General features: G+C 44.6%; 4 protein-coding genes across 7 annotated transcripts in view; 1 reads left to right on the forward strand and 3 right to left on the reverse strand.

Moving 5' to 3' along the window:
* Window positions 1-11,023: 11,023 nt before the first annotated feature.
* LOC118588480 (protein HIRA) lies at window positions 11,024-92,407 on the reverse strand. Of its 3 annotated transcripts, none has more exons than XM_036194803.1 (25): window positions 91,584-92,407; window positions 76,704-76,766; window positions 75,077-75,187; window positions 73,832-73,922; window positions 72,061-72,155; window positions 64,527-64,622; window positions 63,278-63,438; window positions 59,360-59,527; window positions 57,168-57,281; window positions 54,685-54,755; window positions 54,075-54,180; window positions 51,108-51,323; window positions 49,622-49,707; window positions 43,207-43,401; window positions 41,285-41,446; window positions 31,171-31,375; window positions 30,194-30,298; window positions 29,046-29,194; window positions 26,783-26,944; window positions 26,399-26,457; window positions 25,944-26,049; window positions 23,756-23,878; window positions 23,096-23,259; window positions 21,081-21,169; window positions 11,024-11,874 (listed from the first exon to the last, which is right to left on the reverse strand). In XM_036194803.1, the coding sequence occupies exons 1-25, from the start codon at window positions 91,618-91,620 to the stop codon at window positions 11,758-11,760; spliced, it is 3,051 nt and encodes a 1,016-aa protein (XP_036050696.1). In that variant the 5' UTR covers window positions 91,621-92,407; the 3' UTR covers window positions 11,024-11,757. The 3 variants fall into 3 exon arrangements, with proteins under 3 accessions (XP_036050696.1, XP_036050697.1, XP_036050698.1); XM_036194804.1 differs by lacking the exon at window positions 91,584-92,407 and adding an exon at window positions 75,643-75,667 and having other exon boundaries at window positions 11,043-11,874; window positions 76,704-76,765; XM_036194805.1 differs by lacking the exons at window positions 75,077-75,187; window positions 76,704-76,766; window positions 91,584-92,407 and adding an exon at window positions 74,868-75,070 and having other exon boundaries at window positions 11,043-11,874.
* Window positions 91,925-96,879, forward strand: Mrpl40 (mitochondrial ribosomal protein L40). Its single transcript, XM_036194807.1, has 4 exons — window positions 91,925-92,658; window positions 93,263-93,346; window positions 94,953-95,111; window positions 96,441-96,879. Exons 1-4 carry the CDS (start codon window positions 92,606-92,608, stop codon window positions 96,763-96,765), a joined length of 621 nt encoding a protein of 206 aa, XP_036050700.1. The 5' UTR covers window positions 91,925-92,605; the 3' UTR covers window positions 96,766-96,879.
* A 21,236-nt stretch (window positions 96,880-118,115) lies between these two features.
* C8H22orf39 (chromosome 8 C22orf39 homolog) lies at window positions 118,116-121,799 on the reverse strand. The gene is made up of 3 exons (XM_036196743.1): window positions 121,710-121,799; window positions 121,469-121,636; window positions 118,116-118,929 (listed from the first exon to the last, which is right to left on the reverse strand). The coding sequence occupies exons 1-3, from the start codon at window positions 121,761-121,763 to the stop codon at window positions 118,804-118,806; spliced, it is 348 nt and encodes a 115-aa protein (XP_036052636.1). The 5' UTR covers window positions 121,764-121,799; the 3' UTR covers window positions 118,116-118,803.
* A 3,542-nt stretch (window positions 121,800-125,341) lies between these two features.
* Ufd1 (ubiquitin recognition factor in ER associated degradation 1) overlaps window positions 125,342-144,179 on the reverse strand; it is a 22,367-nt gene continuing 3,529 nt past the window's right edge. For both annotated transcript variants that reach the window (XM_036197410.1, XM_036197411.1), the window contains 9 exons: window positions 141,762-141,883; window positions 139,224-139,354; window positions 137,280-137,352; window positions 134,502-134,570; window positions 133,832-133,897; window positions 133,354-133,401; window positions 132,545-132,633; window positions 131,933-132,014; window positions 125,342-126,163 (listed from right to left, as the gene is read on the reverse strand). In XM_036197410.1, coding sequence (XP_036053303.1) covers window positions 126,089-126,163; window positions 131,933-132,014; window positions 132,545-132,633; window positions 133,354-133,401; window positions 133,832-133,897; window positions 134,502-134,570; window positions 137,280-137,352; window positions 139,224-139,354; window positions 141,762-141,883 — 755 coding nt within the window. In that variant the 3' untranslated portion in view covers window positions 125,342-126,088. The remainder of the gene's footprint in view (window positions 126,164-131,932; window positions 132,015-132,544; window positions 132,634-133,353; window positions 133,402-133,831; window positions 133,898-134,501; window positions 134,571-137,279; window positions 137,353-139,223; window positions 139,355-141,761; window positions 141,884-144,179) is intronic.

Below are 144,179 nucleotides of genomic sequence, written 5' to 3' on the forward strand. Positions count from 1 at the left end.
CCCCAGGGTTGTCTTGGTCCTGGGGGACTTGGGAATGGAGGGGAGGGGCTGGGGGGGAAGGTGGGGTTGGGGGCGGGAGTGGGGAGGACAGGGGAACCCATGGCTGATGCATAAAATTAAAACACATAATAATAATAAAATAAATTTAAAAAATAACTTTATGAAGATGATAGAGGTGCTTAAAAAAGAAATGAAAAATTCTCTTAAAAGAATGGAGGAAAGGACAAACAAAACAAATGGAAGAAATCAATAAGTCTCTTCAAGAAAGCCAAGAAAAAAGAAAAAAAAAAAACAATCAAGCAAGTGAAGAAAAGAGTTCAAGACTTGAAAATTGAAATAGAAGTAATAAAGAAGACACAAATTGAGGGAATTCTGGAAATAGATAATCTGTGTAAACAACCAGGAACTACAGATGCAAGCATAACCAACAGAAAACAAGAGATGGAAGAGAGATCTCAAGTGTGAAGATATAATAGAGGAAATAGATTCATCAGTCAAAGAAAATGATAAATCCAAAAAATTCTTAAAACAAAACATCCAGAAAATCTGGGACACCATGAAAAGACCAAACCTAAGAGTAATAGGAATAAAAGAAAGAGAAGAATACCAACTCAAAGGCACAGAAAATACATTCAACAAAAATCATAGAAGAAAACTTTCCCAATCTAAGGAATGACATGCCTATGAAGGTCCAAGAAGCTTATAGAACACTAAATAGACTAGACCCCCAAAATAAAAACTAATGCACAACATATTCAAACTTACGGGACATTATGAAAGCAGTGCTAAAAGGAAAGTTCATAGCTCTAAATGCCTACATAAAGAAGTTGGAGAAATCTCACACTAACACTTTAACAGCATATCTGAAAGCTCTAGAACAAAAAAAGAAGCAAACTCACTCAGGAGGAATAGATGACAGGAAATAATCAAACTCTAGGCTAAAATCAATAAAATAGAAACAAAGAGAACAATACAAAGAATCAATGAAACAAAGAGTTGGTTCTTTGAGAAAAATCATCAAGATAGACAAACCCTTATCCAAACTAACCAAAAAGCAGAAATAGAATATCCAAATTAACAAAATCAGAAATTAAAAGGTATACATAACAACAGACAATGAGGAAATACAGAGGATCATCAGGTCATACTTCAAAACCTCTACTCCAAAAAATTGGAAAATATAATAAAGTGGACAATCTTCTGGATAGGTACCACATACCAAAATTAAATCAAGACCAGACAAACAATTTAAATAAACCCATAATCCCTAAGGAAATAACAGCAGTCATTAAAAGTCTCTCAACCAAAAAAAGCCCAGGGCCAGATAGTTTCAGCACAGAATTCTACCAGAATTTCAAGAAAGAGCTAATACCAATACTCTTCAAACTGTTCCACACAATAGAAACAGAAGGAACATTGCCAAGTTCTTTTTATGAGGTTATAGTTACCCAGATACCCAAACCACACAAAGATGCAACAAAGAAAGAGAATTACAGACCAATCTTTTCATGAACATTGGTGCAAAAATACTCGATAAAATACTGTCAAACCAAATCAAAGAACACATTTTTTAAAAAGTCATCTACCATGATCAAGTAGGCTTTATTCCAGAGATGCAGGGATGGTTCAACATAGGAAAATCTGTCAATGTAATGCACCATGTAAACAAACTGAAAGAAAAAAAACACAGGATAATCTCATTAGATGCTGAAAAAGCCTTTGACAAAATCTAATATCCCTTCATTATAAAGGTCTTGGAGAGATCAGGAATACAAGGAACATACATAAACATAATAAAAGCAATATACAGCAAGCTGACAGCCGACATTAAATGGAGAGAAACTCAAAGTGATTCCACTAAAATCAGGAACAAGACAAGGCTGTCCACTCTCCCTATATTTATTCAATTTAGTCTTTGAAGTTCTAGTTGCGCAATAAGACAACAAGAGGAGATCAAAGGGATACAAATTGGAAAGGAAGAAGTCAAACTTTCCCTATTTTTTTGCAGATGATATAATAGTATACATGTGTGACCCCAAAAATTCTACCAGGGAACTCCTACAGCTCTAAAAATCTTCAGCAATGTGGCAGGATAGATTAACTCAAAAAATCAGTAGCCCTCCTGTATACAAATGATAAATGGGCCAAGAAAGAAATCAAAGAAACACCACCCTTTACAATGGCTACAAAAGCCAGGTGGTGGTGACACACACTTTTAATCTCAGCACTTGGGAGGCAGAGGCAGGCAAATCTCTTGACTTAGAAGCCAGCCTGGTCTACAGAGCAAGTTCCAGGACAGGCTCCAAAGCTACAGAGAGAAATCCTGTCTCACTATTATATATATATATATATATATATATATATATATATATATATATATATATATATATATAATAGCTACAAATAACATAAAATTTCTTGGGGTAACTCTGGTCAAACAAGTGAAAGACCTATATGACAAGAACTTCAAGTCTTTGAAGAAGGAAATTGAAGAAAATATCAGAAAAATGGAAAGATCTTCCATGCTCTTGGATAGGTAGGATTGATACAATAAAAATGGCAATCTTGCCTTTAGCCTACCAGCTATGGGTGGGTTAAGACTTCTGTTGATCTTTTCTGTGTCAAACACACAGATTGCAAGCCCAGCACCACTTGGAAATCTTTGGCAACAGTTAACTCTACAGCTCTCACACAATTGAGCCTGTATGATAATGAATATTCAGAGTTGAGTGATGCCTGGAGGGTACTCACCAACCTAAGATGGAATGCCTGTGTGGCCTGGACAGGTCTCTCCATGATGGGTAAGGTAACCTGCTGATGCCCCATGCAACCTAAGTCAGAAGCTCATTTTTTCGTAAAAGTGGGGGACCTATAGGTCCCTGGCCCCTGTTTTGGGTAACTGTTGCCTTGCTTGCTGACCTTGACCTCGATATCCTCCCTATGCTAATGCCCTGTGAGATTCCACCTTCCTGGATGCTTAAGGGAAGCTCCTTGTCTGTGTATCCAGCATATTGGGCGTTAACAGCTTAGATGCAAGATTGTAAAACATCAGAAGCAAGCTTCTGCCCTCTGAGGTTCTCCCATTGTGCTGTAAGCCTGTATTTAAGACCTCCTCCTTCAATAAATGCCATTCAGCATTCGGAAAAAAAAAAAGGGGGAAAGAAAGAAATGGAAGACAGAGATGTTCTAAAAAAGGAAGTGGTGATGGTGTCATGAGCCTATGAGGAAACTGGACTAAAGTCTATCAAATTGTGCAAACAGGAAAATTGTATACTATGTGAATTATCTGTCAATAAAGTTCATATATATATATAATGGAAATCTTACCAAAGCAATCTACAGATTCAATGCAGTCCCCATCAAAACCCAACACAATTCCTCACATACTTCAAAAAAACAATACTCAAATTCATATGGTAAAACAAAACCCCAGGATAGCCAAAAATAAGGGAACCTCCCCAGGCATCACCATCCTTGACCTCAAGCTCTACTATAGAGTTATAGTAATAAATAAAAAGCTTGGTATTGGCATAAAAACCAATATATGGATCAATGGAATCGAACTGAAGATGGTGACATTAACCCACACACCTATGAACATCTGGTTTTTGACAAAGAAGCCAAAACTGTACAATGGAAAAAAGAAAGCATCTTCAACAAGTGGTGCTGGCATAACTGGATATGGATGTGTAGAAGAATGCAAATAGATCCATATATATATAGGCACAAAACTAAAGTCTAAGTGGATCAAAGACCTCAATATAAATCCAGTTACACTGAACCTAATAGAAGAGAAAGTAGGAAGTAATCTTGAATGCACTGGCACCGGAGACCACTTCCTAAATATAACACCAGTAGCACAGACACTGAGAGCAACAATTAATAAATGAGATCTCCTGAAACTGAGACGCTTTTGTAGGGCAAAGGACACAGTCAATGAGACAAAACAACAGCCTACAGAATGGGAAAAGATCTTCACCAACCCTATCTGACAGAGGACTGATCTCCAAAATATATAAAGAACTCAAGAAACTAGACATCAAAATACAAAATAATCCAATTAAAAAATAGGCTACAGATCTAAATAAAGAATTCTCAAAAGAAGAATCTCAAATGGCTGAAAGACATTTAAAGAATTACTGAATATCCTTAGCCATCAGAGAGATGCAAATCAAAATGACTCTGAGATACCATCTTACACCTGTCAGAATGGCTAAAACAGTGATGACAGATTATGTTGAATAGAATGTGGAGCAAGGGAAACACTCCTCCATTGTTGGTGGGAGTGGAAACTTGTACAGCCACTTTGGAAATCAGTATGGCAATTTCTCAGAACATTGGGAAGCAATCTACCTCAAAATCCAGCAATACCACTCTTGGACATATACCCAAAGGATGTTCAATCATACCACAAGGACACTTGCTCAACTATATTCATTGCAGCATTATTCATAATAGCTAGAACCTGGAAACAACCTAGATGTCTGTCAACTGAAGAATGGATAAAGAAAATTGTGGTACATTTACACAATGGAGTATTACTCAGCAGTAAAGAAACAATGACATCAGCCGGGCAGTGGTGGTACATGCCTTTAATCCCAGCACTCAGGAGGCAAAGGCAGGAGGATCCCGAGTTGAGGCCAGCGGCCTAGGAGGCTTGCTAAGGAGAAGCTAAAGCCGGCTGGGAACTAGCTACAAACGGTGGCGGTGGGACCATGGAGGCAGTGGCTGCTGCTCTGAGTTGCAGGCTTCTTCTCATCTTGTTGGTGACTGTGGTGATGCTGCTACCTGGAACAAAGAGCTTACTACTGCTTGTTCAGAGAAGAATGGCCAGGACCATCGTGTTACAAGAAATCATAGGCAAAGGTCAGTTTGGAAAAGTTTGGCAAGATAAATGGTGGGGAGAAATTGTTGTGAAGATTTTCTCTTCTAGAGAAGAACATTCATCATTCATGGTTCCAAGAGCCAGACATTCATCAGACTGTGATTGCTCCAAACCACAGAGGAGGCCAAAAAAAAAAAAAAAAAGTCTTCAGGGAACCATAACCATGCCTAACAACAATTTTGAAATTTTCAAAAGGATGACACAATTCCACAATGATGATTCCACATGGACTGTGATAAAGCCATTAAGCTGATTAACACCACGGAAGGCTCGACTTTGGACTATAAACAGCTTAGGACAATGTGAGATAGCTAGCTGAGATGATCCAGCCTGACAGACTACTTGAACAAGGACTTGAAACAAGCCCTGCACTCTCTCATTATGCACCGGCTGGACAAATGATACAGGACTTGACAATTAACCCAAAAATAGAGTTTTTGTTTAAAAAAGAAAAAGGAGAATATAGATATGAGGTAGATCACCAAATCTACCCTGAGAAAAAAAGATAAAGAATAGGATAAATGGGTAGATCATTGAATCTACATTAAAAAGAAAAAGGGAAAGATATAAAAATGACAAAAGGTAGATTATTGAAACTTTTATGAAAATAGAGAATATGAATATGATAAGAAAAAAGATCAATTTTTGAATCTACTTTTAAAAAGGAACTACTTGTTTTAAATAGGATAAGTAATGAAAAATTTTTTGTCTAAATTTGTCAAATGTTACTGGTCTGGACACTGTTATATATAAGGGAGTTTTTCACCTGAATCTGTCAAATGTTAATAGACTAGATATCATTAAAGTAATCTTGACTGTGTATATTGCATATACTTATTAGATATGATTTTTCTTGTATTAGTTATAAGCTTTTTTTAATTTTAGACAAAAACAGGGGAAATGTGGTGGTATTGTGTTCCCCAAAATATTGTGTGTTCCCCCAAATAAACTTATCTGGGGTCAGAGAATAGGACAGCCACAATATTAAACATGAGAATGCCTTTAATCCCAGCACTCGGGAGGCAGAGCCAGGCAGATCTTTGTGAATTCAAGGCCACATTGGAAAAAGCCTGGCATGGTGACTCACACCTTTAATCCCAGGGAGTACGGGCAGAAAGAGAAAGATTACATAAGGCATGAAGACCAGAAACTAGAAGCATTTGGCTGGTTAAGCAATTTGGCTTTGGGGCAGCACAGTTCAGCTGAGATCCATTCTGGATGAGGACTCAGAGGCATCCAGTCTGAGGAAACAAGACCAGCTGAGGAACTGGTGAGGTGAGGAAGCTATGGCTTGTTCTGCTTCTCTGATCTTCCAGCATTCATCCCAATAACTAGCCTCAGGTTTGTTTTTATTTAATAAGAACCTTTAAGATTCATACTACAATGGGATACCTTGCTCAGCCTCGATACAGGGGGAGGCGCTTGGGCCTGCCTCAACTTGATGTGCCAGACCTTGTTGACTCTTCATGGGAGGCCTTACCCTCTCTGAGGAGTGGATGGGGATGAGGGGGAAAGTGGGGTGGCAATGGGAAGAGGGGAGGGAGTAGGGGCTGTGGTTGGTATGCAATTTGAAGAAAAATTTTAACTAAAAAAAGAAAAAAACACAGTGGGAGTAAGGATGTCTCTGACTCTTTTGCCTCCACTTGAGACCCTTTTCCTTCTACTGGGTTGTCTTGCTCATCCAGCCCTGATATGAGGGTTTGTGACTAGTCTTATTGTAACTTGTTATGCCATGTTCAGTTGATATTCCTTGGAAGCCTGCTCTTTTCTAAAGGGAAATAGAGAAGTGGGTCTAGGGCACAGGGGAGGTGGTGGGGAAGCTGGGAGGAGGAGAGGGAGGGGAAACTGAATTGGGACATAATGTATGAGAGAAGAATAAATAAAAACAAGAGAAAAAGATAATGCCCCCAAAAGATCAGGCTGAAGGTAAACCTGTAGGGCACTTTTTGTTTGTTTGTTTGTTTGTTTGTTTGTTTGTTTGTTTTTGAGACAGTTTCTCTGTGTATCCCTGGCTGTCTTGGAACTTGCTCTGTAGACCAGGCTGGTCTTGAATTCAGAGATTCTCCTGAGTGCTGGGATTGAAGGAGGGCACCACCACTGCCTGGCTGCATTTTCTTAATTAGTGATTGTCAGGGAAGGGCCCAGACCATGGCGGGTGGTGCCATCCCTGGGCTGGTGGTCCTGCGTTCTAAAAGAGAACAGGCTGATTAAACCATGAGGAGCAATCCAATGAGCAGCACCAAATGAAGAAGCTTCCAGTGCTGGGATTCGGTTACACCTAATTGAGCTGTTGGCCAAAGGGGACCCATAGGAACCCCACACAACACAGACTGTTGCCAAGACTGTAGCTTACTCTTCAGAAACTGACGGCAAAGCCCAATACTGAAGACGGCACCTGCACAACCCACCGCACATGGAGGAGTCGAGCTGGTCCCACATAGAGCCTTCACACATACGTTCCAGCATCTTTGGTACAGGGAGGCTCTTTGCACGCTACCAAAAGAGAAAGGTGAACACCAGCCTAGCTACAAACCCCTTGGATCAACAACAGTGTCCTGCCTGCAATATATGCTAGTGTAATGGTGACACAAAGCTTGTGGGAGTAACCAACCAATGTCTGATTTGACTTAAGTCCCACTCCAAGAGATGGAACCCATACCCAATGCTACTGGGGTGACTAAGAACCTGAGACTGGATAGCCCAGGGGCCTGGGGTGAAACCAAATACTAACGTTCTAAAGAAGAAGAAAAAAACAAAACAGCAATGACTCCTACTGAGATTCCGCTATACTCACCGACTAGTGCCTTGCTCAGTCATCATCAGAGAAGCCCCCTCCTGCAGCAGATGGCACTAAACAGAGACCCACAGCCAGACATCATGCAAAGAATGAGACAACTTGGAACACTCGGCCCTAAAAAGGGATCTCTCCGTCAAGCCCCTCCCTTCAGGGCTCAGGGAACTCCATGGAAGAGGAGGCAAATAGACTAGGGGAGACCAAGGGGAGGAGAATACAGGAGAACATGGCCCTCCAAAACAACTGTGCAAAGCTCATATGAACGCAGAGACTGAGGCAGCATGCACAGGGCCTGCACAGGTCTGCACCAGGTTTTTATGGGATTCCTGAGTGTGAGAACAAGTAGGTCTCTGTTTACTGTGCCTTCTCTTGGGTTATTTTCCTTCATCCCTTACAAGCCTCATTGTTTTCTAATGAGCGAAAGAAAAGGAGTAGGTCTGGATGGGAGGGGAGGAGAGAAGAAACTGGAAGGAGAGGAAACCATAATCAGAATAAATTGTATAAGGAAAAATCCATTTTCAATAAAGGCAAAAAAATAAAAACCCAAAAACTAAAAACATATAAATTGAAACCATAAAATATAAGCAAAAGACAAGGTTCAAAACAAAATATCCCAAACAAAGCAATATGTAACAATAAATCTCTAAAAATACCTTTGAGTTCATTTTGTGTTGGTCATTTACTACTGAATATGGGCCCTGACCTTAAGTGTGTTTGTATACCTGAAAGGACCGAGCAGACGCCATAAAAGGCTGTCAGTCTTCTCTCAGAGATCAGGCCTCAGTTTCAGTTTCTTGAGACTTGAGCAAGCAGTTTCTGGGAGGGCCGTGAACAAAAGACATAGTCCTTGCAGTAGCTCCCTTTCTGCACGGACTCTGACTGCTCAACGTTCAGCCAGTTGTTTACTGTCTGTGACCCCTCACCAACTTAGAGCTACATGCATGGGTCAATGTGAATGTGTGAGGCCAGCCAGCCCCCATGGCAGCTCAAGGACAGAGCCTGCCCAAAAATTGTAACTGTAAACCCCAACCAGTAAATTCAAAGGTTACATACCCTCACCCAACCATATGATGCCAAGGCTTGTACCACCCTGCTTTCAGTTTTTCCCTTTAAAAATCCCTCACCCTAAGAGGGCCATCCTCCTTGGACACAGACCAAGTCCAGGTTTGCTTGTTATCAATAAACTCCTGTGTGTTTTGCATCAGATATCAGTTCTATGGTGGTCTTGCTTGGGGGTCTCGCAACACAACTACAACATACCCAGTGTGACTCCCTAGGAAAAATCTAAGGTTTTTATTTGCAAGTGGTTATCAATTGGAGATAGCTTCTTGGTTAAGAATGTGAGATCATGTCCATATCCCCATTTCAGTACCAGAACCCTATCTGGTTTGGACTTGTAAAGGCCCTAAGCATGCTTGCCAGTCTCTGTGAGTTCATAGTGTGTCAGTCCTATTATAACACTGTTTCCTTGGCATCCTCCATCCCCACTGGCTCTTACAATCTTTCTGCCTTGCATTCTGCATGGTTCCATAAGCCCTGAGAGGAGGATTTGCTGGGGACATCCCCACCAAATGCAATAATCTGTTTAGGACAGATTATTCCAAGGTCTCTCAATCTCTGCACATTGTCCAGTGTGGATCTCTCTGTATTTGTTCTCATCTTCTACAGGAGGAAGCTTCTCTGCTGATGGCTGTGTGACACAAGGTTCTATGGGTATAGCAGAATGTCATCAGGAACCATTTTATTGTTCCTTAGATGAAAATAGCATTTGGTTTCCCCTATGTCTATGGCCTATCTAGTCTCAGGTCTTTGGCATCCTAGCAGTGTCAGGGATGGATTTCTCATCTCATGGAGGGGGTCTTAAATCCAATCAGATAGTGGTTGGTTATTCCCAAAACATTCAGTGTGTCATGCAGACAGGTCATCATTGTAGATCAAAGGTTTTGTAGTTGGGTTGGTGTTTACCTCTTCCCCCTGAGAGCATGCAGAGTATCTTCCAGTACCATGAAGGGGTGAAGGCTCTAGTTATTCACCAGCTCAACTTCCCTATGTTCAATGAGGTATATAGGTATTTTCTTCAGCAACAGGCCCTTACCATCAGTTTGTGGAGAGTAACCAACAGCCTTGGCAGTAACATGAGTTGTGTGGAGGTTTTTTAGATGGGGCCCCATTGGTCAACAACTTAATTATGTGCAGTCCATTCCTGGCACTGGAGGTTTCACTTGGTGACAAGTGATGTCTAGTTGGGGCTTTGTCTCCCCCATTATTTGGTAATTCCATTTAAATTTCTTTCATGTATGTATATATTTTAAGAAGCTTCTATAATAATAGGTTCCTATATGACCCCTCAATGGCCTTAGTGTTAGCTATTCTGTGGTAGAATATTATTTTAAGGTGTGTTACTTTTGTTTATGTTGCATTTATTTAACTCTGTAAAGCTGTGTTACTGTGCCTGTGTAAAACACCCAATAAAGAACTGAATGGCCAATGCCAAGGCAGGCAGAAAGAATTAATAGGAGAAATCTGGGAGAGGAGAGATCTAGGAGAGAGAAGGAGCAGGACACCAGGGACCAGCCAACCAGCTACACAATCAGCAATGGAGTAAGAAAGAAAGGGATACAAAAATAGAGAAAGGTAAAAGCCTAGAGGCAAAAGGTAGAGGGGATAATTTAAGAAAAGCTGGGTATAAACCAGCCAAGCTAAGGCTGATCATTCATAATTAAGAATGAGCCTCCATGTATGATTTATTAGGGAGCTGGGTGGCAGGCCCCCCCAAAAGAGCAAAAACAATACTATTCCTCCCAATATTCCCTCCCTTCACCCCCTTTGCAACCCTGTCTCCATTTAATTTTTTAAACAGTGTCTTATACTGTAGCCTGGCCTGAAACTTCCTATGTAGCTAAAGATGTCCTTGAACCTCTGATTCTGGCTCCACCTCCTGAGTACTGGGAGGACAGATTGGGCCACCACACTTGGTTTATATGGTACTGGGGGTTGAACTCAAGGCTTTGTGCATGCTAACCAAACACTACCAACTGAGCTATATCCCAGTCTTCTGTTTTTAGACAAGATCCATGCTGTAGTCCAGGATGGCCTGGAACTCACTATCATAGTGACTTCTGCTCCAGACTCAGACTCTCAAGTGCTAAGATTATAGGTGTGAGTGGCTATGTCCAACTTCCAATTTCCTTCCCCACACACCGAAGATGAACTTCTACATGGGGCAGGGAGCAGATGACACAGGAAGATCCTTCTGGCTCCAATGTTGTCACTGCCAGAGCAGAAGAAAGACTCGCAGTGAGAGCGGATAGGACATTGGAAGGGAAAGCAAGACAGGCAGATGGTTTGGTATCCAATGCATGTTCATTTATTTTACACTTAGAAAAGAAATTGCCCTCCCCTTTGTCCCATCCCCCCAACACACAAAGTGTCTCTTTTTACAAACATTTAAAAATTAAACCAAATGAAGATAGACAAGTTAATTTCAGTACAATTATTTTTCAGTGTAGCTGTCATAATTAGAGTTTAAATTTCCTACAAGTAACCAATGTCCAAGTAACTTATAGGGATATCCTGATCGACCAAAAGAAACTCCATATTCCAAGTTAGCAAATTCTAGTACAAAAATAGTCCATGTGTCAGGACAGCTTTGCTTTCACACAGGCTTCGGGTCCGTCTGCAGACTGCAGAACCCCTACCGCTCCCAGGCTCTTGCTCTCACAGATGGCTCCTTCATCAGAGCTGAAGCAGCACGGCTCCTGCCGGGTGCCAGGGCAGGAGCCGGAGACAGGCTCAGGAGACCGCTGCTGGCCCCAGGGCAGGGAGGCAGAGCCCCAGTCCCAGCCCCAGGGCCACAGTTGGGCCCGTGGAAGGACAAGCTGCCCCTTTGGAGTCATCCCAGGCCTGGGACATAGGGTATGTCCACCCAGGGAGCTGGGCTGTGCTGGTGCAGCACAATACACCTTCTGCCAAGTTCTCTCTCCACTACCACCCTGACAGGTGGGGGCTAGTCCCTGGCACCTGCCAGCAGCAAGAGTGTGGCCATGCCCCTGCCAAACCTGGGGCAAGCCAGGACAGGCTACTTGTCTCTCAGGATGTCCAGCTGTTCCTGGCACTCAGTGAAGAGGCGCTGGAAGCGAAGGTTCTGCCCGATGACTGGCAGCAGCTCCTTCAGCAGCTCCCTCTTCCGCAGACCCTGTGGACACAAGAGTGACAGCCGAGGGGAGTGTCAGAGGAGGGTCAGACCAGGGCACCTTTCCCGGCTTGGCAGAGGCTCTGCACCTGATGAACCCAGAGAGCTAAAGGTGGGACCAGATGAGTGTACGTGAGGAAAGGGTGGATAGAAAAGACACTGTGGCCCAGGAAGGAGGGAAGGCCAGGCTCTGTCCCCACACGCCCTACATTTGCTGACAGTCCCCAGTAATCCTGCACTTCCTGGACAGGGTCTTAGATTTAACCTTGTAGGGAGGGGCAGGTGGCATGCCAGGACTGAGGGCTGCTAGGCTGCCCTCAGATGGATGTTCTCCTGGAGCAGGAACTGCAGGGAACCCTGATTAAGAAGGCACTTAGGGGCAGTGGTGGCTGCTGGTGTTCTTCTGGTATCTCTTTCCTCAGCTCCTGCTCGCCGTTTGTTGCAGTCATTGCTAGGCGGGCTCTCTGCTGCATGGGCTGAGGAGTAAATCTAAGCACCAGTACCAAATGGAAACCAGGCCGGCAGAAGGTATTTGCCAACAGCAGAGAAGGCCCAGAACTTAGGCAGAGAATAGGAGCTGCCAGAGGCCAGGTCAGATCAGGGAGGCAACTAGGGCGCAGGAAGTGCCCAAGCTGATGGGGCAGAGGGAGAAGAAGCTGCTAGGCTGATGGCTGAGGGTAGGTGAAGACACAGAGTATGTGCGGCCCCCAGGTTCATTCAACACACACATATAAAAAAAGAATCTCATACTGTATTTTAAATTTTAGTTTTGAAACAGAATCTCATGCAACCAGGCCAGCCTTCCATTCTGATGCTGCCTAGAACAACCTTAACCATTGTCCTCTTGCCTCTGCCACTTACGCACTGATTCACCACCACACCAGAGCTCCATTCTCAACTCTCTATTCTAGACTTCTTTACATACATCCAAAATTCTACTTAAAATGTGAGTGTGGTCTATAGCACTCTTAGGATCAATGGAAGACCATTTGCCTTGAATGTACAAAACTCCAGGTTCTATCCACAGCAATCTGCAGAGGAAAACAACATGTAACCATGGACACTGGAAGTTAAAGATGGAAAAAGATGTTAGTTAACAAGGTATTGGGGTAACGGCTTGTTCATAGCATGCTTCACTCTCAAAGAAACTCTTAACAAAGAACGTACCAGAAATATCAGGTTGGTAAAATACCCTCAAAAAAATATGCAAAGATCAGGATTTCCAATCTTATACAAACTTGGAGAAAAAAAAAATGAAGAACCCTAACTTTATCTATTTTGCAAATAACCCAGCCAAGCCTTAAACCAGAGAAGTATAGAAATGAAAGATTCTGGACTGAAGGATGTCACCATAAAACCAAATGTACAAATAAATACCTTATAAATAATTAGCAACTTTTTCTTTCTTTTTGGGGAGGGGGGTGGTTGGTTTTTTTTCAAGATAGGGTTTCTCTGTGTAGTTTTGGTTCCTGTCCTGGATCTCGCTCTGTAGACCAGACTGGCCTCGAATTTACAGAGATCCACCTGGCTCTGCCTCCCAAGTGCTGGGATTAAAGGTGTGTGCCACCACTGCCCGGCTTTAGCAATCTTTTCTAATGAAACTATAACCAAGTTGGATTTATCCAGAAAGGGGGAGATAAATTTTTAAAAAAAGTATAACTTATTATATTAAAAGATTTCAAACTTGTACTGGAGTGCTTAGCAAAAAACAGTAAGTCAGGTGAGGAAGGCATAGAACTGGAAAATAGAAAATGCTTATTTAAGCTGATTTGATTTCTTATTCCATGTAGAAAACACAAAGTACTGGCAGACAAGCTTAATAAAAACAAAAGATATAGTTGGGCATGGAGATATGTCTATAATCTCATCATCCGGAGGGTGGAGGCAGGAGAACCGCATATGGTCTGGGCCCAGAGCTACACAGAGACCACTTCTTATAATAATAATTTAAAAAGAGGAGGAGGAGGAGGAGGAGGGGAGGAGGAAAAGGAGGAAGAAAAAGAGAAAGAAGAGAGGAGGAGGAGGAAGAGGAAGAAGCAGAGGCAGGAGAAGGATCTCTGTGAGTTCAAGGACAGCCTGAGTTACATAATGAGATCCTATCTCAAAAAAATATTTTTAAAGCATATAAATGATAATGACAAGATCTTTGTGACACTAAGAGAAAGCAAAAGCATTTGTGAATCATGGTATACAAGAAAAAGATTTTCATGCCAAAGGAACAGGAAATGTTTGCAAAGAAACTGGAGAAGAGAATTTCCCAAACTTAAGGAAAGAGAATACCATTTGGACTAAACTCACAGCACACCACGTAAATAATCACCACAGTTAAAACATTAAATGCACAGGGCACAAAGAAAGAGTACCTCAAGCTCCAAGAGAAAGGGGCCAAGTCACACATAAAGCCAAGCCACCATAATTACCCACTTCTCAATGGAAACCTTAAAAGCCAGACAAGCTTAGAGAGATGTACTTCTCAAGTTCTGACAGAACACAACAGCAAACCCAGCCTAATACACTAGCAAAACTACCTGTTATAATCAAAGGAGAAGAAAAACTCTCCATGATGAAAACAGGTTAAAGGAGGGCTGGAAAGACGGCTGAGGTGGCTGTTCTTTCAGAGGCTCCAAGTTCAGTTCCCAGTACCCACATTGGGTGGCATCTGTAACTCCAGGTCCAGAAGATACAAAAAGCCTACAGAAATCCAAAGACCAGAAAAGGAAGCCTCCACAGCATAGTATAGATTAAACAATAAAAACATACATAACAAGTATTAAAAGTCAAAGAGAGAAAAGTCAAGACACTGATGACCTATCAGAATACCTTCAACAGACAAAATGTAAAGGCAGAAGAGACAGGAAAGATGTATTCCAAATTCTGAAAATGCCAATACAGACTATTTGACCCAGCAAAAACATCTACAATAGTGAAGAAGAAATAAAGTCTTCTATGATAAAATCAGATGAAAGGAATTCATGCTGACTAAGCCAGCTCTACAGAGGATAATAGAAGGACACTTCACTTTGAAGAGAAGAGTAAACACACCAAGAAGTCACAGGGAATCAATCAATAACGGCAGGAGGGCTAATCCAAAGAGGTCTAAGAAACAACAAAATGAAAGGAATTAACACATATCTTCCCATACTAACTCTCAATTTCCCAACATAAAGAGACTAACATATTGGATTAGATATAAAACAGGATCCATTCATGTATTTATTCCATATGCATTTAGCTCATAAAACTTTTTTGAGAAACTTCAAATTGACACCTTAATGATTTTCCTTTAGGCCCTGGAAAAACAAGGACAAACTAAAGACAAAAACAGTAAAGAGAAAGAGATGATCACAACCAGGGCTGAAATTAAGGAAACAAAAATGAAAGATATAATCCAAAGAATCAACAAAAAGAAGAGCTTGTTCTTTCAAAGGATTAACAAAACTGACAAACCATTAAGACATTAGCAACAACAGTGACTGGGCAAAGGCTCCTCCATCTTCCCTCAACTGGACCCAATCTATGGTTTAACTTGAAACTGACACCACCACCACCACCACCACCCCTTTCTGTCCCGTGGGAAAGCACCGAAGACTATTCTAGAAACTCAGAGTGGAAATGCCCCAGCTAGCTGCATGCTTTTGGCTTCTGTTACACTGCTTGCTTGCTTGCTTGCTTGCTTGCTTGCTTGCTTGCTTGCTTGCTTGCTTGCTTGTTTGCTTACTTACTTTCCCCTGCAACTGCCAACCAGGAAGGAGTTTTCCTGAGTTCTTTGCCTTTAAAAGCTCCCTGTAAAATGCATTTGAGGCTGCTCTGTGAAAAGTGTTCCTCTCCAGGCAGTTGCCAGCTTAATACAAACTCTCAATCAGAACTTTGGTCATGATAAGTGGTCTCTGGGTCTCTATCCCACAACAGTTGGAGGTCCTACCAAAATCCTTTCAAGACCCTCAGCAGTTTGACCAACCCCAATGCCTCGGCACAGGTCATGGCTGATAGAGGGTGCACAGCCTGAGAGAACTTGTTGCTTGCAGCAGTCAAGGCTCCTCCAACATCCCTGTCTAAATTTCCTTCAGTGAATCACCTGGTTTCACACTTCCAGAGACAAGTCTGGTGAAGGTGTCTTCTGTTTGGACACAGAGGAGAGGTCATACACAGTTGCTAATCAGTATCCAGGATCTGTGTGAGCTGTCACCAGATTCCCCAGGTCTCTTCAGGAGTATGAGCACATTGTGGCCACCCCTAACCTGTCTCCATATTACTGTTTGTGCCTGTCGTGTCTGTCTTTGTCTCTTCTGGTTGGTCTGTTACTTGTCATTGTAAATTGAGATCCAGAAAGTGAACCTATGGGCAGTTCTGCTTCTAACCAGCTTCTTCCAGTTCTGCTTCTAAACAGTCCTTTGGACTGTTTCCTCCACTATTTTCAGGAGGCATACAAAGTCTTCCAGACCCTTTGTGAGTTAGTAATCCTATTTTGATGGCCATCTGCAGGAACATATAATAACCAAAAGGCCCAAACAGCATGGCTGATGATCACAGGAAATCCTGCCCACCCTGATCAGTCTTCCCCACATATATTTTTGGTTAAGTCTCACCCCCTACCAGAATCCAGCAGATGTCTCAATTACCATCCGTGATTACATGAACTCCCCTGACTTGACCCAGACCCCGGTAGTTCTTATCATTCCTCCCCTCCAGCAAACCCCTAGACTCCTTTTGAGAAGAAGGAGCCAAGTGAGAATCCCCCCCCCACACACACACACACCCATTTATGATATATGTTCCCTTCTCAACCAATGACCTATGGAGCTGGAAGTCCCAGAACCCCCCTTTCTCTGAGAAACCACAGGCATTCATCTTTCCTATAGATTGTTTTCTATACCTACCAGCCCACCTAGGATGACTGTCAAGAGGTACTGCCACCATGTTCACATCACAAGAAAGGGACCACATAAGGTTAGAAGCAAAGAAAGCAGTCTTAGTTCCAGACAGAATCTCTGGCTGATAACACTTATCATATTGAGAGTATGTTTCCATCCAACCAACCCCATTGAGATCCTAACACTAACCAAGGTAAGGGAGCACTAGACAACTACAGCCAGACTTTCCTAACTAGGCTCTAAACAGCAGCAAAGAAGCCTACAAACCTGTCAAAGGGAAGTGAGGTCATATAGAGTACTTTAAAGCATCCTGCTGCATCCCTAAAGCATCTCCTATACCTTACTGTACCTATACTCCCATAGACTCACATGCACTGGAGAATGGGTGGGCACTCAACACTGCCTGTCACCTAGTCAGTCCCAGATATTAGAAAGAAGTTACAAAAGTTAGAGGCATCTGAAGGTGTGACTAGGTCCCAGTTCCTGGAGGAAAAGTTGTTTAACAAAAGAGAGAGAGAGAGAGAGAGAGAGAGAGAGAGAGAGAGAGAGAGAGAAAATGAGAGATAGCAGAACAAGAGATTTACCAGGGCCACAGTGGTGGTCCTATGAGAAAACCCAGATAATAAACCAGTTCAACACAACAGGCAATAGAGAGGCCAGGAGACAGGGAGGCCACCAATGAGCTGCAGCAAGGACAAAGGACACTAGAAAAATGAAGAGAAAACATGGCCGGGCCCAGGCTCCTACACTGTAAGCCCCAGGAGTCTAGGGAACACTTAAAGTTAGGGGTGAAAGAACTGACTTCTAAGTACTGGGGTAACATATTCATTCCTTGAGAAGCCTCTAGGCCAATTAAGGGGCAACAGGAAAAACAGCCTACTACCCTGGACTACCACCTGTTCCATAAACCTAGGAAAGAGAACAGTAAACACTCATTCTTGGTCATGCCTAACTGTCCCTATCCCCTATTGGGACGACACATTTTGCATAAACCAAAAGCTACTTTACAGACTTAACAGACACCGAGCAAAATTTTGGTGTCTTACCCTCTGTCAGAAGAATATCTCCTAGCTAAAAGTCCTGCCCCAATCAAAAGATTCACTTGAACTACCTCTCAGATTTACAACAAAGATTCCTTAGGGTATAGGCAGAGACTAAGCCCCCAACCCCACTGGCCCAACACCAAATTCCTATAATTGTTCAACTAACTGTCCAGCTACCCCCATCCAGATTAAATAATACCCAAAGACCAAGGAAGCAAAAGGGAATTGCAGTCCATATTGACTGGCTTAGAAAGACAGGCATCCTGCTGCCCGGCCAGTCACCCTGGAATACATTTCTCTTGCCAGTGAAGAAACCTTGGGACCTCTGGCTATAGATCCCTCCATGATCTAAGGGAAGTGAATAAGAGAGTTGAGACCATCACCCCATGGTGATGATAACTCATGAATCTGATTCCTCCAGAGAAACGGGTGTATACTGTCTTAGACCTGAAAAAAAATCATTCTCTGGCCTTCCATTGGCAGAGCTAAGTCAACCATCTTTGCTTTTGAATAGACAGACCCAGGGGGAGTTACAGCAGGCAACTTAACTGGACCAGGTTGCCCCAAGGATTTAAAAACTTTTCAACCCTGTTTGATGAGACACTAAGTACCCTTCTGTAAAATTTCCGAGGGCCATACTCTTACAATATGTAGATGACCTCCTCCTAGCCTCTGAAACTGAAAGAAATTATTTAAGGGTCACTGGGAGACCTTGGGCTACAGAGTGGTGGGCTAAGAAAGCCCAACTTTGTACATCAGAAGCTACCTATCTTAGCTACCAGCTGAGGGGAGGCAAAAGGATCCTGTCTCTGAGTACGGTTGCTGCCATCCTTCAGATCCCAACCCCAAAGGCTAAGAGACATGTTTAAGAATTCTTGGTGCAGTTGGGTATTGCTGCCTCTCGATACTAGGGTTTGTTTTACTTACTCCTGCAACTGCCAACCAGGATGTCATTTCTGTGTTCTTTGCCTTTAAAGCTCCCTGTAAAATGCATTCCAGTCTACTCTGTGCAAAGTCCCTCCAGGCAGTCGCCAGCTGCCAGCTTAACACAGACTCTCAGTTAGGACTTTAGTCATGCTGAGTGGTCTTTGGATCTCTACCCCACAAGACAATGAGACAATAACAAAAACCTCAGAGACCTAACTCTCAACTATGTAAAGATTTGTTTAACTATGTAAAGATGTGTTGCATTTGTTTAACCATGCAAAGATGTGGTGCTATTTGACCTTGCCTGCCTAAGGCACCTGATTGGTATAACAGAAAAAGCTGATTGGCCAACAGTTAGGGAGGAGTTACAGATGGGACTTCTGGACAGGGAAAGTGAGGAGGAGGAGGGATTTAGGCTCAAGAGAGGAAGGAAAAAAAGAGAAGCCAGGGGCCAGAACGACAGACGCAGAGGAAGCAGGAAAGTAGGACATACAGAATGAAAGAAAGGTAAAATGCCCTGAGGCAAAACATAGATGAATAGAAACAGGTTAAATTAAGTTAAAAGAGCTAGTAGATCAAGCCTAAGCTAAGGCGGAGCATTCATAATTAATATAAGTCTCCATGTCTTTATTTGGGAGCTAGTTGTTGGCCCAAAGAAAATTCCAACTACAACAGACTCTAAAGACTCCACCAAAAGTCTCTTAGACCTGATATATTCCTTCAACAAAGTGGTAGGATAGAAAATTAACACACAGATATCATACCAGTAACATACAGAGAAACAATCCCAAACAGCAACTGTATTCGATACTTTTCTACTGTGGTGATAAAACCAACCAGTAATATATCTTTATACAACCATGTACACTTTTGTACAAAAAAAACAAAAAACAAAAAACAAAAAAACAAAAAACCTCAAGACAGGATCCCGAAAGCAAAACCATGGAAATCAGATTATACCAGATCTTCTAGCAACAGCACACAATGCTAAAGTCTGAATAAGAATATTATCAACAGGGCCCTTAGGAGGAAGATTCTGAACCCAGAATTCATTAGTCAACCGAAAGTACTGCAATGAAAGTAACAACAGAAAACAGAACCAGCCACTGTACACAGCGATGCCTTCAAAGCCTGTGAGGACTGACATGCCAAGCTTTGCCTTCTGACTGCTGCTCTGTGCAGTTGTTCCTCAACTCCAACTCAGGACCTTTGCACTTGCTCTTCCCTCTGCCTGGACATTTTTCTATCAAACATGTGCATGACTTCCTAGTTTCTTCTGCTCAGGAAGTTAGGCCTTTCAGATCACTCCGTACAAAATAGCATCCCACCAATACTCCATATCCATCTATCTACTTTATCTTTCTTTGTTTCTAACACCCAAGCTACGATACATGTAAGTCTGTCCCTCTCTACAAAAGGGAACTAGGTCAGCCTTGTACACTAAGGTTGTATCACGCCAGAATGTACTTGGTCAGAGCAGGTGCTAGCTGTGAGCTAACTCTTGGATCCATAGCTTCTCCTGTCCTTTGACAACTGGCTCCTTTTCCAGCTCAGTCAATGGCACTCTCATCCACCTTTGTCAGGCCACACAACTCACCCACCTACCAAGCTTTGTTGGTTCTGCTACTAACTACATACAGGATCTGTCTCCTTGCCCTTCTCCATGGCCACTACACTAATCCAACTTACCACTGACTCCTGGGTCCTCAGGAGAGCTTAAAGATCTACTCTCGGCATGTGTCTCCCCGTCACCCACGGCACCTTCTCTGCGTCCTGTGCGTCTATCAATGTAGCCTCATGTGGACAGCAAACCTTTACTGCCTCCCTCACTGCCCTCACCAGAGTGTGGGTCCAGGTCTGCAGGCTGCCCCTCCTCATCCACGGGTGTCACTGCAATGCCCTTCTCTACATCTTGCCACTCTTTGGGGGCAATTCAGTCTCAGGGCAGCTTGACAACCTCCCACCTATGTGTGCTCCCTTACTAGAGACACCAGGCCTCACAAAGACAGGACATGATTTTTTTTTTTTTTAAGTAGGTCTCACTATGTAGCATGGCTGGCCTGGCCTGAACTCTCTGTGTAGATCAGGCTGGCCTCAGACTCACATAGATCTGCATGCCTCTCCCTTTCAAGTAATGGGATCAAGGGCATGTGCCACTAGGCCTAACATGATCCTTCATTATTACCACACCAAAAGTGCTGGTAGGTCACTTCTCTCAGCACAGGTGTGACTAGTGCCTACTGAACTCCTGCCCAAGTGTGCAATGCCAGCATGCCAGTAACCCCCTGACAGTGTGGCTCAGGCAGGCACTGGATGCCTCATGGTAAGAACTCTCAAAGCATGTGGCAAGAATGAAAGAAGTACCTACCACTACTGTTGACTCCCACTGGCTCCCAGTGGAGCAGTGAACGGGACCCAGCAAGTCCTTGCATACTTCTCGGAGTCGGTATTCAAACCCTGAATACAGAAAAACAAAACAACAAAAACAGGGACACATTATTAACGGAAATGAAAATCAAGAATATGCTAAGTTGTCATACACATCCAAACTGAATGAACAAACATTTTATTATCTACTATGGGCAACACATGTCTATCTCTTGTTGTCTGGGGTCAAGAGACTCTTGAACTGTTTCTCACTCATTCATCACCCTTTGAACAAGATAGACAGCACCCTCGCTGTCTGCTGGGCCCAAGGAATTAGACCCAGGCAGCTCAGTGATGAAAAGTTGTGGGAAAACATAGGAACTGGTGGAGGGGAGTGGGCTAACAGGGCTTTGGCAGCTGGTGTGAAGAGATCACAAGAAGGAGGTAACTTCAAAAGGGAGGGAGCGGACTGGGAAGCTGACTTCAGAATGACAGCTGAGCATGTCAACCTCAGGGGTCATAGGCAGCACAGTGTAGGTGACACCACCAGAAAGTCTGGAGGAAGAGTTTCAGGCAGTGCTTAGACAGCTGAAGCCGGGGGCTGGAGAAGTGAATAGTGCCTCGCATGTTTCACAAGTGGTCCTCCCCTCACAGCCACGAAGACACGGGGGCCTGGGCTCTGTCCACGAAGTGAAGACCCCAGAGGAGGCAGAGCCCCCATAATATGTAAGAGCAAGTTCTGCTCAACACCCAGGAAGGAGCAAAACATTTCTCAGGGTGGGTACACCACCTAAAACATAGCTGACATGACCTAGGAATAAGGACCTGGGAGGTCAACATGTTTAGGAAGGCCAGCGACCACATTCTGAGAGCACAAAAAGAATCAAAGGGGAGGAAGGCTCAGCAGTAATGTCTACTCTGACCGCAGAATTTACTAACAAACATACCTTCAGCCTGAATCAGATGAGCATTGAGATACTAGCTCTGCCAGTCACTTTGCAGACAACTGGCACATTTTTCTATCTTTTAGATACTTAGGTTTCTTTTCTTTAAATCATATCAAAATGGGAAAGGTGATAAAGGACAAATGTTGCGTGAGATGATCAAAGAAAGAGGTCACTCCAAGATGAATTTTAGGCCTGTGTGGCAGCAGAAAAGTCCAGCCTTTGATGGACTGAACCTTGAACAGCTGTTCAAAGGCATATTTATTGATGGCTATACAGTTGGTTTTTTTTTTTTTTTCGGGGGGGGGGGGGGGGGGGGGGGGAATAAACAAGTTCCTCATACCAAAGTTCCTGATCTAATCTATATGTTTTTCTGAAGAAAAGCATCACATCCCCAAGCACTTCAGTGTTTACTGAGTACAATTTTCAGTACCCAATAACCCAAGAGCTCCATCTGTGCCAGAAGCGCCTTATGACTGAAGTCATGCAAAGGCTATAGAGCTGTTTCAGAAAAACAGCTCTGTCAATCACAGAAGACCATCACTGATCTCCACCAAGATATCTTCAAGGTCAAAAACAGCTCTGTCAATCACAGAAGACCATCACTGATCTCTACCAAGATGTCTTCAAAGTACTTCTAGAACACAACTGTTCATCCTGAGGTTTACCTTAAACACAGTGAAAACTCTTCTGTTCTACTGTCTACCCTTGCTACAGTGACTTGGCTAGATCCCTACAACAGACAGAGCAGAGGGGGCAGATCTGTGGAGAAGCTCTGGAAGCAGAGTGGGCAGCTGTGTGGGGTCACTGGAGAGCTCTGGAGGGGCCTCTGTGCCACACACTGGAAGTCAGGGAGAGGAAAGACTGAGAAGACAGGGTGTCCTTTACCAACACACCTTGCTCTCTGTGGGAGGTACTGCTGAGGACACAGGCATTCAGAGAGCCCTGCTGCTGCAATGGGTGTGGACTGGAGGGTCAGGGAGACACTGGGGGCATGCAGGATCTTCTAGCATAAGGGGCTCAGAGAAGGGAGAAAACAGTCAACAGACACCCTTCTTTGGAGTGACCTTACCTTCATTCACAAGGTACCGAGCATAGAGGAGCAGCCAGTGGCGGTACTCATGGCTTGACTGAAGGGTAAGTGCCGCAGCAACCTGGTTCTCTAGGTAGGCCAACGTAGTCTCCTGCTGCACCACATGAGGCACAGAGAAGAGCCGGGCAGCTTGCCTTCCAGAGCTGCAGAGACCAGCAAGGCAGACACAATAAGACAGGGTATACTACATGGGTGTCAGGAGGCTGCTCCCATGTGCCCTGGTGTACCAGAGAGGAGAAGGAAGGGTGGAGAGAGGGCAAATAAGCTGTCCAAGGCCTCCCATCCATCAGCTAACTAATCTATTAGCAGGTGCCACCAGATTCCTGCCAACCTCCCTATCCTTCACCACAAGCTAGGCAGCATATCTCAGAAATGTCTTGCCCGGTATCTGCTGTTTGGTTCCACAAAATGACAGGCCTATACATTCCCAAACCCTGTACCAGATGGGTATCTATGACCCTTAGGACCCTCACAGACTGTCACCTGGGCCTTTGAAGTGAAGGGACCATCCCTAAAACATATTTGACATACATAAGTAAAAACTAAAAATCCATTCTGCACTCAACAGCAGTTAGGACACAGGAAACAACTAGGGGCCAGACCCACTGTTGCAATGGCCAAGATTCCTAGCTCACATACTTGGAGGTGCGGCCCTGAATTATGGCTAACGGTCCTGAACACAACATGGCGTCCTGGGATGGTAGGCTGTTCCTGAAGTCTGCACACTGGGCCAGTGAATCCTGCTTGTCAGAAACCAGGTTCCTGAGAACGCAAAGAAAGGAGCAAAAGTCAGGAAACAAGAAGACAAAAGATCAGGGGAATGGAGCAAGCCCTGCCCACCACCCTGGCAGCAGGTGAGTGGAGACAGAGCAGCAGTCATAAGTGCCCATGACTGGCAGGTTTTCTAGTCAAGTCTGATAAATGTTTATTCTAAGGCAAGGCTGGTGAGAGGAGTCTCCCTCAACATTTTACAGTCTCAGTCCCTAATGTCTATACACTCCTGGAAGAAATGTATTCTGAATGCCTGGCTCACACAATGCTGTGGCTGCCCATGGCCTGCATGAACTGGCCCTGCTCCATCTGCTAGGCAGTCCCAGGCCTCCAGCTTCTCTGTGCCTTCAATCCTCCTGACAAGGCAGCGCTCCCATTCTCCCAGGACCAAAACAAAAAGTTGATACGTCTTTTCCTACTTCTGAGTTTCTGAAAAGTCAAACTTGGGATCCTCCTGTCTCAACTTCCTGAGTAAGCACCATTGCTACAGTATGTGCCACCATGCCTGGCTTATCTTTTCTTAAATGATCAACATTTTTGCATCACTACAATAATCACACATAATGCACAAGTGTTTGCAAATTGAGAAAGGAGGTAGCAGAGATTTGTTTTTTAACTGAAAAATGAAATCTGTGTTGAATATGAACTTGTGCCCTGGCTACTCTTAACAGAAAAGGAGCTAAGCCGGGTGGTAGTGGTGCACGCTTTTAATCTCAGCACTCGGGAGGCAGAGGCAGGTGGATCTCTGTGAGTTCGAGGCCAGTCTGGTCTGCAGAGCAAGTTGCAAGACAGCCAAAGCTACACAGAGAAACCTTGTCTAAAAAAACACAAATAAATAAAATACTGAAAAAAAAATTTAAAAAAAGGAAAGAAAACAAAAAAGGACCTAGAAGGCAGCATACTTTGGTTCAATGAGAGTCAGTAAGGTGGACAGCAATAGAGGAAGACACCAGACATCAGCCTTCTGGACTTCATGCACATGCTCACATCTGCATACACCTATACACATATCCACCCCTACACATGCAGATACACATATACACATGCTCATATCTGCATACACCTATACACATATCCACCCCTTCACATGCAGATACACATACACACATGCTCATATCTGCAGACACCTATACATATATCTACCCCTACACATGCAGATACACATATACACATGCTCATATCTGCATACACCTATACATATATCTACCCCTATACATGCAGATACACATATACACATGCTCATATCTGCAGACACCTATACATATATCTACCCCTACACATGCAGATACACATATACACATGCTCATATCTGCAGACACCTATACATATATCTACCCCTACACATGCAGATACACATATACACATGCTCATATCTGCAGACACCTATACATATATCTACCCCTACACATGCAGATACACATATACACATGCTCATATCTGCAGACACCTATACATATATCTACCCCTACACATGCAGATACACATATACACATGCTCATATCTGCAGACACCTATACATATATCTACCCCTACACATGCAGATACACATATACACATGCTCATATCTGCATACACCTATACATATATCTACCCCTACACATGCACACATACACACATTTCTAAAAATCTCTAATGAAAGTGGCTCCAAATTCCAAACTCGTCAAAGGAGACATAGAAATCAAAACAGTAGCCTGATCTTCTCTGTAAGTCTCAAAGACAATTTGGTCCAGGTAAGTCCACAAAACTGTCTATTAACACGGCAACCATGGAGCTGATAACCCCATGTTGTTGATGGTGAAGAAGGCTAGTCTAGCAAGAGTCACAAACATTTTGTAGTTATCTGTTCTGATAAAACTGGCTCCAGGAAATAATATAGGAGGCCAGTACCCTTACCCATGAACTCTGAAGGGAGGGAAGCCCAGATTCACAATATCCTACAGGGACAGTAGTACATATACAGGGTGAAAGTTCAACAGAAAAAAGCCAAGCAGGACCGACCGACGGTGTCCAGTATAGACACACTCCCAGGGAACAGGACATAGAGGCAGCTTCTTACCATGTGGAGAGTGATGGATTAAAGCAGTATGCTTTCCCATCAGATAAGTTCATCACTGGGATTCCATGCTGTGTTAGCAAGATCTGTGACACCGTCATATCACTTCCTAGGGGATACCACAGGATTAAGTTCTAGTCAGTAAGCATGAATGCATAGTCACTAATGGAGACATCTGAGCCCTGGCTCCCACAATCTCAACACTAAACCTCTGGACTGCTGCTATATAATCAATATACTGTTGCTTGGAGCTGTAGCCAAGCCATTCTGATAACCAGCAGGATCTCTGTCACCCACTTCAGGGACCCATTTAATCATCTGCCCAGAGAGCATGTCTCCCTGCTAGGTAAGTTCAGCCATGTCACTGGCTCTCTACATAGACCAAGGGGCCACAGTCGCTACTGTCTCAGACTTGGGACTCTGCCACCAGGGTAAGAGGAGTGCCCACCCAGGGTTACCTGACAAGATGGAGTGTAGAGACTCTTCTTTCACCACAACCACCTGCCTGGGAACGTCCCTAAAGAGACAGGGGAACAGCTCACTCTACACCCAAGTCAAAGGCACCAAAAGGTCTTTGCTTCTCAACACCTTGGTCCCCACATTATGTTCCCAGCCCACTCTGCCCAAATCTACAAGAGAAGCTTCAGGTAGCAGAGCCACTGGGCCACTCCCAAGACCCAGACCCACCCTGAGGTAAACAGGAGTGTAGCCATCTCTGCTAAAAGACACCTCATCACCAGTGAACACTACTAACTGCCCTTGGGCCCACTGGCCGCTTCTCTGTTGGTTCCCCACCAGACCCCTGCATAGCCTGGAGGCCCCAGCCTGTGCCTGCATCTCACCAGACAGAGAGTGTGGCTGCAGCGGTGAGTGCCATGACGTAGGGGCCTGTGCAATGCAAAGTGGAGATTGGAGATGGAAGGAGGATGGGAGGCAGAAGACGGCGACCACAAGCAGAGAACACCGACAGCATCCTCTTTTCACAGGCAACACATACCACATCACTGCAAGGGAAGAGGAGGGAAGGCGTCACAGGGGCCGGGTGAGCAATGCAGAGCCCTCCTTCTGCCAGGGCCCCACTGAGCGGATGCTGCTACTGGAACAGCAAGGAAGGGGCTATGCAAGGGCCAGGGCAGGGGAAACTGACAGACAGCCCGCTTGAGCTCCTACAGAGGGACTTTTCTTTTCCCCTCTTCACCAAAAAGCTGCTCACATTGATACTGATCAAGGGGAGAGGTGCTTCACAGAGCTACCGTACCTGATGGTCACCCAGAAAACGTGTCTAATTCATCAGATAAGACCAGAGTGCCCAAGTGACAGTCTCCTGGATATAACTAGCAGGGGAGTCTAGACAAGGATCTGGGGACAGGCTGGGAGAAGGGTGGGGACGCTAGCACTAGCTGCTACAAAGTCCGGGCTGTCAGGACTAAGACATGAGAGGTATGTTATTCTATGAGCAAGAAGTACTTCACAGCAGCACCCCCGATCAACCAGGTCATTGGTTCAGGGGTTACTACAGCTCACATCCTAGCAAAACATATGGTGCCCCTTTCATCATTATCTAACCCAATGAGCCAGGACACACGGGTTAGACATCAGTACGGGCAATTTAACCCTGCGTGAGAGAGAGTACTCCCAACTCTTCCATAATGAGATGTTACTGGATTCTAAGAAGGGAGGGCAAGCAAGACATGTTTGTTTACAACTGCCTGTTTTCAAAGTATGAATACAAGAAAACTGTGAGCAGGACCCAGTAGCAGGGAGGGAGCTCTCTCTGTGATGTGACTAGGTCCCATTTGATCATCTCTCATGATCGGGGCCTTTCTTTAACCAGCTCCCGGCAATGAAGCTGTGGCCTGGGCCCCAGCACTGGACTGGGATCTCTGTGGTCTGGGCCTGGATGCTGAAAATGTACAAAAGGCCCAGTTCCAACAGCTATTGCTACAGGAGGTGTGTCTGTGCTGACATCCTTGGGCCCCTGCTGGAACATGCCCCTGGCCTTGAGACCAGAGACATACAACTGGTGCCCCAAGCAACATGAAGCACAACAAGTCAGGATTTAGAAGTCAGTGAGCCATGCCAAGGGAAAACCCCAAGAAGAACAGAACTGTGGGGTCCTTCAGGACTTACTACTAGAAACTCACTTGTGTCCAAGGGAATCTTGAGACCTACAGCTAGGCGAGAGGGATTCACATGTGACCTCAAGACAGACAACTACAGATCTAACTAAAATGGTTGTCTGAGTGATCATGGCTGTAAAGCCTAGTAGAAGAAGTATCTGCTACTGTCCTGACTGGTCCTGATGACAGGAGATAGGACAGAACAGAGTCACCATAAAGAGAGCTCCTTCCCTGCTACTGGTGCTGCTCAAAGTTCTTGAATGCAAACTCTGAAAACAGACATTGGTAAACAAGATAGCCTAGTAGGTGCCTGAAAAAGTGTTGGCCACTTCAGAGTAAGGCAAGGGCAGGATCCCTGTGCTGCTCTGAGAAGGCCCAGGGTGACAGCACTGACCTAAGACAATCCCACCCCCAATGCAGGACGGCTCTAGCCAGCAGCAGGTGCTAAGTTCGAGGACTTGCAGCAACATCAGTCTAGCCCACCCTCGGGACCCTGGATGGAAATCCCGGGTCCAAGCCGGGCGGTGGTGGTGCACACCTTTAATCCCAGCACTCGGGAGGCAGAGGCAGGTGGATCTCTGCGAGTTCGAGGCCAGCCTGGGCTACAGAGTGAGTTCCAGGAAAGGTGCAAAGCTACAGAGAAACCCTGTCTTGAAAAACCAAAAAACAAAAAAATTTTAAAAAAGAAGGAGGAAGAGGAGGAGGAGGAGAAGAAGAAAGGAAGAAAGGAAGGAAGAAAAAGAAAATCTAGGGTCCAGAGAAAGCACCTGCCCAGGCCAGGGAGAAGCAGGCAGACCTCAGACAGGCCTCAGAGCACCCTTGTGGGAGTGTGAGGTGAGGGCACCACCACTGACAGTTTGGGTACTGTAGGGAGGAGATGGTGAATGAACATGTTCACAAGGCCCAGCAGAAGCCTACTGGAGTCATCTTCTTCTCGTGGGTCACATTCCATAACTGTGCCAATGCTGTCCATCACTGCTCTTACCAGCTGCCAGCAGCAGTGAGGACACGGCTGGTGAGCACCGTCTCCCACTCCTTCCCTTCTCGGTTGCACTTCAGGCGACTCAGCCTTATTCCCCCAACAGCAGTCACTTCATTTTCCACCTCAATGTACATGGAAGGGTCAGAGCTCACCTAGATGGAGGAAAGCAAACACGTGTGTTTTCGGTTAACGGGGGGCCTGTTCAGGTTGTGGTCCCTGTACATGTGGGACACTCGGGGGCTGTATGGCAACCTGGGTTCTGAGGCAGCCCAAAGACAACAAAGAGTCCGACTAGGCTAGCCAGGAGAGAAGGATAACAAGGACTAGGGGAAGAGGAACAGGGAAAGAAAGTACCATGTCATCTCACGGGGGTGTGACTTGCCCAAGAACATACTGTAAGGACTACAGCCACACAGAATGAACTTGGGAGTAAGCCTCCTATCTGAAGGATTACCAAAGACTGCAATATTTGATAAGAGAGGAAAGTATAAAAAGTAAAACCCCAATGTGCTTTCCATATTAACGTCGCTATGCAATACTATGGTATTACATAATAACACCCTGGTCTAGTTTAATGCCTGGCATGAAATGAATGGATTCAACCTTATACTTATCTGCATATCCAACATATCTCTAAGCTGGGTTTCTATATGGAAACCTAGGCAGAACAGATGACAAGTTTAGATGAGTGGCCACACAAGTGGGGGAAGTGGGGTGCAAGGCGCTCAAAAGCAAAGAGCTACATTCTCTTCACCAGCAGCAGAAACAAGGATGGCTCCATGTGTACTAAGAAGCTACTAAGGACAGTGAGACGAGACAAACCACAAACACATGTGCCTTGAAGCTGTCAAGGGTGATGAAGAGATGCAGAAGGCTTCTCAGAAGAGACATTAGTCAGGACTTGAAGGAGTGGTTGTCCAGATCTGAGGTAAGGGCAGCCCTGGCAGTTGAGACTTAAAAGCCAAACTAGAGAGAGGAAGAGACATGGGGATGGAGATAGGAAACTAGCAGTCCACTCCAGTCAGCTAGTATCCCTCCAGAGGGGATGGAGAGCCACTGGAAAGGAGTCCCCAAGGTGTGACAAGGTAGGGCTTATATCAGGGGAGAGAGAACGTGTGCACTCTCGAAGGAGTGGTAGGGCAGGTCCTCACCTGGAGGGTGAATGCTCTCTGCGGGCCTGGAATTGGCAGCTTCAGTGCAAGTGCTGGTGCGGACAGACACATGGCCTCCTTCTCTGCAGACAGGGCAGCTGGAGACTAAAAGAGCCAGAAATACCCCTGAGCCCCACCTCAACACTACAGGTAGCATCAGGGACAGTAAGTCACCCAGAAGTAAGGACCTAAAGTGAGGCTGGGCCTGCTCCCAAGACATGTCCACCTACTCTGGAAGACAGAAAGCACAAGGGAATGCTACAAGGATCCCCACCTGACAGATGAGGGGGCTGACATCGGGGGACCCGTTGTGGTGTAGCTATTTCCTCTGAGTACCATCTCGCCATCATGGAGCAGAGACTGCTGTGGTGACCTACAGAATATGTTGGCCCCACGTCATGGCAATGAAATAAGCAAAACAATACAGTGATAGCTGGGTCTACGGGACCAGTACTGGAGCTGTTAACATTCCTGCACTGAAGTTGGGGAAGGGTGCTACTAGACCCTCACCTGATATTCCAGTCACCACACCCTCCCACCATCAGACTGCACATGGTCTTAAGGAATGAGGTAGAGTAAGTAAGAGGCAAAAGCTAGACTGAAGATAGGACTCCAGTAATACAGCCTATATGACGTGTCACCTATGCTAGGGTGGGACTTTCCAATAGTGTCACTGCTTCTGAATCATCTACACTCCTTGTCCATGCTCCTTAAGTAACCCCAGCTGGTTTGGATGGAATCGTTTCTTTGATCTGTTGGTACCTATCTGAAGTAAACAGGTACTTCGTTTTTTGTCTCCCAGGACAAGTTTTAACAGGCCTGCTCAAGGTCTAGATGAGTGGCAGGCAGGTCTGAAGGAGCATGGCCTACAAGGCACAATGAATGTCTAAGCATCCCACACTAGTAAGATACCCTACACATGCAAAGGCCTCCCAAGGAGACGGGCTGGGGCAAACAAGACAGTCCACAGGCCTCACCTGGACAGACAGAGACATGGGCAAGAGGCGAGAGTCCTTCCGCGGGCGGCCTTTCTTCTTCTTTTCTACAGTCTCTACCTCAAGCTCAAGTTTCCGCTTGGAGAGTGAAGCGGGCTTGGCCAGGTGCACCTTCTCATCACTGTCACTACTACTCTCCAGGAGGTCCCGGGGCCGCAGCTCTTTCACAAGGTGCTGCTCTTTCAACCTGAAAACAAAGATGTCTGTAATTCTGTCTACAAGGCCATTCATTCTGTAATGCTCTTTTAGATCTTCTTTATTTTGTTTTATGTATCTGTTTTGCCTACATGTGTATCAGCATATCATGTGTGTGCCTGGTGCCCTCCAGGTCAGAAGAGGGCACCAGACGCCAGGGAACTATAGTTACAGACAGTTGAAAGCCATTGTGTGAGTGCTAGAAACCGAGCCCAGATCCTGTGCGGCAGCAAGAGAGCTCTTAACTTTGAGCCATCTCTCTAATCCCCACGCTTTTTAAAAAATCCACTCTAGAAAACTTCTGGTTTCTACACCAACAAAGAGCTTGAGAGTTGATGTTCAATAGCAATAAGAGAGTTGAGAGACTGAAAAGCAGCAACTCTTCCTGACCCACCAAAGGATGAAGGTGCCGGTTACACGCTAGACACTGAATGTGCGCAAGCTAGAGCTAAAAACTGTTGGAGGGGCTGGAGAGATGGCTCAGAGGTTAAGAGCACTGGCTGCTCTATCAGAGGTCCTGAGTTCAAGTCCCAGCACCCACATGGTGGCTCACAACCATCTGTAATGAGATCTGGTGCCCTCTTCTGGCCTGCAGTGCAGGCATGCGTGCAGGCAGAATACTGTATACATAATAAATAAACAGATAGCTAGATAGCTAGATAGACAGAAAGACAGACAGATAGACAGATAGACAGAGATAGATAGATAGATAGATAGATAGATCCCTCTAATGCCTGCTCCCCAGGCTAAGGAATTCTTTTAAAAGAGGACAGATAAAGCCAGGCAGTGGTGGTGCACGCCTTTGATCCCAGCACTCAGGGGCAGAGGCAGGCGGATCCTCTGTGAGTTCAAGGCCAGCTTCCCCCCCCCCAAAAAAAAGAGGACAGATAAACCCATGGATTGTACTAAATTCTAGTGATTCTGGTCCAACCACAAAAGGGGACAAAGTCAATCCTAAGATTCTAGTATGGTTCTCCTACTCCTACTCAGGGTACCAGAAGTCAGGCAGCTCCCCATTAGGCAGACAAGGGCAAGGCTCTAGGTTGATTCATGTACTTTTTGCTTAAGCACTTCAGAAGATGAAGTTCCTGCACCTTCTCCAACATAAAATCTTGGTGGGCTTTTTCTTCAACAAAGGGAGCTCTTTGGAGAGACTTTCGAATCTTGGGGTGGAAGACACAACTCCTATGTCTGGAAGCAATCAGCTTTCCTTTCTCTGTCTGGACTATCCAATCCCCTGAAAGAGCCTAACCAGACAATTCTGGGGAAGAAAGGGGACCCATCCTACCATTATACATATAAAAAGTCTGATTTTCAGACAAACTTGGGTCCAGCACCAGATCTCCCACTGGGGAATCTGTCTCTTCGTGTGCTCTGCTCTGTGTGTGCTTTCATTTTCAATAAAACTTGGCTAAATGCGGAGACCCTGCTTTTCCTGCTTCTGCCTTTTTCTTCTTTAAAGCAGCAGAAAAGAATTCCTTCCTGAAACCCCAGACAATATCACTATGATGACACCAATACTTCACCACCACCACAGACTTCTGTAGCAGATTACAACTGAGGGACATTTCAGGGCACAGTTAAAGACAACTGGGTAGACAGAACGAAGTTGTTGTATGAAATGATGCTTCTAACAACTACAGTTAGAGGAAACAGAAAACACAGCCAAACTTCTAGCCTATACAATATAATAAAAAATTATAAATCATGATGAAAAATAAATGAAAGCTAACAACAGAAAAAAAAAAAAAAAAGACAAAAATAAATCCCAAAACAAAACACAATTTCAAACAGAAAAAAATAAAATAAAATAAAACCTGGGCATGGTGGCACACCTTTGATCCCAGCACTTGGAAGGCAGAGGCAGGTGGATCTCTCTGAGTTCAAGGCCAGCTTGGGCTACAGAATGAGTTCCTGGTCAACCTAGACTGCTATAGCCTTACCCTTCATGCCCATTAGCATCAGATTGTGAGGTCAAGCTCCCAACAATGGGGTGAGATACAGTCTCCATCTATCTCAGAATAAAAACTAAGTGAGATCCCTACTTGTAAGCTTGCTGGCCTATTTGAGCCAGACAGCACACCCTGCCTGTGAGCTTGCTGGCCTGTTTGGGTCAGATAGAGTACCCCTCCCTACCTATGAGCTTGCTGGCCCATTTGGATTGGATAATGCACCCATTTTTCAAGAAGAAATTACCAAATCAGGTTACTTTCGCTTTGTTCCTGTGTTTCCTTGTCAGACACCAAGAATATATTTTCCCAGCATCTTCCAGGCCACTCCACCACAGTGTAGTGACATCTCTGCAGCTATGAATCCAAATAAATCTTCCTTTTCTTAAAAAACAACCCCTACCAATATTTCATCTTATTTATAAGGAAAAAGGTAAGACATTACACACTTTCTATTCAAACTTCTTGGGTGAATGTAAATACTTAAAGTATTTAAAAGAAAAAAAAAAAAAGTATGGAGGTACATATCTGTAGTTTCAGCAACTAGGGAGGGTAAGCAGAAGTATTGCATGTGCCTGGGTGTTTGGAACCAACCTGGGAAACAGAGCAAGACTCTATCTAAAACAACACTCAACCTAGGAACCCAGAGGCTGGGGCATGGTGGTGTACATTTGTAATCCCAGCTTTCCGGAGGCTGAGGCAAGAGATCAGGGACATCCAGGCCAGCAGGAACTACACAGCTACACCCTGTCCCTCAACACAAAAAAATAAGAAAGTATTTCCTCAGATAAAAAGAAGAGGTTTGGAGGAAGCTCATTAAGTAAAAGGAAACCTGAGTAACAGTTAGATATATCAGAAGGTAGAGTACTTTCTCTGCAAGCACAGGAACCCAATTAGATCTCAAGCACTGGGCTGGGGCTAGAAACAAGTGGATCCTGAGAGCTCTCTGGCTAGTCAGCCTATTCAAAACAGTGTGCTTCCAGTTTAGTAACAGACCCTATCCCAAGGCAGAGGGGGACAGAAGAGGAAACATGACATTTGACTTTAACCCCAAAATGCGCACACCTATATATACACGCACTTGCACACTCACACAAGTACCACACACATGCAAACAACTAGACAAATAAGTGTGACAACCAATCTTGTTGTCCACTTGGTTGCATCCTACATCTGAGCATCACTTTCTAGCATCAGCTAGATAAAAGGACATGGAAAAAGGAAAGCTTGCTTTTGCCTGCTTGCCTCCATTTTCACTGGCAAGTTCATCCATCTACTGTGGGAAGCCAGCTGGGAGAGCAGCTCCCACATCTTACCTCAGGGTACTCTTGAGGAGGGAGGGATAAGAGATTTAGATAGAAGGATAGAGGGGAGGGAGACAGAAACACAGGAGAGCCTCGGGAGGGCCTAGATCCTTATCCACCGGTCCCTCCTGTCTCTTTTAAAGGGCTATTTATAGGAATGCCAAGGGATGGAGCAAAAGACCTCCCCCTAGCACAGCCAAGTGCAGACCCTTCCAATCACCTGGTAACCATGCACACGGTCAAGCAATCCTCTAATGCAGCTCTGCTGGGTAAAGCAAGCTCAGATCTCACTAGGAAACCTTTGTGGGCCTCCACAATCTACCCTGCTGCTGAGACATTCCCTCACTAGTATTAGAGCATACTTCTTCAGGACTGCAACACAGACTGAAGACAGGCAGCTCCCCTAAGTCCTCCAGGACTGCAGCACTGGATTGGGACAGCTGAGACAGCCAGCCTCATGAGACAGATGTGTTTCACACACATATATATTCATTCATTATATTAGTTCTATTCCTTTAGAGAACCTGGATAATAAATACTATAAGACTTTATTTATTTCAAATAACAAAAAAGCAGTAGAAAGCCTCACCAACAGAAGGAATTATTAGGAATGAAGTACCAGGGCTTAAAGAGGAAGGGCACTCATTCAAATCAAAGAAAAACTAGTAAAAATGCCCAATGGGATACATAAGATGTTTGCACACTGTAAAAAGGCCAAATTATCAACAAAGAATTCCATGCCAGAGGCATAAAAAAATACTTTCAATATACTCATAGCAGAATATATTCACCAAACCTCAAGAGACAGGAGACATAGAGAACACCAAACAGACAACATCAACAAAAAAAACCTACACCACATTATGATTGAAACAATAACTACAGAGAACAAAGAAAATGTATTGAAAGCTACAAAAGAAGAATGCTAATATAAATTTGGCAGGTCCATCGGAATAACAAGATATCTTAACAGAAATTTTAAATGACAGAAGGACTTGAAAAGTTGTTTTCTGGTTCTAAAGAAAAGAGCTACCAACTAGGACTATATCCAGCTAAACTATTACAACTGAAGTAGAAAGAAAAACTTTCCCTGAAAAAAACTAAAGGAATTTATAAGCACCAAGCCCTAGAGTTTCCTACTACAGAGGACACTAGAAGGAATTCTAACACACCCAAAAAGTTGTAGAAAAACAACTAACAAGGCTAAAGCAGTTGTCAAGAAAAGCAGGATTAGGAAAACGTCAAACACACAAAATTAGCAAAATAATAGGAATTAACACAAACCTTTCGCTAATAACTCTGAATATTAATCAATGATCTCAACTCCCCAAAAGACACAGACAAGCAGACTGGGTTAAAAACAGAATCCACTTATTTGCTGCCTCCAAGAAACACACTTCACCGTCACTACTTTGGGGTGAAAGGATGAAAAAAGTGATTCCAAGCAAATGGAACTAGACAACACACAGGCATCACTACTCTAACATCTGACAAAATAGACTTCAAATAAAAACTAGTCAGAAGTGACAAAGCAGTTACTTCATAATGACTAGGAATATAAGCTGTCAAAAGGACATTACAATTTTAAGTGTGCACACTAAATACAGGTGTACCCAATTACCTAAGAGCCTTGATGAACTGAGAACTCCCACAGGGAAGCAGTCTTGACTAATGATACCTGTGGACGCTTCTGGTCAGGAGACCCCTACACCAAACCCGCTGGTGTCTACCACTTCCAGACTGCAGGGGACTGACCTCAGATGGGCTCTTCCATCCCCAAAGTTGCCCTTTTCCAGCCTGTAAAACCCCAAGACTCCCACACCACATGTGTGCAGTCTCCACTTCCACAGCAAAACGGCAGCCCTTCAGTTCTGCTCAGTGGTGGAGCGCTAGGCCCTGGGTTCGTCCTCAGCTCAAAAAAAAGAAGAAAAATAAATCTCCCACCAGGCAGTGGTGACGCCTTTAATCCCAGCACTCGGGAGGCAAAGGCAGGTAGATCTCTGTGAGTTCGAGGCCAGTCTGGGCTACAGCGTGAGTTCTAGGACAGGCTCAAGCTACACAGAGAAACCAAAAAAAAAATTAAAAAATTAAAAAAATAAATCTCCCAAATAATAAAAATCCAGGCACAGAGAAATGCACTGCAGAATTCTACCAGACAAGGGGCTGACAATCTGGCTCAACAGGTAAAAGTACCTCGAAACTGACGACATCCTGAGTGCAATCCTGGGAACTCACATGGTGGAAGGAGAGAAGCTATCCCTGAACTTTACATGCATAAGGTGGCATACACATGCCCATATAAATGTACATACATACATACATACGATAATAAACAAATCATTGTAGTAAAATAATTTATTAAACTACTTTCATACTCCTCCTCACCCTAGTCAGAACAGCTATCAAGAAAACAAATAATAAAATAAAATGGTGGTGAGAACGTGGGAAAGAGAAACGCTCATGCTAATATGAGTATAAACTAGCACAAGCACTCTAAAAATCAGTAAAGGCTAGGCATGGTGAGCACGCCTTTGATCCCAGCACTCGGGAGGCAGAGGCAGGCAGATGTCTGAGTTCCAGGCCAGCATAGTCTACAGAGTGAGTTCCAGAACAGCCAGGGATACACAGAGAAACCCTGTCTGGAAAAAACAGAGGGCGGGGGGAGATGAGAAAAAAAAGAGAGAAGAAAGAAAGTCAGTGAATTACCACATAACCCAGATATACCACTCTTGGGCATATACTGAAAGGACCACAGCAATGCTTACACATACATGTTTATTTCTACTCTGTAATAGCAAAAAGATGAGATCAACCTAGATGAATATATATTCAACAACAGACGATGGATAATCAAATTCTGTTTCACATATGCAATGGCATTTTGTTCAGCTGTAAAGAAATGAAATGTGTGTGTTGAGTCTAAGAAACAAGAAAAAACCACAAAAGGAGAAAAAAACAGGTATGAATGTAGGAGGAGGAAGCACAATCCATGTGATATGAATGTAGAAGAGGGACACTAGGAGTCAAAGGGGGGCAAGAGGAGGAGGAGAGAGATGGAGAGAAGAGGGCACAGATCCTCCAAAACCACGTGTCTGAAAAAAAAAAAAACATAAGGAGGCCTGATACTTGGTGAATCAATGAAGTTCTAAAAAGACAGTAAGAGTGAATGGAGGCACCAGACAAGAATGGATCAACTGTTCCCAGAAGCCATTATTAAATTAAAAATTAGCCATTGGTCAGGGAGCATTAAGGGTCCCAAAATAATACAAACAATTGCACTAGATGGTAAAGCCCTATTGCCAAAGACACCACACACTCTGAAGACATGGAAAAATCGAGCTGGAACCGGAATGGGCTCTTCCTCCTTGCTGGCTAGTCCTCAAGTGCCAGGCGGTGCTGCACTGGCGGTGCTGCACTGGCGGTGCTGCACTGGCGGTGCTGCACTGGCGGTGCTGCACTGGCGGTGCTGCACTGGCGGTGCTGCACTGGCTGACAGGACGGGACGGTCACAGTCTCACTCAGCTGTGGACCTTACACAGCACATGCGTATTGACTGGTAAGGAAAACGGGCCAATGGTGCAACAGTGGCAAGCCTGCTATGGTGATGACCGTAGCACTGAGGCCCAGCGGGCAGTGGTGGCGCATGCCTTTAATCCCAGCACTTGGGAGGCAGAGCCAGGTGGATCTCTGTGAGTTCGAGGCCAGCCTGGTCTATAGAGTAAGATCCAGGACACACACCAAAACTACACCGAGAAACCCCCCCAAAAAAAAGAAAAGAAAAAAGAACTGAGGTCCACTCCACAAGAAGTAACTGTACTGTCTGGTACTATAACTCAACAAAAGCCTGTGGCTAGAGAGATCACAGACCCTACTCTAGACGCTACAAGAGCTGTTTTGTTAAATGGATATGATGGGCCTCTCAAAGCGCTTAGGTTTGCGTTCACACGTGAGTGCTGCTGCCATCCTTGATCAAAGATGCTTCTTTTTGCAGTGGGCAGCAGGAAGAGACTTACAACTGGTCAAAGTACTGAGAATAAGTGACTGCTGAGTGCTCATCCACAAATGGGGAAGTGAAGTCACACTCTCATCATATATGCGCAGCTGGAAGGTCTCCAGACCTTGGGGACACAGCTACTGAGGAGAGACCAACCCTGTGTCAGTAAAACTGCCAATTCAAGTTAACCCTCTGTTTCTGAGTCAGCAAGTGTGCTGCTAAAGGAAATGGTGACGGTCCATTAGAACCAACAAGGCAATCATGACATCTCACAGGGAGCACAAGGCCTTTCCATCTACCGTGTTCACAGTCCTCTCCAGTCAGCATGTAGTTCATTCAGTTCAGAATGCTCTCCACTTCCCAGATTCCAGTCCCTTCAAATATGCATGTGAATGCCTCCTCAACAACAGCCCCACCATTTGGGGGTTTCCTGTAGGTGTGTGTCCTCTAGGAAGTACAAGTTTTACATTCAAGGACTTCTCAATAATCTATTTTTAGTTACCTGTACTTTTTAGTAGCAAATCTAAGAAATAGTTGTCTAACTATACATAGATTTGTTTTCTTCTAAGAGTTTTATAATTTTAGTTCTTACATTGATCGATATTGACCTAGTTCTATACATAAAATGATAATTACATTTTAAGTATATTTAAGTGTATTTATTTTATAATCCCCTTCTAACAATTCTATGATCAGATTTGTCAAATTCTAAACTTAACGCTTTACATTCCCTGACATTTTACATGATAGATTTTCTCTCCCTCCCTCCCATCCCTCCTTTCTATCCCACCCCATGACCCTTCTGTCTCTGCTTCCAGAGTGCTAGGAGTACAGGTGTGTACTACCATGCCAAGCCAGACTGCTTCCTCACATGTTTTATTACTTTGGATCTAAGTCCATCCAGGTGATGGTTTACTGGTGGCAAAACCCTTTGGGAACAGAAGAATATCACCAGATTTACATCTTTGCCAAGTGCCCCCAGATGGTAACAGAGCAAAATCCTCTTTTGCACTCACTTCCTGAGTTGGTGACTCCTAGCTGACACACTAACCTCAAGGATACCTAACCCTGGGACTAGTTCAGATAATCTAACTTCTCTGCCATGTTCCTGAGATATCAACTGGGTTTTTCCTGGCACTCCACTCCCAGTGGATGAGCACTTTCCTAAGGGTCTTGACTTTATATATTAGTGACTCAGTTACAACACCTACATGTCTCAGAACAAAGACTTTTTGTCTTAAACTGATGTGGTCATCAAAACTTAAGGTCTTCTGCTAGCACCATTCTGGATATTTTTGTTCACTCACAGATTTTTAGGTCCTGGGTGCTATGAATAATCACATATTTTAGAGATTTGGGTTTGTTTGCTTGTTTTGAGACAGGGGTCCTATATGGCCCTGGTTGTCCTAGTATTTGCTATGTAGACCAGGCTGGCCTCAAACTTGCAGCAATTCTCCTGCCTCTGCTGATCTAGTGTTTAGTAGCAAGAAGGTTTTCAGATTCTCCTTATGGCTGGATAAAGAAATTAGTAAATAAACCCAGGACAGGCTCCAAAGCTACACAGAGAAACCCTGTCTTAGGGGGGGAAAAAAAATTAGATAAAATGATGACATGAAAATGTTTACATCTGAATATAAAAATGATTACAACAGATTGAATACTAGATTCAACAACAACTCCATAAAGCAGCAAACCTGTGCTGACCTCTGGGTACTGTTCTCCAAGAACATACAAGCAGTTATTAGACAAGGAACATCTCTGGACAAGCCCACTGTAGTTTCAGATACGCCAACATCCAGATCTCATAGAAATGTACATCTCATACAAATGTCCATCTTACTGGACATCTATTGTCTAAGTAGCCATTGCAATAGCCTCTGACCAATGTCCCTGCACTTAACTGTAGGTAACATAGATAAAGGGTGGTTCTATCTTGGACAACCAGGCCCTTACTGCCCACAGCAGGGTGTATCCACCAGAGGACTCACTGAAGGAAGGCAGCCCAGCCCATGACTAGTTCTTCTACATTCTAACTCACTAAGACATGCAGTGAGTTCCTCACTGTGGCAGGTTTGGAGGGGGCCCTTCCAGGAGGCAGTCAAACTCAATGCCAATGGCAGAGGCTTGTTCCATGTACCTCGGGAGGACACGTTTCCACAACTCTAAGAAATTAAAAAAACAAACAAACAAACAAAATCACAGCCTATGTATTTTGGCTAATGTATGTTAGGAAGATAGACAAAATGGACAAGTTGTACCAAGTCTGCAGAGCTTAGAGGGCCATATGTCCTACAAAGACCTCATTTAATCTCTTGTGTCTTACTTCACCTTCTGAGCAGAAGGCCTTGACTTGCTCAGTGTAACTACATCTAAGCCTTCTAGTTCTCCAACCACAGTTATGCTCTGCCCTTCTCAGCACACTCTGCGATCCATTCAAGGAAAAAGGACTCAGCAGACTAGAATGCCTGGCTCTTGTGCCTCTTCCCCTGCTATCCTTAGACCACAGTCTCCTTCCGACAGCTCCTTCCAGCCACCTTCCCACTTTCAGCAGCCACTCACTTCTTTCACTCACAGAGGCCTCTGGAGTCTTATTCCCCTGCAAGAGACAGGATGCATGGTGGAAGATCTGGGGAAGGATAACATCTACCACTTACCTTTCAACAGCTGTTGGGATCACACTGGTCAAGGAAGGAGCACCTGGTGTGGCTTTGGACCGCTCTGTGAATCGGGAGTCAAATGCTTTCATGGGTTCAATCTTGGATGGGGTTGTTAACACGGAGGGTGACAATGCAGCAGGAGTAGAGGTAGCATTCATACTGCGGAATAAAGACGGCAGGTTCATCAAACACAAGTGACAAAGGAGTTGAAGGTCTAGGACTTACATAATGTGGAGTCTATCTAAAGAAGCATAAGCTTCAAACTTCTTTCTACAAATACAAGAAACCTCAAAATATAATAATCTACTGTTTCTAATTTTTTTAATGTTCACACATTAAAATTCTGCAAGTCTGTCTGAGAAGTTCAAAGGCAAGTGCATTCACATTTTCTCTTATGTGAAAATTTGTTCTGACAGTTTTTAAGAGTTAGCCTATATGCTGGGTCTCCACAACCTGAATACAGCATGACCACCCAAGTGACTTGACCACTAGCTTTACCACTTCTACAGTGGCTCTAGGGAGGAACGCCCTCACTGGGGTCTTCAAGTCCTGGCCTAATCCTCCCTTCATCTCCAGCCGAGTCTCCTTGGTCCTAAGTGAAATAATGGCAAAGTCTTACACTTTGTGGAATAGCTTGTCCAACCTTCCTCCTGCTCAAACCTCACCCAATTCCTGTGCAAAGCTACTGGGCCTTGGCTTACCTTATGCAAGTCACTCTACTTCCATATGCCTACACCCTATTCTCATACCAGATGCCTGGCAGCCATCCCCGATGGTACTGTTTTCCTACTCCATGAGCTCTGGTTCCAACCCACCACACACTCTGGTGGCACCAGTCCTTCCCAGACACCCCTTGCTTTGCCTCCTCTCAGATGTGCACTCATCATTTCCAATGAGCAGTGACAATTATTGCTTGGTGCCATCATGCCAGAGCCCAGAAGGAGGCAGCAGTAACCCAAGATTTGTTCCACTGACTGAGAAGCATCCTTTATCAGATATGAGTATTAGGTGCTCTTTAAATTTGGGTCCTACTACCTATTTGGAACTATCTTCCTAAAATGCAAGTCACAAAGCCTTCTGTCTTCCCTCTAAGAAAAGCCCAGGCTCCCTAGTTCAGAACAGGAACCTAGCCTTTCCTCCCTTTTCCCAATCCATTTAAGGGACTGGGAGCTCTGCCTTTGCCACTGTCCTGGCTCCCAGCCTTCTCCAGTTGTCCTGCATGGGCTCTGTAAGAAACACTTTTTCTGAAAAGTCACAATAAAATCTGCTTGCTAGGCCCCCCAGTGGACAAACGGCTCTTTCTGCAAAAAGATTCTGAAAGCTACCTTGCAACCCTGAAACTGCCTTTTCCCTATTGGAGGACAAGTACCTGCCAATCAATGCCCTGTATACACTTGTTCCTTACAGTGTATATCCCAGAGTAGGAATGTGGCCAATATTCACTCTACGTTCTTACTCATGTTCCTCTAGTCCTGACTAGATATGATGGGAAGTGAAGACAGGGACCCTGAGTAAATTTGATTTTAAGTGTGATGGGGAATCTACATGCTCACAGGATCACCCTGACAGTGATGAACTGTGAAATTCATAGCACAATAGAGGCCAAAGTCAGAAATGTCAGACTATCTCCAGTGTGCCAGAAAGTGGGATCCTGCTGTAGGCAATATCTATCTCACCGGCAGGTCCCCAAACCTTTATAACTTTACCCTCAGCCAGTTTCTCTGTCAAGTCCACACAGCCTCAGGGACTAACTTAAACAAATCTTCCCATCTAAGACCCTCATTTGAAACCAAGCATTTCTTCCCTTTTCTATTGAAGTGGCCATGAACTAAGAATGTGAATGAAATTCTTATCCCTGGAACCATGTCCCAAACCTGAACTTTTCCCAAGGAGATGACTGATCATTGGTGTCTACTAACCTGTCCTTACTGACAGACTCGCCTGTAGGCCTGGCACCAGTGGCTGCCACTGGCTCTGTGCAAGGCTTTGAGGCGCCGAAGGAGGGGGTACTGGAGTCCAGTGGCAGTAGCTGCTGACCGCTAGGAGAGGAGAGCATGGTGCCTGCCAGGGAGCTGGAGAGTGGGATGCTGTTAAAGAATGCCGTGGAGAAGTCCCTGTCATTAACAAGGAAAAGTAAATCAGCACAAAAATGTCACCTCTAGTATTTTATAACTCCCAAATAACATTTTTCTGGGGCTTGAGGTATGGATAATTTGGAAAGTTAAGTTTTAAAAATGAAGACAGAGGCATGTGGATCTCTGAGTTCAAGGCCAGCCTGGTCTACAAAGAGGAATGATCTACAGAATGAGTTCCAGGACAGCCACGTCTACACAGAGAGAAACCCTGTCTCCCCCACCCCCCCAAGAAAAAAGAAAGAAAAAAAAGTTTAAAAAATGAAGCACTTCATATACTGCTTAATTGACTCTAAAGTAAACTAGTAATACATATAAGACTTTGAAAAGACAACCAGGCTACCATCTACAACTGTTAGACGCTACTGAGCCTACACTGCCCCCTGCAGCACCTACAGCACCTCCCTTTTGTAAACTTTCCTACTGAATGGGCATGTAATTTACTTAACACAGTCTCTACTGAAAGGCAGGTTTACCTCCCTGCTTCCATGACACACTGCCTCACCAGGAGGTAGATGTAAGCCCTGAGGACAGAGCCAGGGTGACTGACTCCCTGCTTCTGTGACACATTGTCTCACCAGGAGGTAGATGTAAGCCCTGAGGACAGAGGGACTGAAGCCAGGGTGACTGACTCCCTGCTTCTGTGACACACTGCCTTACCAGGAGGTATGATGTAAGCGCTGAGACTGAGGGACCTGAGCCAGGGTGACTGACTCCCTGCTTCTGTGACACACTGCCTCACCAGGAGGTATGATGTAAGAGGCTGAGGAACCAGAGCCAGGGTAACTCCCTGGCCAATTGCAAGCCCACACATTTGTGCACTTCAGTCACTTCCAAGTACCTGAGTTCTCATCTGCCAAGTGCTTGAACTCTCTCCAGTGGGTTATGATCAGGATTAAAGAATATTATAGAGAGAGCACACAGTAGCTGCTCAAAGACATGGAATTAAATTGCTGTGTAATGTGGGATACATTTGGAGTATTGTAGCAAATGGAATGTTTTATACATGGTTTTGATAAGCATTTCTAAAGCTCTCTCCTTTGTGGTTAAGTTACAAACCACTTAGGAGAGTGCCTGTTTCCCCACAACCTAACAGGTTTTTTTGGTTGCCATGCTAGTGGTGGTGGTTGTGTTTGTTGGTTGGTTTTGTGGTACTGGGATAGAATCCAGAGCCTTACACATGCAAAGCAACTGCAATAACACTGAGCATGATATTTTTATTTTGATAAAAAGTCTTAGTAGGTTACCCAGGCTGGCAGTGAACTCACTTTTTAGCCCTAGGCAGGCCTCTTGAGTAGCCAGCCCTGCAAGGCCCCCACTTACAGTTTAATCAAATTTCTTGCTATCTGTCAATTTGATGAATAAGTAGTATTTTACTACAGTTTTGTTTTGTTTTTTTTTTTCAGAGCTGAGGATTGAACCCAGAGCCTTGCCTAGCAAGCGCTCTACCACTGACTAAATCCCCAACCCCTTACTACAGTTTTGATCTGCAGTTATCTTGATATAACATTAATTTTTTTCATATAGAAACATCTGACTTGGGAAAAGGGAACAAATGAGATAAGTTTTTTTGTTAGCGTTAGATTTTAGCATGGCTAAAGCAATGTTATTTGGGTGTGTTTTAAACTTCATGTCATTTATAGAAAACATCTTTTATCTAGGATATTATAAAGTATTTTTCTACAGACTCTTGTAAAATTGGAAGCAAAAGGTTTTAAGGCCAGCTTTGACACCAGCAATCATGAGGCAAAGGAAGTTGGATTTCTGCAAGTTCAAAGCCAGCCTGGTCTACATATGGAGTTCCAGGCCAGCCAAGGCTACAAAGTGAGACCTTGTTTTTCAAAACGAAAGTTTCAAGTGACAACAAGAAAAAAAAAAAAAAATGAAACAATAAAACAAGCAAAAAATTGCTAAGCTGTAGATATAAATGGCTAAAGAGAGTGGGACCCAATATGGTTTCTACAGTGACAAATCATCCTGGTTCTCATTTACTGAACTAGCCAATGCTTCATCACTAACTGAGACACTGGCTTTAACACTCCCTTCGGGTAGGCATGGTAGTGCACACCTTTAATCCCAGCACTCAGGAGGCAGAAGCAGGTGGATCTCTGAGAGTTCAAAGCCAGCCTGGTCTACATGATGCGTTCCAGACCAGCGAGGGATACACAGTGAGACCTTGTCTTGTCTTGTCTTTTCTCTTTTTTTAACTCCCTTGAAGTAGTTAATGCAAGCACTCAGTTGGTAAACTACTCCCCACAAAATCATGAGGGCCAAAGTTTAGATCTCCAACAACCACATAAAAAGCCAAGCACCATGCCACGTGTAATCCCAGTGCCGGGAGGTGAAGACAGAACCTTTGGTGCTTGCTGGCCAAACCAGAAGAATGAGTAAGTCCCAGGTCCAGGGAGAGATCCTGTCTAAAAACATACAGTAGAGAGCAACGGAGGAAGACACCTATGACGGCTTTTGCACAAACACTTCCAGATGCACACAAACACCCACACACACACTTCCTTAAATATTTAGGCCTTCCTGGAAATTGTATAACATTCCATTGTTCTGCCTACTCACATATCAGTATCTCCCAGGTTTAAAACATGTTATCTTTTATATTTTAATTTCTGGTAGAGTTAGTTTTCCCTAGTCAACCTCTATTTTTTTCCTTCTGAAATATCTCAAATATTACTATTTCTCCATATAACTTCAGAAATTCCGAAAACTATGGCTATTTCTCTTGGTTCACATTAAATTTGTTTAGGAAAACGGGCAGTCTTGATATTGAGTCATCTTAGCTAATCAGTAACCTATCTTTCTAGTTTTACTTTGTTGAGTTTTCTTTAGGTCTCTCAGAATTCTGAGAAGTGCATGTATCTATACTTGCCTCTGTGGAGGTCAAAGGTCAGATATCTTGTCTGTCACTCTCCATCTTTTTCTTTTATAGACATCATTTTTCTGACTGAACCTGGAGCTCACCAACTCACTCAGTTAAAATGGCCAGCCAGTAAGCCCCAAAGATCTGGCTATGTACACACGTACACACACGTACACGTATACACACACACACACACACACACACACACAGGGGCACATGCATGTGCACACACATCAGTACCAAGGATGCTGGGGATAGAAACTCAGGTCCTCACACTTGAGCTGCAAGCAAGCACTTTCCCCACTGAGCATCTCCCCAGTCCACTAAGTAGAATCCTTAAACTTTCTTCACAGATTTACATTTCTTAGCTGGACCTGGCCAAGTATATCTCTAAGCCCTGCTACTCAGGAGGGTGAGGTGAAAAGGTTACTTGTACCTCCAAGTTCAAGACTGTTTTGAGCAACACAATAAGGTGTTGTTTTTTAAAAGGAAAAAGAAAATCATTTGCGAATGCGATTTCTTCCTTTATATCTTGTAAAGAAACTGCTTCTAAAGGTATTGCTTGATCATTTGTATCCAGCAAGTGCCCACACTCTCCAATGTGCATGCTTTCACTCACAGAGTTTCTTCAGGACACGGTTCTACTTTGTAGCCTCCTGCCTCTACTTCCTAAATGCTGGAATACGCAGCATGCAGAAGCACAGTGAGCTTTATTGTTTTCTTTTGCTACCCACAGCATTTCCAGTGATGTTCCTCTAAATCATATCATCCTTGAATAACAACACATTTCATGGTCTCCTTTGGAACTCAGTGTTGACTAACTACAGAGACTCAAGAGGAACATTAGGGAGAGTAAAAAGTCATTTCATTTCTAAATGTGATATGAAAGACTATTTACCAGTTAATGAAGCTTCTATCTACTTTCATTTCATTGAATTTGAAGTCAGAACAATGCTGAATTTTATCAAAATGCCCCTTACAACAACTATAGAGGTGATTATTTCATTTGTTTTGATCAGCTGATGTACAGACTTAAATTATTTCCCACAGTTTTGAACACCGTTACCTAAAGCTTTATTTGATATTATTAGATTTGTTTAATTTTTATTTTTGAGATAGCTATGCTGACCTGGCTGGCCTGGAACTCCCTATGTAGACAAGATAAGCCTAAAACTCACAGATTTCTGTCTTCCTCTGCCTCTCAAGTGCTAGGATCAAAGGTATGCATCACCATGTGCAGCCCTGAAATTAGCATCTCAACACACTATAAGGTTCTCCATATCACTGTGTTATTTAAGATTCTACACTGACGGGCTGGAGAGATGGCTCAGAGGTTAAGAGCACCGACTGCTCTTCCAGAGGTCCTGAGTTCAATTCCCAGCAACCACATGGTGGCTCACAACCATCTGTAATGAGATCTGGCGCATTCTTCTGTATACATAATAAATAGATCTTTTAAAAAAAATCATGTGATAAAATATACCCCTTTGTGTACAGTTACATTAATTAAAAAAAAAAAAAAAAAGATTCTGCACTGACATCCAGAAACTACATGAGCTTGAAATTTATTAAGTTCTTTGTGATGACCAAGTCTATGGTCCAAGCCTGAGCTCACGTGTTCATCTTGCCTGAATAATTGGGACTATGTGGTACACTATAGAGAATCATCATCTGTGTTACATTTGCATGCAAGTTTCCTTTTTATCTACAAACTAGAATATACAACATGTTATTAGAAGGCCCCTATGAAGGCTTCCTAATCTGGTGGCTTTAAGGAGGGTGAACACAATTTCTTCTCTAGCAATATTTTAATTTTAGAAATTTTATTTATATTTATATGTACATATATAAATTTAGAGTTTAGCAAAGTCTCTCATCCTTGATTCTTTTGTTTATTTTTTTTTCCAGACAGGGTTTCTCCATATAACAATCCTAGCTGTTCTGAAACTCACTTTATAGACCAGGCTGGCCCCAAATTCACAAAGCCCCGCCTACTTCTGTCTCCTGAGTGCTAGGATTAAAGGCTTTCGCAAATCACCACCTAGCCAGGAGGGTAACAATTTTTAACAAAAGTAATCCAGTTCTGATACCAGAATTAAGTGCCTAGTGGTAGAAAGGTGACTCGAGGCCGGCCAGAAAGACCCATTACCTCTGCCTCTTGATTGTTGTGAGGCATGAAAAGATCCACTGAATCTAAGTCCAAACCCACCACCTCTGCCCCACCACAGGCCTGCAGTGCTCAAAGCACAGTTCCACACCTGAGTCTACTAAGTTAGGCAGATGGCCTCACCCCTATAAAAGGTAGTAGTGAAGGTTAAATCACCCCTCAGAGAGGAGTCAAGAGAGCAGGTTCTGAACAGGCAGTTGGTACACCTAGCCTGAGAGTTAGGGTTAGCACAATGAATGAAGAAGCCTCTTTAGCTTTCAAGGGAGACAAGGAAGACCTGACTCATGGATGGGCAACTGCAAAATGTAAAGACTACTGTACGGTCTCTGCGAAAGACTTCCTGATGTCCTGCTTTCACAGAAGGACAGCATCCTTTGATTCAGCACATGTCATTCCTAGAGACCAATCAGTACAAACACATGCCTGACCGCACAGATGCAGACAACAAATGTAAAGAGGCCATACCTCCCTGCCCCTCCACAGAACAAGCGATGGGTCTCAGAGCCCTACCCTCTGTCCATCAGTTCCAGTTGAGGAATTACCCAAGAGGACAGTCAAGTGTGTGTTCAAAGATTAACAGTCACAAAAACTGGACACAAACTAGAAGTCCACAATTAAGGAGCTGGTTCGTTAACTTGTGTTGCATTCAGACGATAGAAATCTGGATAATCAGCAAGCAATGCTTCAGAGGACTATTTATTTAGTGGATGAAAGGTCAAGATACAGTAACAAGTGGGGAAAGACTGGAAATACAGATATCAAGATGATAACAGAAGCTGGAGAATGATATTTATCCTCTTCTTTGAACTTTTTACTATCTTTCTAATTTTCCAACTATATATCTCATAATCAGGAAAAAACAAACTGTTATAAAAGGAAGAAATGTAACTTCCTTTCTTGTCCTGAAACACCTTGCCAGGAGCAAGGCCGAGTAGACAGCCAGCAAATGGAGACATCCTGGCCTAGGCCACTCAGTCCCCACCCTTCCACGTGTGTCAGGAGTGTATGGGGAGCTCTCTGGGGACTAGACGGTTTTGAGCATGTGGTGGCTGGACCTGACTCCCCACTTCCATGTTGGCCCCCAAGTCTAACTGGCTAACTGGCAAAAGAGAAGAAGACCTGCCCAGACAAGGTCACAGAAAGCTTTGGGAATGAGTGAGTACCCAGTGTCCAGCTGTGCTATGCAGAGAGGCGTGATTCTCCTCCGACCATCTGCTGTCCGTGTCTCCACTTGTTTCTTCAGAAGATTCTGGCAAAGGAGAGTCAAAGAAGTGAACACCACAAAAGTTTCAGCTAACCACATCCAAATTCAAAAAAATAAAGCTGTTTCTTCTTTTCCCTTCGTGATGAAAACACTTAGCTCTTTTAGGAAATAAATATGAACTACAGTATTGGTAACTGCAGTCTTCACACTACACACTCCAGGACTGAGACATGGTGCTCATGCTGTGTTCTAAGCCCCTGGCACCCCACCCCCCCCCCCCCCCCCCCCCGGTCCTCTCTGCTCCTATGAACTGACCACTTATACTGTCATCAGGCAGCAGTTTGTGCTTCGGTCTCTGTTTCACTGTCAGGGTGTGCATTAAATACGGGTATGTCATGTATAACTCACTATCGTGGTGAAAAATAGGGCTTCTAAGGAAATGTATTCTAATTCTACTTTCTGTAACCTTGTTGATACAAAGAAAGTTAAGTAGCTCTCAAGCACAGACATGTTTAGCAGGGCATGTGCTTGATTTTCAACACAGTGAAGAACAGAAAGCTCCCAGATGAACTGGTTCTAAAAGCCTTCTTCCCTGCCATCAGTACCAGACATGCCCAAAGTTAGGTTGTAAGCACAAGACATCCAACTGCCATTAGGTGCTACAGGGGCCTTAGGATTACACTCTTACCACAAAGTGGGACTTGCAAACCAACTTTATTTATTTAAAAGAAAAAAATTAAAAAAAAAAAAAAAAAAATGTGTCACTCTGTACCACTCTGTGAACTAGAACACATTATACAGCCCAGAATGGGTTCAAATTTGTAGTGACCCTCCTGCCTCAGGCTGCCAATTGCTAGAATTATAGGTATGAGCCACCGTGTCTGGCTTCCACGCTGACTGTTATCACAGCTGCCTTCCTTCATGAAAGGCTTGTAACTGTGATTCCCAATCACACATTCCATCAGAATGACCTGAGAGAGGTTGGTTGACCTCCATAAGCTCCTGGACATGATTTAAGTTCTCAGTAAGCTCCATGTCTCTTCTGCTGCCCTGTCCCATTATCCCTGTCCATCAGTGAAATGCAGGCTTCCAGAAGAAGGGGAGTCCACACAACTCTGAGGGCAAGTAATCTAATTTCTCAGCATCTACTCTCCTAGAGAGACGAGTAGGTGGAGGCTTTGCAGTTCCTGCAAATGACAATCCCTTCTATAGCCCCCTTGGGTAAGACCTCTGATGAAGGTATTTCAAGCATTATTAGTGTGGGTCCCAGCTGGCTATAGGTCTAGCCCCATACTCACCACACACCCTCTTCACCACCACTCATGCCCCGGTCCTATCTCTGTACCCTGTCCAGGCCTCCTGTGCCATGTTCCATCTGTCCATTCCCTTTGCCCTGTCTCTGTGCATGTGCTAATGTCTTTAGTGCCACTGGGCCACGCCCTCACCTTCCTGATGTCTTCCAGACTTTCTCCATTGACCACTCCCGTGACCGAGGATGCTGAGCTTGTCTCTCTAGCCGTGGCATTCTTCTGGTCCAACTGCTGCTGTTGCTGTCTCCGCTGGTACTTGAGCATTTCGGGGTTCTCAATAACAGCTGTAGAAAGCTGGGCCTCGGTCATGATTGCCAGGCTCTTGCCATAGGTGGACTGGTGAATGCGGCTCTGTAGGAAGCAGGGAGAGGTTTGACCATGGGTGTGAGTATCACCATGGCCGCAGCTGCCCACTAGCAGATGCACTACAGTGCTGACTCTCCTGGTTCTAAGAGCAGAACAGCCCCAGAGGCCAGCTCACCATCAGTTCCCACTCAACTGCCTATCACTGCCTAGACAAACCTGTCAAAATCTCTCATCTTTCACAAGATGTTTTCAGCCTTCTATGCATCTACAGGTGGGGAGACAGGGACAAGAAATCATCTTCTACACTGACTGGTGCAAAACCAATGACATGGGTACTGCCTCAACTGAATGCAAATGCCTAACCTGGCATCACACCAAGAACCCTGGTCACTCTCACAGAACCAACCTGCTCTCTCTGCTCTGGTGGGTGCCATCCACAGGGCAAGAGGTCCCCATGCAACTAGCATTGTCCTCAAGAGCACAGGAGGCTTCTGAGCTACCCCATCATGGTACTCTGAGCAGGATCTCCTCCCAGCCCTAGGCCCTTGTTAACCCTATGCCATAAGGAGCCAGATAGGAACCTCAGGAGAGGAGGGGCAGCACCCCAGAACACCATAGTAACAGTTTTCATTAAACTATGCTGAGAAGTGGACCCACAAAAAGATGTGCAAATGACATCACTATACCCTGCCTGTCTAGTCCCTAGGACATAGGGACTAGAGATAACAGGGATCTGGCTCACACCAGATTTCCAGTTAGTAGCAGCTTTCTACAACAGGGACTTTGAGACTAACTCCTCGAGGACCTGTGCAGCCCCGGACCGTCCCGTCCACCATCCTGTCTTCTGTTCACTCTCTCAAATCAAACCTCTATAATCCAACCTTTGCCTGACCAAGATTTTTCTGGAGTTCCTTAAACACAGGGTCACTGCCAATGATTGGGAAAGGTAAGATACACAGGATTCTTCTGTATGCTCTCACAGTGACTCTCCAAGAGGCACTGAAGGATCCAAGGGTCCTTGATGACAGGGACAAGGCACAATGAAGATTCAAGATCACTCAGAAACTTATTCCTTCTTTAAAAGAAAACTGACAGGCTGCCCCCCATTCCAGACACAGTGCATAAGGTAGAGCTCCACCCCAAGGGATTTAAATCTCAGTTGAGGGTGGTGGTGTCGCACAGTAGATTAAGAGTAGCTTACCCCCAGCAACAGCATCACTAAGAGGATAGCTGCTGACCTGCTCTGGGCTTCCACAGAGCTCCATTCAGACAAATGGATATAATACCCCATTAACGGTTGGCAAAAGTCTGTCGGTAGAAAGAACAGTTTCTGTGTCTACAGCAGGTAAAGCAGAGCCTTTCCCAAAGCCCATACAGAGGTACAGGGAGGCCCCATGTTCTGAAAAGAGACATTTTTGGGGAAGGAGCCTGGCTCCAAGGCAGCAAGCCTAGTTCACACATCCACTTTTGAACTAAGGACAGAACAGTCCTGACAAAGGACCATGCTATTTTCTTAGGCTTGGTTACCTCACTGATGAAACAGATAAGAACTGCTTTATAAATGTTATTTTTATAAAATAATGAGTCCTTTATTACGGCATCTAGGAAGAAAAGGGTTGCAGAGAAACTGAAGGAAGAAAGGGGGGAAAAAACAAACTAGGAAAAAAGAGGGCCTAAGTCAGACACAATGTTAAGAAACAATAACAAACAGATCTCCATGGAATCTTCGGATTATTCCAGCTCCTACTTTTCATAACTAAATTTGGTCACTAGGAGCAAAGAATGTCTTGGCAAGTTTTCTACCAAGTTCTCAACTTTATCCTTTTTTTTTTTTAACATTAAAAAAATTAGTTTTCCATTGGTAGGTCTCAATACCTTACAGACATTCCTTAAAATACCTTAAAACATAAACCTCTAAAGATGGAGCTCAGTGGGAACAGCATTTGCTCACTATGTGTGAGGCCCTGGGTTCAATCCCCAGTATTTATAAGCCTCACTTTGCATATTTTTGTTCTGTTTTGATATTTATTCATTTTAAACTAGCCTCATTGTATAGCCCAGGCTGACCTTGAACTCTCTTCAGCCTCTTTGGGATTAAAGATGTTTGCAACTGGCCGGGCGGTGGTGGCGCACGCCTGTAATCCCAGCACTCGGGAGGCAGAGGCAGGTGGATCTGAGAGTTCGAGGCCAGCCTGGTCTACAGAGCTAGTCTAGGACAGGCTCCAAAGCCACAGAGAAACCCTGTCTCGGGGAAAGAAAAGAAAGAAAAAATAAATAAATAAATAAATAAATAAAGAAAGAAAGAAAGAAAGAAAGAAAGAAAGAAAGAAAGAAAGAAAGAAAGATGTTTGCAACTGCATCCAGCAAATGTGTGTAGTTTAAATGATATGCAAAGCCCCTATTTGGCCCAGAGCCTAGCACAGACACTAAGAATGGCCAGTATTGACTGGTCACACAAATGCTGCTATGCCAGCATAAACAACAGGATAAAGACAGTGACATAACAAGAACTCCACAGAAGTGCCTTAAAACTCTCTCCCAGGGTGAAAGCCTTCTTATGGATACTGCCTATCTTGGCTTAGACAGAATACCCAGTTTATTCTTTGTTCCAATACTTATTTCTGATAATAATAAATAATAATGTTTACTATTAATCCATTTTTTTCCAAAAAGGATTACATAATATATTAAAGCAAACACATTAGAACACTTAATGTGTCTATGTCTTCCATAAGAAGAGAACCCAAGTAAAGGGGCCTCAGAGCTACTATGGCAGCTTGTAAGCCACAAACCTACCTTTTCCTCCTCACTCAGGGGGTCTCCAAGTTCATCCTGGGAGAAATCAAGGAATGCCACAGAGCCGTCCATAGAGCATACCAGGATACCCAACCCGTTCAGAGTCCTGAAAGAGACAGCTGTCAGCAGTCCAGGGGGCAATGCGCTTGAGATGGCCATCCACACCACATGACTGGACCACCAGGATGCTCAGAGAGAACCGAGATGAATGCCAGAAGCCTAAGGCGCCCCCTGTGGCCTAAGCCTAGAGGCAGACAAAGAGGGGCGGTAATCACAGCCTCTGGTACTCTTTGGGGCTAGGCACCAGTGCAAAGAATTGCTTACCAGGTATTCTAAACGTTTCCAATTCCTGTTTTATCAATCTTGAGAAGCTTATTTGCTATAAACCTACAGGAATCCCACTTTGTCCCAGCAACATTTCCCTATAACAACCCTACCTGTGGTGACGTTCTCCCAGCAGCAGGACAGAGATGCTGCTGCCTGAGGAGAGTGTGAACAGCACCTTGGGGTCTGCAATTGCCAGGGGAAGGTGAGCAAGCTGCCTGGCCCTAATATACCCAAGAGGTCTCATGTTGTAGTAGCCAATGCATGTAGTAAGAACCCATCTTACCAGGAAATATCCATGATGGACTTGTCAAACAACTCATGGATGACAACCAGAGGCCGTTTCAAACATGTGAGCTATGGGAAGAAAAAGTCAAACTTAATGAAGTCATTGAGAACCAGCTCACGCACTCAGCTAAACCATCTTTATGTGCCAGGAGCTTCAGTCACCTCCACTAACATACATGGAATATTCAACTCGATCCAGACACAACTACTAAAACCCCAAGCTGGGGAAACCAAGACCTGCCAGAAATTCACATACTAGAGAAGCTACAGTCTGGTGTAGGGACAGCTTTGTACATTCATTCGGCAACAGCAAAAGCTGAGGAGCTACAGAGCAGGATGAGATGGTCTCAGAAAGAACCCAGCTCACCTTCTCTGGGCACTGAGCTCTGGTCCACATTCCCCAAGGCTCCTGTAATAGTTACATAAAGCATGCAGGCTCACCCCATGTGTCAGGTATCTCACAAACACGCACTGACATCAACTGCTCTTAGTGCAAACAGAGTGAACTGTTAAGCTCTTGCTGGCTTAGCAAGAGTCAGGAGCTTGTTGTTCTCCAGAGGACCTGAATTCAGTTCCAGTACCACATCAGGTGGTTCACAACCATGACAGCTCCACAATCCAACACCTTCTGGCCACAGTACATGTGTGCACATGTGCTCAAATATGCGCACACACAGAGATACTCAGGTAAAATGGGGGGAGGGGTCTGGAGAAATGGCTCAGTGGTTAAAGCAAATTAATGTCTTACAGAGCATACAAGCTCAGTCCCCAGCACCCACATGGAAGCTGACAATCAACTATAATTTCAGTTCCAGGAGACAGACACCCTCTTCTGGCCTTCACAGGCAACCAGGCACACACATGGTATACATACATACATGTATTCAAAAGACTCATACACATAAAATAAAAATAAATAATTTTTTTTAAAAAAAAAAAGGATGAACTTATATTTAGTCTTCAAAATAAAGCATTATGTCTGTGGATATCTTTATATTGCACATACCATAAACCCGCCATTGAATATGCAGCGAAAATCTTTTGCAGGTGCTTATATAATGTTCACCAGCTAGTCATTCTAACATTATAACCAATACCATCTCTCAGACCAGTGCCCAGAGCCAAGTCCCATGCATCTGGTAAGAATGTATTTGTTCATATGATGATGGGCTCCCTTGTACCATGGCAGGTTGTGGGAGGCTGATCTACTCTGCCTTGTACCTGCAGCCTGGAGTGTGGGCAAGCCACCTGAGACTTGAGGAGAACACTGAATCTGAGCTACCTGGATCATATACTAAGTATCTTGGCCCACCATAATTCTACTTCCAGAAAACAACTCTGTCCATTTCCCATGAAAATCTGGAGTATATATACCTACCTGATCACAGAATTCTATCAAACTTAAGCAACACCCTTTATGGCCTGAGATAGAGGGACACCAGAAGAGCATGCCATGAACTGCTCACTGTAAACAAAGATCCAGAGTGGGTGTGAAGTGAATGCTACCTGGGTCCCTTCCAGCAACATATTTCTCTGTACAAATTATAATGCATGTAGCTAGAGGGTGACATCAAAATATATAACCTCAAATATATTCTGCTTTTGAAGAAACAGTTTTATTTTTTTAAATGCATATGTGTGTGTGTGTGTGTGTGTGTGTGTGTGTGTGTGTGTGTGTGTGTGTAAGACAGACAGACAGACAGACTGAGACTGGGTCTGGGCCTGTCCAAGAGAGGGTACCCCGACCCTGCCTAGAGCTCCTTCAGCTGTCAGTGTGTTGTCGCTGGCCTGTTGTGTTTGCTCTCTGCTAAGAAGTCCATGTGTCTACGTAGAACATAGATAAGCATGTTCGCCTGGAAGGGCCAGTTAAGTGACTTGTCATGTCTGTCTGTTCTGCTGCCACCACCACCACCTTGAATACTTCCCATCCCAGCCTTTAGCAAGGCAGCTGCATAATAGCCTCTCAGAATAGACAAGTTTGGCCTGTTCTTGAACTAAATGTAAATGCAGTCAATCAGTGTATACTTTTTTGTTTGTTTCTTTCATTTAGCATAGTGGGTTTTGAAATTCTTGAGTATTATATTTAACAATATTTTTTCTTATTGTGTAGCTTTTAATTGTATGAACATACCATGTGTTTTCCTGTGGACAGATATTAAGGTTGTTGTAGCTGAGACACAGTCTTTTTGTGAGGCCCAGGTTAGCCTTGAGCGCCTCCTGCCATCCTGACCTGCCAGTATTGACTTTTTTTTTTTTTTTTTTTTTTTTGAGCTGAGGATCGAACCCAGGGCCTTGTGCTTGCTAGGCAAGCGCTCTACCACTGAGCTAAATCCCCAACCCAAGTATTGACTTCTTTAAGTAATTAGTTAGTACCTCCATATACTTGTCCATCTGGTAAGACTGTCTTGTTCTCCTTGCTAGGAAGAACTCACCGTCTTCCCAGTCCACAACCCCCACTGCAACCAAAGCTCAGGCTCTCACCCAAACAGACAGGGACCGGTCCTTGCTGCCAACAGCACAGCAGCAGTAGGGGCAGCTGGGCTTCGTGGAGCTCCCATTCTTCTGCTTCTTTTTGAAGATTTTTGGGTTGAATTTCTAGAGCCAAACAACCAAGGCTAAAATAAATAATCAAGTGCCAACATGCCCCATGCTTAAGTGTACTGAGTAGTTTTTATCAACTTGACACAAAGTAGATTCCTCTGGGAAGAAGGAATCTCAACTGAGGAACCACCTCCACCAGACTGACCTCTGGGTGTGTCTGTGGCGTATTTTCTTGATTAATGATTGATATGAGGGGGTCCAGCCCACTGTGGTTCAGTGCCACCCCTGAGCAGGTGGTCCTGGGTTGAAAGCAAGTTGAGCAAATCCGAGAAACCAACTCAGGAAGCAGCCTTCCTCCATGGTCCTGCCCTGACTTCCCCCAATGATGGACTATAATCAGGATTGCAATCCAAATAAATCCTTTCCTACCCAAGCTGCTTTTGGTTATTAGAAAGCAAACTAGAACACCAAGCATCAGAAACACAACAAATTCCCAGGTACTAGGAACTGAACTCGGTTCTTCTGGAAGAGAGCAGCCAATGCTCTTGACCACAGCCATGTCTCCAGCCCCTCACTGTATCTCTGAAGAGAAGCCAAAGGGACTAGCAGGAGGTCCTCTTAATTCCTTCTCCTCTCACTGTATTTACCTGACTGATGACTGACAGACATCGACCTCTTTACCTGCCTGCTGGCCTAGAGGGCTGATGCCTCCATAAAGACTGGGAGCACAGAGTGAGTGCTGTGCCATCTTCAAGGATGAAGAGACCAGAGCTCTTAGAATTGTAAAGGGTGGCTCCTGAGAGTCTGGTATCAGATGGCACAAAGAGCTTTTCCCTCCTGAGGGCAGGCGGGAGTGACCAGAAGAACAGATACTGGACAAGATGGAATGTGGAAGGTGTGCCCAGGGTTTGACTTTCTACAACCACTGATTAGATTATAGGGTCTTTCAAAGTTCTGTGGGTCCTGGTAAGGCAAATGTCATGTTCTTACAGAGCTGTTGAGGACCAGGTAAGAACCACTGTACTAAATATAAATTAGTAATTTCAAACATTTATCAAGAAGGCCCTATTCTCAAACAAAATCCAACATGGACTCTCAACACAAAACAAATTTTAAATAGAGTTCCATTTTATTTTATTTTACTCCTAAAACATTTTAAGGTACAATATATTACACTTATTTATAATAGATTTAAAAAACATGGAATCAAGCCAAGCAGTGTTGGTGCACACCTTTAGTCCCAGCACTCAGGAGGCAGAGGCAGGTGGATCTCTGTGAGTTCAAGGCCAGCCTGGTCTACATAGTGAATTCACGAACAGCCAGGTCTACACAGAGAAACTCTGCCTCGAAAAACAACAATAAAACCCATGTAATCAAGAGCCCATTGTGATCAGGTTCTCAATGATCCTTCACTGTTGTGAAACTAACAATCAATCTCTTTTATTTGCAAACTCTACATTAAAAAAAAAAATAATCCAGATTCTAAGAGGTTACACTTGTGACTCCTTAATAGTCTGTGTTGGGCACTCTCAAGACATTCTAATTAAAGTCATCTGACTCGGCATACACAGGCTTAGCCATAACACTGAAAGAGCACTTACCTACATGCAGAAAGCCCTGGGCTCCAATACCATAAAACAACAACAAAGACTGGATGCACACACCAGCACTCCCAGCACAGGCAGTCAACTACATACTCACTGCTACTGAGCATAAGAAGCACACCATTTCAAGGGTGCCCAAAATGTTCTTTGTTCACAAGAAATGGGTGAGGAAGCACCTATGGGCAGACCTAAAAAAGGCTAGTTGCTGAGCTACAATATTCCTAACTAAGACTGATCCAGAAGACATTTACCATTTTAGACTTTGGCAAATATAAAACAATCCTACATACATATCCCATTTGAAAAAAATAGCCTTAAATATTCAAGCATGCTTAAAATGAAAGATGTACCATAATGTACTGCCGCCTCTCACAACCCATCACTCAGACTACATGAGACATAGTCTTAGAGAGTCTTCTTGGGGAAACTGGCACTTCCTAAGCTTGGGAGACACATGCAGGTCCCTGCAGAAGACAGCTCAGGATGATACTGTTGGCTGCTAGGATTTCTGAGGTAAGGGACACTCACCACAACAGTCACAGCTTTCCGGTGCCCCACAAAGTCCATGTTGGTCTTCCAGCCCTCTCGTTCGATGATCTGAGCAGTGGGGCCAGAGTTATTCATGGCATGGGCAGATACCAGGTAATGGCCATCAGGTGACCAACTAAGCCGGAGTACATGGGTCGTTCCTCCACACTGTAAAAAAATCTGAACTTAAAAGGAGCTCAAGAAAAACTCTGGCCTCAAGGATAGATAAAGCGAACTGTTATTTACAGATATATGTTCATGGGACACACACCAAACTTCTGCCTGAACTCTATCTAGTCTCTCTGTGTGGCACACCAGAAAGAGCTCTCATCCAGTCTCTGCTTACCCACATGATTGAACATTAAACACCAGAAACAGAATCTGCAGAAAGACCATTCCTTTATTTCACCAGCTCTGCATGGGCCCAATCTATCTGGCCACTGGCCTACTGGTCTGTCTAGCACAGGTTAGCCCCAGCACAGAATATCTACAAAGCATGCTCAAGAAATGCTACAATAAGGGGTTGGGGATTTAGCTCAGTGGTAGAGCGCTCAGCTCCAAAAAAAAGAAAGAAAAAAGAAATGCTACAATAAAAAAAGCACCCACAGACACCCATAAGCCAAACAGGAACCTGTATAATGTGCTACCCACTCCCTTGAGGTTATCTCCACACCTCAAGAATGGTGAGGACACCTGTGAAGGAGAAGAGGTTTGTGTAGTCCTTATTATAAAAGGCACAGCAGAAGGGCACTAGTCCTGTGTTAGCCTGAAGGTTGGAGCAGGTATCCCTTCACAGGATTACTACTACAAAAAACACAAACTAGGTCCAAAGCCAAACTCAAGCTTGGCCTAGGTCAGCCTTCAAGACCAGGGTTAAGACCTTATTTCATGGCCCCAGAGTAGCAGAGCAGGGCCCACTGCAGTAGGAGCACCTCCTTCCCCCTCTGTGCAGGACGGCTACAGCGGAGGCTGCAGAGACCTCATTGGCATGCAGGGCCCTCCTAAGAACCAGCTCACAGAAACCCATGCCCAGCAGTCAAGACTTCTAGAAATTCTAGATGTGATAGCCACATCTATTACACCAGGCAGCTGTAGGCAAGGAAGGTGAAATCCAGTCTTAGTCCTAGCCCTAGTCCAGCAGCTGGTGTTGATTTAGAGGGAGCTAAGTATGGGATTTTAAGTTTCTCACTGGAGTTGACCATGGTCAGTAAGCAAACACTAAACTTTCTGCAGTTATTCACTCCTCTGTTCCATGCTTTAGGGAAACCTTCTCTGACATAACCCCCTTCCTTACTATCTCTGTAGTCTGGACACTACCTTCACTACATGTACAATTCACATGAATGTCTGTCTTTCCCATGGACAAGCATCAAGGAGAGACACAACATCACGATCCATTTTTATTTGCCTATACCCAGTACTGCTTTACATACAAAACACTTAATGTCTAATGAATAACAGTCATCTTCAACTCAGATTCCATATGAAAATTAGAATGCAAATAGACAGTTACTGGTCTGATCTCCCTCCACATTGTACAAACTGTATCCTGCCCAACAGAGGTCAGCTAGCCTACATTGGAATGTCAATAGACAAAGCAAAAGCACGACCAATCACCTACCAAGAGAGCCTCCTCTCCATGGCCATTGCATAAGGTAACTTCTTTATGGAAGTTCCCCAAGATAAGAAAGAGTTCCACCCACGAGTCAGGCACACAACACAACAGGACAGCTATAAGGTTCTCTTTAGCTTTAAAAGCTAACAAAAAGTCTAACAAAACATAAAACAGCCCCCAAAATTAACCAATGGATCAAAAAGCTCTATACAGCACAGGAAACTATCAGCACAGCAGAAAGACAGCCTACAGAATGGGAGAAACCTATGCCGCCTGTCATTCAAACAGTGTGTTACTGTCCAGAATATATAAAGAGCTGCAAATGGCTGCTGGGGGAAGGGAAGCTATTTCTCTTCCGGCAACAGCCACTGGTAAGGTGCCCAGGAGCCAGCAAATAAACCAACAGCATGTTCACACAAACAACCCAAATTAAACTCAAAGGTCTATTGAAAAAAAAAGACATGAAAATAAAGGAAGAAGTTAGAAAGAAGGGTTCCAGAGGAAGTATGAGGGAGACAAGTACATATGATCAAAACATACATGTGTATAAAGCTGTCAAAGATTAATTTCTAAAAAGTTTTTAAAAGGAACAGCAAAAACTAAATACCCAAAAGTAAGTAAGTGAATAAATAAATGAATGAATGAATAGATAGATAGATAGATAGATAGATAGATAAATGAATGAAGAAAGGGAAAGGAAAGGGGGGGAGGAGGGGGACAGGGAGGGAAGGGAAGGGGAGGGGAGGGAAGGAGAAGGGAGGGAAGGGAAAAGGAAAGGGAAGGGGAAAGGGAAGGGAAGGGAAAAGGGGAGGGGAGGGGAAGGGAAGGGAAGGGGAAAGAGAAGGGAAGGGAAAAGGGAAGGGAAGGGGAAGGGAAGGGAAGGGAAAAGGAAAGGGAAAAGGAAAGGGAAGGGAAGGGAAAAGGAAAGGGGAAGGGGAAGGGAAGGGAAGGGAAAAGGGAAAGGAAGGGAAGGAAAGAGAAGGGGTGGGGTAAGGGAAGGGGAGGGGAGGGGAGGGGAGGGGAGGGAAGGGAAGGGAAGGGAAGGGAAGGGAAGGGAAGGGAAAAGGGAAGGGAAAAGGAAAGGAAAACTGCCAAAAAACAAATAATAAAATGAAAGACCTCAAAAAAAGAATACTTTTAGATACTTTTAAAAGCGTGTGCTGCCGGGTGGTAGTTGCGGCAGCACACATCTTTAATCCCAGCACTTGGGAGGCAGAGCCAGACAGATCTCTGTGATCGAGGCCAGCCTGAGCTACAGAGCAAGATCCAGGACAGGCGCAAAACAACACAGAGAAACCCTGTCTCGAAAATAAAAGTGTGTGCTATCCTTAGCCTTGTGGAAAATGCAAATTAAAACTACTTTGAGATTCCATCTCATGTCTATCATGAAGAACAGAGGCAGTAACAAATGCTGATAAGGATATAGGGGAAAGGAACCCTTATTCAATGCCAATGGGGTTCAAGTGGTGCAGCCATTATAGAAATCAATACAGTGGTGTCTCAAAAAATTAAAAAGTACAACACTATATGATGCAGCTTTATCTCTCCTGGGCATGTACCCAACTCTACCCTACCACAGAGATGCTGGCACACCTATGTTTACTGATGCAGCACTTACTACCCAGATGTCCATGAACAAATGAATGGATAATATGGTATTATTATGAACATATGAGGAAAATAGGGTATACTTACAAAAAAAAAGGAACTTTATTCAGCTGTATAGAAAAAACAAATTCTGAAATGCAGAAAAACTGATAGATCTGGGAATTATATTAAGCAAGGTAATCTAGACTCAGACAAATATTGGATGTTCTCTCTTAGACATGGATCCCAGCTTGGGGGAAAGGAGAGAGAGAGAGACAGAGACAGAGAATGTGAGAATATGGGTCATGAAACCAGAAAGGGGACCACAAGATGGGAAAAAGAGCTCTTAAGTGGAACACAACAAACATGGAAGCAGAAAGGAGGCTACCAGAAGTAGAAGGCTACAAGAGAGAGCATGAAAATCAGGGAGCAGGCAAGAGGAAGATAAACAATAATAAATTATTTTTTAAAATGTCATAATGAAACATAAGATACTGTATGTTAATCAAAAATATAATAAAATATTTTTATGCCAAAGCTAGCCATTGAACACTTTCTCAAAAAGGAATGATTTCTATCACCTAACTCATTAATTAACACAAAGCTCAGACCCCCTCGACTGCATGCACCCTCATGGCATGGACTATAGCTAGCTCCTTCTCTGCTCATGAAGTATAGCAGGGGCTGAGGCCAAGCTCTAGACTGTCCCCAGTTACCTCATCAAAAGGTTTGGTGATGCTGGTCTCTAGCTGCCAGTCTAGCGTTCTCCATACCTTCAAGCTTCGATCATCAGCTTGTGAGGCAATGTATTTACCAACAGGGTCCCAAGTCAACCCTTTTACCAAGCCAGAATGACCTCTCAGAGTTGCAAGAATTTCTGTGAAGAAGCAAAAAAAAAAAAAAGAGCAGGTGTTATCTATAAGAAAAACAACACTATATACAAAGCATAAGTTGTAATGGCCCATGGACTGGTACAGGCTGGAGCCACAGCTGCCAATTCTGACCCCATAGCTTATCTGCAGCAGGCACAGATACTTGCAACCTGGAAGGTCTCTCAAGCAATTCTGATGTGAGCCTCCTGGACAGCCCCCAGTGACAGCAGGCCTATCAGCTCAAGGAGGTCTTTTAAGTGAGTTATCTGGAAGTCAATGCTGAAAACACAATGTGCCCAAGAGCAGCTCCTTCAGCTCTGTAGTCAATGCCATACCACTCTAAAACTGACCCTCTCAGGGCAGAAACAAGTATCCCTACACACAGTGGCAGCAGCTTTCCGAAAGAATTAAAATGACTCGAATCCACTCATTAGATGATGTTTTATCCCATGGTAAAAATGGGCTCTAGAGCCATGTGGGATATGTAGTCCTGCTATCCTGAAACTCTCTTTGTAGACCAAGCTGGCGTTAAACTCAGAGATTCATCTCTGCCTCATGAGTGCTGGAATTAAAGGCAAGCACCACACACCCAGCTGTGACAAATATTTTACTAGTTATAAACTATAAAACTACACCAAATTGTACAATATCTCATAATTTTAAATACAAGAAACAAGAAAAGCTACTCTCTTGCAAAACTGAGTTTGTAGTAGCCCTCATCTGCTGGATAGTTTCTCAGAGACAGTAACTGAGCTGAGGTAGAAGGTGCACAGTGTGTGTGGAGTGCCAGCAATCCCTCAATGCCAATTGTCCACATGCCACCTTCATGAACTCTGAAACACTCAAGTACTCAGCTAGTTTTCTTCAGCATAAATCTCTTTTTAAACATTGAACAAATATAGTTCATGAGGAATAGCAAAACTTGGTTGCTGACAAGACACACGAATCCTTGACCACTTAACTTTCCATGATCCAGATTAAAAAGACAGACAATCCATTCCCCATCCTAACCCTACTCCACAAACAGATAGGCATTACTGTTGGCAATAGCCATTTTCTGCTGTTAACCAGTAGGGGGGAACCCCAGACAGACCTGGGAACTTCACGGCATTCCAAATGACGACAGTGTTATCCACGCTGCACGAGGCTAGCCAGGCATCATGAGGAGACCATGCTACATCCATCACATCTGGAAGAAGACGGGTGCTTTGGTAAGATCTCTTACCTGGTATGCACTGGGGTGATGGCGGGCACTTAGCAGCAACCTTTTCCGTAGGCCAGGACAACTAACCCTGGAGTTTTCATTAATGGAGACTCTTAGCCTGAGACTGTAACATTACTTTTATTTTTATATATATGCCAATTTATTTTATTTTATTATATGCCAATCTGGAAAAAAAGTTTCTGCTTAACATTTTTCAGTGGGCAGTGAATTTTATGCACTAAATTGACCATAGTGCCCCACAATGTTTAAAAAGCAACTGAGGACACAGCCTGTGAGGAGAACTTCCAGGTCATGTGGCTTCAAGCCCATATGTAACCTGCCATTTCCTGCTTCTGTGACCTCAAAGCTGCTCTTCAGCTTCTCAGCACTAGATGAGACAGTGTGCAGTAGAACACACAATCAAATCAAGAGCATGTGACCATGCAAATGTCATGGAGGCCTGCCCCACTACTGATCTACAGGGAATATCCTTTCCTATTGAGTCCCAACAGAACCAAGTGACATTGTTTCTTACTTTCCTTTCACTCCTCTCCTTCCTTCCCTTCTAGTTTGTTGAGATAAGGTTTCACACAGCTCAGGCTGCCCTAGATACATAGCCAGAGAAGACACGACCTTGAATTCCTGATCACTCTGCCTCTACCTCCCAAGTCCTGGGATTATGAGTATGAGCTGTCGTGTCTAGCTTATTAACACTCATTTCTTTGTGACTCCGTTTCCTTACCTATAAAACATGATTTTATTTTTAAATCCTACCTTCCTAAGAATATTATGAGGATGTGAAAAGCTGCAATAGAATAGTACCAAGTACTTCAAGACACTAACAACAGTCAGCTGTGTTGGTGCCAATGACCATTCTTACCTTGCCCTGGTGTAAAGAATGTGGTCTTACCTATTTTTCTAACATCAATGTCTGGTACAGTTAATTGCCACATAGTCCATGCAGAAATTGTTTAAAGATAGGAGAAAATATTCAAAGTTTCTATTGCAATTTCTAGCTTTTTTAATCTTCACTGACAGCCTGATGGAATTCCCTTTATTGACTGTGTTTGATAGATCACTATTCATTTCATATTCTGCCTAGGACATCTTCACAGCTTCCTTTATTTTACTCTATGGTCTACATAGAATCATTCATTACTATAAATAGACCTAAATGAATCCTGAACATTAATTCCCAAAGTCGGGTTGTTTTGTTAAGATAGGATATTGTTCTGTAACCCATGCAGTCTTCAACTCAATATGCTACTAGGATGACAAATGTCTGTCACTGCCCATGGCTCTGTAGGCTACTTTTCAAAGTCCTCTATGAGCCAGGCATAGTGGGTAAGACAAGCCTGGGCTAGATATCAAGACCCTGTCTCAAGAAAAGGAAAAAAGACTTCTGTGCCTTTACATTCCTACATACATCTATTTCAAAAGCAACGAAGATTGTGACCATTTTTCCTCCTAATTTATTAGGTACCTTTTTTAAATATAATCCTTAATTAGATTACTAGTAAAGGGAAATCTATTATCTAAAGTAGTCTTAATTTGCTCATGTTTTATGACTGTCTACTAGAAATCATTCTGAGCAGTGGATGTTAACATAACTGAATTCAGTGTCTACTTGATGAAGAAAACAAGAGCTTAGAGTTCTATAGGAGTAGACACTCGTTCCAATGTTTCTCTATAACAGAAAAGATGGTGTCAGAAGCCAGGCATGGTAGTATACCCCCTTAACCCCAGCATTCAGGAGGCAGAGGCAGGCACCTTTCTGAGTTCAAAGATAGCCTGGTCTACACAGTGATGTGGTCAATCAAATGGAACCCAGCAAATAGATACGATTTTCTTAGCAACCTCTAGACAATTGTCACATATATTATCTACCATCATCACCTATTCAGTTCCCATATTGTAGGATCTTTTTTTTTTTTTTAAGATTTATTTATTATATATACAGTGTTCTGTCTGCAGGCCAGAAGAGGGCACCAGATCATATTACAGATGGTTGTGAGCCACCATGTGGTTGCTGGGAATTGAACTCAGGACCTCTGGAAGAGCAGCCAGGGCGCTTAACCTCTGAGCCATCTCTCCAGCCCTTAGATTGTAGGATCTTAATAAAGTAGTCTGTCACTATCCATTATACTTTCTTCTATTTCTGCTAACCTTGAAAAATGTCCCCTTGGCTAGAGAACTGATGAGTACTCACTTCTATCTTCTCCTGGCTTAATTATCTAGTGTTTATCTCCTATTTATTTGGGTATATGGTGTATTCATTGAGGCTCTACATTAATTTCATAAACTGCTTAATGGTTACTATAGGGCATGTGAAGAGAACCTATCCCCTTTTTGAAAAGTGATGAGTCTGTGTGTTATACAAATTTCTTCAAGATAGCATAGCCTCTTCAGTGCTGTTTTATCCCAGGCTTACAATGTGTCAACCACTCAAACTGCAAATGTTCTCAGCTGTAAGAAGTATTTATCCACAGGCTAGTCTGACATGTGTCTAGCTTCTCAGAGAATCCACACCTGTAATAATTTTCTCGGAACTCCAGATTTGGAGCTTGTCTTTAAACTGTATAAACCACTCCTCTCCCTCTGGCTAAAATAAACAAGCCTAAGTTTCCAGCCCAACCCCACCCTGATGATAGAATTTCTGATCACTAGTCCCATCATCGTTCTAGCAATTCCAAGAGGACAATTCTTCCAACACACAAGGCACTAGCTTATTTAAACTCCTCTGACCACAGTCATAGCCACAGCCATGCTGAGAATCCTCCAAGACAGATTATTCAAATACCCTTGATCTTGATTCCAAGCTTCCAACTCCAATCAGCAATAGCATCTCATTCTCAACCCTAACAGCATTCCAGGATGCCTCCTAAGAATGCATTCCTTCTACCAATTTACCTGCCTTTACCCATTTTTACCAGTTCCCAACAAGTCAGCCTGGTTCAATCCAGCTCTAGTCTCTGTCTTCTTGAGCATCTCCAACAGGCTTTAACCTAATGCCACCAACAAAACTTACAACTGCCAAAACATCCAATGGCTTCCCAGTTATTAAGTCCAAGTCAATCCTCACTTTATGCCAGTAGTCTGCTCAAATATGCAAGACCCTAAGTCGATGCCCAACATTGTGAAACTTGGTAGAGTAAGTCGGTAGTCTAAGTCAGAGACATCATGTATTTCTAGGTAATAATTTTCCTGGGTATTCACAATTCTTTATCTTATTGGGCATGAGGCTTTTATTAAATCATGAGGCATTCTACTTGGCTATTACTAATTAAAAGGCACATGTTTTCATATGAGGAAACCAAATGACTTACTTTAGTAGCTCTAAGATTTTTTTTCAGTGCTTTATGGCCTTACTGCTTTGCATCTGCTGGATAGGACATAATACTTCACTTCTTCTGTCTTTCCAACATGCCCACCTTCTTCTGATTTCTATGTACCCATGCTGCTAGCTTCCAGAGTAAAATACACAGCTGAACTCATCCTATTTATTCTCAATATAAAAGAGAATTAGGCTTAACTGTGAACTGTAATATTTGCCTATTTGCTGTCTTTTTTTTTTTTTTTTTTTTTTTTAAGATGGGGGTCTCACTATGTACTCTGGCTGTTCTGGAATTCACTACATAGACCAGGCCAGCCTCCATTTCCCAGAGATACACATGCCTGCCTCTGACTCCAGAGTGCTTGCTATACCACACCTAGCTTTCTGCTTGGTTTCTTAAGAGTCTGGTTATGTACTCTCAGCTGACCTCAAACTCAAAATCCTCCTGCTGCAGCTTCCTGAATGTTGGGAATCATAGGGATGTGTCACCAAACTCAGTTTGCATTTGTTTTAGACACAGGATTCTGTCATGTTTAAAAAAAAAACACTCTGTGAGCACCTTTTTAAAGGCATAATTATTAAAGACTAATGACTAATTAGCTGATATTCTCATTAGAATACCTAAGGTGACTATGTAGCATAAGTCATTTAAGTCTACTAGTAGGTTATAATAGATTTCCATATACTCAAAATGTTTCTTTATGAATCAAATTTAATTATTATGAGTAACTTTTTGAATATTGTATTCTTTAGTATTGCTGTTGACGTTTCTATTCTTATTCGGGTTATTTTGTTTAACTGTTATTTTCTATTACGCTTTAGAAATCAAGGGTTCTATCTTGCTTTGAAGAATAAATATTTCTATGTTCTGTACAATGTTTCTCAAAAACTTGAAATAACATACTAGTAAGTAATTTAGAGCTGGGAGTACTGGGCACTAATAGTCCAAGCAACTTGAGAGACTAGGGCAGGTGGACAGTATGTTCAAGCCCAGCCTGGATACCATTGTGAGATTCATCTCAAACCAAAGTGAAAAGGCTAGGGAATTCAGCAGGAGGGAGTATGTATGAGCCTAGGTCAGCAACCACTGCAGTGACCAGAGCCACAACCCATCCTGCAGTTCACTGTTTTCCAACTTTCTCACAGAAAATCAAGTAAAAAATTGAGCTTGGGTTGGGGATTTAGCTCAGTGGTAGAGCACTTGCCTAGCAAGCACAAGGCCCTGGGTTCGATCCTCTGCTCAAAAAAAAAAAAAAAAAAAAAAAAAAATTGAGCTTGTTTTTGGTTTTGGGTTTGTTTGTTTGTTTGGAGGGTTGTTTTGCTTGCTTGTTTGCTTGTTTCTGAGACACGGTCCTGGAACTCACTCTGTAGACCAGGCTGGCCTCAAAGTCACAGAGAGCCACCTGCCTCTGCCTCTCAAGTGCTGGGATTAAAGGCGTGTGCCACCACTGCCTAGCCTAATTCTGTCTTTTTCTTTTTTTTCCACCTCATTAAACCTGTCAAGTATATATTTGCACCTTTTGCTTTTCAAGGACCCAGTGCCTTCTTATCTCTGCTTTTCACTAATATCCCTTCTTGGGCAGTTTCGCCCAGACCTGCTAAGAACATTAGTATGAAGTCTGCCACTTGAAGGCAGCCAACCAAAGGACATCCAGAGGTGCTGGCACAAGAGAGATGCTCCCATCACAGCTCAGCCTGAGTCTCTGGTTAAGGCCCCATGACAATCCTCAGTTGACATCCTACCTTCTGGGTACTCATGGCAAGGTCCAGTGATGCCCAACTAGACTCCCTGTAGGACTGTATGTAGTAGCAAGGGCAGATGGCACATTTTTGTTGCTATCAAACTGTAATACATGGTTAGTGCTTTCATTCTCACACATGTGCAATCACTAAGATTCAATCTTTGGTTGTTAAGAGATGAATTTAGCCAGGATGGTGGTGGCACACAACTTTAATCCCAGTACCCAGGAGGCAGAAGCCAACAGATCTCTCTGAGTCTGAGGCCCACCAGTCTGCACAATAAGTTCTAGGACAGCCAGAGCTATATAAGAAAGCCCTGTCTCAAAAGAAAATGAAACAAAATAAAACAAAAAGATGCATTTCTCCTTCTGGAGGCTAATGAGATGACTCAACAGTTAGGAGCATTTACAGCTCTTGTAGAGGATCCAAGTTCAGTTCCCAGCACCACACTGAGCAGCTCACAACTGCCTGTAAGTCCAGATCCAGGGGATCTGATGCCCTCTTCTGACTTCCAAGGGCACCTGCAATCACACGTGCATACCACACATGGACTCATTATTTTATTTTGGTTGGTGGGTGGGTGGGTGGGTGGGTGGGTGGGTGGGTGGTTTTTCTTTTTGTCTGGTTTTTTGGTGTGGTGTGGTTTGGTTTGGTTTTTCTAAAATAGGTTCTCACTGTGTAGCCTTAGCTAGCCTGGAATTCATTGTGTAGATCAATCTAGCCTGCCTCTGCCTCCTGAGTACTAAGATTAAAGACATGTACCACCATGCCTGGCCTGAATACATAGTTTAAAATAAAGTAATATCTTTTAGAGAGGGAGCAGGGAAGGCTAGAGAGAGGAGTCAGCAGTTAAGAGCACTGGTTGCAATTCCAAAGGACCTAGGTTTAATTCCCAACACCCACAATGTGGCTAACAATCACGTCTAACTCTTGTTCCAGAGGATCCAACATTCCTCTTCTGGCTTCCACAGGAACTGCACACATGTAGTGCACAGATAAACATGCCACAAAACATCCATACATACAATATAAAAATAAATATAATCTCAAAAAATATTTTTAAGAAATGAGTTTATTCACACTTAAAGTTACAAGAACTGGCTGAGCATCTGTTATTAGTGAAGGCTCAATCCTAACTGTTTGTTTTGTTTTGTTTTGGGTGTTTCTTCCCCAACCCCTCAAACCCATCCATCCACACTGAACTGATGTCCACTTTCACAAGCCTGTTCTCTTAGTGTCTCAATAGGGAACACCGCTGTGGAAGCACCTATCCAAGATCTGTGCCACCCTCCTTCATTGTTTGCAAACTGGTTTCCCATTCTTTGCTCTCCTTCCCAATGACACAGGCCCTTGCAGCTTTGTGAACTGCTGAAGCAAGTTCCCCAGAGCTGTCAGACACACCTCTCTGTTTCAATGTTCTAACAACTCACTGTGCTGCTCCCTGTTGTACCTGTGAAGACCAACTGTGGTTGTGGTTGTGGTTTTGGTTTGCTTGTTTTTTCCAGCTATGGTTTTAAAAAATAAAAACAAAATAAAAGGCCTCCACCTCGATACTCATACCCAATCCAGCCTTGTCCTTTCTGCTGCCCACAGTCCCTACTAGGCTGAACCACAGCCTTCTTCAAAGAAGTCTGAATTGTACACATGTGAATCATATTATCTGGTACCTAAAGTGCAAAGGCTTTACAATGTTAGCAATCTGCTGATTGAAGACCTCCTCTTCAGCTTAAATCTGTAAAATGTGACTCTTTCCAAACTAAGCCTATTTAAACCATTTTATGAACACATTCAAAGTCAAGTTAAGAAAGTTTCGAACAGGACCAGTGAGATGGCTCCGTGGGTAAAGTTATTTGCTATCAAACCTGACAAGCTAACTTTGCTCTCCAGAACCCACACGGTCGAACAAAGAACTAACTCAGGCAAATCATCCTCTCACCTCTCCATGTTCACAGTGGTATATGAGCTCACACACACAATTTAATGAATGGATGGATAGATGTAAAAAAGACAGACACTTTCCAATGGGTACCTACAGGCTTGTTTCTTATGAATAAATAAAATGTTTTTATGGACTCAGTGACCCAAGAGTGAAGGTACTCCTGCAGAATAAACAACAGAGGCTGTATGTTACATGCTATCAGAGTGTGCGTTGGTAATTAAATGCAGGTGGAGGCAGGTGGTAGAGCCAGTGACTGCATAAACACTGAGGACAATTAAGGAACAAGTGGTGATAGGGAAATCCCAGAAAGTACATTAAAGGACCAAACAGCAGCAAAGGGACATAGAGGTGCTAAAGATTGCTAAGGCAACTACCAGGGACTCACTCACACAAACAAGTAGCCCACTTACCACCTGAATGACTCCGAAGGATGGAGACACACCGCCATTGCTCCACATTGGCAAGCTTACCACTGGAGCCAAACACAGTGCTGGGCCCAATGTACCTGTGTGAAAGAGGCATGAGACATGCACTCATGGAGTATTCCAAGTGCTGCTCAGGGATGTTCCCTATAGCACAGTTTATCATAGCAAACAGAAAAAGCAAAACCAGATAGTAGCTAAAAGCACCAGGTTGTTAAACAAAAGGTGCGTCACAGGTGGTAACAAGATCAATCATGCACTTGTAAAATGCTACTCAGCCATTGCAAATCTTGAACAGGAAATTTTTCAATACAGACTAAGTGAAAGAAGCATACCAGAGGACATCATCTACAATAGATACCTTCATACAGAGTAAAATATACATGTAACATACATTCTACACATGGAACAGAGCAAAGGGATATATACTAGAAAAAGAACAAAGTCTTAACCATGGCTTTCTTTAGGTGGTGGGACCACAAGAGATTTGTTTTACATTTTAAAATTGTATACTAAATGTTATTTATGTTGGCTATTTAAGATAGGGTACCACAAATAAGTAAATAAATAAACCCCCAGGCATGGTGATGCATACCAGTAATCTCAGCATTCAGGAGGAAGAGATAGTGGGGTCAGAAATTCAAGGTCACCCAAAGGCCTAGGCTATATGAGCCCCTATCCTTAAAAAAATAATAACAATAATCCCAGCACTCAGGAGGCAGAGGCAAGCAGAACTCTGAGTTCAAGGACAGTCTGGTTTACAGAGGGAGTCCAGAACAGCCAGGGATACAGAGAAACCCTGTCTCAAAAGAAAAAAAAAAGAGTATCAACTACATTTTTATTTGAAGACGAGGTCTCTCACTCACTGTGTTACTCAGAATAAATTCCTGGGTTCAAGCCAGTCTCTCCTGAGTAGCTAGGTCCACAGGCAGAAGCCACTATGCCTAACTCAAAAAAAGAACAATTTTTTTAAGTCACTTTGTACTAGATAATGCCCTGACCTAAAAGTAAGGAAGAAAGATCACAAGAATCACAGTACTGACTGCTTCCTGCTGAAGTATGAAAGAGGGCGCCCATGTCCACAGATTCTATACACCTTTTGCTCTAAAGCTGCACTTACCCAGTCAGCTCATGAGGCAGTCAAGTGGGCACAAGAAGACAGCATGACTCCGCTCTCAAAGCCACAGCCATGGTTACTCTGGCTGAGCAATGATGCCAGGGCTAGGACATAGCCTGAGTGGCCCAGAGTCACATGGAAAGCTTGTGGGACACAGTACCAGGACCCACTCTGCTCACGGATAAAGAAAAAGTTTCCTCAGATGATCCTTGGTTCATTTTGGTTTCAGAGCAGGAGGTGCCACAAGGCAAGACTACCACAAAATGAGGCAAAGAAAGTGGGCTCTGGATTCCCAGCCTCAATTCCATCAAATTTTAGCCATGTTTGTAAGTGAAGGTTCCATGTGAAATTTTATTTGAATAATGAAACAAAGGAAGCCACAATGCCAACAGCTTTGTAAGGATTAACCCTTCCTTCTCAGCTAAATCTACAAGAGGGCAGCTGACCAGGCCAGCAGGAAGAATGGAAGCCTCCAACTCACTCATCAGGCTTCATCCGCCATCAGGCTTCGTTCTGACCTATGGGAATTCCTTGCTACTTATAATGTTGGGACTTCTATGCCAGGATGGGAAAGGTGACTTTGATAAAGACCAGCAAAGAAGCTTCTAAAAATTAAATGTGAAAAAGGAAAATGATGCTTACGTAGCCCGCTTCCACACCATAATCAGTTTGTCATCTCCCCCAGAAGCTAAATACATCCCACTGTTTGACCACCGCACACAGTTCACACATGCTGGGAAGAAAAAAAAATAAGGTGATGAAAATCCAATAGGCATGCCCATTTGCATTATACAGAGTCTGTAAGAAGTAAAAGGTTTATAAGACTACCTAATCTATTTATAACATCTTACCATGTAAGAGTCTCAGAGAAACAATTCAGTTAACATTAATCTTGTGTTACAACAAATGACCAGAATAGTCTGGAGGGGAAATACGCATAATCTGAGAACTGTGCTGAATGAAACAGACAGCGGGAGGCTTATTTCTATGAACAGCAATAAACTTCATTATTTCCAAAGAGTTGTCCACCGATGAGATGAATTTCAATAGAGGTTATTCTGAAAATGAAACGTACTAGGAAGGCCAAGATGCCTTTTCCAGAACTTTCCAGGAAGCTGCTGGGTAAAACATAGAGCTCTGAATAACCTCAATTATCCAGAGCCAGACCTTTTAAATTTGTACTTTCCAAACCTCTCAGCACAGGAGACTGACTGACTCTGTGTGTAGTAAACTAAGTCCAGCAGAAGTCCCCCAGGCTTCTGCTAGGTTAGCACCTCCAGGAGCACACACAGCTCAGTCTTCAGGAGATATGAAACGTGATGGACCCTACCAAGTTGAAGTCAATGAATAGCCTGTGAGCAACTTATGTTCTGGACCCAGTGACTCGGAGGCTTGTTGGGAGGGTAAGAACACACAAAGCAGAGGAAGGGACTAATATCCAAGCACTAGTAACTGTCAGTGGGACTAAGACACTGCACACAACAGGGAAGGAAACCATGACATTGCTCCAGTCTAAAGGGTCCTGGCAGAGACTCTTACTGACACAGCACCAATCTGAGACATCTGGTGAGCTGTCTCATGTCCCTTCCCCAGAACACTGCTGTGTCCAGGTCGCTGGCCCCAAAGCCCCATGGAATCAGGCAGTAACGACTCATGAGCAGGAAATCACCAGAGGTACCTGCAGACTGTCCAAAGATGGTTCTGTGGGCGGGCCGAGTCTTCTGCCGAATAACTCACCCAGGTGTGCAGCCAACATCTGTGCCTTCAGACAGCAGGCCGAGGGGAGTTAACGCCGCACGGGGCCTTATCTTTCTAATTACAAACACATGTGCTAACCTTGGGCACTCTGCCAACACGCAAAGCCTGCAAAGGGCCACTCTGTAATACCTAAGTGATTGTCCATCTGGCAAAGCATCTTGGGAATACTTTCATCCTTCTCGTCATCCTCCTGGAGGACTGGAGACATATTCCAGATCACAACCTTCCCAGAATCCTGCCCTGGAATGAAGGAGCAAAAAAAGCTCAATATGCAAGGAATGGAAATTTGATATTGATAATATGAACTATAGAAAATGCTCATTTAGTTTCTATAAATCATACTTGACTAGATCTAAACAGTCTTATCTTGAATTATTAATGTAAATGACACAAAAGGTGAGGGGAAAAAAAAAAAACAAGGACCTACAGGAATCCAAAAGAGAAGGGATTTAATAGTAGCTGAGGCCAGCCTGTAGGAGGGCAGAGCCCCTGTCTGGCCTCTGGGGAAGAACACCACTACCCGGCCTCTCAGGCCTGTGCATGGGCACTGAGGAAAAGGAGAAAGGCGCAGTCCCTACCGGGGTCCCTCCCCTGCAGGGTGCCGCCTGGATCCGGTGGCTGTTCCCAGAACTGACGGGACGCTTTGAGACCCAAATCTGAAATGTGCCCTGAACACAGGAAAAAGGGCGCATTACCTTCTTATCTGCCCTTTGCAGTCACCTATAGATGGAGATCAACCAAAAGAGGGAATTTAGGAGGGTCATAAGTTGATGCCAGCTGTGCTGAAAAAACTATCTATACATTTTACTAATTAATTTTCTTTGTTTTCCAACTCTATAACACAAGTCATAAAAGATGAAAAAAAAAAAAAAAAGAATGCCTGGAATGGATGTTCCAAAGTGATTACAAAATGCTTGAAACCTCCTCTTGGCCAATATGTAAAAATATTGCCTAACTATTTCTCCTAGACCTGAGAAAAAAGCCTCCTCAACCATAACCTCCTTGCACATGTCTCTGGGCAAAATGGCCTACTATGAACCCACCTTGTAGCACCTGGAGGTGCGGGATGGAGGTTCCTGAGCAAATGTCACTTCTTACCACTATAAATAAAAGCTTGGTTTCCTGGCATAAAAATGGTATTTGTTGTCTTTCTGAACAGAGCCATGTTACCTCACTATTACAACAGACGTTGAATAAAGCATGCTGATAATACTATGGATGGTATTTTAATGCTCTGGGTACTCTTTCTTTCTCAGTAGCACAGTCAAATTACTTGGTCCAGAAAATAGGCACAGTTCAGCCATCCACTCCTCTTTTCAACTAAATAGAATACTGACAGAATCCTTGCCTCTGTAGCTGATCTTTGTCAAGGGGGCCTCTTGCCAATTTATATCTAATAACTCTGGGTGTAGGGACACAAATTTATTCTAGCTTTAACTTAATTTTAAAAAAAATAGTAATTAGAATGATAAGCCAACTTCACAATATTTATAAGATCATCTTACAGACCCCAAAAAGTGTTCATCTTCAAATAGTACTTCACTTTGTAGTCTAGACTGGCCTAGAATTCCCATCTTCCAGTCTTCCAAGTGCTAAGATCACAGGCCTGTGCCACCATATCCAGCTCAAAAAAGTTAATGATTTAACTTGGTCAAATTGTGCATTTTAAACTAAGTCACAGCCAAACTGCAACCATGGATCACCAGGAGAAGCAGAGCATGATATCATGGACGTGATGTTCACTCTAGAAACATACCTTGTCCTCCAGTTGCAAACTTGGTCCCATCAGGGTGAATATCAACTGAAAATATCGGCTTGCCTGGAAACAAAGAAAAACACATCTAGCTTGGCTTTTATTCACTGGAAAACAACAACAAATTCTCGTTTTTTAAATATTGATTACTCAACATCTCTAATTTTTACACCTAAGGACAAAACAACAGGCTACAGATAAAACTATGAGTAAGAGTGGAGAGATCTAATGGCTTCCTTCAGTCAGCCAAAAGTGCTAGTGACTTGGTAACAACACTAGACAGCTGAAAACCCAACCGAGAATCAGGACATCATCACTGAGGGACCTGAATATATAAAGGCTATGAATGTCTGCAATAATAGCTCGAGTCACAAGTTCCTGTGACCTGAGGACATCTCCCTATCACGTGGGTCTCTACTTGGCTGACAGCTTGGAAAGAAGAACACTCTCCACCCTTCTGACTGGCTGGCTGTCATGAGCGGACCCAATGGCTCATCAAAGCCTAGGGCTCTCCCTTCCCTTCTGGTTCTTCAAGGTGGTCCTCTAAGTCTGCACTAGACACACGGTGTGGAGCAATTCCCTAAAAACATTCAATCTCGGAAGGAAGCTCTTACAACTCAGAATATTCTGAAGGGAGATGAAACATTCTATACTGGAGTGAAGCTTCTTAAAACTTCCAGAAACTCCTGAAACTAACAGTCACAGTGTCCCTTCCTCCCCAAGTTTATATAAGCAGTAAGGCCTACTAAGAGACTTTCAGACTAGCCAAGCTGCCTAGAAAAGGCTCCTGGAAGAGAGACTCTCCCCATGTTAAGCTGCTTGCAGGCTGTGTAGTGCACTCCAGGTTTCCAGCTTTCATAAGCTGTCACCCATGCTGGGTGGGCTTTTGGAGATGCAGCTGTCTTTGAGTCTTCCATAATCTTGTATGCAACCCCTCATCCATACTCCTGTAAGTAAACCAACTCCCCCCCCCCAAAAAAAATACCAACACCTCACGGGTTCACCAATTTGGACTTTGATGATATCCTTACTTTGCATGTCAATTGGTTCCCTATATGGGATAAGTAGACATTTGCTCACATCCCTCCAAGGAGTAGTGTCATACAACAACCCAGCACTTCTCTCTGGACCTCTGTTAAAGTGGATGTTCAGTTCCTGAGGGTAAAGGGTTAAAGGAGGTTCTCAGAAACCACAAAGGGTCCCTCTGGACCCAAGCCTGGCTGAGGAATTTCTGGCTTGCAGGGTAATCCCAGCACTTGGAAGACAGAAGCAGGAGGCTCTCTGAGTTTAAGACCAGCCTGGTCTGCAGAGTGAGTTCCAGGACAGCCAGGATTGCTTAACAGAAAAACACTATCTCAAAAATCCAAAAAACAGAAATCCTTAAAATTCTTTAAGAATTCTTAGAAATGGCTTTTCTCCTAGCAGAAAACACTATCAGAGTTTTGATAAGAAATTATACTAAACTTGTTTTAAGTTTTTTGTTGTTGTTGTTGTTGTTGTTTAGTTAGTTGGTTTCGGTTTTTTTGGCAAGGTCTCACTATGTAGCTCTGGCTGGCCTGAAACTATATATAGACTAGTCTGGCCTTGAACTCTCAGAATGATGCTTCTGCATCCTGAATACTAGAATTACAGGTGTGCACCACCACTCCTGGCTTACCTTCTCTTAGTTCTAAATTTATCAGTATTTATTGAGACATACTCTATTGGGTACTTCCTGGGGCAGAATGCAATAAGTGAAGGCCTTAAATTAACCAATCTCCAGTTCCCAGGACATTCACAGCATGTTTCAGGCTAATCTTCCCAGTGAGCTGGGACGTATAAAAGCCCAGGGAAGCCGGGCGGTGGTGGCACATGCCTTTAATCCCAGCACTCGAGAGGCAGAGCCAGGTGGATCTTTGTGAGTTCGAGGCCAGCCTGGGCTACAGAGTGAGATTCAGGACAGGCACCAAAACTACACAGAGAAACCCTGTCTCAAAAAAAAAGCCCAGGTAGAGGGGTATGATGATGTGAACCTGTAGTCCTGACAAGGAGACCATTTAATGTTCTAAAGGTAGACTCCTCGAAACTCAGGAACTAAAAAACTTGTAATTTTCAGCAAGTCCCTGAAGCTGACCAGCTAAGAACTGCAGGTGAAGCACAAGATACTCTCAGACCACTGAGCCATGGACAGTCCTGCAGTGAGTTAACTCTTGGGCTCCAGTTTCCAAGAGTTGTCACTCTCACTAGCACGGGCTTTTGGAAATGCAGCTGTCTCTCCGTGTTCCTGCTCCTGTTAAGTAACCCTTCTCTATGTCCCTTTAAACAGCACCAATAAACTCACTACTTTACCAAGCTGGATTGGATGGTATCTCCGTGTTGGTCTGTTGTTGATACCTTAGCTGAGTTGAGCAGAAATTTGCTCACATCTATCTCTCCATAGCGCCACACAGCACACATGGTAGAAGAGAACTGAATCTCCTAAGTGTCCTCCTCTGACCTGCAGTACAGCCTACGGTAAACATGTGTACACCCTACATTGAAAATTAGTGTGTATACATCAAGGGATGCTGCCAACAGAATAAAAAGGCATGAGAGAAAGCTTTTGCAAATGACATCTGATAAGAGATTGATAAAAAAAAAAAAAAAAAAAAAAACAGACACAGGGAAGACTAGAAAAGTGACGAGCACTGACTGCTCTTCCAGACGCCCCAGGTTCAATTCCCAGCAACCACAGGGCAGCTCACAACTGTCTGTAACTCTAATTTTAGGCGATCTGACACTTTCTGGCTTTTGAGGGCAACAGGCATACATGTGGAACCCAGACATACATGCAGGCAAAACACCCATACACATAAAAATTAAAATTAAAATATTTAAAGCAAAAATGGACAGACAGTTCGGTGGCTAAGGGCACATGCTGTTCTTAGAGAGGACCTGAATTCCGTTCCCAGCACCCATCAGGCAACTCATAACCATATATGACAACCTTGGCAACTCATAATCATCCACTCTAGGAGCTCTTCATCCACAAATAACTGCATTCATGCTCAGACATATAATAAAAGCAACGTTTAAAAAAATAATAAACACGGGACTTAAATATACATTTTTCCCATGAAAATATTAATTGTCAGGAAGCAATGAAAAGATACTCATTCTCATCAATCCTGAAATCCAAATCATAACAAGGTATCTATCATGTCACTTCAGTCATAATAAAGGTTACTATCCAGCAAGCTATAAAATGACAAATATTAGCAAGAATGTGGAGGAAATGGAAACTGTGATTTCAAAAATGGGTTTGGTTTTTTTTTTGGTTTTTTTTGGTTTTTTTTTTCAAGACAGGGTTTCTCTGTGTAGCTTTGCGTCTTTCCTGGAACTCACTCTGTAGCCCAGGCTGACCTCGAACTCACAGAGATGCACCTGCCTCTGCCTCCTGGGTGCTGGGATTAAAGGCGTGCGCCACCAACGTACGGCCAAAAATGTTAAACATGGTATCACCACGATATTAAAGTTTGAGGGCTAATTAGAAACAGAATAACTATGATAATCCAGCAATTTTACTTCTAAGTACATATCAAATAAAGCAAAGAACAATCAGACTGCAACCCATAGAACCAGGGAGGCTATATAGCAAAGGGGACCCTAGGATAACTGTGGCTTATAATAAGTTTTGATTTTACTCTATTACTGGGCAAGCCTCAATGAAACATTTCACTATTAGAATAAGAATTTATACTGTATCAAGCTGATAATAGATAGATAGATAGATAGAAAGAAAGAAAGAAAGAAAGAAAGAAAGAAAGAAAGAAAGAAAGAAAGAAAGGAAAGAAATGAAATGAAAAAAAGGAAGAAATAGTAGTGGTCATGTTATACATGATAAAGGTTTGGGACTGGTGTGTAAGCGAGAAGACAGATTGTCAGATGATGCATTGTAAATGATGAATAAATATTTTCCTAAGGGAGATATCTCCAAAAAAAAAGTACATATCAAAATAAGCTGAAAGCTGAGTCTTAAGAAAAAAGGTCAGCCTGAGTTATAAAGCAAGACTGTCTCAAAATACAAACAAAAGCGAGTGCTGGAAAGATGGCTCAACAGTTAGGAAGACTGGCTGCTCTTCAGAGGACCTGGGTTCAGTTCCCAGCACCCATACGGAATCTCACAGCCATCTATAATTCCATCCTAGGGGATCCAATGCCCTCCTCTAGCTTCCAAGGGTACCAGGCACATACATGTTGTAGACATACATTCAGGCAAAAATACCCACACATATAAAATAAAAATAATTTTTAAAGTTTATTTAAAACAAAAAACACAACCATGCACAAAATACAAACAAAAAGGAATTTATCTATGGTAGAGTACTTGCCTAACATGCATAAAGTCCTGGGTTCAACATCCAGAATTGGAGGGAAGGGGTGTGTGTGTGTGTGTGTGTGTGTGTGTGTGTGTGTGTGTGTGTGTTGAGAATTGTAATTCTTGGAGAAAAGCCACACCCATGTTAAGCATTGTACAAGGCCAACAGAATGTTAAGAGAACTGGAATATTATTATTATAAGTTGGGAGCCAAAGTTATCTTGGGCTATATTTAGAACCCTTAATAGCCATATATTTCCCATCTCTGTGTGACCTAATATCCTTGTGACTAGGTAAAAATTGTGAACTATATACGAACAGACCCCCAGTTCCCAACTCAGTATCTGAGGCCTATCACAGACTTCCATGCTTTGCTGTAACCACCTTCTTAATGTTTCCAGTGTCTTGATTCATAACTTTCTTTGCTCCGTTATTATGAAAACTTCATCAAACTTTTGCCCCACTAGAACATGGTATTTGGGGTAACCTCAATCCACTTCCCCGGCTGTGATCATTCATGTGGCTCCAGAATAAACTCTTTTACTCAAGGTATGGTTTTGCCTTTAAAGACATACATACTACACATGATGTTATACTGACTCTCAGTCATATAATACTCTATGTCCTAGTCAGATGCAAACATATTATATAAAATGGATGAATTATGATACATGTAAAGTATTCCTTGCCTGAAATGCTTATGACTGTTTCAGATTCTAAGAACTCACTATACAGACCAGACTGGCTACAAACTCACAGAGATCTGACTACCTCTGCCTGCCTCCTGAGTGCTAAGATTAGAGGTGTGCACCACCACATCCCACTAGAGTCTAACTTTATATGTATAAGATCTCTTGGGAACTGGATCCAAGTCAAAATAGAAAATTCATTTCTACTTCATATACACAGTATCTAAAAACATGTCTCATGGTATGGAATTCTATACTGTGACATCACGGTGGCACTGAAAGTTTTGAATTTTGGAGCATCCTAGATTTGGGATTAGGGATACTCAGCCTCTAGATATGCATACATACCCACATGAAATAATCTGTACTACAAGATTATCAACTCACTCAGATAGAATCATTGCCTGAATCTCCACACAGCTTCCTAAGAGTCTCCCGTTCCCTCTTCCTCTTGTTGTGGTATAGCTATTCCCTGTGGGCATAACATGACAGTGACCATGAGGAAGCAGAGATTTCATTGGTGACCTACAGAATACCTTGACCTTAAAGTCAAAGCAAAGAAATAAGCAAAAATATGCAGTGATGACCAGGTCAGCGATAGCTAGGTCAGTGATGACTTGGCCTATGGTTAGCAGCAACAGAACTACTATAATTCTCTCACAAAAAAGCAAAGTAAAGTCACAGAATCCTAGGCCGAGATTCCCCTTGAATTACTTCCTGTCTCCCAGCTGCATGGAAGGCACGTGAATCTACAGGAAGTGCCAAGCTGACTGAGGATGGGGCAACAGCAGCACTGCAGTTTTCATGTCTGTCCCCGTGCTCCCGTAACCAACGCACTGATCACCAAGCTGAACTGGTTTGTGTGAAACTCTTTCTCTGGTCTGTCAGGGCCCCATCTGAGGTGAACAAATGGAGGTCTTAGTGTCTTCCTAGAAACCCAACACACACTCCCAGTCTAACCTCAGCATCCCTCCAAGACCTTGTCAAATCACTCCAGATGCAGTCCCACTGTCCCTTTCTGGCCTCACCTCTCTAAGTTCTTGGTCTTGCCACTGCTCACACCACAATGCCATCGGCACCTTTCTTTAAAAAGCCAGGCAGTTCTGGTGGATCTACCTAGGCTGTGCTTCCCTCATAGGGCACTTTCTACATCTCTCTCAAGCCTATAGTGGATGCACCAAGACAGCTTCCAGCAGTCCTTATTTCAGCAACTGTGCACATGAGTACAAAGGCCTTGGCCCCTCAGTCTGTTTTAGGAGAACTCAGCTCCATAAATACCCACATAAAGCCATCTGTGACTATCACAATCATCACCACCTCAGTCAAATATAATCATCTCTTGTCTGGATCGCCAGAACAGCTTCCTAAGAGTCTCTCAGCTCCTGCTTCCTCCTGTTGTGGTATGGCTACTTCCTCCCCACAAGACCATCTGTGGCTCCCACTCTGCCTCCATTCTAACTCACCTTCTGTTCACAATACTTTTTAAATTCACATTTGTGTGACTCCCCAATAACCCTCCCGTGTACAAAACTCTCAGGTGGGCAACTTTTGCAGCAAAGTGTTTGCCCAAATATTAGCTGCTTATTCAGGCTTTGCCCAAAGCACCTTTTAATTTTCCTACCCAAGGTGGTTACAGTAGCACATATAGGTAGTTCCAGAAACGTGGGAGATAGAAGGATCTCTTGAGTTTAAAGCTGAAATTCTCCATACCCATCTTCCCCTCGTGTTGCTTTTATCTCTGTCTGTTGTTCCTGTCCACACTGACCTACCTGCTCCCCGTTGATGGCTCTTGCTCAGGATGTCTCTTTGCTCTCTGGCCTTACCTGCAATGCTGTTGTCCTTGACATTTTTCACATGACAACATACTTGTTATCATCAGATTTACCAGGCAGACACTGATGGTTTTCATCCTTCTTCTAGTACAGAGTAGTTGTCACTTGCTAAGCGGCTACTCTGGAAGTTCTCTCCCTATACCACCTCTTTCCTATGAACAAAATACCTACCCCAGGCTCTCCAGATGGACGGCTTCAGTCTGGGATGCTATTTAATTTCCTACTGTTTCTAGCTCTTAGCCCACTCCCTGGCAGTTAGCCCTTGGTATTTGTCACATGGGTAGATTTATTATATTCTCTGCAGGATGATCTTTGGAAAGTGCCAGAGCCCTGACATCTGCTCCAACAATCATCTATCCTTGGACCTCAAAGGAGACTTGCTGCCCCTTTTGTCTATTCCTCACTACGGTGCTATTTTCCAGAACAATCAATCACCCTATAAGCTTAGTCTGTCTTGTGTTGGTTAATACAGCAGGTAGATGTTAGTTTAGGAATAAGTTTTGACCTAAATGGGTTTTCTTTTTGCCAGGGGAGGGGTGATTGTCAGTCATATGCTATCTATTCTATTTACACATTTCCTTTCTTAAAATAGAAAACTACAAGAACCCACCTTCAGGGTTCTTAAACTTTAGGTCAGAACCCCCTATTTGAGAGCCACAAAAAATTTAGCACCAATAAAAGGTTTCCAATTGCACAATGACCAAAAACTCAAGCTCAAATCTGTAGTGGCTCTGAATGTTTCTGCAGTTCTTGCCTATGTTGTCCTGCAGTCTCAGTTCTAAACATACAACATGCACACTTTCACTGCACATGCAATCATGCAAAGTAGCATCCCTTGACACAGCTCAGCTCAGATTCAAAATTATTCTTTTACTGTGCAGACAGTGTTTTTAGCTTATAGAAAGATATTAGTTTGGACTATGTTGAATTAGAATGTGTAACTTTAAAGTTGCTATTTGATTTACTGATTTCAGTTTCACAAGAAACTAATGAGTTTGGCTTGGCATTAGAATAGTACTTCCAACAATTCCTAAAATGTCCCTAAACATACTTCTGCTATTTTGCAATATGTATTTATAGGAAGTAGTTTTCAACATTGACAATTATAAAGTCAAAATATTGACTCTGAAAAATGTCGACGATTCTTTACATCATACGGTATCAACTATTGAGCTGATTCAATTCTTCATGTAAAACTAAACATATCCATCTCAGTAGTATGTAAATTTGCTTGACTCCAATAAGTGGTAAAATTATATATCAAATAACTGCTTTAAAATAAAATTTATTATTAGTCAGTAAATGTTTGACTGGTATACTAATTTTATGTGCTTATATAGCCAAAATCGCATAAAAAATTTTTGGGTGAAAAGTGGTCAAGAGTGGAACAGTTGCCAGGTGTGGTGGCACACACCTTTAATTCCAGCATTTGGGAGGCAAAGGTAGGATAATTTCTTGAGTTCTGGGCCAGCCTGGTCTACAAATCAAGTTCCAGGACAGCCAGGATTACACAGTGAAACCCTGTCTTGGAAAAAAAAAAAAAAAAAATAGTTTAAACCATAACAGAGCTGGTAAGAATGGCTCATGGCTCAGTGGTTAAAGGACACAGGCCTGAGTTTGATCCCTGGTTCCCACAAGGTGGCAGGAGAGAATTGACTCTTCAGAGTTCTCCTTGATTTCTATACCCACAATGTGCCTATGAGCTCGGTTTTTTCTCTCTTCCCTTCCCCCTACACAAAAACAGATACATAAATAAGCAAAATTTAAGAAGTTCTGACATAATGAATTCCTTAGATAGAAGCTTAGACAAAATGTTTCCTTATCACTGGAGACCCCAGCAGATTCCACCAGAAAGTCTGATCTATAAAAAGACACAGCTAGGATAAACAAGAAGCAAGACAAGGGTAGTGGTCACCCACCCACCAGGTACCTTTCAACCCCTTCTTCCAGGATCCAGCACACTTAAGTGTTTACTAATCGATCAGGTGAATACATGCCAGGCACTGTTCTTTGGCAATAAAACACAAGCCAAGACAAAGTGTCTGCCTACAGAAGGCAATCTCCAGTGAGTTCCAATTTTATTTTACCCAAGTGTCGATCTCTACCCATATAAGCCAGTAGGCAATAGTAACCAGGACAAGAGAAGACATATAACCTAGAAGGTCTAATCAGGCTAACAGGGAGACTCAAGGTCCAAGGCTAGAACACAGGTCCTCCCTCCTGCTCCTCCCAGAAAACAGCTTTGATTTCCCCCATGACCAGAGAATTCTCAAAAACCAAATGCCAGAGACATTTCTTCAAGCAACTCAAATGAAATCTACTGAGCGCCAAGGTACCAAATGACTACAAAAAAGGCCACAGAACAATGACCTCTAAGCATAATATTCCTTGTATCAAGTGCCATTCAGTTTCTGAAAGCTGTCCTTCTGAAGAAAATAGTCCCCAAGCTCCCCAAGAAGACAGAGGTGGTCAGAATCAGCATGAGACCATTACTTGGCAAGTTAAAAAGAATCCTGAGTTGGTCTAGATAGAATTACCAACTCATTTCCTTCATATCTGGTATCGTCTTGGAGAAGTCTGCAGAACTCAGCCACAGTTTGTGAGCGTGTCCTTTTGGTTACAAACCGGCTGACATATTCAGACCCAGTGAAGTCTTGCAGAAGCTGGACACAGAAGCCCCCAGCAAATATCTTGCTAGCTTAAAATAGTATTACATGGCAGGTTTTTTTGTTTTTGTTTTTGTTTTTGTTTTTGTTTTTGTTTTTTTGGTTTTGCGAGACAGGGTCTCTCAGTGTAGTTTTTGGTGCCTGTCCTGGATCTCGCTCTGTAGACCAGGCTGGCCTTGAACTCGCAGAGATCCACCTGGCTCTGCTGGGATTAAAGGTGTGCCACCACTGTCCAGCCATGTGGCAGTAATTTTAAAAGTACTTGGCACTCACAGGCATACCAGTTTAGGAACGTTAGCACACACGCCCCAGTCTAGAGACTGTTCTGTAGAAAAAGGCAGGCAGAAAACAAAAAGAACCTCGAGATTCTGCTAGCAAAGAAGAGGGCAGACAACCCAGAGGGTCAGCAGTACCCCCCCACACACTATTTAACAGCCCCACCCAGTTCTCTGGGTGATTTTGCTGATCTTGGCAAGAACATAAAATGTGTTTGCATCAATTTTTAGACCCCAGGGCTTAGTCCAGATCTGTGTCATTTGCTAGGCCTCTGAAAGTAATTATGTTACACTAGCAACATTTAGGTAAATTGTGGGGTCAAGGCAGACACAGTACATATCCTTTCCATGGACACCCACAAGACTCAAGATTGGGACAATTACACCAGGCCTCCATTTGGCTTCATTGGTCAGAGCCAGGGGCTGCCCATGTGTTCCTCCCAGCTGTCTAACTATGAGTTATGAATCTCCTTATAAAGTTTAAAGTTTATTTCCTTTCTTTTTTTTTTTTTTGAGCTGAGGATCGAACCCAGGGCCTTGCGCTTGCTAGGCAAGCGCTCTACCACTGAGCTTAATCCCCAACCTAATGTTTATTTTCAACCACTTATTAGATTAAAATTTCTAAAACAAAAAATATACACTATATGTAGTGTGTGTGTGTGAAAGAAAGAATCTCAATCTAGAGCCCAGGCTGGCCTCAAACTCACTGCAATGTGGTGGGTATTGTGTTCCCTGAAATAAACATATCTGGGGTCAGAGAACAGACAGCCACTAGAACAAAGCCAAAAATGGTGGCTAGAAAATGGGTCAAGCAAGCCATAACAGAAGTTGGGTGGTGGTAGCACATGCCTTTAATCCTAGCACTTGGGAGGCAGAGCCAGGTGGATCTCTGTGTGTTCAAGGCCACTATAGAAACAGCTAAGCATGTTGACCCAGAAACCCAACCTTTAATCCCAGGGAGTGGGGGCAGGAAGAGAAAGGTATATAAGGCATGAGGACCAGAAACTAAAGGAGTAAAGCATGTAGTTAGTTAAGCATTTGGTTGGTTAAGCGTTCAGGCTTTGGAGCAGCATAGTTCAGCTGAGATTCATGTGGAGGAGGACTCAGAAGCTTCCAGCCTGAGGAAAAAGGATCACCTGAGGAACTAGCAAGGTGAGATAGCTGTGGCTTGTTCTGTGTCTCTGATCTTCCAGCAATCACCCCAATAACTGGCCTGGGATTTGATTTTATTAACAAGTACCTTTAAGATTCCTGCTACACTGCAATCCTCCTGCCTCCTGGATGCTGGGTTTACAGTCAAGAACCACCATGTACACTTAATAGATCTCAATAAATGTTAAGGGGCTGGGGGACAGTGGGATGGCTCAGTTGGTAAAGTGCTGGCCATACAAGTACAAGAGGCCTGAATTCTTACACTGGTACCTACATAAAATGCCAGTTTCACCCCACACCAGTAATCCCAGCACTTGGGAGGCAAAGACAGGAGTGTCTTGGGAGATCACTGGCTAGTCAGTCTAAGCCCAAAGGACAAGTTCCAGTGCAGAATGAAACACTGTCTCCTAAGGGAGAGGGCAACAGAAGAAACTCAACACTGACCTCTGGCACCCATGTGCACACTCACAAACACACAAATAATAAGCAAACAAGCAAATACATAAATGTCTGAGTGAATTCCACAGGGGCATCGGGAAATGGCTCAGTGAGTAAAAAGAGCTTGCCATACAAGCATGAGGACCTAGGTAAAAATCCCCAGCACCCACACAAAAATTCAGAAATGTCTGCTCATCCATCTGTAACTCCAGCTTGGGGGAGATGGGCAAGAAGGGTAATCAATGGAACTTCCTGGTTGCCAAAGTAGCTCTAGACTCAATGAGAGACACCGCAACAGAGTGGTGAGAAAGCAGGGCACTTGACATCCTCGCCTAGCCTCCAAATGTGTGACACCATACGCATTTGCACATACATGTGCACATACAGCACACACCCACACAAAAGAAAACACCATCGCCCACCTCTTCTCTGTATTCTTCCTCCAGAATACTTAAGAAATGAACTCAAAAAATGGCGTGTGTCTTTACTACACACATTAACTTTCCTGTTTCTACAGTGCCTCCCATCTTTCTCATCCGGCCTTTCTCACACCTGGCCTTTCCTCCCTCTCAGCACATCTTACCAACATCTGGAGACCACACTCTAAGTCCTACAAGGACTTCCGAAGACATAGGCTAGGTGTCCAGAAACCTCAACAACACTCCGCTCCTCGAACTCAAAAAAGAAAGTCATGACTCCACCCATCCCCCAACCACATCTCCTCCTTTCCTTCCTCAGCTTACCTTCTTCAGCATTCTGTCTCCTGAACAACTCATCTACACAGTGCATTCACACTTGGAGACAAGCCCTTATTTAACTCACTCTTTCTGCCTCAGCCTCCCCAATAAACTATAATCACAGGTATGTGCCACAACTAGCACCCACACACAATCTTAACCTTACTCAGGAAGGAAACTTATTTTGGCCATGATTAAAGTAAACTATATGGCCAAGTATGATAGTACATGCCCTTAATCTCAGCACTTGAAAGGCAGAGGCAGAAGGATCTCTGAGTTCTGGGACAGCCAGGGCTACCTTGTCTCAAAAAATAAACAAATAAGTAAAATATAGTCAACAACACTACATCTCAAAACTGTATGTGTGTTAAGTGTACTGCATATAACATCAATATAAATAACTGATACTAATTTTTATTTTGTATCATACTTTAGGGACAATCATTTACATTGAGTACAAGGTGAAGAAATATGTCTTTTTTACATGATTTCACCAAGGCCTAGAATTAGTAAAGCGAAGAACCCTTAACTAGTATATGATGTTATCTTGAATTCAGTCTAAATCCACATCCAAGGCAAATTTCAGTGCAAATGACAATGTCAAGATTTACTAACATTCTGATAACCATAGACCAAAACATCTCAAGTGGAGGTGATTTGGACTAACAAGTGGACATCAGTAATGTCACAGATATTTTTGGAAAGTAAGTAGGCAGTTATGATGGTGGGTGCTGCTGACACCTAAGTAAAGATCACACAATACTCAGGGCAGCCCCTAAAACAGCTGTGTGACTGAAAATGTCAATTGTGCCAGAGCTGAGAAAATCCTGTGTGAGAGGTTCTCTAGTACTGGGCTAGAGAAATGAAGACCAACAAACACTTCTCTCTCTCCCTTTTAACCCCTTCTAGTATTCTAGCTACCTTGTCTAAATGGATCCCCTGCCATCTCTGGGGAAACCGTTAGCTCTCTTTTCCTCCCCTCTCCAAACTTTCAGACCTCAGAAAGTATGTTCATGCTGTATAAGGAGACAGGAAACACAACTGCTGAGTGAGAAAGCCAGGAAGTACAACCATGCATCACCTCCAATGCAGTGGGGCAGTCCATTCATCCAAAGGAAACTTGCTTTTATTAGCTACTACCATTCAGGGTCTGGCTAGCAAGCAACTTTCACTACTCACTGCCATCTTTGGTGACTCAAAACATCATCCTCTCCAAGACAGACAATTTAAGAGAGGGAGGAAATTTGCTGAAGTTTCAACATCTTTTATCATTAATAAACATTATCACTTAAATTTTCTTTTGTTTTGTTTTGTTTTTTCGAGACAGGGTATCCCTGTATAGTTTTGGTGCGTGTCCTGGATCTCACTCTGTAGACCAGGCTGGCCTCGAACTCACAGAGATCCGCCTGGCTCTGCCTCCCGAGTGCTGGGATTAAAGGCGTGTGCCACCACCGCCCGGCTCACTTAAATATTTTTAATTAAAAAAACTCATACGCTGGGCGGAATCCCAGCACTCTCTGTGATCTCTGTGAGTGTGAGTTCGAGTGAGATCCAGGAGAGGCACCAAAACTACACAGAGAAACCCTGTCTCGGAAAAAAAAAGAAGAAAATTCATACAATGTATTTTGATCATATTCTTGCCCCCCACCCCCATCACTTAGATTTCTAATGCACTTCTGGGCTGAGAACTTTCTGTTCTTAGGTGAAGAGAGCAAATATCCACACTTTGGACCCACCACTCTCCTTGCCTGTGACCCAAAAAACAGATGTTTGGCTGTAGCAGTAAAAAGCTTCCCGGACCAAATACTAAATAAAAAGGCCACGTGGATTTTTAAAAAGAAAAATGCATCTACTTGTCTTCTTGCTTTACACCCACCCTCCCCCCACACACACACAACTGTAGCTCCCTCTAGATGTATTACAAAGTAGAAACGATGAACAAGGCAGTATCAGGGAGACTCTTCTCCCTTTGGGCAGGGGGTGGCTGTTCCCAGAGACTCAAGTACTAACAGCTGGGGAAGGGCTCTAGGTCTTCTTCGCTCCGCAGAGCAAGCGGTTCTCCACAAAACTTGATGCTCTGCACCAGCCATCTCCACCAGGGTATATGATATGAGTCCGTTCTTTGAAGTCACTATCACACATCCAAAGTCGCTCGTCTCCTACAACCTGTACACTACTGGCCCCGATCTTACTCTCCAGCCCTGCACTAAATGTGATTCCTTCCTGGTCCTCCAAAGGACCCTGCTCCCAGGACCTTCCCAGGGCCGCAATAGCCTGAGTGGGTGCACTGTCACCAGCTCCAGGCCTCAGAAGCGGCAGTTCAGTCAGTCTCTCATGCAGATTCTAGATCTCCACCGAGCCACTGAAAGGCCACAAGGGGGATGTCGCCCCAGTTTCGTACACACTAAAACCATCTGAACACATATTGGACGGAGAAGCCGGGTGGCAGCACCATGCCGATGCCCAGGCCGGCTCACAGAAGCCAGGCGCCAGGCACTACAGACTAGGGGTCGGCGGCGCAGGACCCAGCGCCATTGCTTGGGGCGAAGGCGGACTTCTCTGCAACCAGCCCGAAGCACGTGCCCGGGCTCGCGGGTATCTAGGAGCCCAGGACAAAGTCGGCTCTCGCCCGCCCTGCAGCTCCAGCACCCGGCACCCGCGTCTGAGCAAGGCGGGCAGGGCTTGCCCGCGCCGCAAGCCAACTCCAGACCCCACCCCGATGCAAGCTCGGCCGCCCACGACTCCTGCGCGCACTCACCATTGTGGTTGACCCAGGTTGGCTTCAAGAGCTTCATTGTTCGGCCGCCGCCGGGCTGAGGCCAGAGCCGTGTCCCTCAGCGCGCCTGGGCCATGGAGCCGCCGCCGCTTCCTCCCGCGCCGCCTGCCCTCCGGCCGCCGCCCACCCTTGCCCTCAGCGCCGCCGCGCCATCGCCGGCCCGCGCCCCCAGCCGCCGCCACAGCCGCCTCCTGCGCTCGGCCGCCGCCGCCGCCGCCACAGCCGCATCCCCTGCGCCGCTCCTCCTCCGGCGGCTCCGGGGCAACGCCGGAAGTCACGGCGCGCACCTGCCAAATCGCCCCGGCGGGAAACCGCTCCCTACGCGGACGGGGCCGCCTCAGCTCTTTGGCAGGCAGGGGGAGCGCGGGGCTACTCCGCTCTGGGTCTGGCGCGGGCGCTGGTGAGGCTCGGTTTGGAAGGGCTGGCAGAGCCTCGAGGTTCCGCCCGGCGATGCGGGGGCCACGGTAGTGTCCAGGTCTCTAGCCCTACCTCCGCGGCTCCGAGTCCAGCTTAGTAACTAGCTTCCGTCATCCCTCAACACGCGCTAAGGGGCATCTCGCGAGCGCCATCCGGGCCGGCGCCAGCATGCAGCTAGCGGCAGACGGCAGCGGCCCTGGTCTCTAACGGATGCAGAAAAGAGCTAGCCTGGTGGAGGGGTACAGGGGGCTAGACGGGCGCATTTATTGCGGCGTTTGCAAGGACATGAACACATAGGCCAGGCGGAGCAGTGAGCAGCCACACCGGCACAGGAGTCACTTGGGCAAGGGCTGCAGGCCTGTACCGCAGCACCGACAGGAAGCGGAACGCCAGCCGCAGGGACGCTACGAAGCTAGCCGCGCTTGCCCGGGGCGGGGCTGCGTCGGGGGCGGGGCTAGAGGCGAGCTCGCCTCTCCGAATCCCCGACAGGAGAGTTCCGGGCCGCGGCTTGCCTGACCCTACTCAGTGCCGCGGGTCGGACCGCCCAGGTCCCGGAAGCTGCCCGCCTGCGGGTGGCGTGGAAAGCTATGGCTACCGCTGTGATGCTGTGTGCTGCGCGGGCTCTGCGGCCGCGGAGCTGGTGAGTGCCGACGCGGGTGGCGAAGTGCCCAGGGCGCGTGCGCGGGCTCTGCCCTGGCGCTGCTCTGGCACGTGCAGATTATTTCAGGAATAAATTGACCCCGTCTGTCGCAAATGATAATCTGAGCTGGGAATGTAGCTCAGTAGACAGACTACTTGCCTAAATCTGAAGCCTAAGTAAGGCTCCATCCTAGCGCCACAAAAACATTGGGCGTGGCGGCACACGCCTGCCGTCCCAGGGCTATGGAAGTAGAGGCTAGATCAGAAATTCAAGGTCATCAATAGCTACGTAGCACGTGTAAACCCCAGGCTATGTTACACTCTAATGAAAATCCTGCTAGAGCGAGTAGGGGCCCTCCCCAAAGTGCGAAACGAAGTTTTGAAAAATCTTCACTTTGACCTTGCTGTGAGCTAGGTAGGCACGGTGGATCAACCTAGGCAAGAGAATTGCCTCGAGTTCCAGGATAGCCCGAATTTCAGAGACTTTTGTCTGAAAAAAAGCAAAGTAAATACATACGCCCTCCAGGTTTTGGGAGCCCTGTGGTTATGTGTATGTGCCTTCTCTTTCCCAGTCGGGTCTTTATAAGTACCCTTCTCTCCTTCAGGATCCCTGGAATCTGCCACACACAAGCCAGACACACCCACCAGAGAGCTTCCTTGCTGTCCTTCTGGGAGCTCATCCCCATGAGGTAAAATTCAATGTGATCCTTAGCTCTTGGAGTGTGAGAAACACATGTGTGCATCTAACCAAAACAAAGCAAGATTGCCCAATAGCAGGTCAGTCCAGCAAGCTAATAATAGTTAAATGTAGGTAGATGCCTCTGTCCTTTCAACAAGTTGTATTACAATAGCATGTATGTTAGTAAAGTAGTTTAAATAAGTAGTGGTTAGCTTTGAGGAGTTCTGTCTCTCCAAGGGCTTTGCTCTTCCCTGCTCAGCTCATCCTTATTCATTGAGTGGGAGGAAGGTTCAAAGACTAATAATAATAGTTCCTCTAACGATTGGGGATTTAGCTCATTGGTAGAGTGCTTGCCTAGCAAGCACAAGGCTTTGGGTTCGATCCTCACCTCCAAAAAAAAAAAAAATAGTTCCTCTAGGAACTTTGGATACTTTCTTGGGACTTGATTTAGTCGATTTTAATGCTAAAGGGTTTGCTGATTGTTTTTTGAGACTTCTTTTTTATTGTATGTGCCTGTCATATGTTTTCAGGTGCCCTGGATGAGCCTTACAGATCCCCTAGAGTTACAGGCAGCTGTGAGCCCCAAGTGTGGGTGCTGGGAACAAAACTCCAGTCTTCTAAAGTAGCAAGTACTCTTAACTGCTGAGCCATCTCTCCAGCCCCAGATTTGCTTATTCCTAATGGCAAATTATGTCTGGGAAATGTGTTCCTAGAAGCAAACCAGATAATTGCCAAAGATTTAGGGCATGGAATTTTTTTTAATGTGTTATGTCTGGGTGTACATTGCATGCCTGAGGATCACAAAGGCCAGAAGAGGGTGCCAGATCCCTTGGAACTGAAATTAATGGTGATTGTGAGCCACCATGTGAGTGCTGGGAACCAAACCCAGGTCCTCTGCAAGAGCAGGAAGTGTTCCAAGACACTAAGCCATCTCGGACACCCTAAAAATTGACAACAAATTCTGAGAAGTAAATAAAGACATAGCCAGTCACTTTTACTGTCCTATCTCTTTTTTTTTTTTTTTTTTTTTTTTTTAATGTGAGTGAGCTTTTAATCCATTGCAGTAAGTAAATTTAGTTCAGTAAGTTCACTTCTCAGGGAAGTTTCAAGGTATCCCTGAGTCACAGACTGATACTTCCAAGCTAAGAATGTAGCTCAGTGTATTGAGTCCTTGCCTAGCATGCACAAAGCCTCCAGTTGAAGCCCCAACACCATAATACCAGGAGTGGTAGAAAATGACCATCTTGGCAGTCAGGAGGTAGAGACAGTAGGATCAGAGTTCAAGGACGTAGCCACATAGCTCCATGACTACATAGCTAGTTCAAGGCAAGCCAAGGCTATGTGAGAATGTGTCTTTAAAAAAACAAAAACTAAAACTAACACTGCCCCTTATTAAATACCTGTAGTTTTGTGCTGCTTCCTAGAGTTGATAGGACCCCTACAGTCCTCACGAAAACAATGGAATAAAAACTGTCTCTGTCACTAAGCTCATGGAGTCAGGACTGTGGGCAACTCTTTCTTGTAGTGTAAGGTCCAAGTGTGAGGCACTTCCTTTAGCATTGTGTCTGTCCTGGGGTTGAAGTAGGAGCACTAGGTGTCTGTTTCTCATCCACTAGAGCAGAACCTCTGCGAAAGAAGAAGAAGATAGACCCTAGAAAGGACCAAGCAGCAAAGGAGCGCTTGAAGAAGAGGATCCGGAAACTGGAAAAGGCCACCCAGGAACTAGTTCCTATTGAAGATTTTATCACCCCAGTGAGATTCCTGGATAAGTCAAGGTAAAGGATAAGTCTCCTTTAGGTTGACATCCTTAATGCAAAGGAATTCCCTCAAGTAGTTCTAGCTGAAGTTCAGGTCTGATGGGAACAGGTGAGTAGGGTTGACTCGGCCCTGGTCGGAGTCCTTTTCATCCTGATTGTGCTTTTTGGGAGTTTGGATCAGCTTTGCTCCGAGGGTCATGTTGTTCGTGTCCATGAGTGTTGACTGTAGCTCATGACACAGGCCTTGGCTCATGGCTCTCACCCCATCACCGCTGTAGAAAACTCTCAGCCTCTTCTACAGAGGTTCCTAGATGGTGTGTGTTGCAGTCATGTTGTGTGTAAGTTTAGCAGCTAGCTCATGCTTTCCTGGGAAAGTGAGCAGTTTGTAAAGCCCTACAAGATGGGAAGCGCTGGTGCTTTCCGGTGTTGTCTCTGAGATTTGGGTGTTTGTTCCTCTGTTCTTCTGTACCCTCTCACCAAAAGGAGGCTTTGCCTGGGGCAGAAACAGTGCACTGTAGTTCTCAGAGTATGTTCTTTCTCTGGCAGACAACAACTGCTGCCGTGTTCTACATTGTGTTCTTTTTCTTTCTTTTCTTAAGATTTATTTTTATTTATGTGTACTTGAGGTGTGTTTTATGCCCATGTGACTGCAGGTGCCCTAGTGGCCAGAAGAGGGCAGCAGATCCTCTAGAGCTGGAGTTAAAAGCAACTGTGAGCCACTTAATTCTGGTGCTGCAAAAGAAATTCTGGTCTCATTGGAGGCTAGCCTGGGCTATGTCTCAAAGAGAGGGGGTGGAGGAAGAGGTGCTGCAAGCATTTGGAACTGAGAGGAGATAGGAGAAGGGGGCCAAGAGAGCCACTCCTAAGCTGCATTAGTTATAAAGACAATAGGAACATGACGTTGGGGCTGGTGAGATGGCTCTGTGGGTGCACACACCTGTCACCAAACCTGACACATTGAGTCCAGTTCCTGGGACTCACAACTCCCATAAGTTGTCCTCTGACTTTTATATATTGTGTGTGTTTCCCTCTCTAAATAAAATACAATCAATTTTCTAAAAAATAAAAAATAAAGAAATAAAGAAATTCTGGTCCCTAAGAACAGTAAATGTTCTTAACCTCTGAATCATCTCTCCAGCCCTAACACTGCATTCTTAATTTACCCCAAATATACTATTTTTCTGAGCCCTGGTTGTGCCTGGCAGTGCCTGCTAGTAGGGCAGTGAAGTCATGTGTGCTGACATTGTCCCTCTCCTGCAGGGTCAGTCAGTCATGTGTGGTCACATTGTTCTCTGCAGCAGGGTCAGGACTCCTCAGCCTCACATCTTTGGACTTGTGTGTTCACAGACAGCGACTCCAGGAAGAGCTTTCTTCCGAGGAGAGTGAGCAAAGAGCTCTTCTGCTGAAGAGGTGGGCACTCTACAAGCAGCAGGAACATGAGGCAGAGAGGGACGCCATCAGAGCCATGCTGGAAGCCCAGCAGGAAGCACTTCAGGAACTGAAGCTTGAGTCTCCAGAGCTCTACGCTGAGGCCATAAAGCGAGACCCCAGCCTGTTCCCCTTTGAGAAAGAAGGGCCACATCACACGCCACCAATCTCTAACTACCAGGCCCCTGAAGGCAGGTACAATGACATCACCAAGGTGTACACACAAATAGAATTCAAAAGATAGAACTGAAAACTACTATCCTCAGAAGATGCTAGCCCCAGGAGTCGGAGCAATGAGCTGCAGTCTGTTTTCCACAGGTCATACATCCTGGGAACAAATAAAATGTAATCAAAAGCACCTCTGCCCTTTATTTCAGTCTAAATGAATTCACCTAAGTTGGGTGGGCTTTTCAGATGGGAAGACAATGAGAGAAAGACAACACTGACCCTCCAGTGGGGAAAACGTGGCTTAAAAATAAAAACTTTAGTTTCATTCTGAACTACTTACAGACGGCACAAAATAACCCAGAGGACCAGAGGTGAAACTTATGCCAGGTTTTGCCAGTTGGGCAAGTGTGCCAGAAGCTGGACCTTGCTGTGGGATAACTGCAAGGTTTCTCTGAGTTTTAAGGTCAGGAGGTGGGCATTAGAGAGTGGAAGAAGCTAGGAGTATGTTAGCGACAGCTAGAGCAGCCTCCAGAAGAGGGTGAGACCTGGCTGAGACTATTGCAGTTACTATGATTCATCTGAAATGATTCCTGTAACCCCAGCACTGGGAAGACAGAAGCAGAAAGATTGCCAGAAGTTAAAGGCTAGCCTGAGGTACAGTTTGAGACCCTGTGTCCTAAACAAAACCAAAACTCGGAACTAGTGAATGTAGTATTTCGTTCCAGCTGCCGTAACAAAATGCCATAGCATGGGCAGCTTACACAACGGAAACATTTTCTAGAACTCCCCAGGTTGAGGTCTTAGCATGCTTGACCTCTCCCGAAGCGGCTCCTTTGGTTTGCAGGTGGCCTCCTTGTCTTCACAGATGTTGTTCAGTCCTTGTTTATCATCTTATGAAGGCACTATGCATGTTGCCATACAGCAAACTTAATGGTCTCATTTTAGCCCAATTACCACATCCTGAGGTGCCAGGGGCAAGGGCTTCAACATGTGAACTTTAGTGAGAAGGTTTTGATCAGCAATCCAAACCCAGTAGCAGCAGAGTGCCATTTTTCCTAGTGACTCAGTGCAACTGCAGAAATGCTTTGGCATTTGCTGATGGGAACTTGGGTTTGAATATGAATTTAGATTTTTTTTTTTTTTTATTGGAGCTGAGGATCGAACCCAGGGCCTTGCGCTTGCTATGCAAGCACTCTACCACTGAGCTAAATCCCCAACCCTTGAATTTAGATTATTGAGGGCTGGTGATACAACTTAGTGGTAATAGTCTACCACATGTGAGGTTCTGGCTTCGACTCCAGCATCACACACCAAAAAAGTTTCTTTTTGTTTATTGTGGCAAAAGACAAAAATTTACTCTCTTGACCAGTTCCTGCTGATTCAGTGGTATATTTCTGTGTTTATAGTATATAATCTACTGACAGTATATTTATAATGCTATCTTCATATTTCCAGGACTTTGCATTATGAAACAGAAAACTATACCTATTAAAGAACTCCCACCAACTATGGCACATGGCTGTAGTTCCAGCTACTTGGGAGATGGGGGCAAGGGGATCTCAAATTTGGGGCTAACCAGGGCTATATCACGAAACTTACCCATTCCTCTATTCTCCCAGCCCAACCCCCACCATTCCTTCTGTCTATCAGACGACTCATACTCATGTGCTTCACATACGTGAAATCAGCATTGACCTCTGCCTGGCCTAATTTCTCTAAGCATATTGCCTCTGTTTTTTAATTTTTTTAAAAGACTGCCCAAAGTGGGCTCAACTGATCCCCCTGCCTCAGCCTCCCAAGTAACTGCTTCCTTGGGTGTGCCACCACACACACACTGCTGGGTTAGCGTGGGGTTGAGACCAGGTCTCACTGTTGTAACTCAGCTGGCCTTGATCCCTCATGTGTTTTGTTTTCTGTAGGGTGATGAGTTGGGTGAATAAAGCATATTTTGTTTATCCATTCATCATGTTGCTTCTGAGATTTGGCTGTCAGGAACGCAGCTGCTCTGATCACAGCTGGACCGATCTCTTCAAGACCTTCCTTTAGATCCTTTTTGAGGAAAAGGTGCTGGAGATGAAAGTAATGGCTTTGGCAGAGCGGTGGTGGCACACGCCTTTAGTCCCAGCACTTGGGAGGCAGAGGCAGGCGGATCTCTGTGAGTTTGAGACCATCCTCGTCTACAGAGCAAGTTCCAGGACAGGACACAGAGAAATCCCGTCGCAACAAAGTGGGGGGGGGGGGGGGATGGTTTTGAACGTGCCAGGAAAGTGTTCTGCTGCCTAAATATGCCTCTAGCCCTCCAGCTATAATTCTTTTGGGTTTATACATCGGAAGGGAACTGCTGTTTGTGTGGTCATTCCATTCATTTTGCTTTTTTAAAAAATAGTTACTTTATGTGTCTGAGCACTCTATCGACTATGACAGAAAAGGGCATTAGATCCCACTAGAGGTGGTTGGGAGCCACCATGTGGGTGCTGGGAATTGAACTCAGACCTCTGGAAGAGCAGCCAGCACTCTAATCTCTGAGCCATCTCTCCAGCCCCCATTTTACTTGTTTAAAAAGCACACTATGTAGCCAAAGTTGACCTTGAGTTCCTGTTCCTCTTTCTTCCACCTCCCAAGTGCTGTACCATCATGTCCTTGATAACTTATTTGCAGAACCCCATCTACACCCCCATTTGATGGTACATTCCCACCAATGGTGCACAAGAGTTCTGATGTGTCCATATCCTCACCTACACTTACTTGTAGGGTTTGGGTAATTATTGTTGGAAGTTTTTGTCCTTTTAGGGGGCCTGCCACCCAGCTCCCAAATAAATCACACACAGAGTTTTATTATTACTTATGAATGGCTTAGTTTCTAGCCATCTTTTCTATACTTTAGATTATGCCATTTACCTTTTGCCTCTAGGCTTTTTCTTTTCTATTCCTAAATACCTCTCTTTGTTTCTTACTCTGTGGCTTGCTGTATAGCTGTATGGCTGGGTAGCTAGGTGGCTGGCCTCTGGAGTCCTCCTTCTCTGGCTCGTTCTAGATATCTCCTCCCAGATTTCTCCCTCTATATATCCTCTCTGTCTGCCAGCCCCACCTATCCTTTCTCCTGCCTCACTATTGGCTGTTCAGTTCTTTATTAGACCATCAGATGTTTTACACAGGCACAGTAACACAGAGTTAAACAAATGCAACATAAACAAAAGCAACACACCTTAAGTTATTCTACTACAGGTAATAGCTTTCATCACTGGTATGAAGTGGTCTTGTGGTTTTGAACTGTATTTCCTAATGGCTACTGGTGTGATTAGCAAATGTTTTCTCCCATTCTATGCCTTGCGTTTTTACTATCAATAGCCTTTTTTTTTTTTAATGAATATGGTGTTTTCCCTTCATGAATGCCTGTGTTTCACTACACTCATGCCTACTGCCTACATCCATAACTCCTCTGGAACTGGAATTATAGATGGCTGTGAGCCACTAGTGGATGCTGGGAATGGAACCCAGATCATCTACAAAGACAAGTGCTCTTAACCACTGATCTATCTTTCCAGGATTAATAATCTTAATTTTTGGGGGGATAGGGAGATGGGGAGGGACTTTTCTTGAGGTAGCCAGATGTTCTGAGGTAGCTGATTGTCTTCCCTGCTGTTTTGAGCCCTGTGGAATTATGCAGTGCTGCTTGGATCTGACAGCTTGGACCTGACAAGCTGAAGTGGATCTGACCTGTCCGGTGGGTATTTTAAATGGTCCTTGTGCCTCTGGCTCTATGGCTGATGGTGGTCCTGTAACAGTTAGCTGCGTAGTTCATTAGAAACTTGAATATGTTATTAGAGACACAGAGGGAAACTGATGAAGCAGAATATGGTCAGTAGAGACAGGAGAACAGGGAGCAGGAATCAGGAAGAAAAACATATGGGGTTCCCAATCCAGTGGGATTGAGTATGGTTATAGGGTGAAACCTCATTCTTCTGGAATTGGAGACAAGGCAGTTGATCTTGGTGTCCTCTGGAACTTCAGAGAGCAGGGCCCTGTCTGTGTCTGTGTATGAGGAGGAATTCCCCTGGGTGGGGGGGGGGTAAAAGGCTAGGAGGAGGAGGAGGAGAGGAGCTGCTGGAGAGTCTGGGGTCAGGCGAATGGGGAAAGCAAATGAAATGGAAGCTCCTACCTTGGCTAAAAAATCTCTTTCCATTAGGGGCAAAGGGCAAATTGGCATAACCAAAAATGTGTGGGTAAGAGGGATACCCCTAGAGGCAGAACTGGATCAATATGTAACAGATTACAAATAGATCCATATCTGTCATCATGCACAAAACTCATGATCAAAGACCTCAACATAAATCCAGTTACACTAAACTTAATAGAAGAGAAAGTAGGAAGTAGTCTTGAATGCAGGAGATCACTTCCTAAATATAACACCAACAGCACAGACACTGAGCACAACAATTAATAAATGGGACCTCTTGAAACTGAGAAGCTTTTGTAGGGCAAAAGACATGGTCAATAAGACAAAAAGACAGCCTACAGAATGGGAAAAGATCTTCACCAACCCCACATCTGACAGAGAACTGATCTCCAAAGTATATAAAGAACTCAAGAAACTAGACATCAAAATACTGAACAATCTAATTTAAAAATGGGCTAAAGAACTAAACAGAGAATTCACAAAGCAAGAATCACAAATGACTGAAAGACATTTAAAGAAATGCTCAATATCCTTGCTCATCAGAAAAATGCAAATCAAAACAACTCTGAGATACCATCTTATACCTGTCAGAATGGCTAAGATCAAAAACACTAATGACAGTTTATGTTGGAGAGGATGAGGAGCAAAGGGAAGACTCTTCCACTGTTGATGGGAATGCAAACTTGTACAACCACTGTGGAAATCAGTATGGCAGTTTCTTAGAAAACTGGGAATCGGGAGCCGGAGACATGGCTCAGCGGTTAAGAGCACTGACTGTTCTTCCAGAGGTCCTGAGTTCAATTCCCAGCACCCACATGGTGGCTCACAACCATCTGTAATGAGATCTGGTGCCCTCTTCTGGTCTGAAGGCATACTTACAGACAGAACACTGTATACATAGTAAATAAATAAATCTTTAAAAAAAAATTGGCAATCAATCTACCTCAAGACCCAGCCATACCACTCTTGAGCATATACCCAAGGAATGCTCAATCATACCACAAAGATACATGCTCAACTATGCTCATAACAGCACTATAGCCAGAACCTGGAAACAATCTAGATGCCTGTCAACTGGAGAATGGATTAAGAAAATGTGGTACATATGCACAGTGGAGTACTACTCAGCAGAGAAAAACAATGACAGCATGAAATTTGCAGGCAAATGGATGGAACTAGAAAATATCATCCTGAGTGAGGTAACCCAAACCCAGAAGGACAAACATGGTGTGTACTCACTCATACGTGGATTCTAGATATAAAGCAAAGAACAATCAGACTGCAACCCACAGAACCAGGGAGGCTATATAGCAGAGGGGACCCTAGGATGATTGTGGCTTATAATAAGTTTTGGTTTTACTCAATTACTGGGCAAGCCTCAATGAAACATTTCACTATTAGGATAAGAATTTATACTGTATCAAGATGATGATAGAAAAATAAATATATAAATATAAATAAAAATAAAGAAAATACAATTAAGTGGTGGGGGTCTGATAAGGTAGGTAAGGCTGTCCCCCTACCCCAACAATAGGGAAGCAAGAAGGAGAGGTGAGTCCCCAAAACTCCCTCAGGCCTGAGTAAGTGGCCCCGGTGTCCACAAGGAAGGAAATGGATTGCCCCTATACTGTAATGGCTACCTGAGGCTCCCATACTATAATGGCTACCTGAGGTTCCCTGGGGGAGATGACAGTTGTCAGACTAGAGCCTGGGCACCTTCAATCATCCATGGCCAAGCCTAGAAACTCGCCTATAGGATGGTCTGCAAACTTATCAAGATAAATGCAATTGATTATCCTGATTCATCAATTGTTAAAGGCAAGGATTTTAGTGAATCTATGTATAAAACTTTTGACAATTTGTGGGAAAATTCAGAAAATGATGTTTGTTGGTTGCTCCTAGTGTCTCTGGATAAATTGACCAATGAAAAGAATGAGCTCCGAGGTAAATTAATCAATATCTAGAACCTCAGGATAGATGATGAAGGACGATGGAGCCCCTGATCAGGTGATGAAGGACAACAATGGACCCCATGATCAGGTGATGAAGGACAACGATGGACCCCATGATCAGGTGATGAAGGACAATGATGGACCCCATGATCAGGTGATGAAGGACAACGATGGACCCCATGATCAGGTGATGAAGGACAATGGACCCCATGATCAGGTGATGAAGGACAATGATGGACCCCATGATCAGGTGATGAAGGACAACGATGGACCCCATGATCAGGTGATGAAGGACAATGATGGACCCCATGATAAGGTGATGAAGGACAACAATGGACCCCATGAGAAAACTGCCCCGGCTCCAGATGTGCACAGTCTAAACGTTTCTAAGCATACCCTGGAAGGGAATCTTCTCTCCCTCAGCCACAGACCTCGAGTTGTGGAAAATCAAACTGATTACAGTGAAAATTCAAGTCCCAGCCCCAGAGAGTGCTGGTGGTTAAAGTCACACTTTTCTACCTGTGTAAATTATAGATCCTTAATTCATGCACCCTGTGGGAGCTCAATAAAGATTTATTAAATGGTCGGTGTCCCCCAACTTCTTAGAGGGACAAGTTGATAGTAAAACAGTGCAGAAAGAGCAGAAAGCAGGGTGTCGGGTCCCCGCATCCGGCTTTTTTAAGGTGGGTATGTAGTCGTCTGTGCCCACTGATGACATAAGAGCCAGACCCCAAGGAGTAAGAGCAGAATCCTAACACAAGTGGCGTTTGGTCACCCGAGATTGAGCAATAACAGGTCTGTGATGCCCTTAATTTTTTTTTTTTTAATTTAAAAATAACTTAGAAAAAAAATAGAAGAAAAAATCCTACCAAACTGGTGCAACTGCCCCACTGGGTGTTCAATAACCATACTTAGAGGCCTACACTGATGTGGTCAGAGGAATTAAAAGGGAGAATACTTTCCCCCTTGTCTCCCAAGGTCAACTAAGTCCCAGGAAACTGTGAGGCACCTCTCAAAATGCCCTGTAACTATAGAAAGCCACCTTTTCTCTTGCTCGGGGAGGCATGGAGACACCCCTGAATGGACTCTAACAAGTGTCTAGTCTGAAAGAGGATAGTTAACAAAGAGGAAAATACCTCCACAGTTTCAAATGAAACAATGGCCAAGCAACAAAGGCCTCGACTTATCCTCACATACATGGACTAACTGGCGAAAGAGAGACTAGAGGACCCAGAGACTCCTCCGAAGCCCAAGTGACCCCTGAGGACCAGATCTTCAGCTGGCCCTGACAGTAAAAAGAACGTGATTGATTTGGCCACATACACAGTCTTAAACACCCAGAAGGAAAGTATAACCAGGATTAAAATGATAAATATATATGTTTCTTTAACAGTCCCCAGACATTACTCAACCATATAAGGGATTATTTGAACAACTATCCCTCACTAACGATTCTCTTCCTGGTAACAATATTTTGTTCTACAAGAGCACTCATAGTTTGTAATAATGATATCCTGTGGCCCAATCACCCATGTTCCCTGATTAAAGGAGGCTTCCACTCTGTCATCAAACTCATAGCTTTGGAAAGTTACTCAGAGTATCCAAAGGGTGGCTTTTGAAACTTTGCTAGATAATCCTACGAAAATGACTCAGTAGGATTCTATTTCTCTTTTAGATTGTCAGTTACATGCTGACTTTAACTGACTTCTTTTACAAAGCTTCCAGGTACTTGTTCCTTATGCAGGAGTCTGATGTAACAAACAGCTAGCTGCAGTTACCACATCCTTTTCCAGAACCCCAGTACATAGTCCAGCCAGTTGTACAATTGCATTCAACCTTTTGCAGCATTTGGAAGCTGCACAGCTGGTGAGGAAAGGAGGGCTAGTGACTTTCCCTATTTCCCTGATCTAAGACTTTCACCCCTACATTTGGCTCCATGTTTTTTTATTTAATGAGACCATTTAGAAATTCATCTATATGTATATGCTGGAAGGTCTCAGCAAGGGACCTTCATCCCTTTCACCCAGGCTAGACACGACTTGTTGCACTAGTCCTGTATTCTCTGCTGCTCCCTGCTGCTTCTGCTGGCTCACTTCGGTGAACACTCCTGGAAGTGGAGCTAGTCACCATCACCCTGAACCAACTCTATACTTACTTCCTCTCACAGGCTCACTCTCTCTCTCCAGCCTCCACTCCGCCCCTTAGCTCCACCTTCCACAGCAATCTCTGTTTCACTCTGTAACCAAATCATCTGTGTGCTGGATAGTTTTTTGTCAACTTGACACCAGCTAAAGTCATTTGAGAGGAACGACCCTCAATTAACAAACTATCTCTATAAAACTGGGATGTAGGCACGCCTCTGGGGCATTTTCTTATTAGCAATTGATGGGGGAATGCCCAGCCCATTGTGAGTGGTGCCGCCCTTGGGCATGTGGTCCTGGGTTATATAAGAAAGAAGGCTGAGCAAGCAATGGGAGCAAGCCAGTAAGCAGCACCCTCCATGGCCTCGGCATCAGCTCCTGCCTCCAGGTTCCTGCCGTTTGAGTTCCTGTCTTGATTTCCTTCAGTGATGAACAGTGTTACGGACAATAAGCCAAATAAATCTTTTCCTCCTCAACTTGCTTTTGGCCTAGTGTTTTATCACAGCAATGGTAACCTAAGTAAGACAATCTGCTTATATCCCTCTGTTTTACAAGTCTCTCCAGGAATGCAGGGTGTCCATAGCATGATCCAATCCTCCAGCTTAGTGGCCAAAGGCCCCCCCCCATCTCTTCAGCAGCAGATGGACTTGGAAGCACACACCTCCGTCAGTGACCCTCTTCAGCAGGAAATGGCTAAGAAAAGACCTAAACCACCCCCACTCCATTTCCTATACCCCTTTAGGGTTTGGAATGATAGAGTGCCTTCCCTGTAGAGAAGAGTCCTACAAGGCTACAGATAATCCTTCTCAGGCTTCCTCAGTTGTCTTGGAAAGGAACTTCTGTGGGGACAGCCTGTGTCTCCTTGGGCAAACAACTTCAGGAAGGAAAGGCTGCAGTGGGCAAATGTGGGCTGCACGCTGCAACCATTTGTGCATTCCTAAGACCCTCACACCACCCCTATAAAGAGTCACAGCCATTTTTTTCTCTGACAGACCACTCAACTCCCCATGGGTTGTGTCAATAAACATAGTCCTGTTTGCTGAAGTTCAGACTGCTGGTTATTTTCTGCATCTGTCCCTTGAAGCTGCCTCAGAAATATAACATTCACCTTCTACCTTGTTTGAGACAAGGTCTCTTATTGTTCAAAGCTAATTATACAAGGCAGTGCTGGCTAGCTAGCTCACAAGCTGTCTCCCATCTCACTTTAGGAACACTGGGATTACAGATGTGTGCTAACATGTCAGGTTTCTTGTGGGTTCTGGAGATCCAAACTGAAGCCATCACACTTGCACAGCCAGCACGTATTCCCCAAACCACCCACCGTCCTTGACTCAGCTGAATGGTCTTGGTACTTTCGTCAAAGACTGACAAGGTGAGGAGTAACTCAATGGTGGGTGCTTACCCAGGATGCATAAATGGCCCTGGGCACCACCACTACATGCAAAGATTTCTTTCTGGGCTATTATTGTGTGGTTTGCTGGTAAAATATAACACAAGGATTCTGAGTCTTTGGCTCTACTTCCAACTATAAACTACATGCACCATTTGCTTCACCCTTTCAGCCATATCTGATGTCTAAGCTATTACCACCTTTTACCTAACCTACTCCAGCAGCCAATTCTGTTCACGATGCATGTCCACTCCCGCTTCTCCTGTGTGGAACAGTCAGCTACTTCTGTAAAATGAAAGGCCAGGGCTTCAGTTTCCCACCAGCCTAAGAATCCTACCTAGATCCTCAATCACAGTGCGTAGCATCCTTGGTCAGCACTGGTTCCCTTGATTTTGTGGGACTTTCTCAAGGTAACTAGGCTATAGCGTCTTCACCCAGAACTACGCTGCTATCGTATCCTTCCCACTTCTCTGTGCAGGGCCAAGGGGCCAGAACAAGTCCCTCATGGTAGTGTAGTAGTACGTTTTTGAAATTTTTGTTTTAAATTTCTGGCTATGCAGATAAGGCTGGCTTTGAACTAAAAATCCTCCTGACTCGGCCTTCTAAATGCTGGCGTTAAAGGTGGGCATTATCAGCTGGGCAGTGGTGGCGCACGCCTGTAATCCCAGGACTCGGGAGGCAGAGGCAGGTGGATCTCTGTGAGTTCGAGGCCAGCCTGGTGTACAGAGCTAGTCCAGGACAGGCACCAAAACTACAGAGAAACCCTGTCTCGAAAAAAAACAAAAAAACAAAAAAAAAAAGAAAAGAAAAGAAAAGAAGGGGGCACAGAACTAAGAGAGAGCTCTCAAAGGATGAAACACAAAGGGCTGGGAAACACTTTTGAAACGTTCACCATCCTTAGCCATCAAAGAAATACAAGTTTAAACTATTTTGAGATTTCCTCTTACCCCAGTCAGAACAGCTATGGTAAGAGAAGCAAACGCTGGTGAGGATGTGGGGAGACAGGAATACTTAGTCATGGCTGGTGGGAGTGCAAACTTGTGCAGCCAGTGTAGCAGTCAGTGGGACTGTTCCTCAGAAGGCTTGGAAAAGATCTACCTCAATAGAACTAACCTGGCTTGACCTGACTTTCTGTTACAAAGCGTCCAGGTGCTCCTGCTCTTGCAGGAGTCTGATGCAACACACAACTAACTGGCTACACAGTTACTTTATCCTTCTACCGAACTACAGGACACGGTCCAGCCAGTTGTGCTATTACATTTTACCTTACTAAACAAAACTTACTTTAATTATGATGTTAGAAGATTTTCCCCCATTGACTTTGTCTCAGTGTTTCCCACAAAGTTGTAATAGAGAAGACCCAGTGACCAATTCTGAATTTATGCTGCTGGCCAAAGAAAAATGTCAAATTCTCCACCACCAAACCTTATGTCTGGTAATGGATAATAGTGAGATCATCACCTATATTTTAAAAATGGTTTTCTTACCTATTCTCTTCCTCTAATAAGGGCAAAACATCCCCAACTTTTCTTAACTACAGTCTCAGTAAGAATTGTAATAGTACAAAAAAGTCTCACTTTTTGATGTCACAGATGCTACTTCATGCACATAACATGCTCCAAGGATGCACACTGTCCCATATGGTGTCTCTCTGGATCTTTGCCATTTGTTAAGTTTTATCTTGGCCCTTTTAGATGGACCCTCCTCTGAGGACTCACTGCTGCCCCTCTACATCACCTTCTGCCAACTCTGAAACAGAGTTGTCCATGTCCTTGTCTTAGTCACTGCTCTGCTGTTGTGAGAAGACACTATGACCATGGCAACTCTTTAAAAAAAGAGCATTTATTTGGGACTTGTTTACAGTTTCAGAGGTTTAGTCCATTACTCTCATGGTGGCATGAGAGCATGGGAGCATGACGGCCCACACAGGCAGACACGGTGCTGGAGAGTAGCTGAGAGCTCCACATCTGGACCCAAAGGCAGCAGAAGAGAAAGAAAGATACAGGGCCTGGCTTGGGCTTTTGGAACCTCAAAGCCCACCCCCAGGGACACCTTTCCTCCACCAAAGCCACACCTCCAAATCCCTTCCAAGCAGTGCCACGCTCTGATGACTAAGCATTCAGATATATGAGCCTATGGGTCCATTCAAACCACCACAAAAGTGCATGGGAATCTTCTAAAAGCTCCCAGCTTGTCTGCCTGCAGGGTTGAAGAGATCTCAAGGACAAGGAAAATTTGGAGGAAAGGGGAGATTTGTTCATGCCAGGCTGGCTGAACCTGTCAGTCAGTCTCAGAAGCAGGGGGCCTAGGCCCAGGAGGTCTTCTCCAGCACTAACTCTTTTATTTCCTTGCTTCACTCTTTTTCAAGTCCAGTTTGATTCTGCTTCAACTTCTGTCACAAGGAAAGAGTACAGTTTTCCATTGCCTTCTCTATCAGCTTTCAGCGTGGGGAATTCTTTGCCTCCTGTATCTCATCAGCATGCAAGACCATTAAGTGCCTTACTTAAATAAGTTAGAACTAAGACGTCATTGAAACAAGACTGTAAACTTTTCATCTCTGGGTAGATCGTGAATGCATCATTCCTGTGGGGCCTCCTTGTCTCAGGCCCTATCCTCATCACACAGAGGAGCAGCCCTGCCACCCGCCGCTGCAGCAGAGCCAGGCCTCCTCATCACACAGAGGAGCAGCCCTGCCACCCGCCGCTGCAGCAGAGCCAGGCCTCCTCATCACACAGTGCAGCAGCCCTGCCACCCGCCGCTGCAGCAGAGCCAGGCCTCCACCGGCTCCTCAACTGAGGATGTTTGGCCATTCCATCCACAGCAAAAAAATCTTTCACCTTAAGAACATTCTGGCCGTGCAGTAGCTTTGGATGCAAAGGACGGACAGGTTACTTGTTTGTAATACAAATCTGAGAGTTTTCAAGGAAAGTTTAATTACCCGGGTCTCTTAAATAAGAAAAAGTCAAACCTGAGGCTCAGTTACCTGCCAGCCTTCAGTTGGTTAATAGACAATCAGTGGAGCGTCCCACCAGGCTCAGACTCTGCCCCAAGGGTGTAAAATAAGTAAGTAAATAGATAAATAAATGTCCCCATCTCAGAATCTTCTTCCATTAACAGACAAAAGCCTGCCAAGACCTACACAGACTTAGTCTTCCTACAACCAGCTACAAAACGACACATAGTAAAGAGATGGCTTCCACCCTGTTTCTTTCACTGACTTTTTTTTTTTTTTTTGGTTTTTCGAGACAGGGTTTCTCTGTAGCTTTGGAGGCTGTCCTGGAACTCGCTTTGTAGACCAGGCTGGCCTCGAACTCACAGAGATCTACCTGCCTCTGCCTCCCGAGTGCTGGGATTACAGGCGTGCGCCACCACCGCCTGGCACTGACTTTTAAAAAGACAGATTCTGACTAGGCCTCTAAATGTTTCACATGTAACAATCAGGCCTTGCCTTTCCTACTAAAACTGGGAAACTCACAAACAAACTTCAGTGGGGAAAAATAAACTCAACTACCATACCATTGCTGCTGACTAGTTTTCTCTTTTCTTTCTTTTTCTTTCTTTTCTTTTCCTTCCTTCTTTCTTTCTTTCTTTCTTCCTTCCTTCCTTTCTTCCTTTCTTTTTTTCCTTCCTTCTTTCCTTCTTTTTGTTGTTGTTGTTTTGTTTTGTTTTTTTGAGACAAGGTCTCTCCATGTACCCCTGGCTGTCCTGGAACTCACTCTGTAGACCAGGCTGGCTTTGAACTCAGAGATCTGCCTGCCTCTGCTTCCCAAGTGCTGGGATTAAAGGCAAGACAACACCACCTGGTTGTTGCTGAATTTTAAAAATGGCTTTTATTAATCCTTTATGCTCTAATCATTATGGGGAGGGGACTTGTCTTTTTAGTGACTGATCTCAACAATTAAGCACTTATGTCTCAGGGCATTAAGAGGGGAAACAGTAAACCTTTTAACAAGTTAAATGGATGGAAAGATTCTAGTAAAGAAGGATTTATGTATGAATGTTAAAATGGATAGATATGTCCAGACAAAAGAAAGGTAGAAAGTTTATACACATTGTGAAAACTGAATGGAAAGGAAAGGGGAGGGTTTATTCAGGTTATGAGGGTGTTGGTCAGTGGCAGGTTGTGAGGGTGTTGGTCAGTGGCTGAAAGAGGAGACTTAAAGATGATACACACAATGTTAAATTCAAAGTCTCACATCTCCACGTTAAAGCTCTACTTCAATCAATGCAGTTCTCAGAAATCAACCTGCTCTTAGCAACCATAGTTAGCCCTGGCCACCAAAGCTTTACAAAAACAATTAAAGGTATCAGACACTGCCTCAAAATTAAATCTCCTTTGGTCATTTGAAACTTGTTTATGTTTGTATTGAAGCCTTTCCAGACTTTATTTTTGCTACAACTCAAACAGCTGGGCTGTTTGGAGACACTGACTGCTTTCTCTATAATAAGAATTTCAGCACAGAGGATTCATGTCCCATGACTATAGCAATAACCCCATAATTGAACAAATCCATTTATTACTTAAATACATAGATAAACAAACAAACAAACAAAAAAGCCAGATGGCCGTGGTGCATGCCTCTAATCCCAGCACTCGGGAGGCAGAGGCAGGCAGATTTCTGTGAATTCGAGGCCAGTCTGGTCTACAGAGCGAGATCCAGGACAGGCACCAAAACTACACAGAGGAACCCAAACAAAACAAAACAAAAAGGGGGGGTAGGGATTAACTTCCCAAGAGCAAGTTACATTTTATTTGTGGTGTTGTTGTTTTAAGATAGGGTTTCCCTGTGTATCCCTGGCTGTCATGGAACTCACTGCATAGACTAGGCTGGCCTTGAACTCACAGAGATCCACCTGCTTCTGCCTCCCCAGTGCTGGGATTAAAGATGTGAGCCATCAGACTCAGCTACACTTTAATTAGAAATAGTTTCTCTAAGCCAGGCAGTGGTGGCACATGCTTTATGCTTTAATCCCAGTACTCAGGAGGCAGGGGCAGGTGGCCAGCATGGTCTAAATAGTGCCTTCAGGACAGCCATGTCTATGCAAAGAAATCCTGTCAAAAAAAAAAAAAAAAAAAAAAAAAGCAAGGAGTTTTATTTAAATTCTCTCGAGGACTTCGTTAACATCCAGGTCTGATTTCCTTCATAACTTGGAGCTGAGACTCCACACTGGGCTTCCTTGATCTTACTGCCTCTGGATTCCAGCAGGATTGGTAAAACCGTCCCATAAACTAGTACCAGAAGACAACAACCTTGTAACGAAAGAGGGACACTTACCTGAATTTCAACCACATAGAAGCTGCCTGTCACTTCTAATCCTACTCTATTTACCAAGCTTCTTCTCGTTACACTCTGCATGGTCTCTGGCTTTAAGTTTCAGACAGAATCATGTCTGGATTCCTGCTATCTTGGCTCATCCGTGGCATAGGCAATCTGCTTTAAGACAATTTAGTTATGCCTTGGAATGTAAGTGGGTTTTTTTGTTTTTTCTTTTTTTAAGATTTATTTATTATGTATACAGGGTTCTGTCTGCATGTGTCCCTGCAAGCCAGAAGAGGGCACCAGATCTCATCACAGATGGTTGTGAGCCACCATGTGGTTGCTGGGAATTGAACTCAGGACCTCTGGAAGAGCAGTCAGTGCTCTTAACCTCTGAGCCATCTCTCCAGCCCCTCTTTATGGGAATTTTTCAATTCCTCTTTAAAGGAGTTTTTCATTTCCTCTTTAAGGGCCTCTATCATTTTCTTAAAAGTCATTTTTAAGATTGACTTCTTCTGCTTCTTCTGCATTTGTATGTTCGGGTCTTACAGGTATAGAATCACTAGGTTCTGATGGTGTCATATAGGCCTTCATGTTGTTGCCTGTGTTTTTGCACTAGCGTCTACTCGTCTCTTCCTCTGCTTGTTGCAGGCAGTGCCTGTGTCTGAAGGTGCCTCTCTTGTTCCAATTGATAGTCTCGGTCCACTGGGAGTTCTTGGTTGAATCTGTGCTGTTGGGCTCTGTTTCTCCAGGAGCAGCTTAGTCCAATCGGTGTTAGTGGGTTCTGTCTCAGGGAGCATCTGTTCCCAACTGGTGCAGGGTGGGCTTAGCTCGGTGGTTGTTGGTGTCACATTGGATAGTTTTCTTGGTGAGGAGGCAGGGAAAGAGGCAGCTGTCCAGTCCCTGGGCCTCCAATGGCTGTTCCCAGTCGGTGCAGGGTGGGCTTATGACTCTATTGAGTTCGTAGAGGCTGGTTTTTCTTTTCGAGGGAGCAGGGAAAGGTAGCTTCCTAATCCCTGGGGCTCCACTGGCTGGGGCCTAGGGGCTAGAGACCTGGTTTACCAGTCTGGAAATGGGGCCTTACCTGTTCCCAGTTGGTGCATAGTGGGCTTATGATTCTGGTGATCTGGTTCGGTGGCCGGACTGCTACTTCTCTTGGGTTCTCAGGTGGCATTTTGCTCGCTCGCCAACTCCTCAGCTGATCTTGTTTCCTTAGACTGCAGGCTACAGGCTTCTGAAACCTCTCCCGAATGGATCTCAGCTGAACAGGTTGATCAGTAGGGCAATCTTACCAATGCCTCCAAGTTGTTGGACCTCACATGATGGACAGCTGGGCCCCCCGCGGTCTGGTCTCATCCCATGGCAACACCTTCTTCCCCAAGTGCTGGGATTAAAGGCATGTGATCCTCTTCATCCCCTTTTCAAAGAGACCACCTGGAATGAGGTGACACCTATTCAGGCTGCCCCCACAGTACACCACAATTGGCCAGCTCTTCATCAGTGACCACCTCCATGGCCATGCTTCTTTAATAACACAAAAAAGAAGCTGGTGATGCAATATTGTGAAGACATGGGAACCTTTTCTGGACTTCACAGCCAGAGTTAATACATCCTGGGGTTGCTAAGACTTAGCACTGCTGTCCTACCTACGCTCAACTTGTTTGGTTGAACTGCCTTTAAAAGAACAATGTAACAATCAACTTTACTTGCCTTAGATTTTCCATGCCATCAACTTTTACAACCTAAAGTCATGCCCAGCTGTAATCTTAAATTACCTACTCTTCCATGCCCTTGACCAGAGTAATGCATATGTGTCCTTTGCTGAAACCAGCAAATAGAAGTTGAAAACAATCTTTTTTTTTTTTTTGGTTTTTCGAGACAGGGTTTCTCTGTGTAGCTTTGCGCCTTTCCTGGATCTCACTCTGTAGACCAGGCTGGCCTCAAACTCAGAGATCCGCCTGGCTCTGCCTCCTGAGTGCTGGGATTAAAGGTGTGCACCACCACCGCCCTGCTGAAAACAATCTTATAAAATGAATATCCACCATAAATGTTGAAGATAGCACTTACCGGTAATGCTGAATACATTTGGATATTGATTAATAAGCAATGATTTTTGTAATTCTGTTTGTTATCTTGGTCAGTTGGAGTCAGTCACTTAATCCTTTGTAAAACTCTGCTAAATATTTCTGTGAAGTATCCCTCATCCCTTCCACCTGGGATACTTTCTGTGTGGTTTAACTATAGTGATATTTTATTTGTATTGAAATGTGATTTTATTTGTATGTTAATAAAGTTGCTTTGAGGTCAGAGCAAGCCAGAGCAGAAGCTGGGCGGTAGTGGTGCACGCCTTTAATCCCAGCACTTGGGAGGCAGAGCTAGGTAGATTCTCTGTGTGTTCAAGGACACAGCCGGCATGGCCACACACGCCTTTAATCTCAATACCAACCATAGAAGATCTGGAGGTTTGTACAAACAGGCAGTGAGGAGGAGGTCATGTGGCTGGGTTTACAACCAATGAGAAAACAGAACAGAAAGTCTATAAAAAAGACAGGACACACAGAAGTAGGTCTCTTGGGGAGAGGAAAGACAGCAGAAGCAGTGAAGGGTAAGGCTCTCAGCTATTGCTCTGACCTCTTGGTTTTTAACTCTGCAACTGGCTCTGTGTTTCTTATTTAACAAGACGGTTACATCTACATTCAACAACAGAGCAAAACCCTTTGTTAGGGACAGACACATAGAAACATCAGACAGACACAGGGACAGACTCATACAACAGACAGAGGATAGAGGTATAGGAGCAAAAAGTGGACAATTCAAACATGAACCTGCTCTTGGTTAAACAACTCTAAGGGTGAGTTCTTTTTTTTTTTTTTTTTTTTTTTTTTTTTTTCCCTTAACAGGACACTCCGTTGGTGACTTGGAGTTCATCATTAATGTGTTTAAACAACACACTGAAGAACCGTGTCAGGATCCAGAAACTCATTTGTTACTCCACAGAGCATTTCAATTTCCTCAGCTATGTCTACATTCATCTATGTGTGCATCAGATTGTATACATTTCATCACACAGCCCTGGAGAATTACCAACCGTGTGGATTTCTCACCACGGGTCTGCCTTGACTGATTTCCCTCTTCCCATATCCCTGCCCCATGACTCCTACTTGTATCCTTTTAAGACCTTTTTTCTTAGTTTTTTAATACTAGGTTATTTAATTTTTTATTAGATTTAGGTAACTTTTCTTTTGTGTGTGAGTGCTTTGCCTGCATGCATGTGTGTGTACTACTTGCATTCCTGGTCCCTGCAGAGGTCAGAAGGGGGATATGATGGATCCCCTGGAACTGGAATTACAGACAGTTATGAACAACCATGTGTATGATGGGAACTGAACCCAGGTCCCTGGAAGAGCAACAAGTATTCTGAATGGTTGAGTCATCTTTCCAGCCCCCTAAGATTTTTTTTTTTCAAAAACAGGGTACTTTTGGGGGGTTTTATCCAAGTTGCTGTTATGTGCACATCAGCGTCATGAAAATAGCAATATGTTCTCCACAGTTTAGATAAGAACCCAAGTAATAGCCAAGCAGAGTGGCACACATCTTTAGTCCCAGCACTTGGGAGGCAGAGGCAGGCAGATTTCTGTGAGTTCAAGGCCAGCCTGGTCTACATAGTGAGATCCAGGACAGCCAGGGCTACATAGTGAGACCCTGTTTCAAAAACAAAACAGAGCAGAACAAAAACCCATGTGAAGCTTTTTGAAGTGGTAATATGTACAATACTCTTGTAACTATGGAGTTTTGTCCAAAGAGTTTGAGACACTGCTGCATCTTACACTTGTGTGCACTTTTGTTGTATTATTTACCATCATTTTAGGGATTTTGTTTGTTTGGTTTTTGTTGTTGTTGTTTGTTTTTCAGAGAAGGCCTCTTCTAGCCAAAGATGGTCTTGAACTCCTGATCCTTCTGCCCGTGTCTCCCAAGCGCTTGGATCTCAGTCTGGCACACCATCACTCCTGGTTTTAACTCTCACTTTTTATTTGTTGCAGTGCTTGGAGATCAAACTCGGGTCCTTGTGCTAGCAAGACAAGTTGTGTACCTCTGGGCCACACTCTCAACCAGAGACTCCACTGATGTTTAATATCTATGCCTTTCCCTTAAACTACCATAGGCCTTTGGAAGTCAACCTGCCAGTCTCAAAGCTGTGATCTTGTTTGGCACAGCTCGGTGGTAGAGTATGCACCCAGCATGTATAATGTGAAGGGCTCTCAAACAGGCCCAAACATTACGAACATTAGGATTACATTCCTAAAGGTAGCCACAAGCTCTATTCCCTTATTTGGCCACTTCCATAACCCAGACTAAAACACCAAGGTCCACCAATCAAAATTCATTATTTGGCTACACTAGCTAACCTGTCCAATCAGGACTCTCCAACCCACCCAGCACAGACTTCCCCCTTTTTTGCCTTAAAAACCACTCCTGCAGAAACACCTGCTGTCTGTTTTTGTCCAGAGGCAGCCCACTCCCACACACACACTTGTCCCTCCAGGGTAATAAGTCTTCTTCAGGCTGAGAATTTGGAGTCTGGGTGTGTTCTGTGCTGACTCTCAGCCCCCCCCCCCCTTACACAATGTCCTGCTTTTGTTTCTCAACTGGAAATGAACCAAAAAAAAAAAAAAAAAAAAAAAAGATGAACACAGGGTAAATGCAGGAAAATTCTGTCCAAGGTCTATGTTGGTGTGGGACTTAGAGCTTGGAACAAAGCAGCAGGTGACAGGAAGAGTGGCTACATAAGGACTCCATCATGAACTGGTACAGGAGCTGGCTCAACAAGGTAACAGCTGCCCTTGCAGATAGCACATGCAGACCGCCACTCTCTAGCACCTTCTCTGCCCTCACTGCCTGGAAATGTTCACTCTGAACACTCCTCACCTCAAAGTGACCCCCCTGGAAACAGCAAACCCCGCCCTTTCATTAGAATCATCTTGCTCTGGAGTTCCTGTGAGCAAGACATCACTCACAACAGTGCAGAACTCTCAGGAGGGAGATTTTATTTTACAATGTATCCTTTCTGAAGAGATCCATAATTTTGCCTCAGAGATGGTCACCCTACTGCTCATGTCCAGGAAGGATACAGAGTGCTGGGCATGCAGCTGTATCAGACAGCCTTAGCATCTCACATAAGGCCTGCAGTGCAGCCACAAGACATTTGACCATCTTAGTAATAAAGAGACCTCTCTAAGAGCTAGTGTTCTTCTATGTGTGTGCCTGTGCACATGTATAAGTGAGTGCATGTGTCTGTGTGCATGTATATGCATGTGTGTGTGCCTGTGTGAGTATGTATGTGTGTACATGCTTATGTATGTTTGCACTCAAGCGCCTGTGTGTGTATATACATTATGTGTGTGCAGGTATGCTTGTTCATGTGCACATGTGTGGCACATGTGTCTGTGTGTGGGTATATGTCTATGAATGTGTGTGCCTATATACATACAGGCACATGTGTGTATTTAAGTAAATATTTAAACCAGTACAAAAGAACGAAATGCTGAGTATAGCACAGTGGGGCATTGTGCTGCCTAGTTTTACATCAACTTGACCTAAGCTAGCAGTGGTTCTAGATCTGTGGGCTGAGACTCCTTGGGGGTCAAACAACCCTGTCACCGAGATATTTACATTATGGTTCATAACAGTAGCAAGATTACAGTTAGGAAGTAGCAATGAGATAATTGTATAGTTGGGAGTCACCACAACATGAGGAACTGTATAAAAGGGTCACAGCATTAGGAAGGTTGAGAACCATTGAGCTGGAATTATATGAAAGAAGGAAACCTCAATTGAGAAAATGCCTCCATAAGTTCCAGCTGTGGGCATTTGTTTGTTTGTTTAAAGATTTATTTATTTATTACGTATACAGCATGTATGACTGCAGGCCAGAAGAGGGCACCAGATCTCATTACAGATGGTTGTGGTTGCTGGAAATTGAACTCAGGACCTCTGGAAGAACAGTCAGTGCTCTTAACCTCTGAGCCATCTCTCCAGCCCTTGTTTTGTTTTTTGAGACAGGGTTTCTCTGTGTAGCCCTGGCTGTCCTGAAACTTACTCTGTAGACTAGGCTGACCTCAAACTCACAGAGATCCACCTGCCTCTGCCTCCTGAGTGCTGGGATTAAAGGTGTGCGCCATTACCACCCAGTGGGCATTTTCTTAATTAGTGATTGATGATGGATGAGGGCCCAGCTCACTGTTAGTGGTGTCATCCCTAGGCTGCGTCCTGGGTTCGATAAGAAAGCAGGCTGCACAAGCCAAGGAGAGCAGGACAGTAAGTAGCAGCCCTCCATGGCCTCTGCATTAGTACCTGTCTCCAGATTCCTGCCCTGTTTGAGGTCCTGTCCTGACTCCCTCCAATGATGGACTATAATCTGGAAGTGTAAGCTAAATAAAGCCTTTCCTCCCCAACTTGCTTTTGGTCATGGTGTTTCATCGAAGCAATAGAACCCTAACTAGGACAAGTAGAGAGTGTAACAAATGTAGCTTTAATTTTCAGGTTGCTTTTGGAATGGAACATGCAAAACAGCTTTTAATACATTCATGATGAGGAGCAATCAGGAGGCCTCAATCTCATATTTTTTGGACTTGAAGTCTTACTTTCTGCTTGGGACTTGGATTTCTTGACCCCAGATTCTGTGGTTCCTGCAAGGCTGTGTGTATTTCTTTTTAAAAGTCTGCAAAACCAGTAAAAGGTGCTGGTACAAAGGGGCAAGTTGCCTGGCCCACTGAACATGTTCTACTGTATCTCCAGCGCAGCTGAGCAAGTATCCAAGCTCCATGCATGGATAACTCAGTAATCACCAAACCCAGGACATCGAGGTCCATTTCTCTTGGTCAAAGAGAGCCGTTTGCTGCAGAACCATTTAGCAACCTTTCTGACTACTGTGCCACGTATCCACACAGGTCAGGGCTGCCACTGTGTACCTGAGGCTCTCACACCTCAGGGGAGGTGGCATGGACACAATGGACCAACCTGGTTGCTCACAGGTACTTTCCACAGTGCTTGGTTTCTTGCAATTGTGGACACAGGTGTCTTCCAGAGTATCACAGTGGTACGATGCCTGGGCAACACGCAGTCAGAGCTGGAATGCCGTCCATGTGTCCCAGGTCAAAGTCCAGGTCAAGAGCTTGGTTGCAATTGCTTGTCACTCATCACTTGTCCTTCTCCTGTGGTAGAGGGACGTTCCAGTCTGCAGGGGGTCTCTGTCTCAAGGCCCACACCAGGGTGTGCTTCTGTGCAGCCTGGACCCGTGCCTGCTCACTCTCACAGAGGGATCGCTGTACAAATGAGATTCTCGTCACTTACTGCCTCACAATGGGATCAGCGCCCCTAGTACTGCCACATGGTACCCATCCCACCCTCTTCCTCAGCACTTTTCTGAAGAGAGGAACAAATGGAAACATAGTCCACACAGATCTGTAGCTCAGCTGCTTCTACGTAACATACCTTGAGAATCGTTCCATTTTAGCACACACACAACTAGGCCATGCTTTCTCTGCAACACAGGTCATCTTGATTTATCACCTTAACCAGCAATTTTATTGTGTTCTTTGGTTTTTTAGACAGGGTCTCAAGCAGCCAGCCCCGGCTGGCCTCACGATCACTGTGATCACTCCACCTCCCGAGTGCTGGGATCATAAGCATGCACAACCATGTCCAGTCTCTGACTTCAGCCATTTTAAAGCATTTCCTAGGCCTCAGCTACAGCAGACCTGGAGAGTCTGGAGCAAGCCTGAGAGTGGGGCACCGAGTGAGGACGAGACAGGAGTCCAAAGTTACTGTTGGACTCTGCACAGGGTGTGTGTAAAAGGTCCCCTTATTATGACAGGGGTGTCCCTGGTGAGGTGTCAGGTGCTGTGTAGGCCTCTTAAACTGGGAGTGGTGTTGACGAGCTGCATTGGCAGAAGTTAGCAGACAGAGCCAATGCAGAACTTTCAAGCCAGCTTGGGCGACATAGCCAGGTCCTGTCTCTGAAAGGTCATCATTGTTTAAGAAGTTGAGTATGTTGTGCATGCCTGTTATCTCAGAACTCAGGAGGTGGAGACAGGGAAGGAAGTCCAGCCTCAGAGAGATCCTGCTGCAGTATATAAGGTGGGGAATGGTTGGGAAGATGCTTGATGCCAGCAGAGGGCCTCTGCATGCATGTGTGCACTGAATGTACATGCAACAACACACCCATACTATACTAGACTTTTTTTTCTTTATAGGGACTGGAGAGATGGCTCAGCAGTTAAAATCACTGGCTGCTCTTCCAGAGGACTGGGGTTTGATTCCCAGCACCCACATAGCAGATTACAACCATCTGAAACTCAGTTCCAGGGGATCCTCAGGCAGTGTATGCACATGGTACAGACATACGCAGGCAAAACACACATAAAGTAAGAATAAAAGTACTTTAAAATTGTACATAAATAATTGCTTCTGTATTCTGATTTCATGGTGAATTGCTTATCTGTGACCTTTGTCCATTTCTCTATTCAGAGGCATCTTTGCTTTTTACCTTAAGATATGATAGCTCATATATAGTTACAGACAGTAAGTTTCCAGTTTCTTGCCATACAAACAAGCTTTCTGCCATTTTTTTTTTTTTTTTTTACTTTCACTTGTTAGGGGATTGCCATATTTCTGTTTTCTGCGATTTTTAAGAATGTTTCAGGGCCAGGTGGTGATGGCACATGCTTTTAATCCCAGCACCCAGGAGGCAGAGCTAGGCGGATCTCAGTCGAGATCCAGGACAGGCACCAAAGCTGCACAGAAAAACCCTGTCTTGGAGGGAAAAAAAAAAAAAAGTTCAGCAGCTTTTTTCCCACATCGGTTTGTCTGTTTCAGAATGTTTAGGAATGTTTTCAACACCTAACCTCTTGTTCCTTGATCTCCCTCTGCTGGCTGTGTCCCTGAGCGTTCACTGCCCTTGTCCCCATCACCCTGCCCATGAAAGCAATACCATACTCCAGACTGGAGTGTGCCCCAGGAAGGCAGGGCTCCCCTTATTATCCTGTATCAGAGATCGCCCATTCATTTGTTTAATGAATGGACACGGGAGCCACCTGTGTCTTAGCTAGTTCCTAGGCTTTGAATCACTCCCACCTGAAGGGAGGAGGGAGGCTCACTGACCCAGGAAGTACAGGAAATGTAAGAGCAAGAAGCTCAGAGAGTTTAAAAATTCACCAGCCTCCTGCCCAAAGCTATAAAAGCAGTAACAGTGGCTGGCAGAGGAGACTAGAGCTGCTCAGAAGGCGACCGCGGAGCTCCAGGGATCACCTATGCTGGGCCTTCGGGTAATGCTGCTGCCTTTGAATCACCCAACAAAGTCACTGACTGGTTCACCAAGCTAGATGAAGTGGAAGCCTTTCTTTGGTCCATCAGTCATTCCACAGGCTTTCAGAGTAAGTAGAGGTTTCTTCACATCTCCCTAGAGAAGGTCCAGCCCCAGTACTGGCCTCTGGCCTCTACAGTACTCTCCTGCTCTCAGAGCCAGGCTGGCCTTCCGAAGGTAGCTCCGATCACACGTGCTTGAACGTTTTCGGTACTCCCAGGCTCATTCCTCTGTTCTCTACAGCCCACCCTCATGCTCCAGGCACCTTGGCTCTTTTCATGCTCTGTCCTGTCCCAAAGGGCTTGCTGATGACCCTAACGCTGGGGGGTTGTTCTTCCTCACCCCCCATAAGCCTCTCTGTGCCTTTCTTTCTGCCTCCCTCTTTGTATTTGACGCGGTCTGGAGTCCCTTCGATACAGCAGTTTGGGGTACTTCTCGGGAGGGAAGCGCGAGGGGGATGTCCTGGAAGGATCTGTGCGCACGCCCACACCCTGCCTCACCTGGGCCCGCGGGCTGCGGCTCTCCTCCCACTCGCGGCAGCTGGCCAGGTCGCGCAGCCACTGCCTGCAGTCCGGCCGCTCGCCGTGGACGTAGTAGTGGTGCAGGACGTGCCCGGCGCTGCGGCAGAGCTCCCACTCCGCGCGGTAGACCTCGCAGGGCCGGGGAGGCTGCGGGGAAGGACAGCGTGAGCGCGGGCAGACCCGATCGCCACACCTAGCCCCAGCAGCCCAGCACACTCACCTGCCAGCTGCCGGCGACCGCCATGTCCAGGCCCCGTGTGACTGACAGAGACATGAGCCAATGAGGTCCAAGTAAATTCGCAGCTAAACAGGACGTCTTCACTGAGTGGCCGATTGTCAGAGGCATCATCACCTGGGGTTTGGCGGGTGACTTGGCTTCTGTCATTGACTGTCTAGAACCCTGCAGTTCCCACCAGCTCTCCCGGTTTTTATTTTTCAAATCTCAATGTGGTTCAGCTTTGCAAGTACAGACTCTTGAACTCCGAATAACCTACCTGGCCGTCTCAGACTACAGGGATCTGGCCTGAGCTTGATTCGGTGTAAGGAAAGGAGGGAACGGGTGTGGGGTGGCTAAGGGTGAGAGGAGTTTAGAGGGGACAGGCGAGAGCGACGTCAGAGGCAGAAGGAGCCTCGGCAGAGGTAGGCGGAGCTGTGGCAGAGGCTGGCTGATCGGTGGTAGAGACGTGGTCGTAATAAAGACCAGAAACTGAGCGATTACACGCTGAGGAGTTAGTGAAAACAAGGAGATTAAGAGCCTAGAACAGAGACGTCTCCGTGAGTCGTGACCAGAACAGATACGAACACTCCGTCTGAGGCCAACCCAGGGCCCAGCTGGGGATCCTACGAAACCCAACAACTTGGAAGTTTTGGTGAGATTACCCTGCTAAATAACCTGCTCAGCTGAGATACATTCAGGAGAGGGTTCAGAATCCTACAGTCTGCAGTCTGAGGAAACAAAATCAGCTGAGGAGTTGACAAATGAACAAAAAACCGTGACCTGAGAACACAAAAGAAGATGCTGCCCAGCCACTGAACCAGATCACCAGAATCATAAGCCTACACTACACGTCAGGGAACAGAACCCACTAACACTGATTGAACTAAACTGCTCCCAAAGAAACAGAGCCCAACAGCACCGATTTAACCAAGAAATCCTAGTGGACCAAGACTAACAATTAGAACAAGAGAGGCACCTTCAGACACAGACACTGCCTGCACCAAGCAGAGGAAGAGATGAGTAGACGCCAGTGCAAAAACACAGGCAACAACATGAAGACCTATATGACAACATCAGAACCTAGTGATTTTACACCTGCAAGACCTGAACATACCAAGGCAGAAGAAACAGAAGAAATCAACCCTAAAAATGAGTTTAAGAAGATGATAGGGACCCTTAAAGAAGAAATGAAAAATTCCATTAAAGAGGAAATAAAAAACTTGATTAAAGAAGAAATAAAAAATTCCCTTAAAGAAATGGCAGAAAAAAAAAAACAAACAAAAAATTGGAAGAAATCAAAGAAAGCCAAGAAAAAGTAATTAAACAGATGAAGGAAACAATTCAAGATTTGAAAATTGAAATTGAGACAATAAAGAAAACACAAACTGAGGAAATGCTGGAAATAGAAATCCTGACTAAACGAACAGGAACTACAGAAGCAAGCATAACCAACCAAATGCAAGAGATGGAACAGAGAATCCCTGACGCTGAAGACACAATAGACAAAATAGATTCATCAGTCAAAGAAAACACTAAAGCCAAAAAAGTTGTAACACAAAACATCCAGGAAATTTGGGACACCACAAAAAGACCAAACCTAAGAATAATAGGGATAGAAGGAGAATAATACCAACTCAAAGGCACAGAAAATATATTTAACAAAATCATAGAAGCTTACAGAACACAGAATAGGCTGGATTAAAAAAAAAAAAAAGTCCCCTCAGTGCATAATAATCAAAACCCTAGAGGTGCCGGGTGGTGGTGGTGACGCATGCCTTTAATCCCATTTTAACCACAATAAGAAAAATCAAACTCGGTTAGTGGCTGCACACATCCCCAAAGGACACAACACATAAACACATATAAGCATGTATAGCCGGGCGGTGGTGGTGGTGCACGCCTTTAATCCCAGCACTCAGGAGGCAGAGCCAGGCGGATCTCTGTGAGTTCGAGGCCAGCCTGGACTACCAAGTGAGTTCCGGGAAAAGGCGCAAAATTACACAGAGAAACCCTGTTTCAAAAAACCAAAAAAAAAAAAAAAAAAAAAAAGAGGGGACAGGCTCAGCGATGCATACCTTTAATCCCAGCACTTGGGATCAAAGCAGGGTCTGTGAGTTCAGGCCAGCCAGGGATATATTGTGAGACTCTTTCTCTAAAACAACAAAAAAAGAGCCAACTTATGGGGCTTGAAAGATGGCTCTTAGTTAACACTGGCTGCCTTTGATTCTCAGCAGCCACATGGCAGCTCACAACCATCTAAAACTCCAGTTCCAGGGGATCCAATGCCCTCTTCTGGGCTCAGCAGGCACCAGGCACACAGGTAATGTACAAACATATATGTAGACTAAACACCCCTACATGAGGAGAGGGGGCCAAAGAAGGAGGGGGGAGCTAAAGCTAACTGGAGGCTAATGTCAATTATAGGGTGAGATGAGGACCTGAGTTTGATTCCTGTATCTCTCCAGGTGGCAGAAGAGACTCCTGAGACCTGTACTCTAATCCCCACATGCACACACTTGCACATGCAGCCACCTACACTTTGGATTTTTTTTTTTTTTCTTTTTTGAAACAGGGTTTGTCTAATAGCCCTGACCTGGCTTGCTCTGTAGACCAGGTTGGCCTTGAACTCACAGAGCTCCACCTGCCTCTGTCTCCCAAGTGCTAGGATTAAAGGCATGCACCACCACTGCCACATTAGATGCATTCATTTGATGTGTAATAAATATGCATGTGCACTGTGTGAACATAGATCTCTGGAACTGGAATTAGATGGCTGTGGACTACTATGTGGGTGCTGGGAACCAAACCTGCATCCTCTGCAAGAACAAGTTACTGCACCATCTTTCCAGCCTGGCAGGCTGTAGCATTTATGCCTTCCAAGGCCACATTTGGCCAGTGATGATGTGTCACAGAGAGGATGGGATGTTGGGGAGTAATATTTTAAAGTGTGTTACTTATGTTTATGATGCATTTAACTCTGTGAAGCTATGTTACTGTGCCTGTCTAAAACACCTGATGGCCTAATAAAGAACTGAGTGGCCAAGGGCCAGACAGGAGGAAGGATAGGTATAAAGATTATATAGAGGGAGAAATCTGGGAAGAGAAAAGATCAAGGAATAAGAGAGGAAGGAGGAATCCAGGGGCCAGCCACCCAGCTACACAGCAAGCCCATGGAGTTAGAATAATATTTTACAGAAGTTAGAGAACAGGAAAAGTCCAGAGGCAAAAGGTAGATGGGATAAGTTAAGGAAAGCTAGCAAGAAACAAGCCAAGCTAAGGCAAGGCATTTATAATTAAGAATAAGCCTCTGTGTGTGAATTATTTAGGAGCTGCCCCCCCCCAAGAGTAAGAAAACAACAGGAGCCAATTATCATAATATTTATGGATATTTCTTACTAAGAGTGAATGGACACACTCAAGTCATCATCCTATAGGAAGAGTGCATTCTCCATGGGAACCCTCTTAGGCCTGACCATCCCCACTGCAAGTGTCAGGGACTGTCATCTGTCCCCACCATCTCGACAAGTCTCAGAGGTGCAGTCTTCTAATGACAGGATGAGGTGTGGGGCTGCTATAAGTGGGCATTCCTGTGACTTCTGGCTAGTGGCCCAAACTACCAATCAAACAGCTAGAGGTGAGTTTTAATCAGTTTATTTAATTCTTGAATAAGAATTACTCAAGGAACAAATTTTAAATAATTGGATCAGTATGTCAAAAGATCTTACATCATACAAAGTGCAGATGTGAGTACAATAAAACAGTAAGAAAATGGGGCGTGGTGAACCTCAGTGGCAAAGTATGTGGCATGCTTAATATTCATGAGGTTTTAATTCAACCCTAGTACTTGAAAACCAAACAATCAGAACTTTGGGTAATAAATAAAATTGCAATGGGGGGGGTATAACTTCAGCATTTATTCATTCTAACTTCTGCATTTAGCTTCCTCATGGAATTCACTGACAGCTAGCAGATCAAAATGAGGATGAATTTGTCTGGATGAGATCCCTTCTGAAAGACTGTAAATAAAGGCAGAGACCATCTTTGTCAGGTACTCAGCTCCGTGTCTGAGTAGCCAGTAATCTGCTGAAGCCACTGCCCTATACTGACCTGGGAAGGAAGACCAAGGCAGGAAGGGGAACTGGTCTGCAAGGCCTGGGAGAGCCTTGGAGCAGAACACATGTAGAAGAGGCGGCCACCTATGGACCCGAGAGTGATTTCTCTTCCCCAGGTTAAACACACAACCTCCAGTTCTGCTGTTTTGCAGGTAACTCTATAAACAAACCATAAATAAGAGAGCATTCTCTGAACTTGTCAGAGGCAGTAACTATGAGCCAGTGAGTTGCAAACGGTCTTTATTTGCCAGCCAGCTGCCAGGTTTGGACTTAAGGCTTTCTCCCCTTCTTCCGCAGCGACTGTCCTTCTCCAGAGAAAGCAACAAATCTGCCCCCAGCTTCATCCTAGGTGTGAAAACAGAACATTATTTTCAGAAACCCCTCCAAATTTACAATAATTGCTTTATTCTATGGACTAGTGTCTTCTATCTACTTTCCCTACTTCATTATTCATAATAAGAAATGCTTCTGGAGGGCTGGAGAGATGCTCATGGTTAAAAGTGTGTGTTGCTCTTTCAGAGGACCCCGATTTAGTTCCTAACATCCATGCTGGGCAGCTCACAATTCCCTGTAACTCCAATCCTCTTCTGGGATCCTAGGGCACATGCACACAGAACACGTATCCACCCAATCAATCTCTCTCTCTCTCACACACACACATCAAATGTCTCTCGATTTCATGGCATTGGGAAACCCACAAATCACAGCTCTGAGTTTTAGATTTACTGCATAGCCTCTCCTCAACTTATGGAGGGTTATGTCTTGATAAGCCATTTTCAGACGAAGTTATCATTAAGGTGAAAAGGCATTTCCTACATGTCCCTTCCAAGCACCCCAGCTCAACTACGCACCACAGCAGTGTTCTGGGAAGGGAACCTGTGGCTCCTTGCTATCATCCTGCACTCAGAAGGATCACACCACTTATTAGCCCAGGAAGTGATCAAAATTCAAACTCTAGGTACAGTTTCTATTGAACATCTATCATTTTCACATCACTAGAAAGTTGAAAAATTATAAATTAAAACCATGATAGTTTGAGGACCTTTCACATAATAATCATTTTGTATTTTAAAATTTTTATGTGTGTAGGTGTTCTGTGTAAAACGTGCATGCAGTACCCATAGAGGCCAGGAGAGGGCACAAGATCCCCCCCTAGGACCAGAGCTACAGATGGTTTTGAGCTACCATGTGGGCGTTGGGAATTGAATCCAGGTCCTGTGTGTCAGTGCCCTCTCCATCCCCACAACCATCATATTCAATGTAAAAAGTGAAACACTCCAAGATAAATAATCATCCTCCACTTCACCAACCCAAAAGTTATTTCCAGTCACTTTCCTGCACATGTGTTTACTTAATCCCCAAATCTCAGACCCAAGTTTCTAACATAATACCCTCACTTCCAGGGAGATGATACCTAAACTACTGTGATAAGCAGCTTCCTCTCTGCTCACAGCTCTGTTTTGTTTATTTTTTTTCCTAGAAGGGAATTCTGGATTATTTTATATTTTAATATTATATTTTTAAAAGCTTTTTATATACACACCAACCAACCATAAAAACTACTGGGTTGGGGATTTTAGCTCAGTGGTAGAGTGCTTGCCTAGCAAACGCAAGGCCCTGGGTTCGGTCCTCAGCTGGGGTGGGGGGATGGACGACGACACTACTAATCAATTCTTTCACAAGCAGCAAGATTTGTTTCTTCAACTTTGCAAAAAAACACAGCAGGGTTTTTCCCCTTATCATGTTTTTAACCACTGGAGAGCTGAGGCATTATCTCTTGGTTTCTTATGGTAGAGGAACTTTCAATTTCCAAAACACATCTTCACACATACCATGTGCATCTCTAAGGCAATTTAGTGTTTCTATGATGACAAGCACACAAGGGCAGAGCACATGTGAGCTACAGGATGCAGTCCTCTACCACACAGCCTCCTGGGCTGACTTCTCTTTCCTCTGTCCATCTGATCACAAGACTGACCAGTGTCATGTTTGAAGGAGGTGTATTTCAAGCTAGGGCTAGCAGTTTCTTGCTCTCTGGCCCACACTGGCCTTTAACTTTTAATCTGCCTCAGCCTCGGAAGTGCTAGAGTTACAGGTGTGAACCACCACTGGCTCCAGCTGTTTCTACTTCCTTTATTTGGTAAGGTACAGCCCACAGTATAGTCCCCAGAAAGGCTTCTCAAAGATGTCTTTTGTGAGGTCCAACATGTCAGAAAATACTTTTGTTCTGAACCTGGTGTCTCAATGGTAGGTGAGCTAGTGGACCAGTCTGGTGTAGAGCTGCCATGTCATAGCCTTGGTGGCTAAAACCACATTCATTTGTGAGCATTCTGGAGATGCAAAGTGGAGACCACGGTGTCTGCGCCTGGCCTTTCCTCTATGTGCACATTTCCTTTTTCCAGGACACAGGTCTGATTGGATTAGGGCCCCATTTTCCCTTAATTATACCCTGTCAAAGGCCCTATGTCCAAACAGTCACATTGTGAAGACAACACTCAGCCCAGAAAGAGTTGGGTATAGAATTTCCAGCTGGGAATTTTTCTTCTTGGAATTCTATCTTGCTTTGTTGAAAGAGTCATTTTAAGTAGCCCAGGCTACTTTCAAATTCACAATCCTGCTGTAGCCTCCTGAGTTCTAGAGTTATAGCTGTGCTACCATGCTTGGCTTCCCATGAAAATGTTTTTAAATAAAACATGTTCTTTGCAAAGTTTATATATGTATTAACACATACAGACTGATCTCATCCCCCACCTTCTCTTATCTCCCGCCTGCCCAACTCTATATAGCCCCTCTTCCCTACAAATCTTTCTATTCTTGTTTGATTGTTCTGTTTTGTTACTGACTGGATTTAACCAGGATGTCTGTGTGAACATGGGTTTGGAGCTATCTACTGGAACCTGACGGAATACAATTTCAATCTCTCAATCTCAATCAATCAATCTCTCTCTCTCTCTCTCCAGAACCTAATCAATAGTCAATAATTCAGTTATAAGGGGAGGGACCCATGAGCTTTTCCCTCAGGACTTTTCAGAACTGAAAAAAAATTTTTAGATTCATTTGTGTGTTTTGCCTATGTATATGTACTGAGTATGTGTCTGGTACCTGTAGAAAAGGTGTCAGGTCCCCTGGAAATGGAGTTAGGGGTGGTTGTGAACCACCATGTGGGTGCTGAGAACTAAACCCAGGTCCTCTACAAGAGCAGCACGTGCTTCTAATCACTGAGCCATCTTTCCAGTCCCTTTATTAGATAGCAGATTTTTGGAGACACTGTTCTACTATCCAACTTATATGCATGCATCCAAAGATGATGTCTCTAACCTATGACCTCTTTCTAGATCTTTCCCACGCTCAGTCTAGAGCTGTTTTCACTCACTTATGGTGATATTTTATTTGTGTTGAAATGTGATTTTATTTATATGTTAGTTAATAAATAAAAGTGCCTGGGGGTCAGAGCTAATAGCAAGCCATTTAGCAGAAGTCTGGCAGTGGTAGCATACGCCCTTAATCCCAATCACATGGTAGGCAGAGCCTGTGTGTTCAAGGACATAGCCAGTTTGGAGACACATGCCTTTAATCTCAATACTAACCATAGAGACCTGGAGGTCTGTATAGATAGGCAGTGACAAGATCATGTGGTTGGGTTTACAACCAATGAGAAGGCAGAACAGAAAGTCAATAAAAAGACAGACACACAAGAGAAGGTTTCTTTCTTAGGGGAAGGATGGCAGCAGCAGCAGTGGTAAGAAGGTGGTCTCAGCTTTTGGCTACTGCTCTCTGATCTCTGGGCTTTTAACTCTGCATTTGGCTCTGTGTTTCTTAATTAATAAGACCATTCAGAATTACATCTACATTCACTATTTGAAATCAGTAGTCCCAGCTAACTGCAAACTAATGGCCATCCATTTAGAGAACTTACTTTCACAGTTCCTTTTCCCGTCCTCCCTTTCACTCATTTACTCGGTTATTTCTGCAATGAAGTCTTCTCTGTTGCCCAGGCTGCTCTTACATCCCTAAGCTCAAGTCATCCCACTTGAGCACAGGTACATACCACCATGCCAGGCTTTGCACAACCTGCATTACTTGGACAGACCCTTTCATTTCATGTTGCCTTTGTGCTAGGGATGGACACCAGGCCACGCTGACCACTCCGAGCACCCTACTTCTTTGCCTTTCACTAAACTTTAGTGGCTTCCAGAATACAGTAAAGCTATGTTTTCAATCTCACATACTTAAATATTTATGGTGAAACAGATCCTGCTGTGCTTGCAAGTCTCACTCTCTTTCTAAAAATCATCCTGGAGTGTCAGCACAATGAAAGCCTGACTGCATCTGATGAAGGACGCAGGAAGGTTTCATGGAGGTACAAGAGACCTACTGACATCTATTCCCTTGAGCCTAGAAAACTTACAACACTGTCAGCTTAAGGCCTGGGACATGCAGAGAGCACCCTAGTCTTTGTCTCTGGCCACCCCAGATGCTAGAGGAGAAAGAGTTCAGTAGCCAAGAGTGTCTGTCAGTGGTCCAGCAGCTCCTCCTATGAAGGTTTCACAGCACAGCTGATCTCTGCCCTATTGAAGCCCCTCAGGGAGATTGGTTCTTGTTTTTAAAGACAGATCTCATTTAGCAAAGTCTGGCTATGAGCTCCTGGGTCCTCTTGCTTCAACCTCCAACTGCTGAGATTACAGGTATGCACCATGACCAGCTAAGGGTGATCCTTTGAGCCTAGGTTCTAATGTGGGTATCCTGGAAACACATGTCACACTTGGGTAGTTGTATTCCAGACACAACTGCTGTGTAGAATGCAATCTGCAGCAGAATGAACCACTTAAAACTAATGCACAACACCTCGGAATAAGTTCCTGTGCGGTAATGCCTCCTGCTTCTAAGACAGCCTCCCCCGACTCCCAAACCTGTGACAGGAACATGCTGGTCATAGAGGCCTGCTGTTCTGATATCTTTGTGAAGGTCATTTTCTCAACAGGGTGACACTGACACCATGTGTGGTGGTCAGGGGATCTGGCTCTGTACCCATGCACATGTACAGACACAATCACAGCATCAGGCTCACAAGTATACTCCAGCAATGAGATGTTACTTATGACATACACAGAGGGTACCTGGCACCTGACCAGGGCTCTGTGAGCTAGTATCATGCTAGTCACCATTGTTAGGTGGTGCCAGACCTGTAGTAGAAGTCTGAACCTCCATGACTGTATTCATCCTCTCAATGTCTTGATGATTTTAGTCGATTTGATTTCTTACAAGCACATGCACCCGTACCCTGGCATCATGTCCAGCGATGGAGACAGCTGGGCCTGTTCACAGTACTCATTCCTGCAGGACTCTTAGACCTACCGTCCCTACTTTACAGCCACGCCACTAACTCAGGAGTCACTCTACAGAAATGGCAAGCTCTAGTTCTAGGTTACAAAGATGGGCTGGAGAGATGGCTCAGCAGTTAAGAGCACTGGCTGTTCTTCCAAAAGTCCTGAGTTCAATTCCCAGCCACCACATGGTGGCTCACAACCATCCATAATGAGATCTGATGCCCTTTTCTGGACTTGCAGGCAGAATACTGTATACATAATAAATAATCTTTAAAAAAAAAAAAAAAAGTCAGCTGGGCGGTGGTGGCACACACCTTTAATCCCAGCACTTGGGAGGCAGAGGCAGGCAGATCTTTGTGAGTTCGAGGCCAGCCTGGTCTACAGCGTGAGATCCAGGAAAGGTGCAAAGGTACACAGAGAAACCCTGTCTCGAAAAGCAAAAAAAAAAAAAAAAAAGGTCTAGATTAGAAAGAACCAGAGTTAGCAAGGGTATAGTTCAGCATGTGTAAGGCCCTGGGTTCAATTTCCTGTCCTGAAACAAACAGTAAGCAAAAAGAAGACAAGATCCACCTGGGGTCCAAGATCTTTTCATGGCCAAACCTAAAGTCGGTTCTTGACCTCTGGGTTGCCAGGCCTTGGCTAGTAGACCTGCAATGGATCTACAGAGTTAGCAGCTGTTAAGAACAGCAGGGCCACAGAAGGGGTTAAATATGACAGAAGCACCCTATTCTGAATGGCAAAAACACTTGTTACTAGTAAGTAAAACTGACCAACGATTTAAACTCACCTCTTCAACCTTTTTGACCAATGGACGTGAATTTCTGATGAAAGTGATCTTACCAAGCTTAAATTCGTAATTAGGAATCCCTCTGTGAAGAAGACAGACAAGAAGGAAGGTTAGTTCCAAGAAGGACTAAGACTTACCTCTGACCATCAAGAGGAAGATACGGAGAGACAGCAAGTGTCTTCTGGTAGTTCTCTGGTATGCTCTGCTCTGCCCTCTCTGCACCTGCTAGAGGAACCACCAAGTACAAGCACTGCCCCTGAGACAGGGACTGTGGGCTCTGGGCCCAGCCTCAGACTTCTCTGAAAGTGCTCCACTGGAACCCAGCCCCAGGGTTATCTTTCCTGTCACACAAATAGTAGACAGCTAACACATGCCTATCCCTGACCTGGTAGCCACCAGAAGAGGGTTTACCATGAATCCCTAGACCAACCCCATCACGCTTTACCACTGTCAGAGGGCAAGCAATGGTTTGAACCTACCCAGTAGCTTGCTGGTCTGTTTCCAGCACTGAAATGGGGCTCTCCAGTGCCATGAGCTTTGGCCCAAAGGTCTGTGTCAGACACTTCTTGCAAAATGACAACACTCAGCAGGGACATACAAGTACAGACCTACCTTTTAATGTCTCCAGGCTTGATGGGGGAGGGACTGGGCTCAACCCCTTTCTTCTTTCCATCCAGTCTATTCCCAGAACCAGAGAAGGCCTAGACAAGGAAGTCAAGAGGGTATGTGAGTGAGCAATGTGTGCCTTCTACTAAGAGACCCCAGAATAGGTGGCATAGCCCAGATCACCTTGAGTGCTGGCAGCCAAGATATCTCTGCCAGCCCCCCCCCCCCCCGCCCCCCCCCCGCCCAACTGCAGGACCCAAAGGAGCCCTATACAACAGGTAGCAGGCCTCTGTTGCAATACCTGCCAGGCTCCTCCTTCCCACATGTCTGGTTATACCTCCTCTACTCTACCCAGAACCTCAGCCTGCACATGAGCCACTTCTGTTTACCAGGGAGCCTGGCTGGCAAACATGCAGCTAACTTTCAAATGGCGTAGACAAATAGAAGCAGGATGTTTTCAGAGGTCAAAGTACATGTGCTAACAACTGCTGAACCTAAAGGAAGGGCTGTGTGTATCTATTATAATAATTTGACTTTTGGTAGACATCCCCGGCCCCCCATACCTAGAGACCACGCCCAAGTCCTATGTTAGGTGTAAGTTTTGAAAGTACCAAGAGAAGCTGGAAGCCTTTCAGAGTTGCCAAGGTTCCAGAAGAAAGCACATATTGAAAGGTTTGGTAATTGAGTAAGTGACTAATTTGTCTGCTCCTAAGGGTACCCAGAGCTCATGTCCTGCTAATGTTCACAAAGCATCAATGAGAACAGTTCCTGGCCGGCATCAGGATGCAGAGAGATATACATTGCCTGGTACTCACACGGAAGCCCACTTCTCCAGTATAGCCACTGTGGTCAGCTTCTCCCTCCTGACAGGAAGACAGAAAAACAGGAGGTGAACTTCTCAGAGTGGACGGTCAGTTTTCCCCAGAGTCCCCATCTCCGACAGCTGGAACACACTGTCCTCCTAGGAGGCAAGCCTAGAAAGCAGCAAGGGTCGTGACCCAGCTAGTCCCTTCAGAGTCCACTCACAAAGAAACACAGGAAGGGGCCAGCAAATCAGCTCATCAGGTAAAAATGCTTGCCACCAAGCCTGAAGACCTGAATTCAATCTGTGGTATCCACATGGGAGAGGGAGAGCCAACTCCAAAGGTTGTCCTCTGACCTCCACACACATACCATGGCCCATGTGCCCCTAACCCCCACACAACATATTTAAATGTAATGAAAACACGCAAAAAGCATGGGTATAAATATCATACACATGGTTAAGAAGGAGGACTCAAGGAAACCACTTACTATTGACTCCTCATGCTGTACTGGTCTTTCTGGTTCTTTGTAGCCCAAGGGAGCATCAAAATCCACCTGTGTTTTGAAAATAAAAGCTGAAATTCTGAGACACAGCCACATCCAGCCTCCTTAACTAACTCAGACAACAGTAGCTTGAGAGTTCTAGGAAACAGCACTAAATGTGCATTCTGTCCAGTTTTCCCAACAGCAGCACTTCTATACAGCTCAGCATCACTACAAGACCATCAACATTATAGACACACTGCTGTTCCTGAGAGCTGTGTGTGTGGTTAGTTAAATGTAACTATCACCACGGTGGTCCTGTGCATCTATTACCACAGGAAGACACTAAACATAACTACAATGATCCATGTATTCCTGGCAACCAGTCGTCTGTCTTCCACTTCTAAAGTCTGAGACCTTAGAGTGTCACATAAATGAAAAGAGACAGTGTACCTTTGTTTTTTTTGGACAACCAGGAGTCTTGTCATAGTATGTTCCCACTTAGCTCTTAATAGTCAAGCATTCACTCCTGGCAGGCCTGGGGGACTGGATCCTGCCATCTAAGTGGTCAGTGAGTGGCCTCCTCCTAATGTTCCTGGCAGCATCTTCCTCCTCGTCCCCTTCTGTGGCACCTCCTGGGGTCCTGACCTCCCTAAAATCTGAAAAAGTCACTCACATTCATGTCACATTCAATAATGGACACAGCCTTGTCAGGTTTGGTCTCCATCACCCGCAGCTCATAGATCTGCAGAAAGAACAGAAAGTTGAAGTTTTGAGCCAGCAATAGGGGCTACCTGCTGCTGTGGCTCATGGCCTGGCTTCTGGAGACATGAGCTTCCTTATTGTGCAAAAGCTTTATTAATAATCTGAACATCACCATTAAAAAATCATTATCACCTTATTATGAACAACACTGTGAAGCTGCTTATAGATTACAGAAGCTTATTTTTAAAAGGTATTACCTAAAATAATCTGACAAAGCTAAAGATAAGAACATTTATTAAGTTCATACCCTCAAAATATTAGGATCTAAAATGAACAGAAACAGGAAGTAAGAATTCTCAGTATTAGTTGACTTGAACCCACAAGATACAAGGGAACCACCAGAGATGCAGCTGGATCCCCACACCGACACCATGTGAGGAACTGGCTGATCAGGTTCCCATGCACAGTTGTGGGGACCTAGTCTAAGGGGATCAGTGTTGTGAAGGAGTTTGGCACTGGTCTCAGAGAAGGCCAAACTATGCCAGGCTGGGGTTGGTCCTGGCATAACTCCACAGCTATCAGTTTGTAGAGGTGCCCACACTGTCATGCTCTGTTGCTACAGATGGCAAGACTTATGTTATACTTTCCATCAACAACTCTGTGGACAGTGGGGAAGTGATGCCCTCTTGAGCTTTGTGGAAGCTCACCTGTCATTTCATCTACTAAGTTGTCTTGAATAAGAGACTTACGAAGGAGAGAACCATGGATGAATGTACGCAGTATTCAGATTCAACAGACCCAAGTCAGGAAGCGGCTAAGGGAAGATCCATATAAGAAAATGTATGCTCCCGTGAGAAGAGACCCCAAGAGGCACTATCCTCAAGCAGCTAAATTCTACTTCCAAGGTCACCACAGCATGTTGTCCCACATCAGGCTCTGCTCCTCAAAGGGCTGCCCACTTTCAAGAGGATGTAACAAGGATGGGCACACAGCGTATTTTTGGTTACTCCCAACATGGCAAAGGCCTGGCTTAGATGAAAGGACGGAAAAGACCTTTGGTGGGGGGAGAGGGAAACTTGCCTTGTGGTTTAGATCAACCTTGAGCCCACATCCTGCTGCCTCAAGATGGTTAGATTACTAGCACAACCACCATATTCAGCTAGCAAAGGCTTTTAAAAAACAGATTTAAAACATTTCTACTTTATTTATGAATGTTTTGCCTGTATATATGTATATATTTGCACCAGATGCATGCCTGGTGCCCAACACCCAGAAGAGGGTGTCAGATCCCCTGGAACCAGAGGTACAGGCAGTTGTGAACCTCTATGTGGGTGCTGGGAATTGAACTGGGTCCTCTGTAAAAGCAAAAGTGCTCTTAATCACTGAGCCATCTCTCCAGCCCTCTAATAGATGTTTTTAAAAGCAGAGGTATGAAGAGTAAGTATAAAATATTAAGCCTATTTGCCTATAAATGTCATCAGCCCTAACAATTTCTGAACATAGGTCACCTTTTTCATTGCTTTGACAAAGCACCTGATGAAAACGACGAAGGTCTGTTCTGGCTCACAGTTCCAGCAGGAGCTCAAGGCAGCTGGTCACACTGCATGCACTCAGAAATGAGACCGGTGCTCAGCTCACACTGTTTTTATTCAGTCTAGGACACCAACCCATGGAACAGTGCCACCTTAATTAGAGTGGGTCTTCCCATCTCGACCTTATCTACAAAAGCCTTCCTGTGGACATGTTCAAAGGCTTGTTCCAAGGTGTCGCTAAATCCCATTAAGGAGCAATCAAAATTAACCACCACAGCAGGCTAGAGAGTTAGCCCAGTGCTTTACTTTATATATAGATGAACACACACACACACACACACACACACACACACACACCCACCCCTTTTAAAAAATTAACCAACACACAGAGTGAATTAGGGCTCTTAATGTAAACCCAGGAAATTAAAAAAAAAAACTGGGGAGTCTCGTGAAACCTGCTGTCTCCTAGAAGGTAAGATTACTAGCACGTACTACCAAGCTTAGCCAGCAAAGGCTTTTTAACAAATTAAAGGGGAAAAAAAAGGGAAAGAAATATTTGTTTCTATTTTAAGTTTCTGAATGTTTTGCCTGCATGTATGTATGTGCACCATAGTCATTCCTGGTGCCCACCAAGACAAGAGGTTCCCAGATTCGAGTGGCCCTCCCTGAGAGTAACTGCCTGTAAATTGTACAGGGAACTCTGCTGTGGAACAATCCTGGTACACTGTAAATATGTATTACTCTTATTTGTTAATAAAGAGCTGACTGGCATATAACTGGGCAGGAGAGACGGGGTGGGAGAGTTAGACTAAGAGAATTCTGGGAAGTAGAAGGGCAGAGTCAGAAGAGTTGCCAGGAGACACAGAGGGAGCAAGACATGCTGGAGGACAGGTAAAACCACGATGAACAGAAATGGGTTAATTTCAGTTGTAAGAGCTAGTTAGTAACAAGCCTGAGCTACAGAACAAGCATTTATAATTAAGTCTCCGTGTTGGTTATTTGGGAACTGTCAGGCAGGAAAGGAAAGTCCACCTACAGAAACCCACTAATGCAGCTTCCATAAGTCACACCCCTGCTCACCCATGCTCCTATAACTCACCCCAATAAACTCTCTGGATCACCAAAACAGACTTAGATGTAATTATCTCTCTGGTCTGTCCCTCTCTCTGGGATAAACATAACCTTTTTTTAAGGGTAAGGCAGCCAGGCTCACCTACCTTCTCATTGTAGTTGATAGCAATCACATCTCCAGTGGTCAGACAGGCAAAGTTTCTCAATGCATTTTCTAATCTGCATACATGCTGTCAAGGCAACATGACAAGATGCATACCTTCAATTGGAACCAAGTGTCTGTGGGAGGTTGTTGTGGCTATTCACCTCAGGTAGATAGTACCGTCAGGACTGGCACCTAGAACTACATTGACAGTCCCTGGCAGATCTGTGGTACCAGCTCCCCACTTCTCTGGTGTGCACTATCTTAGTCCCTTTCTCATCCCTGTAACCAAATACTCAACAAGAAGCACCACTGGAAAGAATTTATTTGGGTTCACGGTTTTCCCTAAAAAAAAATTCATGATGTAGGGGAAGGGCATGCTGGCAGGAGAGGCTTGCAGCTGTGGAGGTGTGTCTATTCACATCTGGGCAGATCAGGAAACAGAGAAAAGGGAATGATGGCACTCAGCTGGTTTTCTCCCTCTCCCTTTTTATTTAGTCTGGGACTTGGCCCACTTGGTTAAACCTCTTTTGAAATACTCACAAACATGCCTACTATGTGATTCTAAGCAGTCAAGCTGAAATGAAAACCTACCATTACATATACTAAGACCTCCTTCCCCCTGGAATGGCAGATAACCAAAGTGATCAACTTTTCCCCATGACAAGAAGAAGAAATAGCCTCCAAGGCCAGAGAGATGGCTCAGGTGTTAGGTGGGTACAGCTCCTGCAGAAGACCCAAGATTGGTTCCCAGCACACACACCGGACAGCTTAACAATCACCTGTAACTGTAGCTCCAGGGTATCCGACACCCCTTTAGTCTTCAAAGGCACCTAGACTCACATGCACACACCCATACATACACATAATTAAAAAAGTAAAATAGGGGTTGGAGAGATGATGGCTCAGTGGTTAAGAGTGTATACTACTCCTACAGAGGACCAAAGTGGGTTCCCAGCACCCACATCAAATGGTTCACAGTCAAATATAATCCAAGCTCCAGGGGACCTAATGCCCTTTTCTGGCCTCCTTGAGTACCTGCTTGCACATGTACATCCACACAGACACACCCAAAGGTTTAGAAAGTCACTGAAAGTCTCACCATGTGGGTGCTGGGAATTGAACCCAAGACCTCTGGAAGAGCAGTCAGTGAGTCAGTGCTCTTAACCTCTGAGCCATCTCTCCAGCCCAAAAGCCTGTTTCTACAGTGAGTGGAGAGGTAACAGGGAGGGAAGGAAGGAAGAGCAGCTTCTGTCTGTGTGTTTGTTTTTAAACGTTATACATGTCCATGTTGCTGTTGAGATTTTTGTTTTGTTTTTCTTTAGACAAAATCTTGCTATACACACCTGACACAAAGTATGTCCCTAATTCACACTGGTCACATTTATAAAAACACATACCCAGCTTAAGATGAGGTGCACATTAGAAAAAAATCATACAAAAAATATAAAACGTTTGCTTCCTGTTTGCTAAAACACAGAAAATGTACTCAGCCCACCTTTATTGTCTTCAAGTGAATGGGTTCTAACTCTGAGCACAAAGTGGACTTGATTACCTAGTTCATGCTGAACCTGGGTCAAGGGCTCCACAGAGAGCTGGCGGTTGAAGGCAGACTTTGAAGTCTACAAAGTTTCACTGTCAGTGCAGGAGGGGTCTTGTCTTTTCTGTAACCTTTTAGGATCTGGAGTTTTCCCATGTTATAACGCAGACTTAGGAGATTGCTTCCAGGGGCTTTCTAAAGATTAAGGTTTTCCTTGGGTCTATGAAGTGCCTACAAGTGACTGGAGAAGGCCAAAGAGAACCTGATGTACTTGGTCAAGACCAAGGGGATATGCTAAGCTGTCACTATCAATCACAACTTCAAACAGAAACAAATGTGTGGCTCCACATGCTGTCCAGTGACAGCCAGGAACCCCTCCTGCACAGAGGGACTCTGTCAAAAGGATACACTGCTTTAGGGTTGGTGATATCCAGGAAGTCTGGGCTCTGAGGCTGGAACTTAGAGTAGGTAGCCACCTGAAGGTTGACACTCTCCACCTGAACCAGGCCCCCCTCTTCCAACAGCAAATTCTGCATCATCTAAAAAGAAAAAAAAATCTGCGTGAAACTCCTGAAAATTAAGAAGGCTCCACGGCCAACACCTGCCAGTCAGTACACTGAGCAGGTCGAAGTCTTACTTGGGGGAAAGTGCCCAGGAGGAAGACTTGGAACAAGCTATTGATACAATGCCATGGAAGAAAAAGACCAAGTAAGGGATTCAACTGAGGCTGCATCATCAGGCATTGTGATCTGTCTCTGCCAAGGCCACCTAGACAGGCCATCGGTTTCCAGCCTCCTATACACAGCGTTCCCTGGGATACTTATCCTCCCAGCTCCAAAGCTGTCCCACAAGCAGCATTCAAGACCACACTTAGGACAGAATGACCACACAAGGAAAGGCTGGTCACGGAAGGCCCAGAGATACCTGCTACCGAGTGCCCTGAAAACGCTAACAGACGTGCACTAACTTCCCAGTAAAACGGCTCATGACTGAGGGCAGGGACAGAAAGACACGAACAAAGGCTGCGAGACTCTGGCATGTGGGGGGAACCAGGGCACTGCAGTACCACCAAGTCAGAGGTGGGGAGGCGTGTTCAGGGAAGAGGGATGGTTGCAGGTCCCAGAATGGATTTTTGCTCATTTTAAATCTTTCTGAATAGAAGTTAGATACATAGATGGATGAGTAGAAAGAAATGCAAAATGAATTTTCATTGCCTTCCCTAATACCCCAACAGTAATCAAGACATGACTACCTCCTTTTATCTTTAGGGGCCCCAATGCTGGCCCCTCCCATGAAAGGCTAACTGAAGCAAGTCTTTGAGAATATTCCAAAGAAAGAAGCAGGGACAGAGGGCTATGGTACAAGTAAGGAGGCATTAGTCTGAAGAATGAGGTGTGCTGAGGAGCAGCCCCAGGACTGGAGAATGGGGTGTGCTGAGGAGCCCCAGGGCTGGAGAACGGGGTGTGCTGAGGAGCCCCAGGACTGGAGAACGGGGTGTGCTAGGAGCAGCCCCAGGACTGGAGAATGGGGTGTGCTGAGCAGCTCCAGGACTGGAGAATGGGGTGTGCTGAGGAGCCCCAGGCCTGAAGAATGGGGTGCGCTGAGCAGCTCCAGGACTGGAGAATGGGGTGTGCTGAGAGCAGCCCCAGGACTGGAGAATGGGGTGTGCTGAGAGCAGCCCCAGGACTGGAGAATGGGGTGTGCTGAGAGCAGCTCCAGGACTGGAGAATGGGGTGTGTTGAGGAGCAGCCCCAGGACTGGAGAATGGGGTATGCTAGGAGCAGCCCCAGGACTGGAGAATGGGGTATGCTGAGGAGCCCCAGGACTGGAGAATGGGGTGTGCTGAGCAGCCCCAGGACTGGAGAATGGGGTGTGCTAAGCAGCCCCAGGACTGGAGAATGAGGTATGCTAGGAGCAGCCCCAGGACTGGAGAATGGGGTATGCTGAGGAGCCCCAGGACTGGAGAATGGGGTGTGCTGAGCAGCCCCAGGACTGGAGAATGGGGTGTGCTAAGCAGCCCCAGGACTGGAGAACGGGGTGTGCTGAGGAGCCCCAGGATTGGAGAACGGGGTGTGCTGAGGAGCCCCAGGACTGAAGAACGGGGTGTGCTGAGGAGCCCCAGGACTGGAGAATGGGGTGTGCTGAGGAGCCCCAGGATTGGAGAACGGGGTGTGCTGAGGAGCCCCGGGACTGGAGAATGAATGGGGTATGCTGAGGAGCCCCAGGACTGGAGAATGGGGTGTGCTGAGGAGCCCCAGGACTGGAGAATGGGGTGTGCTAGGAGCCCCAGGACTGGAGAATGGGGTGTGCTAGGAGCAGCCCCAGGCTGAGACTAGAGGCTCCAGCACACTGCACTAAAGGGCTGGGAATAACAGAAATAGCTCTTCCTCCAAATGCTACAGACAGCCACAACAGGTTGGTAAGGCTTTGGCAAGTGAGGGTTCTGTGACCCTAAGTACAGTGTCCTAGGGGTCAGAGCCAGACTGTTACAGGTCAAAGCAGTACAAAGTGATCATTTAGGAAGAAGGTAATTGTAGCATGAGGCTCTGGAACACATAGAACAAGAGAGTACTTGCAGGCCTGAAGGAAGCCTGCAGCTTCCCCAGACAGAAGAAGGACAGAGTCACAGATAGGATGACACAGGAAAAAGTGTCAGACCAAGCCCTGGGGAACAAACAGACTTCTGAAATGTCTTGAGGACAATAAGGAGGCAAAGGACTTGAGATGTCACTCTCTGTCTGGTCCATGAGTGGGCAGTTTGGTGCAGACGGCATGGCAGGCCCTGCTGGCAGGCAAACTAATAATAAGCTAGGAGACGGGCTAGCATTTCTTGCAGCCTGGTTCTCCCTGAAACTTGGCAGCTGCAGGTGAGATAAAGTCCACTGACCACCCACTCACATACCCCCAAAGGAAAGACTCTCTACAGACCCTAGCAGCCCAACTCACCCAGTGGGGGAGGTAACAGATGCCTTCATCAGCAACAAACTCCAGCACACCACAGTGTGTCATTCGGTCTGAATTCTTATTGGTCAGTTTAAATAGCATAGGATAGGTAATGTTGAGCCGGCCTAGGAACAAAGAGGTTATAAAACACAATCCAATTCCTGTAAGGAAACCTTATTTATCCAATTGCCCCATCCAGTGGCCTTGTCCCCTAAACTTCAGTGCCTGCCCCCAAACCCCTATACTGCCCAGTCAGAAGGGCATCACTGTCTGCAAGAACAGACCATGTGGCCTTAGAGGAGCTTGGTGACTTAAATCATGCAGCACCAGCACAGACATGACTTTCTTCTAAAACCACGGTTCATAAAAGTAGCATGTTCATGTATTCATCAATAATTTAAGTGCCAACCATGTGCCACACAAAAATCTCTTCCTCTAAAGGTTTTGATAGGTGAGACTGTGAACTGATATGCACCAGCAGACACTGTGGGGACCTGGGAAGGAAGAGGGTGAGAGTGAGTCAGGAAGGGAGAAGCTACAATGGGAAACCACGGAACAGAAACGCGTGTCCAGGCCCCGTGGGCAGCCCTAGCTCAGCAAGGTCACAACATGGTACGTGTCCACATTCCAGTGGTCTAAGAGTTAAGTTAGAGCTGCACAGAGGGCAGGAGACAGCAGACAGGGCTGGTGGGACACTGGGGGAAGGGGCTGAACGGGTACCAACGGTGTTTGCCATGTCCTGGGCATTTGTTTAATCTTTTCAATAATCAAGAAGGTACTAGCATCTCTCCCTTTTTAAATTAATAGAAAAAACTGAGACACATGGATAAAGTAACATGCCCCAAATTACCCTGCTCAGGAGTGGTGATGTTGGGATCCAGGACAAGTCTGCTTAAGGTTGGGAACACTGCCACTGAAGTAGACTGCAGCTTTTCAGGTTAAGCACACACACCAGGACTTCCTCCACAGCCCTGGATGGCCTCCAACTCAGAGGCCTGCCTCTACCTCCCCAGTGTTGGGATTACAGTTGTATGCCACCACGTCTGGCAAGAAAAGTCCACTTAGCATCGGGACGTAATGTAGACTCTGGCCTCTCTCTAGATGTTGAATGGGTGAAGTGAATCAGGGAAGAGCTTGGGTAGGAAGCTCCAAAGCAACATGGAAAACAGCCTCCCTAAGCTAGTGACCTTGCTAGCATAGGGTAACTGAGACAACCAGCCCTGGGTCAAGGCGCTAGGCTCTGGATCACTAAAACACCCCCAGCTGTGGAAGCTACATGTTGACCCCTAGACATTTTTGGGTGCCCCAGAGCAGGTTCCAGCCAAATATCCAAGACTGCAGTAGTATCTATCCCTCAGCCACTGACTGATGGAGAGGCTGACTTCAAGCTCTGTGACACTGACTTCCTCCAGCCAGAAAAATTACCCACATTTCACAAATCAGGACCCCTTGGCCTTGCTTGGTTAGAAAGAGTCTCTTCCATCACTTCCATCATAGTTGAGCACAGTGGCACATACCCCAAACCCAGAGACTCACAAGTCAAGGCGGCAGGATCAAGGCCAGCCTAGTTAATTTGTGTGAGACCTAGTCTCAAAGAAGAAAACCTTTTAAAGGGTTCAGGGTATAACTCAGAGAATAAGCACTCACCTAACTTGCCTGAATACCCAGTACAGCAAGAGCAAACACATAAAAAAGGTCTGAACATTGATCTAATCTGGTCTGAAGTCCACTGATCCAAGTACTTCCAGGACACTGTTCTAAAAGGACATACCTGGGCTCCTTGGTCAGCTCATGCCAAAAGCAAGACTAAGGACCTATCCTGTCTCTGTAATGGCAGCCTATTGTGAACCCCATGGCTCCATTCTACCTGCTGCCTAACTAGAAGCCTCCAAGCGACACAGCTCCGGCTCAAGCTGGCACCTCCCCACTTGTCAGTAGAACCAGTGATAGATAGGTTCCCAATTATCACTGCAGCGCCAATGAACAGGGACTGATGGTGTCCCTGCTTGAGATACTGAAAGCCAAAGAAGCTGAGCCAATAGTCAGGCAGGGCAAAGTGCAAAGCCCAAACACAGCAAAGTGGCACCTATTTTCTGCAAGTCACCACTACATCCAGTCTCCCACAGGATGAATTCAAAGTGGGAACATCAAAAGTCAAGAGTGCATCCATAATTAAGGTTGTCCATAACCAAGAAAGGAAGCATGTGGCTCTTCTCACAAGGGCCTTCTCTGGCATAGGAAGAAAGTGATGGTTTCCTGGGGATGCAATGTCACACTGGAGGTGAGAAACTCAGGTGTGGAGCTCAGGAGAGCTATCTGGAAAGGAAGTGAAGATCTACACTTCCCGTGATCCTCTTGTAAATCAACCGTTCATTCTTCCTTTAGGGGACAATCTAGTGAGCCCACACTACAGTATAAACT

This window comes from Onychomys torridus, chromosome 8 (assembly GCF_903995425.1).
Source record: "Onychomys torridus chromosome 8, mOncTor1.1, whole genome shotgun sequence".
Taxonomy (NCBI): domain Eukaryota; kingdom Metazoa; phylum Chordata; class Mammalia; order Rodentia; family Cricetidae; genus Onychomys; species Onychomys torridus.

Excerpts from the sequence above, each read along its gene's own strand:
- LOC118588480 (XM_036194803.1), bottom strand. The coding sequence starts at position 91,620 with ATGAAGCTCTTGAAGCCAACCTGGGTCAACCACAATG. Across the intron at positions 54,181-54,684 it reads TCCATCATGGATATTTCCTG|GACTCTGAACGGGTTGGGTA; the intron begins GTAAGATGGGTT and ends TGTCTCTTTCAG. Across the intron at positions 26,458-26,782 it reads GCAGCCACACTCTCTGTCTG|GGACGTTCCCAGGCAGGTGG; the intron begins GTGAGATGCAGG and ends CTGTCTCTTTAG.
- Mrpl40 (XM_036194807.1), top strand. The coding sequence starts at position 92,606 with ATGGCTACCGCTGTGATGCTGTGTGCTGCGCGGGCTCTGCGGCCGCGG. Across the intron at positions 92,659-93,262 it reads GCTCTGCGGCCGCGGAGCTG|GATCCCTGGAATCTGCCACA; the intron begins GTGAGTGCCGAC and ends TCTCTCCTTCAG. Across the intron at positions 93,347-94,952 it reads TGGGAGCTCATCCCCATGAG|AGCAGAACCTCTGCGAAAGA; the intron begins GTAAAATTCAAT and ends CTCATCCACTAG.
- C8H22orf39 (XM_036196743.1), bottom strand. The coding sequence starts at position 121,763 with ATGTCTCTGTCAGTCACACGGGGCCTGGACATGGCGGTCGCCGGCAGC. Across the intron at positions 121,637-121,709 it reads CGGTCGCCGGCAGCTGGCAG|CCTCCCCGGCCCTGCGAGGT; the intron begins GTGAGTGTGCTG and ends CCTTCCCCGCAG. Across the intron at positions 118,930-121,468 it reads GCCGCAGCCCGCGGGCCCAG|CGATCCCTCTGTGAGAGTGA; the intron begins GTGAGGCAGGGT and ends TCATTTGTACAG.